We start from the raw sequence: 144,179 nt of genomic DNA, 5'->3' as shown, positions 1-144,179 counted from the left end.
ATCTCGCTATAAAAAAGATATTGCTGCTCTAGAAAGAGTGCAAAGAAGAGCAACCAGAATTATTCCGGGCTTAAAAGGCATGTCATATGCAGACAGGCTAAAAGAATTGAATCTGTTCAGTCTTGAACAAAGAAGACTACGTGGCAACCTAATTCAAGCATTCAAAATTCTAACAGGTATTGACAGTATCGACCCAAGGGACTTTTTCAGCCTGAAAAAAGAAACAAGGACCAGGGGTCACAAATGGAGATTAGACAAAGGGGCATTCAGAACAGAAAATAGGAGGCACTTTTTTACACAGAGAATTGTGAGGGTCTGGAATCAACTCCCCAGTAATTTTGTTGAAGCTGACACCCTGGGATCCTTCAAGAAGCTGCTTGATGAGATTCTGGGATCAATAAGCTACTAACAACCAAACGAGCAAGATGGGCTGAATGGCCTCCTCTTGTTTGTAAACTTTCTTATGTTCTTATGTTCTAGATCTACCCGTACACTAATGAAACAAATAAAAATGTTTTATTGTGATAACAATAAAGCACATATTCATCCATTTTCAGTTTTAAAATACAGCCCTATAATACAGTTCAAAATAAACATGTTTTAGTAATACATCACCATTGTATTAAACTGCAAAAAAAAAATCTAATAAAGAAAATGCAACTCAGACTTTCTTTATCATTCTTTCTGCATAAAAGTAAAACAAAATGTTTCACCTTCCCTTTCTCAGAATATACATTTACTGAAGTGTTCACAGTATTATTCATTTCAGTTTCACCCAACAGTTTTATAGAAAATAGTCATTAATGCTTTTCAGCTGACAAAATAAGTATGTTGAATAACCTGCAATGCACTACAGTGGAACTTTTTGTAAACACCACATTTTAACTATATATTTTAAACCATTGTTTCAATCTAAAAACAATATAATACCTGTAGCACATTATCACACAACAATCTTCTGTAATATTCTATTTTAGTAATTACATTTTTTTTGTTTTGTTTAAGGGAGACATTATTTACATTGTGCAGACAGAACAGGTTTAGTCAAAAAGTTCCCCATAAGGGAGCAGGCCGTCTCAATTTGCCTTGAAATAATTTACCTCCAAAACACTTTACATTCACCTCTGACATCATAAAATAACTGAAGCATCAAAATGCAGTTTAAATAAAAAAATAAAAATAAAGGGGTCATACTACTTGATAATGTTATTTAGAATAGAAGGTTTGGGGGCTTGCTTTCAAAAATCCTGAGTTGTGAATTTGTAACTAGAGTTTCTGGGTTCGGTTTTATCCTATGGACATATAAATAAACACCACTAAGCAAAACAATGAAACTGGTATTTATCCTATAAACACTAAAAGCATGTGTTCACTTAACCCATGGTTCATGGTGCAGTTTACCAACAGTGTACATGCAAAAAGCTTTACATAGGCAATCTATCACCACAGGAGACATACATTCAGCATCACTCATTTTTACAGTGGATCTCAAAAGTATTCACCGCCCCCAACCCCCCTTGGACTTTTCCACATTTTATTGTTTTACAACATGGAATCTAAATTTATTTAATTAGGAGTTTTTGCCACTGATCAACACAAAAAAAGCCCATAATGGCAAAGTGAAAAATCTAATCTACAAATTGTTCTAAATTAATTACAAATATAAAACAGAAAATAATTGATTGCATAAGTATTCACCTCCTTTGCTATGACACACCTAAATAAGCTCTGGTGCAACCAATTGTCTTTAGAAGTCACATAATTAGTTGAATGGAGTCCACCTGTGTGCAATTAAGGTGTTTCACATGATTTCAGGTTAAATACACCTGTCTCTGGGAGGTCCCACAGTTGGTTAGTACATTTCCTAACAAAAACTACATCACGAAGATGAAGGAACATTCAAAGCAAATCCGGAATAAGGTTCTTCAAAAGCACCAATCAGGGGTAGGATATAAGAACATTTACAAGGCACTGAATATCCCCCAGAGCACAGTAAAGTCCATTGTTAAGAAATGGAGAGAATATGGCACAACTGTGAATCTGTCTAGAACAAACCATCCTCAAAAACTGAGTATCCGGGCGAGAAGGGTACTAGTCAGAGAGGCCACCAAGAGGCCTATGGCAACTCTGAAGGAGTTACAGTCTTCCACGGCTGAGCTGGGAAACACTGTGCATACAGCAACAATAGCCAGGGTGCTTCACAAAGCTGGCCTTTATGGGAGAGTGTTTAAGAATACTTATGCAATCAATTATCTTCTGTTTTGTATTTGTAATTAATTTAGAACAATTTGTAGATTTTATTTTTCACTTTGACATTATGGACATTTTTTGTGATGATCAGTGGCAAAAACTCCTAATTAAATCCATTTTGATTCCATGTTGTAACACAATAAAATGTGGAAAAGTCCAAGGGGGGTGAATACTTTTAAGAGCCACTGTATAGCACACTATGCTCATCATGTGTGGGGTAAATGAAACAACATAACTGGTATTGAGGATATGCACAGTAATCACAGGAATATTAAGAATATGCATGACAATTCCACTATACCTTATTCTAGTTAGATATATATGGTATTTCTGGACTGTTTATTCGCCAAGGGTAGCTAAATGTGAATTGTATTTTGACCAAGTGCTTTGAATTGATGCTATTTATCAAATAAGTCCTTAGTGGCCAGTGGCTGAAAATAAAATCTGACAGCCCACCTTCCTCCTTTTCTGACCTTTAATCTACACATCCCAGTACTAAATAATACTCCAAATAAATAGACCATTCTTTATGGTAGAGCAGCGAGAGTCATGCAAAGCTTTTGGAATCTTCCTTTAACAGCTGCCCCGTAAGTTTGTCAAGTTGACAAACATCTTCAGCCAGTGTCTTCATCAGTTTAATTATATATTAATAATATATCACTTGAAATACACTACACAGTCGACCCTATCTCTCCTCTATAAGACTGTCTGTGTGGGAGAAAGAGGGCGGCAAATTGTCATATGAGCTATCACCCAAGACGCTAGCGAAAAAGAGGATATTATACCACAAGAGATTGGGGACAGCAAGTATACATATATAAATCATCTTTAATTAAGAAAAAGAGAACAGAGACCATCTCACCATTCAGACCACTTTCTGTCATACTTTGAATTTGCAGACAATATACCTCTGTAAAACCATTAAATAGACTTATAGAGGTTTATTAACTGCATTTAGTTGCACTGTAGTTACCATTTTCTGATGTTTACTGCATGCACCTACATTGCAAATATAGTGATTATGAAATAATATATTTTAAAAAATGCAACAGAAGTACAGTATAGCTACAGTGTAATTAATGTACCTGTATTTAAAGTGTATATAGGTCATTGTACATATTCCTTATTTCGATTAAATGAAAATTAAACAAAACCAATTAAATTAAGCAAATGAACATTTGCACATGTTTTTTTCTCAGCAGCGAGGAATTAACCATCTCCCTGCTCACAAATCCTCCTCCATGTCTTTTTAAGACACAGGCCATTTAATGGCCATCTCCCTCCACCCTTAAAATACCACCCACCCTCACATCTTTTTGATTTTCACCCTCTTCCACGGGCGGGCTTGAGGGTGGATCGTCCCTTGGCGCTTCCAAGGAGGGACCTCGATCCGGCGAGGAGGGACCCAGATGGCTTTTCCAGGGCGACCGCAATGCAGGCCAGTGACCGGGAGCAAGGAGCGACAAGCACCAATGGGCATCTCAGGACTGGCGTAGCAACATCTGGGACCTCAAGGGGAACACAGTGAAAAGAAGAGAAAGCAAACGCGATGTCTGAAGCCCATGACATGAGGTCTCAGGTTCCAGGTTCCAGGTTCCACAATTGTGCCTGGCGGTGCTGCGACCTGGGAACAAGAACAAGTGAAGGGAGGTCTGGGCATGCTGACAATGTGTCCATGATGCCGGGACTAGGGGCCACACTCGGCAGTGCCAGACTAGCTTGTAGGGGTGGTGGTCAGGGCTGGTCAGGGCTGTGGTGGTGGTTGCCTCACCAACTCTTCAGTCTCTTCCGATGGCTCTCCCTGCTTCCCCTCAGGCAACAGCTCCTTCCCCAGTGACAGCTCCTGTTCTGTCACTGGCCGCAGCCCATCCTGCTCCTCTGCAGGCAATGGCTCCACCTGCTCTAGTACTTTAGACAGCGGGACCTTTATGGTCTTCCAGCAGGTCTAATTCAGTGGGCAGAATTCTTCTTCAATCTTTTTATTAGTTTCTGTACACTTTACATTTTATTTATTTATTTATTTTAAATCTGCGCTGGGTCCGTAGGGCTCGGTACTGCTGCCACCATATGTAAACGAGCCTTGCGGGTCGGGTTCCTTTCACCCTTTTAAAGTACTGACCCAGGCACAGAGATGGAGGTTTTTGAAAGCGCTTGCATGCTAAGATTTTTAATAAAGCAAAATAAACAAAACAGAAAACAAAAACCTAGCTCTAGACGAGCACTGCGTACCACAGACAGGAACCTAAAAGTAAAAACAGGACAGCTAAGCTGTTTACCTGTTGAACACAAATCAAACAAAATACAGTTAAGTATCTTTATCTTTATCTTTATCTTTATCTTTATCTTTATCTTTTAACGCTTGAGCACACTATCATGCGGGCTCTCCACAGAACAGACTGGCCGCTTGCCTTAAATACCCTGCACCTGGCTCTAATTTACAATGATAGCCAGGTGCAGGGGGTGATTAACAATTAAACAAAACCAATTAAATTAAGCAAATGTACATTTGCACATGTTTTTTCTCAACATGTAGGAATTAACCATCTCCCTGCTCACTATATATATATATATATATATATATATATATATATATATATATATATATATATATATATATATATATATATACACACACACACACACACACACACACAGTGGCTTGCAAAAGTATTCAGACCCCTGACCAATTCTTTCATGTTACTGAATTACAAATGGTACATTGAAATTTCGTTCTCTTCGATATTTTTTTTAAAACACTTAAACTCAAAATCAATTATTGTAAGGTAACATTGGTGTTATGTTGGGAAATATGTTTAAGAAAAATAAAAAACTGAAATATCTTGCTTGCACAAGTATTCAACCCCCACACATTAATATTTGGTAGAGCCACCTTTCGCTGCAATAACAGCTTTAAGTCTTTTTGGGTAAGTATGTACCAGCTTTGCACACAGTGTTCTGCTGAAAGGTGAATTTCCTCCCAAGCTTCAGTTTTTTAGCAGACTGAAGCAGATTCTCTTGCAGTATGTTCCTGTATTTTGCTCCATCCATTATTCTTTCAACTGTAACAAGATGCCCAGTCCCTGCTGATGAGAAGCATCCCCACAGTATGATGCTGCCACCACCATACTTCACTGTAGGGATGGTGTGTCTTGAGGCATGGGCAGTGTTAGGTTTGCGCCATACATAGCGCTTTGAGTTATGGCCAAAAAGCTCTATGTTGGTCTCATCTGACCACAAAACCTTTTCCCACATCGCAGCTGGTTCACTCTTATGCTTTCTGGCAAACTCCAGACGTGCTTTCAGATGGTACTTTTTTAGTAACGGCTTCTTTCTTGCCACCCTCCCATACAGGCCAGTGTTATGCAGAGCTATTGATATGGTTGACTGGTGCACCATTACTCCACTCCCAGCCATTAACCTCTGTAGCTCCTTCAAATTGTTTGGATTTTTTGTTTGGCAGTTTTAGAGTACAAGCCCAGTATAGTGCTTTTTTCCAGTTTTGTGAAAAAAAATATGAATCTGTTCCTAAGTTATAAGGGTTTTAAATGTTGGTTCTGAGCATGCTCAGTACAGCTCTTGCAGTTAGATGTTTGATCTTGAAAAAGTGATTGGCCACACAACAAAGTATTCTCATTCACAAGGGTCTAATCTTCTTTTGTCAGAAAAAAATTCTTTGTTCGGGAGGCGAACATCCTTTGCAGTTTCACAATTTTGAACGCTCATTCCAGACACTCTAGACATGTGGGTAATCATTAGCATAATCATGAAATACTGCACAGTACTACTACGACTAATAATAATCTTTCATTTATATAGCACCTTAATGCAGAGCATCTCAAAGCGCTGTACATTACATAGCACAGCAGCAACAACAACAAACAACACAGCAAAGCTCAATATAAAAACACACAGCAGGTACACAGAAAAGGAGGAAAAATAGTAGACTGGTGCTGCACACACATAATTCCCAAAGTCTGTTTAGCTCTCTGAACATGTGACTGTTTTAAATAGAACATGAAGCAGTGCAGAGTTTAAAATAAATTATTATGTGCTGGCTGGACCGTTAGTGTGTCTCAAGGACTGGATTGTGAAACACTGGGAGCTGTTTTTAGAGAACTATTTCTCTGACTGTGATGAAACGTGGTTACAATATTCCTTATTAAGAGTATCATAATATGGAGGTATATGGATTCTGTCTGTCCGTCTTTACATACTCTTATAAATAACGCAAATATTCGGTGTTTAAACTGTATCTGGAGAACCTATTTTCTATTTATGATGAAACGTGGTTGCAATATTCTTTATAAAGAGTATCAGAATATGGGGGCGTATGGAGTGTCCGTCTTTACCTACTCTTATGAATAGCACTAACACACATGTTTAAACTGTATCTAGAGAACTACTTACTGTAGAAAATAAATAATTGAAATGCCTTCAGACAACAGATAATAAACACATCTTGATGTTTATTTTCTAAACACAAATTAATCTATATAGTGATTATAATTTAAACATGCTGAAGTATTGAAAAGCTAAACACTTTGTATGAATAGGTGAAGAAAAGTGAATTGTGTATTATATGTAAACCTGTGACGTGCTTAATCATGTTTACAAATATAGTCACTTTTATTTCTAGTGTTTTATAATAAAATATACAGGCTTTCTAGCTATAAATATATTCTCAAAAATGATGGAAATTCTTTGCAAAAGACTTTGTTAGTGCATTAGTTAGGGTTGATGTTTAAAACGACAAAAGTAGGGAAATGTGAATTTAGGGTTTTTAACATTAGCGCTGCATTCCCTCCCAACCTCTTACAATTATACCCTTGTGAATAAAAATGCTTTACAATCAGTGGAAGGGGCAAGGCAACACAAGCAACCATAGACAGCCATCCTCAGATAAGACAAACAACATGCAAATTATTTATTTCAGCAAGTTTTTTTTTGCAAAACTCCAAAAATTCTAATTCAAAAGTATTCATACCCTGACCAGGAAAATTAAATTAATAGCTAGTTGAGGCACATTTGTCTATGAGCTTTTAACATGATTCTTTAGTGATTTTTTAACTTTTTCAACACAAAATTGTTCCAGTTCATTCAAATTCCGAGGACTTCCCTGGTGCACAGCATTTTTCAACACATACCAAAGATTCTCAATCAGATTTAGATCGGGACTTTGACTAAGCCGTTTCAGAACCTTGATTTTATTCTTCTTTAATCATTCTGAAGTAGATTTTGATGTGTGCTTTGGATCGTTGTCATGTTGGAACATCCAGTTGCGCTTTAAACCAGGTTTTGTAGCGAAGGGTTTCAGATGATTGGGCAATATTTTTTGGTATGCTATGGAATCCATTTGACCATGTATTGAAGGATATTACCACCTCCATGCTTGACAGTAGGTATGTACTTGTACTTCTTGATAATAGAAACAATAGTTGAAAGTGTGATACTCAAATGCTTGGAAATCTTATCCACTGATATGTGTTTACAAGCTGTATTGCAAAGTATGGTGGTCCAATAAGCCAAAGAAATGAAGTGCATTTTTTTTATTGTGTTTACCTGATCACGGTCCCATAATGACACTTCAGTATGTGTTTACACTATCACGGTCCTTAAAAGGTTAAAGTCTGTTATTTAAATGAAAATAAGATAAGTGTCATAGTAACGGTCAGAGTTGCTCTATAACCACACCTGCAGACAGTCTGGCTCTTTTACATAGTGGTTAAGCTTGCTTGCGATGTGAGTGGTTGTTGGTTTACTTCCAGCCTTTTCCCGGTTAGCAAGCATATTTCGTAGGATTTTTTTTAGATTTCATGCTAAATACAGACCACTGTCCCATCAGTCAAAAGGTTAACTGAATTTAGTGGAGAAAATGTTGCTCTAATGCTTTCAAACAGAAAGTATCATGCTTGATGTACTGGAAAGCACATCACAGACCTGAAATCCAGACGGTAGCTATCATTTCAACACACTTTGCTGTTACCCTGCTGTAATCTTTATAAACTAGAATGTCCTGCTTTGAATATCAGTCTCGGCATCATGGTTTTCAGTTTCCAGCAGTTACAAGCTGTGCATCTTGATTGACAAAGAAATGGCTGAATAGGTAGCACTAAATCTGTTGGCAAATTGATACATGCTGTCAGATCAAGTCAGATAATTACTGTACATGCTGTTTTATTATCTCTTAGTTTAGAATATGCACAGATAGCTATCTAATGATCGGTTGTATGTTAGTGATCAAGATGGTGGCTGATCTTAGTTGTCACCCTATAACTTGTTTACTTGTTCTTTTGTGATCTTTCCATTAAAGTTTTAATGTATTTAGTGATAGTCAGTAGGAATACATTTTTGTTAGAAAACTTTACTCAACAAAGTATGAATGTAAGTTTGAATTTTTTTTTTTTTTTTGCCAAAGACATGACTTTGAATTTTAACCATGTATTGATTTCTTTGTTTGTTTACTGGTAGTGTAATGCATTGGCCTCTAAACCTATTTCATATCAATGAAAAGGCAAGGACTGGAAACAAACCACAAACCTTGCGGTTCCAAAATAAACATCTTGCCCTTCAACTAAAGAGCAAGCTCTGTAGTCGAGAAGTCTTATGCTGATATCAGTATTATTAAGTCATCAATCGCATGGAGGAGAATGTGCATTTCAGCCCATTGAATCGGATAGACCAAGGTTGAACCACAGACCTCAGAAGCTTTGTCTTCTCCTAATGTCATCAGAGATTCATTACAATAAGCTGATTGGAGTGTTAATAGGTACACTATGCTTTATTTTAGTTCAAAATAATTTTCTTTAAGGTTCTGCACATTTACTCTCATACTACTACTGATAAAGGTATTTTAATGTAAATATCTGCTTTGCTGTTGTAATAATACAAGTCTTGTAACATAACTTTTTTCCATGTATGGAAGTCATACAGTATATAAGTGCTGTTCAGTGATAAATTATCAAGCAATGCTATTAAGCTATTGACGTTGAATATTGTGCTGCGTGGTCTGGGCCCGACATGTGCAGCAGTTGTAAATGACTGATGTGAACTCTAATAGGCCATCCGGTTATCTGAACACATTCCACCCATGGGGAAAGGCCATTTCCAGTCCCCACGGCTCTCTGCATTAATTTTCCAACACACTGATTTTTCCATAGCAGAGACTAATTTATTATTGTCTCCACAGCCTTAACACTGCCGTTCCTGTCATCAGATCAGGTATCGCTGTAGTAATTTCTTTTACCCTGCTTGTGCTTAGTTATTTGTATCATTCAACATAAGGGGGGAAAACAATGGCATCTCCAGAATATGATAAAGAAAATAAACAGTTATCTAAATACCAGGTGCTGAATCCTTGCATAAATAATCTTTAAGTTACTACATTCATATAGCTGCATGTAATACTGTAATATAACCACAGTTGTAAATAATAACGGCTCAGAGCTTTCTATAGTGCAAAAAGTATTGTTTCAGAATATAATCTGTTCCACGATTAAAAGTAATGTAAAATAAAAACAGCTAGGTCTCTGCTCTGGAAAGAATCTTTGTTTTCATTGCCTAATGAAATTCTGCATCATTCATAAATTCTTCTTCACCACCCATTCATTTCACACATCTACTGTAGCAACCATTATAGCAGTGTGGAACAAACTGACAGATCAATTTACCTATGAAGCATAAATATTCCTTCAATTATTATGCTTTTCTTCTACTTCAAGAAGAATATGATTTAGCATATAATAACATTGGCCAGGTTTCCAGGGAAAAAGCAAAATAAGTCTCACCTTTTTGTCACGCTATTTTGGCATTACCCTTCGGGTTATGATGGGTTTCCATGCAGTTTTCTTTTAACCAGAGAAATTCTCCTTCCAAATGCAAATAACCTAATTAATTAAATATATATATATATATATATATATATATATATATATATATATATATATATATATATATATGTATGTGTGTGTGTGTGTGTGTGTGTGTGTGTGTGTATGTATGTGTATGTGTATATATATATATATATATATATATATATATATATAATTATACATGTACATGTACACAAAAAAAATTACAAAAATTCCATAAGAATTGTTGTGTACTATCTTTGTATTATAAGATGCAATAACAACAAGAAAATCCATAATACTTTAAATACAGAGGAATGCATAATACAGGATAGTAGCATAGTACATGAAAGAGTATATTTAATACAATGGAAAGCGCATAATATGTGATAGTAACATAATATGTGAAATAATAGCAGCTACACAACAGCTAATAGCAGATATCAGGCTTAAAGAGCATGGATAGCAAAAGAGAACAGGTGGGTCTTGAGAGTTGATTTAAAGCGACCGATGGTAGGAGCATCACACCCAAGCTGAGAGAGAGTTCCAAAAAGTCTGAGCTATGAAGCTAAACGAGCGTTCTCTAAGTGTAGTGCACTTTTGCTTGGGGATGACAAGTAGGCCAGAGTTGAGCAGGAGAGTTTTGAAAATGAAAACTTTACAGGTAGCCAGTGCAGCTGGGCAAGACGGGAGTGATGTGATCACATTTTTTTTACATCTGGTAAGGATCCTGGCAGTGGCATTCTGGACTAGCTGCAGTTGGTTTATGGTGCGTGCCGGGAGACCACCATAGAGAGAGTTGCAGTAGTCGAGTAGAGAGGAGACAAAGTATCTCCGCATCTGGGCGGGAAAGGTAGGTCTGGACTTTGGAAATGTTTCCAAAATGGTAGAAGAAATATTTGACCACGGAGGAGATGTGGGCATCAAAGGAGAGGTTCCTGTCAAGAAGTACACCAAGGCTTACTTACTGGGGAAAGGTAGCAGCAGAGTTTTCAAGGTTCACAGATATTTACAAACGAAAAGCAATAACTTACTTTAACGTAGTGGTGCTTTGCTTCACACTATCAATGGAGAAAAACAAGATCTTGTTATATTGTTTTACTATTCTTTCCATGCCATCATCAGCCAACTCAAACCCGAAATATTTATACACTTCACTGCGCCTAGACTAGGTAATTTGGAAGTAATTTAATCTTCTCTGCATATATGCTGACATGACACCTCTAAAAGCATTAAGTACTGTGTCATGCTGAATGTTGCATTATTTTGAGATGTGTAATGAGAGATGTTTTAAAAGTACATCTCATTTATACGTCTGAAAGTTCACATTTTAAAAATAAATTAATAATAGTGTAAGTAATCACATGGACAAAATGCAATGAATGACTGAGGCATGCGCATCTCAAAATAATCCCAAGAGTGCTTAAAGCAGCAAGCTTGTTCTGAATGGAATTGTGTGTGTGTGTGTATATATATACACACACACACACACACACAGTACTGTGCAAAAGTTTTAGGCAGGTGTGAAAAAATGTTGTAAAGTAAGAATGCTTTCAAAAATAGACATGTTAATAGATTATATTTATCAATGAACTAAATGCAAAGTGAGTGAACAGAAGAAAAATCTAAATCAAATCCATATTTTGTGTCACCACCCTTTGCCTTCAAAACAGCATCAATTCTTCTACGTACACTTGCATAAAGTCAAGGATTTTGTAGGCATATAGTCAGGTGTATGATTAAACAATTATACCAAACAGGTGCTAATGATCAGTTCAATATGTAGGTTGAAACACAATCATTAACTGAAACAGAAACAGCTGTGTAGGAGGAATAAACCTGGGTGAGGAACAATCAAACTCCGCTAACAAGGTGAGGTTGCTGAAGACAGTTTACTGTCAAAAGTCATACACCATGGCAAGACTGAGCACAGCAACAATGCACAAGGTAGTTATACTGCATCAGCAAGGTCTCTCCCAGGCAGAAATTTTAAGGCAGTCAGGGGTTTCCAGATGTGCTGTCCAAGCTCTTTTGAAGAAGCACAAGCAAACGGGCAACGTTGAGGTCCGTAGACGTAGTCGTTCGCCAAGGAAGCTTACTGCAGCAGATGAAAGACACATCATGCTTACTTCCCTTCACAATCAGAAGATGTCCAGCAATGCCATCAGCTCAGAATTGGCAGAAAACAGTGACACCCTGGTACACCCATCTACTGTCCAGAGAAGTCTGGTCAGAAGTGGCCTTCATGGAAGACTTGCGGCCAAAAAGCCATACCTCCGATGTGAAAACAAGGCCAAGCGACTCAACTATGCATGAAAACACAGGAACTGGGGTGCAGAAAAATGGCAGCAGGCGCTCTGGACTGATGAGTCAAAATTTGAAATATTTGGCTGTAGCAGAAGGCAGTTTGTTCACCGAATGGCTGGAGAATGGTACAAGAATGAGTGTCTGCAGGCAAAATGGAGTTGGGGATTTGGTCAGAATTAATGGTCTCCTCAATGCTGAGAAGTACAGGCAGATACTTATCCATCATGCAATACCATCAGGGAGGCATCTGATTGGCCCCAGATTTATTCTGCAGCATGACAACGACCCCAAACATACAGTGAATGTCATTAAGAACTATCTTCAGAAGAACAAGGAGTCCTGGAAGTGATGGTATGGCCCCCACAGAGCCCTAATCTCAACATCATCGAGTCTGTCTGGGATTACATGAAGAGAGAGAAGCAACTGAGGCTGCCTAAATCCACAGAAGAACTGTGGTTAGTTCTCCAAGATGTTTGGGCCAACCTACCTGCCGAGTTCCTTCAAAAACTGTGTGCAAGTGTACCTAGAAGAATTGATGCTGTTTTGAAGGCAAAGGGTGGTCACACCAAATATTGATTTGATGTAGATTTTTCTTCTGTTCACTCACTTTGCATTTTATTAATATATATAATATAATATAATATAATATAAAATTCACCTTTCAGCAGGACAATGATCCCAAGCACAAGGCCAAAGCAACATTGGTGTAGCTCAAGAACAAAAAGGTGAATGTCCTACAGTGGCCCAGTGTGGCACCCAGGGCCCTGTCTGTAAATATTGTGCTGTGGTGATTTGGTGGTGGTTGGAAGGGATGTGGTTAATTTCCTATCCCTGCCAAAATACATGTGAGAATGTGGCTGGAGCTAATTGAATAATTGATAATTAGGCTCCAGCTACATGCTATAAAAAGGGTGAAATTACTTTGTTTGGTGCAGGTGTTTTGGGGTGAATGTTTCTGTGTTGTGTGGTACGGAGTTCAGTGAAGGCTCTGCCCAGCCTGAACAGTTTTTTGTTTAATCCTTTTATTTTGGCTCTGTGAGCAGTGTTTGTTTGATTTTTTTTATTTACTTTTTGTTGATTAAAACAGTGCAGCAGCGCTTTTCACTGCAGTTTACTGTCTCCGAGTCTCTGTCCTCCCGGCTATCCTGTCACATCCAGTCAAAGACCTGATCTCAATCCCATTGAGAGTCTGTGGCACTATTTGAAAATTGCGGTCCACAAGCATTGTCCAACCAATCTGAACAACCTGGAGCAAATCTTCCAAGAAGAATGGGCCAAAATCACTCTGACACTGTGTGCAAAGCTGGTACATACTTACCCCAAAAGACTTAAAGCTGTTATTGCAGCGAAAGGTGGCTCTACCAAATATTAATGTGTGGGGGTTGAATACTTCTGCAAGCAAGATATTTCAGTTTTTTTTATTTTTCTTAAAAATATTTCCCAACCTAAAACCAATGTACCATTTGTAATTTGGTAATGAGAAAATTGGTCAGGGGTCTGAATACTTTTGCAAGGCACTGTAAATATATATAACCATAATAAATGCATTATGGCATTTATTTTATTTAAATAACTTTTTGCCTTTTTGTTTCTACTAGAAGTTTGTGGATGATAATATTGGCTATACTCGGAGACAGTGTGGGTGGTTGCTAAGCAACAGTTCCCACAAAGCTCCACCAGTGCACAAGTGTATTCACCTTGGGCCACAGCCAAGCAGAAACGAACAGTTCTGCCCAAGTCTGCCAAATTGTGTGTGGGTATATAGTAGATATATTTTATATTACTTACAAGATTTATAAGTAAGCACAATTATATTTCAATGCTCATTTATATACAAGTCATATCATCCCTTACTATACTGCTGATTTGGTGGTTTTTATTTTAGCTAACAAGGTTTTCATGTGTGGCAGCAATACACTAGCAATAGTCACAAGGCAGTGACATCAGCTCCCTAGCAGCAAGCCTCCTATGTTGGGAATGGATTCTTTCAATGCAGCGGGTTTGTGCATTTCAGAAAGGAGATGAAGACTCATGAAATTAATTGGAGACTTAAGTTGATGAGAAGCAATTATCCTCCACAGTACAAATTAAAATGGTGTGCTGCCCTTTTTATATGAAAAATGAAAAAAAGCAGGCGGCGTACAGGATTTATACAGGACCCTGACACCTCTGATAAAACGAGAGAGTGGTTGTACAATATTTGTTAGCCTATTTGTTTTTCTATGGGTCTCTCACTTAGATTTATATTGGACCCCAACACCCGCGATATATCGAGTGGTTGGTGTGTATATATATAAAATTATTGAAGACGACTTTCCTGTTTATTGTGGTTTTTTGTGTTAAATTTGTTTTAGGTGTGTATCTCTTTAAAAAAGATTATCCTGTTTATTAATTAGTTGATTCGTGTGCTTTTTGAAAACCGTATTTGGTTTCCGGAAGGGGATTGGATTGTTACTCAGGTTCTTAGAAAAAGAAAAATGGCAATCAATGTAAAAAATGGTTTAATAATGTGTGGTGTTTGCCTTCGAGACGAACAATGATTGATATGTATAGGGTTTGTTGTATCATATAAAATAAACGTGATTATACTGTATTTGTATTTTTTTGTATTTTTAGCAGTATTAGCAAGTATGTCTCTGTGAGTGCACGTGATTTTTTTTTTGAAAATCCCACTATATCGCGGTACGGAAATTATTATCAATATCAACCAATATTGATATCATATCAAAATATCGATATTGGTGCCACCCCTAAAAGTTAACCAGTCAAAATGTTTAGAATGCTACATTTTTTATAAACTGGTAGTGAAATCTATAATAAGCTACCCTACTTGCCTACATTTCCCACTACATCATCATCACACCGTGTAACAATTATTTTTTTTTTTTTTGGTTCCTGGGTAGTAAGTGTTATTTCCTAATTGCTTATGCCTCAAAAGTATAGAAAATGGCTATTATTCCCCACAAACTTTGCTTTTGTGACCAGGACAGTGATATTTTGAAATTTACCTATTTTCCAGAACATTCCAGATAGATTCAGTGCTGAGTAAACTTGAAGTAACTTCTAGAACCTTCTAGAACTTTCCAGTAATAGAAATATAAATAGAAATACAGAGGCCTTAAGCCCACCAGTTCAGTTTAGTTCCAGCTGCCTAAGTGGATACATATCTGCATTTTTCTGAGATGGCATCAAGAGGCTGCAAGCATCCAGCAGACACATTTTGTCTGTGGCCAATTTATCAAGACAAGAGCGAAAAAGTACTCCGTGGAAGCATCTGCTAAGATGTGTGAGGCCTACAAGACATATTTCGGCATTCCTGTCGGGGATCAAGACAAACCCCGGGCACCTCATTTCACCTGCGAGCACTGCAAAAAAATCTCTGGAAGGTAAGATGGACAATTGTTGCTCTGAATTTTATGTTATAAAATGTGTTAATTTTTAAAATTGTAAAAGTTTTTAATTTTAAAATGTTTTACAATTTTCAATGTTATTGAAAAAATATATCATATATGAAAAATGTTGCGAGAATCTCTTACACATTAGTCATGGGTGAAATAAATGTATTTTTGTAGGATGGTACAGAGGGGAAAAGAGAGCCATGAAGTTCGCTATCCCAAGAATTTGGCGGGAACCCACTGACCACTCAAGCAACGGGTACTTCTGCATGGTGGACCCTTCCAAACGTCGGACTGGCAAGAATGCACCTGCTATCACGTATCCGGACCTTCCTTCATCCATCGCCCCAGTGCCACACTGCCATGAGCTCCCCATACCCACTCCTCCGGAGAGAGAGAGCAGCCATCTTTAGAAGAGAGCAGCAAGTCAGAGAGAGCGAGGAAGACGTTGTAGATCCAGATGACAATTTCAGAGGTGGAGCTGAGGAGAGAAACCCATACTACCCCAACCAAAAAGACCTCAACGACTTGATTAGAGATCTTGGTCTCACCAAGTCCAATACCGAGCTTTTGACGTCTAGGCTCAAGCAGTGGAACTTGTTGGATGAAAGTGTGCAAGTTGCAGATCAGAGGAAGCGTCACCAACCTTTTTCCAGCTTCTTCACCCGTCAAGATGGGCTCTGCTTCTGCAACAATGTGACCAGTCTGTTCGAGGCAATCGGAATCGCCTGTAACCAGAATGGGTGGCGCCTCTTCATTGACAGCTCATCCAGGAGCCTCAAAGCTGTGCTGCTCCATAATGGTAACAAGTACCCGTCTCTTCCCCTGGCTCACTCGATGCACCTCAAAGAGGATTACAACAGCATCAAGACCTTGCTGGACGCCTTGAAGTATGATGAGTACGGCTGGGAGGTCATAGAAGACTTCAAAATGGTGGCATTCCTGATGGGTCTCCAAGGCGGTTTTACCAAGTTTCCCTGCTATCTTTGCCTTTGGGACAGCAGGGACACCAAGGCGCACTACCACAGGCGGGACTCTACACAGCGGACCGAGTTCTCTGTAGGGAGGAACAACGTCAAGTGGGAGCCACTGGTGGACCCCGGGAAGGTGCTGATGCCACCACTGCACATCGAATTAGGCCTTATGAAACAATTTGTCAGAGCTCTAGATAAGGAGTCGGCAGCCTTCAAGTACCTTCAAGACTTCTTCCCTAAACTGTCTGAGGCAAAGGACAGATAAAGAAGATCCTGGAGTGCAATGAATTCCCAAAGAAGCTCACTAGTAAAAAGAAAGTGGCTTGGAACAGCTTTGTCACAGTGGTTCAGGGCTTCCTGGGCAATCACAAGGCCGAAAACTATGTGGAGCTGGTTGAGACTCTGGTGAAGAACTACGGCACAATGGGCTGTAGGATGTCTCTCAAAGTCCATATCCTTGATGCTCATCTTGATAAATTCAAGGAGAACATGGGAGCATACTCGGAGGAGCAAGGCGAGTGCTTCCACCAGGATATACTGGACTTTGAACACCGCTACCAAGGACAGTATAATGAGAACATGATAGGAGATTACATTTGGGGGCTGATTCGTGAAAGTGATTTACAGTATAATCGTAAATCCCGAAAACTACTCACTTCTAAATCTTTTGTAGTCATTTTTGTATTACTTTAGTATAAATACATGTTAATTTGGATTCCTATGTTGTTTTTTTCTGACTTTATGTGAACGAAAAGACCGTTTTCTCATTGGAAATAGATACATTTCAAAATATCACTGTCCTGGTCACAAAAGAAAAGTTTGTGGGGAATAATAGCCATTTTCTATACTTTTGAGGCATAAGCAATTAGGAAATAACACTTACTACTCAGGAACAAAAATTGTGTTACATAGTGTTATTAGAGGAGTGATTACATCCAGCACAACATCATGTACGTGCTTTAATTGCAATTTAAATCCAATAAATTATATTTTAATATGATTTAATGAGCTTTTCTTCAACATGGATTTCAAAAACTAACTTAAAAATGTGACCAAAAGAAAATACATCATTCTCAAGCAATGCCATAACCTCATATGAAAAATGTATTTGAAATTAATTTAAACATGTTCCCCCCCTCTGTTCCCCACCCCGCTCTGCCCAATGTTAAGTACTGTGACCAGGGTCAGGCCAATGCCAGTAGCACGAATAGGCTAACCCCAGTACTGAGACCAACTTTACATACTTGACCTGGGATAGAGTGGGGTGGATAAAGTTTATCCATAACTTTAAATAGTAAAGCAGAAGTAAAAGTACAAGAAAAAAGTCCAACAGAAAAATATTTCCTATATAGTAGCCCTTATCAATCTCTTTATTGCCTGTAACAATAAAAACATTGATAAAGACTTCTACCAAAATATTTGTCTACTATATCTAGTTTTCCAGAGGTTTACCACAGTAAAGTAAAACCTTTATAGAAAAACATTTGATTTTATTTAATTAAATTGTTCTGTTTTGTTTGTTCTTCCTATGTTTTCTGGAACCATGGATACAGATGTTACCAGAACAAGTGGGCATTTCACCAGTTTGCTCATAGCAGCTACATCCATATTTACCATTCAACTGAATAGCATTCTGCAAGACAGGCCGTGCAACAGAGTCACATGTACAGATCACATAAGCCCTTCACTGTCTAATTTGATTGTTTCATCAACAAATGGTCTTAGGAATGTATCTATGGGTGGCTTAGAAATGGCAAACCGCAAAGATTCTAAAAAGGTGTGTTTCCTATGCAAATCTGTGGAGATTTCTTTTATATGCAATTGAATTGGCCTAACAGAATAAAGCAAGATTAAAAAGTTGGTAGTTGTTGCCCAGGAAGCCCCGAACCACTGCAATCACAAGGCCGAAAACTATGTGGAGCTGGTTGAGACTCTGGTGAAGCACTACGGCATAATGGGCTGTAAGATGTCCCTCAAAGTCCATATCCTTGATGCTCATCTTGATAAATTCAAGGAGAACATGGGAGCATACTCAGAGGAGCAAGGCGAGCGCTTCCACCAGGATATACTGGACTTTGAACGCCGCTACCAAGGACAGTATAACGAGAACATGATGGGAGACTACAGTTGGTGGTTGATTTATGAAAGTGATTTACAGTATAATCATAAATCTTGAAAAACTACTCACTTCTAAATCTTTTGTAGTCATTTTTGTATTACTTTAGTATAAATACATGTAAATTTGGATTCATATGGTTTTTTTCTGACTTTATGTGAACGAAAAGACTCAAATTCACCCGTTTTCTCATTGGAAATAGGTAGATTTCAAAATATCACTGTCCTGGTCACAAAAGCAAAGTTTGTGGGGAGTAATTTTCCATACTTTTGAGGCATAAGCAATTAGGAAATAACACTTACTACCCAGGAACAAAAATTGTGTTACATAGTGTCCTCATCATCATCATCATAAGGGGTGGGCCCCAATATCAATATTTTGATATGATATCGATATCGTTTGACATTGATAATAATTTCAATATCGCGATATCGTGGGATTTAAAAAAAAAAAATCACGTAGGCTCCCAGAGACATACTTTGTGTTGCTAATACTGATAAAAAATACAAATGCAGTATAATCAAGTTTATGTATGATGTAGCGTTTAAAGACATGCAGTTGGTAACATATAAAATGTGTAGAGAGGGGGGCTGCATCTCTTTAAGGCCTATAGAAGGGGGGGGGGGGGGGGGGGGGGGGGGGGGGTCCATCACTGAGGGTAACCGGACATATTAAGAGGGGTCATCGCCTCTGAGATGACCCAATATACAAAGAGGCTCGCGAACCGAAAAGAAAAACATGGATTAGTATGTATTAAAACACATGAGAGAAGTTCCGCCTCTTCAAAGGCTCAACATGTAATAAAAGGGTGAGTTCCATCGCTGAAGAGACCCAATAAACAGGAGGGGGGGTCACCGTCTTTGAGATTACCTGGAATAGGGGCTCGCGAACCAGAAAGAAAACATGGAGTTAGTAGTTATTAGAACATTTAGAGCGGGGTGTTCAAAAGCCCAACATAAAGAAGGAGGGGTCACCATCTCTGAGGAGACCCGACAAATGAAGTGGGATCCCACCGCTTGGGGGCCCTCACATAAATAGAGGCTTCAGAACCTGAAAGAGAAGAATTCAAGAGATTATGCAAGATAAAAGTGGGGTTTATCATACCGTAGCTTTCCATCCACCTGCACTTGGTGCTTATGTAATATGCTTTTATTGTATATAATGTATTCAATTTTAAGGAATTATATACGCCACTTTTGACACAAGCTTCATCATCTACCCATTGTAAAAAGAGTCCATAGACCTGCCTGAATTCAAATACCTGCTGTCAGCTCCCTGCTTGGGCAACATTGTTTCGGAAACCACTTTAGAATGCTCTGGGCTACAGGAGGGAAGGACAAACTTGCTTCATTTCAGGGCACTAATTATATGCTGCAGGTGTTCAAATTTGCCATTGTGTCTTGGCACTCAATGAACAATAGGAAGTCTAATTGACATGAGGTCACATGATACATTCTCACACCTGTTGGTGATGACATTTAAATTTTCATCTATAAAGCATTATTGCTGGAACTGCAGGTTGTGTGTTTAAGGTTTACTGGTATAAATTAGAACAGCTTGTGCTTCTGCCTAAGAAGCCAGGATTAGGATTTTGGAACAGTGTGTACTGATAAATGACACATAAAGAGCAAGATATCTGTTTTTGATAATAATAGTGCATCTATGCTAGTTCTTATGCTTTCAAGATGAGGCTACAGTATATTGTGTTAGATCTTTGATACGTTCTCTAACTTCAAAGTAGAGCTGCCACATGACACCAGATATATATTTTAAAATGAGTATATGCTGTTTGCTGTCCGATGTTACATATTCTAAATGTTGTGTTCGCTGTCATCCAAAAGTACTGTGTACATCTATTTTTTAGTCTAATTCTAACCAATTAAAGCCTTGTTGTTAATCATGCTTTATCTTTCCTCCTTTTCCAGGAGAGGAGTACTGACAAGTATAACTATCTTCATTTCTAGGAAGACAGCTTGTCAAAGACCTGTTTGAGAAATGTCATGGGCAGGAGGGTATTAAACCTGGCTAGAATGTTGTTGACCTGTACTGGAATTTGGCAGGACACCGGGAGTTAACTGTAACACAACTACTCTTAAAGGAAAAAGAGAGCTGTGTGCTTTAGCAGACAGGGTTTTAGGGATATTGAGGAGAGAGTGACCCCTACTGATAGACCACCTGCAGCTCTCCATAAGTTCTATCCAGATACAGAGTAGATCAGAATTCCAAACTGTGGACTGTAAATTGTAGGCTATAGGCCAATTCTCAATTCTAACCACCACGCCACATGACTTCCACAGATACAGTAATCTCTCTTCATGAAGTGACTGCAGAGGAGGAATTGTATGCAATTCTCATGTGCCTACAGAACTGGCCTCTAACAGTCTTGGCTTATTGAGAGATGATAATGAGTATCCATTAAAATATCCCTGCTCTCTGAGTGTCTCTGGTTAATTAAGCAAGCACTTCTTTAGGGGAAAGTTGGTGTTGTTACATTTGCATTCGGTCTATCTGTGCTGTTTTTTTGTAGTTCTTTCTTTCTTTCTTTCTTTCTTTCTTTCTTTCTTTCTTTCTTTCTTTTTCTTTCTTCCTTAAATCATCCTGATTTTTAAAATGGTTTTTCTATTTCTGTGTGAAGAATAGTGGGTACACGTTTGAATGTCTGCAAGAACTGAATAGTCACATTAAATGGACAAACAATGTTCTTTAAGGGTCTACTTAAACATTTTAAAATTACATTTCAATGTAGTATGCATCGCTGCTTTTGTCTTTATATACAAAATAATCTTTAGAGTACAGTTCTTGTCGTGGGCAAAACTTCTTTTGAGTATGCTGATTTAATATTAATCCAAACTGTTTTAGTCTAAAGACCTTCAGGTCAATGTGATTAGAAAACAATGAGGAGACAAGGAGAGATTTTTATAGCATGAAACTCAAAGGTGCTAACAGAGAGAGAGGAGAGAGCAGAGGGGGCAGAAAAGGGTAGAGAGCAGAAGTCCTGTTCCCCCACCCCATCCAGAGGGGCGAGGAGAGTGGGAGAGAACATAGATAGAGGAAAGGGTGGCCGGTGGTAGAGTTATTAGGGGTCAAGAAAGAAGTGAGAGGCAATTATCCACTTACTTATCCACTAAAAGATTGATGAACTGTCTTGTTTGCTGCTTTGTTGATGGTCAATGGAGAGATATGGGTTTAATTAATGAAGGTAAAAACCCTGGAAAAAAATATTGACTTATATGGACATTGTTTATTTTCGGTAGAACTGCCTTGTTACATAATGGCATATAACAGCCTGTGACAGGGACCCTTTCTGAGTTATACTGCAAAATCAATTACTTTATTGGTCAGTCACAATCAGATTTTTAGTTTTTGAAGAGGAGAGGGGAAAAGGAGAACTGCCACTTTGGTTGGTAGTTTGGTGCTCTAAGATGCATTAACACCTATCTGCACAAGATAAAATGTAGCTCTTAGTGTTACAACAGTTCACTCACATCAAGTACAGACAAACTGCTGATCTGGGTAGAGCAAATAAGCCTTGTATGCCTTTATTATGCCAATAGGAGCAATGCCGTTTCAGGTTTAAGAGTTAATTGGCAGGAATTGAGAATTCGATTCTGCCCAAAAGAGTTAAGAAAATAGACAAATTGTTTCTTTCTCTATTTCCATAGGTTCATTAAAGAAATGGCACCAAACAATGTGATTCGTAAGCTTTCCCCAAGAGTCAAGATTACAGCATGGTGTAATTGAAGCAAATGCAAATCACATTAAACATCATATTGATTGAAACCTTTGAAAGATGTAAAACACATTTCAGAGCAGAGTGAGTAATGCCTTTCTCTCCCACTGCGTGTAATCCTCACATATTTTTATAACCTGTCTGTATTTGTTACGTTGGAATGGCTTAGTATCCACTGATCCACGTGAAATGCTCTGGAACACTATACAATGATGGCACTTGAAATTGGTATACTATCATCATTTTATGATTAATTTTGGAACTAGCTCCATCACAAACAAATGGCCTCTTTGGAATGAATCCTGGAATTCATGCTGGCTTGTATTTCACCTTCTAGAAGCATGTCTAAAACATGCCAAGTTTAAATAATTAACAAATACACATGTTGTTCTTAACTTTATCAAATGTATGTAAATGCTGTCTGCGCTGTTTATGGGTGACCATAATGTTTGCCAGAATATTTAAACTAAAGAGAGGATACTTAGGCTCCTTCTTTTGTTTGGTTAATTAATTAGCCTACGCAAGGAATCTTTGTTCTGCTGAACTCTTTGTAGTGATTTGCAAAGAGTATAGCCAAGTATAACGTTGTTCAAGGAGGGAGGGCTGGGCTGGATCTATTCATATCATGACTCTTAATTTTGTAAGTCCTTGTACTGCAGCATCATTTCTTTTTATCTAGAATCTCATTGACAAAAGGGTCTTCGATTTACCATTTTGATTGAAAAGAAAAACATCTACTGTAAGGTGACTAACATGAACCACAATATCTACCTTTAGTTAAATTTAAAACCTCCCATGATGGGAAAGTACAGTATATAGTTTCGCTTGTGTATATGTGTCAGTGGAAAGGGAGATTTTACAAAAAATACATGAAGCACATTTTCAAAGATGTATTCCCATTTGGTAGTGATAATGCAGAAAGGAGGAACGTCTAGCTTGGCTGGGAGTCATAACTGTATCTTTTTTTTTTTTAAATATTCTATAAAATGCTGTGTTCAATCAGGAACTTCATGTATATTTTGATATCTACTGCAGATCATCCTTTTTAACGACTCAGTGTCAGACTGCTTCATTTCATAAAGTCTCAGTGTCAAGCAAACAATGTTTTAATACAATAGCAATCAATATATATATATATATATATATATATATATATATATATATATATATATATATATATACATGCTATATATATATATGGGATAAGTATACCGGTTGTATGTTAAGTATACCGGACATACAATACAATATAGTGCTGTTTCCCTTCTTGTTTAATACGTTTTCATTGTGCACTGCATTTCTCAAACAAAAACTGAACTATATACATAATTAAACAATATGTGTAAGAAGACAGATCCAACAATTCAATAAACATTTTTAGTGGGCAAAATCTGATAAAATCGTAAATACTTCATCAATTTGAAATGCCTCATCCATGAATAAAAAGCAAATAAAATGTTTTTTGTTTTAAATTTTAACCCCATCTCTCCCCTTTTATGCAAACTGGTTCCAAATTATTATTATTATTATTATTATTATTATTATTATTATTATTATTATTAAAAAAGCTTAGACAGTTTCCAAATAAATTGTTAAGTTTCATGTTATTTTTTTAAAAGAGCTAGCTAACTTGAGCCATTGCAAAGTGCTATAAGTCATGAATTGCTTTTTAATCAGTTTTTCTTTTCAAAGCTCTTTTTATATGGGCTCATTTGTAATTATTATTATTTTGTTTTTACCATTTTGCCGTAGAAGGTTTGTGAATGGATAGCTAGAACTCACCCTCCCAGTCATTTTAGAAACATTCTGGTATTTAAATGTTGCCCCAGCCAATGGGCTCCAGATAACTTGCTCCAATGCTGTCGTGTCATCATGACCACAAGCATTCTGGCAGCAAGAGGCAGGGTAGCACCTACTCCTCTCTCTCTCCTTCTCTCTGTCGCTGGGCTAAGCAGATCTGTGTGTGTGTGCGTGTGTGTCTCTGTGTGTGTGCGTGTGGTGTGTGTGCGTGGGGGGGAGTGAGCTTGCACTGTTCGATGACAGCAGTAGGGGAGAGAAGGGAGAAATCATGTTGTTCAACAAGACAGGCACATAGCAGAACCTCTCAGCTGTGACTCCGGGCCAACGATCTTGGACAAGGCTACTCTTCATCAAGGTAAAGAACCCGAGTTGGTATCACTGAGTACTATTTTATTGTATAGTAAGGTACAGAATATTATTGTTTTTAGTTTTCACTCTACTGTATCTACACTATTTATTTTTTATCCACATGAGCAGCTGAGCCAATTGAAAGAAATTAACTTGTTAAGTCATATTCTTCAGGGTAAATGTAAATGATGGATGCCTTTTTTAGTTATATTTTTAGTTCAGTTCAGGGCACTTTACAGTATATTTTTCAAATAACAGACTGAATCTACCTGTATGTCTTTTGATAGTGCAAGGAAGCATATACGGTAAGTGTCATGGTGATACTACTCACACAACAGTTACAAAAACTGTCCTAGAACAAGAACTAGGCTATGAATTTTAAATGGGCTTTTGCAGTATTTCTTGTTTTTAAAGGGCTATGCTTTAAAAAGCATCAGTCGTGCCATGCAGTAGCCTAAATAAATGCATATTGATTTGATCAAGATATCTACGCAGAAAGAGAGATTTTTGGACGATGTGAGTCAAACTATTGTCCTAAGTAGTCTGCCTGCAGTTTTTTTTACTAGAAAACTAGAATAACTGTTTGAATTTCCTAGTTACTGCTAAACAAATGCATGCAGTTCTGTATTCATGGGGTTAAATATATTTTACTTAGGTTCAGTTTGCTTGTGCAGGGAATTAAATTATTGATAAGCATTATATTTTTGTTAAAAATGTCATGCCAGCTTCCTAAGATTTAAATTTGGCCATTTTCCCAGAATGGGAAATCAAATTAATTTAGCTGGGATACTGAGCTTTTAAAACCAAGTGTTATAAAAAAGAATAAAAGAGGTGGGTGGGTTTGGAATTGAAACCTTTGTTAACAAATTCAGTGGCACAAATTGTAAGAAATAGAAACATCAATGTGTGTACATTATAGTATACAAAGTTGGTTTTGTATGACTTTTAATGTTTTTATATTTGTTTGTTTTGTGTGGCACAGTTCTCTGGGATTTACAAGCTTATTACTCAATTGTTTATAAAAACAGATTTTCATTTTTATTATCATATTACATATCTATCTTTACATACATGAGTCATGGTTTCATCCAGTTTACTGGACATCAGAAAGAGATTAATAAACCTTCATTTTTTGTGATATAGATTAGCTTTGAAACATTGTCAACCATCTGTTTCTGTTTTGGTTTCCGACCGTACATCATATAGGGTGAAAAAAATAGAGCTAAAATGTGGCTTCCCTTTTAGAAACAACAGCTGCAGCCAGAAAAACGTCTTTGCAGTCTGCTTTGTATGCTTGTCAACATTCTGAAACCCAAATGCAGGAGGTTCCAAAATGGTTCCAAATATGGAACATGCACTGCACTGTTTCAAATTCCAGGGGGAAATGTGGATTGCAAGACAAATGGCAGTGAGGTAGGAGTGGTGGGGGAGAAGAATATGTTGGAAGAAATGCACCACCACTCAGTAAGCTATGGCTATAGTACAGACTGTAAGGCTGGCACAGACAGCAGTTGGTTTGAAATTAGTAATACAATGTTAAAAAGGACATTTCCAATATAAAAATGTAGGCAAAAAAATGGTAAGTTATTGGCAAAAGCATCAGGCTTTTAGATGTATAGCTTTGTTAAAGGGTTTTAGAAAACTACAATTGCTACCTGCAAGAACTAAAGTTGAGAGGAGGGAATAGTTTATTTAGTCGTAGGACTATGATGTGGTACACAGATATTTCACTGCCAGACAAAACTTTCTGACATATGTGATTTACTGTACGTGGTGCATGTACAGTAAATCTGTAATGGTCTTCATAGAGGAAAGTTTGGCTGCACAGCAGAGTACAGGACAGATTGTTACTGTCAATTTAGAATCAGAATTAGATCATTAAAACTCAATTTAGTCCCTTGGCGTCCTACAGGAAAGTGTCGTGTGCAGCAGCATTTCACTGCCACCACTCTTTATATCTTTGTTTTAAAAAAAGGTTATTTGCATAAACTTGTCAAATAGTGAGCGAATAAGACAGCATTTTAAAATGCATGAACATTTTTTTTAATACTAAGTATGGCTGACGACATTTGACAGTCTGTTGACATGAATACAACTGATTTTGCACATTTCTGCTAAAAGAAGGCAACCATATGCTGCTTGAATTACTAATGCTACTTTTTCTCCCCCCTCTGCTCTAAATGTGCTGCATCAATAAGACAGGTAGGGCACAACAGAGTCCAGAACAGATGCTGCTTTAAATTAGCTCAGTATTTGTCAATCACAAAAATGAACTGATCACTGGGGTTTTTTTTTTTTTTTTTTTTTTGTTTGTTTGTTTTATTTCCCGTTAGTTTTTTTGAGTAATCTACTGCTGTGGTTGTGGAAAAAATACAGTTGTACTGGAACTATTAGATTCCTTTCAGCTCTGAAATATCAACTGTGTTTTATTACCCTGACAACTGTTCCATTTGCATTGTTAGGGTGTGCCTCACTGCAGTAGCCTGGTGACTTTTTTTTTTTTTTTTTTTAACATAATGGAGTTAGCGTGTGAAGCAAACAACAATAAGTAATGGACAAGGAGAATAATGATGAATATATATCCATTTATAAATATGTATATATTCTATGCAACAAACTTTGGGCTGAAACTGCTGAGGCATGTGATAATTGCCCTCCAAAGAGCAGAGCTGACATGTTTACTTGATCAGTGCTCCAGGATTGCTAGCAATCCAATTCTATCAAACGTAAGTCTTTTATGTTGTACAGTGGTGCATATCACTTAGTGTACAACCCACTGTTCTGTGTTTGATAATTTGTTAGATATAATAGATTCTGTAAATTCAATACATTCAATACACAGCTGTAATTTGCTTTAACTTTATTGTCTCACCTTTATTTATAGTTGACTTACAAAATGTTCTATCATTTTTTTGTTACAAAATTTGTGTTCGTTTTTTACTTGCAAATGAAATTGCCTTTTCTGACATAAATAAATGTGTGCGACATTGCAGTGCACATAGGTCTTGATCCTCAAAGCTGTTTACTTAAAATTATCATTACAGTCAGCGCTCACAGATCTTACCCAATAAAACTTTGACTTCAGTGACGGTTAAACGCATATGACGCATATCTGATTATTTCTGTGTATGTAGGTGAACACGTTGTAACCTGCCCCCTACCACCCCAACACCTTGCCGCGCGCACACACACTTCGTACCTAAAGGTAAAAAATATGACTTGCGTTTGATGAACTCTACAGGGAGATGTTGATTCTTTCATTGAAATTTGTTAGCGCACGAGTTTCCAGAATTAAAACGGTATCCAAAGTCAGTCATCAAAGTTGTAGAATACACTGCTCGATAAGGCCCTGATGTCACAGTTTACTGGCAAATGAAATTGCACAAAAGCAACTAAAGATCACAGATTTAAAAGAAAAAATCCATCACAGCATCTAAAACTGTTTAATGATTAACTTCCACATTACCGTGCCATGTCTCGTTCGCTTTGTTTTTAGAGGAAGCGCTGTGTAACACCAGTGCACAATAAAGACAGACTGATTAGCCATGACAGAAAGAAAAAGAAAATGCGGGCTGTGACGCTTAAACAAGTTAATTGTAACACTGAAGAGATAGGCCTTGCATCAGAAAAACGGTGACAGCGTCGGAAATCGCGTGTGACGGGTAAGTGCATTGATTTGTTACAAATAAATAATGGGGATTGTTTTTTTTTTTTTTCTTAAGGACGGTAAAACGCGACTGACGTGTATCCAAGTGCTGACTATATCAAGGGAAAGAAAAAAAAAAAAAAAAAAAACACCAGTTACAATTCTTAAAGAAATAAAAACACAGCTTAGGACTGCTATCAGAGTAATTTCAGTTACTTTGCATATGGTTTACTTTGTAGTTTTGAAAATATAACAGTTATGCTACAGTATATACCATTTTAATTGAGTTCATGCTGTAAGCTTTATTGAGTTTCTGACTAATTTGTAACTTGTTTATTACTGTGAATTTCCCGATGCAAATCCATGTATCTGTGGACCAAAGACATGGATATTAAAGCATCTAATACAGTGAGCACTCGTTTTGTTTTCACATATTGATTTCATTTAGAGGAAAAAAAAAAACAGTCTGCATGACATATTTGAATTTATACGATCAACGCATTCTATATTGTTAAAATGAGCCTTGTAAAGAGGCTGTCTGTCCTCAGAGGCAGATGTGTAACCACATCCCAACAGTACAGTGTTTGTAATATAGGTGCAATTCATTTTCAAGTTATTTCTTGTTGGAAGCAATGTAGGGAATACTTAAAGAAGCACAAATTAAATGATAAACGTTATGTATGTATTGTATTAGATAGCTTTTTCGTCTCACCTCATTGGACAGCAGTAGTAATACAATTAATTGGCTGGGCACAAAGCCCATTAACACAAGTAATTATTGTAACTGGTAAACTAAATAGATATCCTAGTACCCCAAGCTGTTGTACAGAAATTGGGAAGAATTCTCCCTAATGCACTAATCCCAATTTTAACAGGTGGAGCTAATATGACCAATGACAGTTACTTTCTCAAAGTCTGTAAAACTGTGAACATTTGTAGCTAAACTAAAGAAGCAGCCTTTAGGTTTGAAATAATGATTTTGCTGGGTAATTGAACCTCACTTCCTCACTTTCTGTAGTCTGTGCACAGTAGACTACCAACCGACATGGATAATGCCATTAACTCTGTATTTTGTTCATTTCCTTTAATTCAAAATTATTTATAATAAGTTGATATGGACAGCTGGCTGTCTTTTATACCATAAGTTTCGCAGGTTGGGTGACAGAACTGCTCAGTTTTCATTCACTGCCCTCTTGCCTACAAAGAGTACTCACAGAAAACATTCTTATAATATAAGGTCATTTGGACTTAGAACAAGGGTATTCGGGTAATGGGATATAATAAACCAGCTTTGGTTAGGCTACTGGTGCCAGCACCTACTGCAGCATATTGATGATCGTTAATACTGCCAGTAAGTATATTAAAATCTATAGCAGTTGGTTTTGGACTGGTAGGTTGGCAGCTCACTGTTCGAGGTACAGTTTATAACTGTATAAATGTGCATTGCCAGTTGCATTGCAATGCATACTCTAAGCATTGAAAGGACCCTTTTCTTAAACTGGATGTTTCCGAAAACCTGTATTTGTCATTCCTTACTGAATACAGCAACATAAGCTGCCCCCAGAGGAAGTGCCATATCCGTAATTTAATTGATAATGCATCTGCAACAGCTCTCTTTTCAAGGGATGATTCAGAGCTCCCATGACGTTCTAAACATTTTTACAGGCAGAAATGCACTACAGAGACACACATGTTATAGGTTTAATTTTCATAAGCTTCATTCTTTTTTTTTTTTATCTATATAGATCCGGCTGTTAGACCAGATCAATCAAAAAGACATAGACGAGAGCAAATAAGCTTTGTTATCATAAAAAGTTACATAAAAATACAGATTATTTCTGTCTTTACAACCAGGGGTTAAGTAAAATGCACCTGCAGTATTTCTAACAGTGGTATAAGATGGAGATAACGTTTTGGTCACAGCTAATGTTTCTACTTAAAGCCGCTTGTAGGAAACCACAGTAAGACACAGGGGTCGGACACTGTATTGTGCTGTATTAAAGTGGTAGCCTTTAACTGATCACTTCAAAGGAGACTTTGGCAGCATAGGCAGATTTGGAGAGTAGCTTTACCCTTTGCTTTTCTATTGTTGTATGCCTCACTAGCCATACAGTTCCATGGCAGTTTAATGAGCTACACCCTAGCAGAAGGGAGCATACAGTAATTAAGGTATTTTGTATAACAAAAAAGACGAGAAAACAGCAGCCTTGGTGTGATGTTTGATGTAGTCTGGTAGCTAGACCTAACGAACCTGCAAATTAATTAATTAATGTAAATTTATTTAAAAACGGAAAAGCAAAGCATACAAGCAGTTTAAAAAAAAAAAAAAAAAAACACAATTTTATCAATTCCAGATGACAGCTAAAAAACAAACATACAACGTGATTTAGAAAGAATAAATGAGATGTGAGAAATCTATCTTTACGTTCACTACATACTACTGCCAGTAGCAGCCTATCTAGTATTTCTTTTAAATGCGAATGCAGAACACATACATAACCCCTTACACTACTTAAGAAAGACAGTTGTGTTCCTTATTGGAGAGCTGTCAGCATGCCAGTATAAATGATGGCAATGCCATAAATATTAACACAGAGCAGATAATGTTATGAGAGTGTTCAAAATTAACATTTTACTAATGAACACCATCTGCAGGATGGGTTAAGGAAGAAGAATGTGAAACACGTTTCAGTCATTGCTTTTCATCACCTTTCCAATGCCATTAACGTTTTATATATTATCTAATAATAAAATATTAGTAATATATAATAATTATTATATATATATATATATATGATAACTATAGATATATATTCGGCTATATATATATATATATATATATATATATATATATATATATATATATATATATATATATACATATAGAATATAAGTGTTATGATCATATATATATGTAAAGAGGATAATGAAATTATTGTTTCAATGTATACTAGCTTCTTCACTTTAATATTCAGGTTTGTTAACAAAGCACGCACCGCCTCATGCCTGGCTGTATCCAGTGCTGCCATTCAACTCACAAATCACAAAATTTTTTTAAACAAGAAAAAAGGAGCTAACAAGCCTCTCACGGTGCTTCTCAAATTGAACTTGTCAAGATTAATAAACACCATATGGGGTATGATACCAGTGGTTTTGCAGACAACATTTTTAAAATGACCTCCTCTGATTAGCATTACCATATACCTTCTTATTTTTATTTGTACAAGCAGCTTCTATTTCAAATAGCAGCTATAAAAATGGTGTTTCTCTCAAAGTGCTTAACCTCACACACCCTCCTCACACATATCCAGTTAAAAATTTACAGTAAATGAAAGGATGTACCCCAAAGAATTTACTTTCAAACTGTCTGGTTACCAGAATATTAGAATAGACAAAGTAGCATCACTGCAAAACCATCAAGTTGATATTACTTCGAATTCTTCATAATTAGGCATTTTATGCATTGATTTCCTCCCTTACATTTTTCTTAATCAGCATTAATGACACCAATTTGATTTATTAATCATTTTGCTTTTAAAGATTGGTATATTTAAGTGGCCATGTTCCCAGTCATTAAAAGTGTCTCCATTTCACTGGAACTGTACTCAAACATTTTAATGTCAGAATGAATTTACCAGCACAAAGAACATGATCATTTTTGACTAACTGATTAACATTTGTTGTAAGTGAATGACACAATGTTAATATTTCCAGTTGTTAAATTGTAATTGCTTTTGTTTACAGTAAATGTGGTGCTCCTGTTTAGTGTTTTCAAACTAATATAAGATATTTTATTTTCTAATCTGGATACTTATTACCCAGTTTGTATATGTACATTTTTCTCCATTATTGACACAGGTCAACTTTACAACCATTACTTTCTGTTGTATAATATTGAGCTAGGAATTTCTCAAAAAAAAAGAACTATATACTATAACACACTCAATAGCAGAATATGTAGTAATACTTAAGGAAACATAAAACGATGTAATAAACAGTTTCACTAGAAATCATTCTTCAGCATTTCGTTTTATAGGTTGCTTAGCACAAGTGCTATCCTCCCCAAGTAGAGCATTAACGCCTTGCAAAGGTTCTAAACTATATTTTACCCTGCCATTTTTTCTTCCCATTGACACTTTTTGAAATACAGCACACTACAGTAAAATTGCTTTTTACAGTCCCCTTATCTTACCGGCCAGTAATTGAATATAAACGAGGCACCTTGAGTCAGGTGTCACAGTAATGTACTTGCATTCAGTGCTCTGTCCAAAGATGCCAAGTAGCTAATTGGACACATTACAAGTCTATCGCTAAAAACCAGCAGTGACAAGTCATTCAGTTTATCATGAAGTGTACAGTGTGGCATCATTGATTTGTGCAATGTTGCAAAATTTAATAGGATATTTTACACTTGCACCATTTTAATTCTTTAGGGTTTATATGGCTGAATACTAAAAACAGCTGGAATGAGCAAATGGCTAATTCTCTGTGCAGTTATTGCGGTGAAAATAAAAAGGAAACCTGTGCTGCTTGGTATTCTAAAACTATCCCAAGGGTAACCTTACAGTTTAGTGCAGGTTTGGATTTTGTGTTTGAGTTTACATTTGAGCCTCAAAGTGGCCACACCCTGTAATACCCCAAGTGCTCCAGATAAGGTTTTGGGTCACTGAGTAATTTACTCTCCAATTTAGACACTATGGGGCTGGTGCAAGGATAGTTGCAGTGCAAACAACTGTTCCTGCAAAATTGAAATTGCCTAGCGGCCAGGCAATTATTTTCCCCTGTCCTATGATGCTTAAGAGCAATGCAAATTACTTAACATGCACAAATAAGGAGCCGCAATCATGATCATGGGGGTAGCCATAGTGCGGCCGCACTTACAGCCCAGAGGTGAGGTGAGGTGAGTTAGGAGTATACAGAGCAGAAGGCTCTGTATGAGCTATTACAGACCTTTTTGGGTGCATACATGAAGGCACCCCCACTATGGTCCAGGCAGCGAAACCGACACGTCATGTTGCCAAAATTTCTCTCTAACATGTTGTGTTGCTACGTGGGCATGGTTGTAGCAAACTTGAGCTTCGGTTTATGCATTGCTCAATAGTGTCATCACCCAGGGTCGCAGGCCATAGCCACTATCCCCTATCATAGACAATTGTGTCCTATTATGTTAAAATTAGGGACAGTGTGAACATTACATTTTTTGGAAGTTCATCGCTAAAAACTTTTATCAAATAATGCATTAATATTTTGGCTTGTAAATGATGTAGTTTTAAGTATTTGTCTTTCTGGGCTGAAATCTATCTGGCATTGTGGAGGCATTGCATTCAAGTTTTTATATAGATCAGTGAAAATGGCTTGTAAATAACAGGTTATATTAAGTGTGAATAAACGTGAATGAATGTTATAATTTTTTTACGTTTGATTTTATAGTTCATTACATTGGTACAAATAATAGGGTTGTTAAATATAACACTGGACCAAACAAGGTATTATAATTTAAAATATCCTCTTCAACTAGAATTTCTAACTCCTCTGCATGTAGTTTTAGTTTGCGTTACCTCTGCCTGTCTGCAGTGGAGGATTGCGTCTGTGGATCGCTCATTTTCGGTCAATGTAAGCCACTGACCAAAAGGTACGCCTGGACTGCTGGGGCTTTCTATATTGCGGAGGTCACAGTCTTGGACATTATCTTGCACATTAATTTATCGCTCACAATATATGTAGTTTGCACGCTATGGTATGTAAATTAGCCAAATAGTGTGCATGTAAATTAATGCCTTTTTTGTTAGTAAATGGGACAGTGAATTTGGATTTATGGTGCACGTTAGGCTCACTACTTAATGTGCATGTTACAGCTACATTTAGTGCCCTTTCGTAAATATAAATATCAAGCATAGTTCACATTTTTTCAGTGCGTAAAACACCCAGTACGCAGCTCATCTGGAGCACCACATACTCCCATTGCCAGCATAATGCCATTTCACTTGCACCTTGAACACAAATAGACCACAGTCTGTAGCCCATGGTTAATTAATCAATTGGAAGCAGGTGTGTATTGTCCAGTGTTGAAGGTTTCAATGTTTTAGATTGGATCTGCCATGACCTGGTTGTTGTACTATTCATTGATTGTTTTTGTTAACGTGTTGACCAATGCAATCACTGCACTGATGAGCACCCACTGTAATGCCCCTTGTGAAGTAAAGGAGATCCTTCTGCGTCCCCCTGATTATGACTGAATAGTTGCACACAACTCAGGTAGCTTATTTAGTTTAGTGCATGACATGACATGTGATGTGACCACATACATTTGGATACATTGCACTAATACATTTTCTAATTGTACTTAGTGTATTTACTACTCAAAATGTGCTCAGATTTTACAGTAAAAATAGTGTTTGTATGAAGAAAATAATCCCAGACCCATCGAACCATTGCTCTTTATTTAAGAATGAAGAAAAATTGCAGTACATGTTGGACTGCCATAATTCCCTGGAAGTGAACAAACTCTAAATATAATGTTTTCTTGTCCAACATGCTTCACAATACCAAGTCCAGCTGCCACACGAAAATCAGCCTGACATCTCCTTCTCATGATCCGTGCCTCAGACTTGAGGCAGTCAGTGCTACTCCTTCCCAGGGCATCTGTTAGCGTATGTAGGCTCTGTATCTACACTGTGAAACTGAACACTGAAATTGCACTATGCAGCATGTTCCACACACGATCAATCGAGAAAATAATTCCAAATTAATGTCAGTGATGATTTTAGTTTGGTTTAACATGTCCCCCAGCAACACTGTACCACCAGTAGATATAATAAACAATTCAGTAAGAAATACCACTTTCTTATATCCACTGAAGGATATTTTAACCCATACCAGATGCCTCCTTAAGTTTGAACTGCTTTTATTGGGATGTTTAAGCAGCTATTGTACTTTGTTACTAAATATTGTGTTTGCTGTATTATTATTTTATTAAAGATAATGTCATCATTCCTCTTAAAATGAAACTTGCCCCGAGATTGTATTTGATGCAAAAGACTGTTCTGGGTGAGGATAAGGAAAAGGAAAATGCTTCCTGCTTCAAAAGTAGGGTTTTGCTACTTGGTTTCTGTTCAAGGGAATAAGATAGCTAGGTATCTATTAGACTGTTGTTTGCTACACTGCCGGTCATCCGCAATGCTTGATAGACACAAGGTGCCAATTATCTTCCACTTTGGGTTCTTGCATTTTTTAACAGAAAAGACAAATTGAACAGGGCCACTGTGCAATGAAAAAAAAATCTGTGCTGATTCTAATCTAGTCTTGGGCGACTGCTTGTGGGTTACAGAGAATTTTTCAGTACAGAGAGCATTGCTACTTCATGCAGAAAAGGCAGCATATTATAAGGCAGCATATTATTGTGTTAATATTTTTGTAAAGAGGATGTTGAACTGATGTCAATGTTTTTTTATTTGCCTATTAGTAGAACTGTGGTTCTTAAGTCAACCAGAAAATCAACAGAAAATCTCATTAAGGATATCATGAGCTGTGCCTTCTATCCTCGACACAGAACATTAGTCAGTTAAAGTTATTGGAAATGATCTGGGATTTTTTGGTGCACAGCTTCCAATCATTCACTGGTGTTGTTTAGTGGTTTTTGCTTTAGAGAAGATCTTAGCTACATTTACATCTGCCCCATAAAACCTATGAAATATCAATTGTTCCAATATTGCACAGAGGCTGCTGCCAGTTTCACCTGCAGTCTATAATCAAGTGTGAAGTCAGAGGTTTCACAAGATTTCACATTTTTGTCACCAACCTCCGATATTTCCGACAGTACATTATATTCACAGCCCTGAAGTTCTGCCTACATGTATATTTTTTTCTTTAATCTGCAAAGATTTAAAACTTTCTAAAACCTTCACATTCTATGCTTATTTATTACCTTCCACCATCAGTGTGAGTTGAATAGCTCGAGTTCTGCCAGCCTGCAATACAAACTGGGGCTGACAGTCCCAACTGAAATTGATCTCAATATGCTGCTGATGGAGCCTGATTTCAAGCGACATTCAAGTCAGTCCCAATGGCAGATAGAAACATAGCAATAGCTTCAGGGAAGTTCACTTGTCAGCCATAAAGTTAGCGATTCAGGCCCAGCCTCTGCGTGTTGCATTTGCAGATACAGCAGAACACATTACTTTACACATTACATCTTTATCCCTTGTGGATAGATATTGTCATTGCAGCTATGTTTGCTTTAGTCAGGTATAATTTTGTTTCTCAGGAATATCAATACACATAGCATTAATGGACATCATAGCATTAATGGATGCACCAAGTTACATGTCGTGAAGGTGGGTTTTGGTCTTAAAAATAGAAGACTACAGCAACAGTTCCTATGGAGAGCGGGTGAAGTAATATATACGTGTTTTATGCTCTCATACTGTAGTTATTAAGGGAATTAATCACCAGCAGGACTGCTTTCTGAAAAAGGTGTTTTAAAAATAAATAAATAAATAAATTACAAGGTGGAAATGTCAGCCCTGATGTGCACTTCTGATATTATATCAACCAGTACATTCCCTCCTGCCACCCTAATTAGTTAACTGAGGTAAAATTTACATTTAATACTAGAGAACGCCATTTGAAAAGCAGGTTAGGGGCCTTTTTAATTTTTTAAATTAATGCTGAAGTAGTGTTTTCAGCTAATTTAGGAAATGCAATCATGCTTATTCTTCATATTTTAATTGTTTCATGTTCAAATGTTTGGCAACGGCTATAACTACAGTATGTGCTTAATAAATAATTTAATGACCTGCAAAGAAAAATGTTCTGCAGCTTTTAGGACGATAAACCACACTTCAGTAGTTTAATTGCGCATTGTGCAGTGTGCTTAAGTCCAGGTGGTATTTAGAATATGTTGATATTTTATTAATGTACATTGCTTTTTAAGAAGCAGATTCTATAGAGTATAGGATCTTTAAAATAGTGTACTAAATAAAAATGCGTGGAAATTGACATTTTAAAATAAACACGCATTTTGACATATCTGTCCCTTGATGGTCATATGCTATTACGCCTTTCCTTTTAGTTGTTTTCAAATTCCATAAAAAATGGCAAAGAGGTTTTGTGATTGGTGTGAAATGGACCAGGCGATAAAGTTAGATCGATGCATGGTTGAACAGGTCAAGAATGCAGATTTTTGTGATGCATTGCCTCATATACCGCCAAAGAAACTTTGAGTGGTTGAAAACATTGCCAGCTATATAACAGGTTTGAATTACAATAGTAACTTGTCTTGTTATTGCTAACTTATTTAAAGTATAACTGACAACCAAATGTAAGTTTGTTTGGTAGCTTTCCAAATTTCAAAAGATAGGCTACCCTATAAAAAAGAAAACAGTAAATTTTGATTAAAAATATCAGCTGTTTTTTATTTTTTTTTTAAATAAAAATGTCAATACGTTATAAATATTTTGTATACATTTTGTTTTCAGTGGTATTATCTTTGCCCCACTAGTCTATCAGTCTTTCTTGACCGTACTTCGCAGTTGAAATCTGTTAGTGCCTTGTGTGACGCACAGACAGCAATGACCCTGTAATTATTAAACTAATAGTTTGATCACTATGTGATGCTAAGTCTATCGCTCAGTTGTGATCTTCTTACAGGTCTTGCTAATTAATTTTTTCAACCTAAAAAGTATCATTGCAAACTTTATAAAATAATGATTAATTACACTTTACTACGAGTGACTACGTGTAAGAATGATAAATGCAACTTTTTTTTTTTTTTGTCCAAAGCAAAACACAGCTCAACAAAATTCTTCAGACTGGGTTACAATATCTTTCTGAAACCCGTTTCTACTGTGACCTTTCAACTCTGTTTTTTTTTTTTTTTTTTTTAAGGGGCAGTCCTGTAGCCTACTCGGAAATAACTACATGTATTCACAATCTGAAAATCTCATTATTATTATTATTGAGTGCCTAATCTATTGATGCATTTTGTGATAGGTTATAATAATATATATTCAGGATATTACAGAGAGATAGCATGTACAGTTGGTTATTTATTTTATTGACGTGAGTAAAATAGTTGACAGACCGCCAATGTTTTCCAGGGGATGAAGGTCATAGTTGGCGCAATGCCTGGCTGTGTCTAGGAAAGCACTGCGTGAAAGCGCGTCACGAATACATGGGTTTGCAAAATGTAAAGCAGTGGAGGGGAGGGAAGGAGGGAGGGGGGTTAGGTGCGCAGTGTAAACTGAATAATAGAATAAAGGGTTATTATTAAAAAAAAAAAAAAAAAAAAAAGATATTTAAAAGGTTCAAATTTAAGTGAGTAATCTTCGGTGGATAATGCATCTATTAATTTTAGAGCGTTGCGTAGGAGCTGTTGTAACTGGAACAGACGGCTCCAACCTTCATTGTCGAGAAGCAGCAGCCAGTTTGAGACAGGTGGTGCTGAATCAAGATGTGGAAAATCAGGACCAAACTTCTTCAGTCCTTTGTTCCTGTGTGCCATTGTTTATTCTTATTGATCCTTTATAGTTGTTGTTTTTTTTGTTTTTCAATGCAGAATGAGGGTTGTCTGTCAAACTAGCTATAGGACTACCACAGAGGTTGGTATTCTGGACTGCTAATAGGGACATGGGACTCACCTACTCACTGACCACCTGTGAGGATTTTACCCATCTGCAACAGAAGCATCTAGAAAAGCATCAAGAACCAAAACTGAAAATTCACACAGAAGGTACTGTTTTAATATTTGTTCTACTTTGAAACTGTTACTGGATAATAAGAAGTTTGATCTATATTGTGGATAACCAAGGCAAGCATACTTTAAGCATGAACCCAACTGAATAAAGCAGAACATGTCTAATTGAATAATGCACGTAATTTTTTTTTTTTAAATTAGTAATAAATATTTAGTGGATACCATGGAATTACAAATGGATTCGGTCAGTGTCTTGTCACTGGTATGATATCATTAAACTCAGAATGATCATTTATATTAAGTTCAAAACTAAGGGGTGTGTGTGTGTGTGTGTGTGTGTGTGTGATTAAAAAATACATCACACATGAACATATTTATATATATATATATATATATATATATATATATATATATATATATATATATATATATAGCTAGCATGTAATCAAAGAAACTACAAAATGATTCACAAATGTCTAACAGAAGCCATATTATTGGTACAGTATTTCAAAAATGTCTCATTTTTTCAATTTCTGTCAGTTTTTCTTTAAGTGTATGGAAAACTACAAAGCGGTATGTAATTCAATATGTTAACGCAACATTATTCAATATGTTTCATTCGACTTAGTTAATTTTTTTTTTAAGTTTTGGACATAGAGACAACATTGACAGTGTCGAAAATAATGCTTGCCATGCGATTTGTACTTGTTTATCAACAAGATAAATAAAGCAGTTCTTCTTCTTCTTATGTTTTAACTTGTTTTCTGTCAACTGTTAGTTATTTACAGAATGTCTTAAGTTGGACATGTAGCTATAATAATAATAATAATAATAATAATAATAATAATAATAATAAACAGATGTGTTTGTGAGTTTATGCCATTGTAATCCTTCTGGAGCACAGAGCCATGGTTGCTGTGCCGTCTTTAAGAGTTACCAAAAGTTTGTCCTAGTTCATTTATGAAATATGCGGCATAGCGACATAACAAGGGACCCAGAGCTGTCAGTTTGATGCCTAGAATATTTTTGACCTCCCACGGCTTTATTACCAGTTTTTTTTTTTTTTAATTTATTTTTATTTATTTATTTATGTTGTTTGTGGGAATGATTACTTTTTCAATTGAATTAGTCAACTGTGGAATTCACATTGGGACACTGCTGTACACAAGGTCGTCATAACATGATAATACGGCAGAGCAATGTTCTCTTTTTCTCCATCTGTTGCTGCGCTCTCTCCCTCTGTGCCTGCTGAACGTAATTTGCTCGCAGGATTTATTTAGTTAGTTATTCTTAATGTTATTTATTGCATTTAAAAAAAAAAGAAAAATGTGTACCTACTCTTCAGGTCAGCGTGTCGTGTTGGCGTTTGATTTATTTCTGTGAGGATGTCTGAGCAAGACAAATTGAACCAAGAAGAGGCAGTGGAAGAATCTGTCAGTTGTGAGCAGGAGAATGAAGGCTGCCCGACCTCCCCGGACCGCTATGTCAGAACCGGGAGCCTGGAAGTGGAGGAGAAGGAGAGCAAGAGGGAGAAGGAGGAGACTGTGCAGAGCGACAAGGCAGAACTGCAGCAGGTGGGAGAGGGACCAGGGGAATCTTTTTAGACTCTGCTAGTGGTGACACGTTACAATGTCTTTGTCTATATACAAATATTTGTTTATTTTTGGTTTTATAACATGTTAAAAAAAAAAAACAGATGCAGTTAAAATAACTAAATATAACACAGTCATTATTAAGGAGTTAAATATTGGGTGTATTTATTGCAGATCATAACAAATCATTATTTTATTTCTATTGCTATCTGACTAAAACACATACAAAACAAAGACTTTTATCATTTAAAGAGGAACTGTAATGCAAATGATTATATAACCAAAATGCAAAGTGAGTGAACAGAAGAACAATCTAAATCAAATCCATATTTGGTGTGACCACCCTTTGCCTTCAAAACAGCATCAGTTCTTCTATGATTAAACACTGATACCAAACATGTGCTAATGATCATCAATTCAGTATGTAGGTTGAAGCACAATCATTAACTGAAACAGAAAAGCTGTGTAGAAGGAATAAAACTGGGTGAGGAACAGCCAAACTCAGCTAACAAGGTGAGGTTGCTGAAGACAGTTTACTGTCAAAAGACATACACCATGGCAAGACTGAGGACAGCAACAAGACACAAGGTAGTTATACTGCGTCAGCAAGGTCTCTCCCAGGCAGAAATTTCAAGGCAGACAGGGATTTCCAGATGTGCTGTCCAAGCTCTTTTGAAGAAGCACAAAGAAACGGGCAACGTTGAGGACCATAGACGCAGTGGTCGGCCAAGGAAACTTACTGCAGCAGATGAAAGACACATCATGCTTACTTCCCTTCGCAATCGGAAGATGTCCAGCAATGCCATCAGCTCAGAATTGGCAGAAAACAGTGGGACCCTGGTACATCCATCTACCGTCCAGAGAAGTCTGGTCAGAAGTGGCCTTCATGGAAGACTTGCAGCCACAAAGCCATACCTCCAATGTGGAAACAAGGCCAAGCAACACAACTATGCACGAAAACACAGGAACTGGGATGCAGAAAAATGGCAGCAGGTGCTCTGGACTGATAAGTCCAAATTTGAAATATTTGGCTGTAGCAGATGGCAGTTTGTTCGCCGAAGGGCTGGAGAGCGGTACACGAATGAGTGTCTGCAGGCAACAGTGAAGCATGGTGGAGGTTCCTTGCACGTTTGGGGCTGCATTTCTGCAAATGGAGTTGGGGATTTGGTCAGAATTAATGGTCTCCTCAATGCTGAGAAGTACAGGCAGATACTTATCCATCATGCAATACCATCAGGGAGGCACTAGATTGGCCCCAAATTTATTCTGCAGCATGACAGCAACCCCAAACATACAGCGAAAGTAATTAAGAACTATCTTCAGAAGAACAAGGAGTCCTGGAAGTGATGGTATGGCCCCCACGGAGCCCTAATCTCAACACCATCGAGTCTGTCTGGGATTACATGAAGAGAGAGAAGCAACTGAGGCTGCCTAAAGCCACAGAAGAACTGTGGTTAGTTCTCCAAGATGTTTGGGCCAACCTACCAGCCGAGTTCCTTCAAACACTGTGCAAGTGTACCTAGAAGATTTGATGCTGTTTTGATGGCAAAGGCTGGTCACACCAAATACTGGTTTGATGTAGATTTTTCTTCTGTTCACTCACTTTGCATTTTGTTAATTGATAAATATAAACTATTAACATGTCTATTTTTGAAAGCATTCTTACTTTACAGCATTTTTTCACACCTGCCTAAAACTTTTGCACAGTACTATATATATATATATATATATATATATATATATATATATATATATATATATATATATATATATATATATATATATATATATGTATATATTCTATATAATAAGATCGTCATCGACTTATCTCCTCAACAATATATTTTAATCGGTGTACGAAGAATATCTTGAAAGTAGCCGTATTATCGACTACATTTAAACCAGAACCAGGTATAATGTGTTGACGGCGGATCTTGTGAAATTTGTCTCATCATGGGCATCAACAGTAAAAGTAAGGTGACGTAACTGTTACACGTGTTGTCATTTTCATCCACTGATTGATGTCTTTGTGTTGTTTGCTGTCACAGAAACGAGGGGTAAACCAGGGGCAACAGAAAAAAAGACCCAAGGTAGGGTTACACTAAAGTGTGGTTGGTGGGGGAAAGGTATGTGAATGTGCATGTTTGTTTGACTGTTGCACATATCTACAGTATACAGCAGTGCTTGTATGTATGTGGCTTCTTGATAAGGTGAATTATGTACAGTCTTGCTTTAGACTGTCTTGCAGTATAAATGCATTTTTGTGCACCTCTGAACTGCAACTCCACCCAGCCCCCATGCGTCAGATACAGCAGGGAGTTTTTAACAATTCCTATCAGCATTTTTCTTTTTATGAGCTGTTTCATAAATTCACAATGAAGGTAATGTCCCTGCATTAGATTAGTTGAAGCTGTGCATTTTATTACAGCAGGACAGGGAGGGGATTAAAAAAAGATACTAAAATAGACTGAAATACTGTAATTTAATAGCATTTGTTGATTATTACATGTTCAAAGTAAACTTAAACCTTAACACCATTGATATGTGTTCTATATATTATCCTGGATTTGAAGTATGCAGTTAAGAGCACTTTAAATCCAGATTGCTCCATGCAGTAGACAGTACTAAAATAAGGCTGTACGGTTCTACCGTTATGTGAATTTGGCAAGTTACTTTTGATTATTTAGAATGCCATACTGCATTGTTTACCTTTTATTTTATGTAACATTTAGAAATAAAACGTAACTATTACGAGGACAACTGGAGCAGTTTCAGTCATGTTACTGTGCTTTCAGCCAATGAATATGTAATGTGTATAAATGTCGAACAAAATTTTTTAAAAATAAATAGCAGGATGCAAGTGCCATAAATGGCAGTACACCTGCATGTAGTCCTTCCTTGCAGTCACAGTCATCATGACCTCCCTATACATGTAAAGAACACGTCCTGTGCTGCTTCTAGTTGTTACGTCGGTTGCTTACTTTTTTGTTTTTTCCACTTGTTGTTATTCATTATCTTTAGCTGAGAGGTCTACGCCAGATTCTCCAATGAGAATTAAATTACATCTGCAAATATTTAGCTATACTTAAGTTCCTTGCACAGCAGAATTTGGATTTCTTTGTTCAGGTTTGTGACTGCTCCATGGCTGTTTTTCTTCCTAAATTCCCAATGCAACTGCAGTCTGAATTTAGTGAGAGTGCTTTCTTTTATTGAGGCCATGCATCTTGCTTTCCCTGTGGTTGGCATTGCAGTAGCAGTAGTATAGTCTCCTGACGAGGATGTTTTTGAGTGGGTTATAAGACCTTTTTTCATCCTCAGAATCTGACAGCTGCTGTTTAAGACGGTCGCAGCAAATTATATAGTTGCTTTTTGTTTGTTGCAGTTGGGAGCAAAAGGTAAACTGGTACGGAGTCTTGCTGTGTGTGAAGAGTCTTCCCTGCCTCCAACCACAGATGGTGCTGAGGATAATCAGGTAAGGCTCCCTTTCCCTATCCAGCAACAAAAGCTGGTGCCAAGATGATTCAAGGGCACACAAGGTCTTAAAACCTTTCTGGGCAACTCCTCAGTGCAATTGTAGGTGTTTTTGTGACGCTATTTATACAGGACACTTCTGTCCTATCTGCGAGTGTCTGTCTGTCTGTCTGTCTGTCTATCTGTCTGTCCATTTAGCCGTCAACCTGTTTAGCAAGAAGTGCAATCATCAGCCAGTTTCCTGATCAGTTTCCTAATTACTATTCAAAAGGATGATGCAATAAAATGTAGACTTCATGAAAGCCTTCAAATACAACTGAAATTGTGTATGTGCATATTATTATACACATATATGCATTGAAAAAATGTTATCATTAAAAAGCAAGAACCTTTGCAAAAACCTTGAACTACAACAGAGAACATGTGTAGGTAATATAATTCTTACTTAAGGTGTGAGGCTTCAAGGACGGCACCAGGACAATTAATTGATCATTTAATGTTTGATGAAAGCTCACAAGATAAAAGTCATGCTGTTCAATAATCAATACATTGTTCCATCTCTACATTTAGCTCTGTAAAAAGCAAGCCCAGTGGGAAGTTATATTTTGGTATCTCTAGGCTTCTACTGGCTTGTTATAAAAACGGTTAGTTGTTGAGTTGAGAGGGTTAAAAAATAAAATGTCGTGACAGACAAAACCATAATGACAAAGAAAGCCTGGTTCTTCAACAAATAAAGATCAAAGGCACAGTAGCAGCTTATTTTTGTGTTTGTTTTTGTTTTGTGCAGACGGTGAAAGAAATTAAATTGGTTTCAGTGGTGATGTGCTTACACCATCAAGTGAGTCAGAAGCTTAGTTTAAAATAACTTTACACCTGCACTTGGTACCCCTCGCTCTACAGGTTAAACCACATTGCCCCCCCAACCCTATATCCACTCAGAATTCAACCATGTGCTGCAGCCAGAAAGAGGTTGCTTTGTAGACCTCTGTGAAAGCCAGTAGTCTCTGTATGTTTGCCAAGGAGTCATAATTGCAGATTGAATGCATTGTGGTGGGTTGTCATCTGGGCAAAATAGCTTATTCAAACAGTTCAAACTGTAGTTCTACCCAAAAACTACCTCTGTCTCACTCTGTGGATCCATGGTCATTACATGGTCTGACAGCCTGAAATGCCTATTAATTTAAGAAAGGCGAGAAACACTCTTCTGTACAGGAGCACGTGTGTTGGTTATCATTTTGCATTATTTTACTTTACATTATGTATTTTTTTTTTTAAAAACACTCCTTCATAAATTATGCAGTTCTCCCCAGGCCTTTTCAGCCTCCCAGCTGCCCACCACATGACAGCTGTGTTGCTGTGTTACGTCTTGATGCTGAATTTAACCAGATAGAAAGCTGAAGGGCTGGGTTTTCCGTTTTAAGCACTTTGAGAGGCTGAAACGTTAAAATGACTGTTAAAATAAATGACTAATTACTTTCTAAGAAAAAATAGTGCTGACAATAAATGTCGACATTACCAAACTGAAATGAATATGGTCAACGAAGAACAACTTGTAGGGTGGGCAAACATTTTTTTTATTTTTTTTAGATTTCAACAAACAAAACCCCAAATAGGTTATTATCAATAGTTTTTACTTAATTTACACATATGTGAAATTAAAATATTAAAAAAAAAAAAAAAAAAAAAAAAAAAAAAAAATGTTTAAAAATGATTTTTTGTGCACCAAATTCGACTGTAGTTTCTACCTGGTAGCCATCTTGGATTTAAGTTTTACACACTACTGACTTTAGCTTTTAGAATAAAACATAAATAAAAGATGTGTCACTAAAATATGACAACTTTTCATTGGAAAAATTCATTCATAGCTAGATTGTGATAAATTGAAAGATGTTTTTTTTTTTTTACGCTAGAGTCTACCTCTAAAAACACATCTGTCACTCTGCCAACACTGTCGGAAGGGCGTGGCACCGAGACTGCACTGTACTACAAAAAAGGCATAGGCGGCATTTTTAAATGCATGGGTTTTGTTTATAATACACAGAAATGTAACATATTATAGCACGCTTTAAAGGGCATTTATTTGTCTGTTAAAAAATTATAATTATACCCATTGTGCAATATTTTTTGTAGTATTTATTAAGGGTCAAAAAGTCATAATAACAACATTTTACATATTAATAATTTGTAAAGAATATTATACAACATTGGATTAGTGCATAATGTATTCCCTGCCCTGTGATGCTTGACCAGTCATACCACCTGTGTCACTGCTGTCAATCACGCATCTGCTTGCAAGTAAAAACATGCTTTTTAAATGTACCCCATGTATTCTTATTGGAGTTTCTACACACACTAATCATGTTATGTTAAACACTGAAGTTACAATTTAAGGTGTATAAACTGCAAGAGTTAAATATCGTTCTGTCTCGTTACTACTACTGTCAATTGTATAGATCTTACGCATCACTCCATTTGTTAATAGTGACGTCAAATTTTGCACAAAGGAATGCTGCTTCCCCTTATCACTGATTAGCTCCTTCTAGCACTCACAGCAGCAGAACTTGTTGTTGTCATTGTCTGTGAGGGAGGGAACTTCGACTGGATGCCTGTAAAAAGGCGCGTCACTTAATCCAACCCAAATATCTTTTAACCCCACACCTAATATGGTCATAATTCAAAGAGACACAGACACTTCCAGACACATCGCACTAACCAATTATATAATTTTGGAGAATTTGGTTTCGTTTTTTGAAATACTGGCCCAAAATATTTAAACTATTTGTTTTTTTTTATGTTTGTCAGAATAATGTGAAAACGGAGATTCAGAAAGATTAAAATCTATTAAATTTATTTTAATGCAGTTTGTATGTGTAGTATGATGTGTAGTTTTTCGAAAATAAGTAACCTGCAAACGAAACTAAATACACCACAGACATGGCGCCACGGCTAAGTCTGGAAATGCCATTGCTGCTTGTCTTAAAAACAAACTGTTATACAATAAAATCCACTTAGAAAAGTATGCTTTTTTGTTCCGAGTGTAATCCAAAGAATGATTAGCACAGGGTTCGTTGTCTTTTGCGATATGTAGTGAGTTTAGAGCTCTGTAAACGTAAAACTACTCAAACATACTTAAATATTTTAAGACAGGCGTGTAGTGGACAAAAAGTTGTATTCAAAAATGTGTTTGTTTTGCAATTGATGATTACTGGGTTAATCTTATATCGATTTCAAAACTGCTGCATTCACAATTCGCACACACTGTCCTCGGAGCAGAACCCGATTACGCTCTGTTTGCCCAGCCTACCTGTAGAAAACGAATTGGAAGAACCGCAAGAGGGGCTAAGTGCTTTAAAAAAAATAACAAAATTAATTAAAAAAAAAAACACTGTGATAGTGGTTATGATGCTATGTGGGAGAAAACTGGAAATGACTTTTTTACAGCAAACAATTGGGTGGTATGATATGCAAGCTGTGCCAGAAACGCAAAAAGGATCTCAGAGGATCAGTAAATGAAGCAGTACAGCCTGTGTATGAGTTAAGGTGGATTATTATTTATTATTTAGTTTTATATTATTATTATTATTATTATTCAAATTATTTGTCTTCTTGTGTATTTAAGGTAAGACAATTTTATTTTTCTGTTAAAATGCTCTGCCAACCAGCTATACAAAATTTCTGGGGATAACCCTGTTATGTTATATGAACAGTTATGGACATTTTTTTTTTTAAATACATTTCAAGCTATGTTTTTTCAGATATTCAAATATGTGTTCCTGCACTATGGCAGTGAGCATTGGAAATCCCAGGGTCACACAGCAAGTCAGCTATAACCCAGAAACTCATATCTCTTTGGGAATTGCAGGATTCATTTCAACTGCAAATTACCAGCTCAGCTGACAAACCCAGTAAAGATGAAGGGGACAGAGAGCAAGAAAAGGACAAAAACAAAGAGAAAGGCAAATCCAACGAAAAACCAAAAATCAAAATGTTATCAAAAGGTGAGCTTTGAACTCTTTTCATTTCCTTAAAAGAAAAAAAAATGTCACGTGTGTTAACAGTCAATAGCCTCTGTATTGGTTTTCAATACAATAATATAGTTAATTGTATGAGGCATTTTAGTTAATAAACACTACACACTTTGGGGGTCCTACTGTTCATATGTTTATATCAGTATAATTATTTATCTGGAGGTTTTGGACCAGGTAAGGATGGCAAAATTAAAACATAAATAATCCCTATAATCAGAATATTCTGCTTTAATAAATCCATAACCATTACGCTAATTTGCTTGCACATAAAGAGCTCCATTTAAAAGCCTAATTCAATTAACTTCATAGCTGGAGGAATGCATTTTCTTTAATATAATAAACCTATGCAAGGTAGAATCAATTGTGTGGTAGCTCAGTCCAAATAGATGTTGTTCTACATAGTTCTACTTCATTATGTTTTAGAAATAGAACTTTCTTTTTGTTTTAAAGCAAATGGTCAGTGCTTTAGTCAATCAACTACTCTTTAGTTTCTCAATAATTGTAGTTCGTCCTCTGAATACCTTTATGTATACTATATATTCATGCAAATGTATGCACATGTATGATTGCTAGCTTTATAATGAATATGGAAATAGTACAGCACTTTGAAACAGAGCTTTAGGGGGAATATATGTGTAGGCTTCTAGTTTGAGTGTCAGTGTATATGGGGGGTGTAATAGCACTTGTGAAACTTTGTGATGAAGACTGACCGCTTAAATGAAGCTGTGTTTTACTATTCAACTTCAATTCAGTTTGAGGGGCAAAAAAACACAGTATGTGTTGGAGCAGTTTTGACAGTTTTATTTGTATTATGTTTGCATGAGACATGATGTTTCCTTGTAGTTCTTTTGTTGAATTCAGATATGCAATACATATTCGATACAAAAAACCTGTCCATTTGAAGACTGAGATGATAGTAGTGGCTACCATGGTTAATTGAAAGAGGACACTTGGTCAATATATGTTTACAGTAGTACCCACTGCCAGCTGTTTACCTGGCACGAGTCTGGCGCAGTGCGGTATTGCAAAAATGTCACAGCTTTGCAGTCATATTATTCAGACCAGCTTTGAATCAGTTGCACTTCATTAGTCCTGCCACCAGGTGACAAACGAAAGAAAATGCATTAAACAAAAAAACAGGGAGTGCTGTGGACTTTATGAGGTACCGTTGAGGAAAACATTAACTCGTTATATCCACAGCTACCTTGGAATGCTGGCATGTGTATGGGAATTTTATTGCAAACCTATTGGTCCGAAGTTTGCACAGTACCATGTGAAACACACTTATCTAACTCTAGAAATAATCACACATTTCTTCAGATGTCATCTAACTCTTTCAATTTTGAAAGTGTAGCATCCTTTAAAAATGAGCTAATAATTGCCTCCCACGTAATAAGTAAAAATGTTATCAACATAGATGTATACAGCGTGATGATGCTCCTCTTGTCAGGATGGCCCAGCGCTTTATCACTGCTTTTGTGTGGGTGTGCCAAGAAACTCTGCAGTATTTATATTTTAGTGTGATTTGTACACTTTTATTTACAAACAATATTTACACTGGAACAAAACAAACAAACAAAAAAAAAAATCGCAAAACTTCTTTTAAATAAAACCTAAGCCTAAAGCAGGAAATGCTTATATATGCCGTATATGTTTTTCAGTACTGCCTTTCTTTTGTTTTAAGTTTGTTTTTCTCAACTTTACACGTTACGTCCCGTCCCGTCCTTTTCCTGGTAGTCGCTACCCCCCCACTCCTCTCTCTCTTCCTTCCCATACACCCTCAGTTTGTATACAGCCCTGATTGCAGCTTAACCAGCTGCACCTGTCCAATTGTTTGGAAACTGGCATCCATTTTGATTCCAGACCTCCCATGTTGGTCCTAAAATGGCTGCCAGCAACCACTCACCGTGGTCCTACAACCCCTAAGCTGTGGTAGCGCAGGCACACTTCATTACAACAGTATATAGAAAAAATAGGTAATTGATTTTAATTTTACTTCTAAAAATTAAATGCTGATTCTGTTTTATGCACTCTATTTTGGGTGGTCATTTTTATGCCTTAGAAGTAAAGATCATTAATACAGTTTTTTTTTTTTTTTTTTAATTTTTAAATGAATATTTGGTTTATCTACATCCTGCTTGCTTTGAATTTCTTTCCAATACATTTTCACTCAATCCAAACTGGTGCATGCACAATTAAATCAATACAGTTGCACTTGATACCAATACATATGCAAGCTTACCAATAGAGTTGTGCATAAATCAATACACATGCCAGCTAACCAGTAGTATTGTAAATAAACTGATGCATACACCAGCTGTCAAGAAAATGATACATATGCCCACAAACCAATAGAGTTATAATACCATTCCAATACATTTGCCAGCAAACCAATGGTTTCCAATTAAATTCCAATACACATGCCAGCTCTCTAATGTAGTTGTGGATATAACAAGTTATTTTTTTTCATGAACGGCCCATAGGACTTAAAGACTAAGCTTTAAAGACAATTATGTGTTTTGTGAGAGCGCTAAACTGCACATGGTTTAAATTGTTCATGCTCCTTCATACACAAGGGCTTATAGTTATTGAACTAAAATCAATAAGTAGGCTGTATAAAAAGTGCTTTCAATGATTATTACCCCACAAAAGAATACATGAGATGATTAATCCAGCAAGAATCTGAAATGATATGCAGCATCTTTATTGATATTTCTTTGTATTTATACTACCGCTATAGTACTTAATTTGTACACTGCCAGCTATGGGTCCCTACTCTGAACCAAAGTATTATACAGTTTTTTCATACTTTTGTTTTTAATCGCATGGAAAAGTTTGTAAGATGTTTCTCATTGATTTAGTGCCCCGTCCGGGCAGGTTCTCTTGGCCAATGAACATTTTGAGTGATTAAAAATATGAAAAGGCACAAATAAATGCTCTGTCAGACCAACAAAAAAGTTAAATAGGTTACTGTTAAAGGTTTTGGGGAAGAAAAAACTAAATTGTAGCATTATTACTATTAGTATTAGTATTTTAGTAACTGGTATGGTCTAAAAGCAGCAGGTTTGACTGTCTTGATAATAATAATAATAATAATAATAATAATAATAATGTTTTTTTCTTTAAAATAAATACCTAAAAATACAGCTTTAGTTGTTACCATACCCCCTGTGATTCAAATACAATAGAAGTACATTAATTAATTAATTAATTAATTAATTAATTGATGTATTTATTTACCAATCTGAAAAATACAGTAATTGACCATATGTATTTAAAATGTGTATGTGAGTAATAAAACCTTTTTGTTTCAGATCACAGCCAGGAGTACACAGACTCCACAGGCATCGACTTGCATGAATTCCTTGTAAGCACTTTAAATAATAACCCCAGGTATGATCCATTAAGCTTTTTTTCTGTATCTTAGAAGAGTAAGACAAAGCCTGAATGTACTGGAAACTAGAGGCGGTCATTAAAACCTCATACTGAAAAATGAACATTTATCTCCCAAGATGCACACTTCCTGAAGAAATAATGTATTATATTAATGGAAACACTCGGGGGGGGGGGGGGGGGGGGGGATATTAATGTCGCTGTCTTCTGTCATGAAAAGCATACTGCATTTTTTTTACAGCCCGCTGCAGAAACCAGCTTTAATAAATAAGATTGTTAAATTTTTGCAGATTCAGAATATAATTATACTTGCTCCTTATAAGCATTCAGTTATGCATGTCTGTCAATAAACACCGAGGCCAACACTGAATGCTGCACTGGGATTTGCCTTAATTCTTTTTATAAATTCTTTAGTAGCAAGGTTTTAATGATTCTTGCAAATGGTGTTGGATTTAACAAGTCCCCACAACCCTTCTCCCTCCTGTCAGTTGCCCAGATGCCCCATATACCATGCAGAAATACAAAATTAAAGGGGCAGTATCTACTTCTAATCCCTTATCCACTTATTGACTGTTTGCAATCACTGATGTCTACTTTTATTACTATATAGGCATTATACAGAATAAATGATATCTCAATCGGCTAAATACTACTTGCAATCTATGGAACAGGTTATATCCTGAAAATATATTATCTTTCTATAATATAATCCTTCTGTAATATAATCCTTCTATTATTCTGCTGTATGCAGTTCCATCACATTCCTCTTAATTATTGTTCGCAGGGACAGAATGATGCTGTTGAAAATGGAGCAAGAGATCATTGATTTTATTGCAGACAATAAGTAAGTAGATTATTATTTCTCATTTTTATTTTATGACAAATTGTTTATGTAGCATCCCAAAAGTTAAAAGACTTCCCACTTATGGAGCTGTTTTAAGTGATACAGCAATTTATGCTAATTCATTTAAATACATTTTACAATTTCCTGACTCAATCAGAAGCATTTGTTCCTTCTTCTTAGTTTTATTTTTAATTTGGGTGCCTTCTTTTGTGCTAATTTTTATATGGCACAGACAGGCTGGTGTTTATTATGCAATGTCATCATTTACTGACCTTTTATAAATTTCAGTCATGCCCTGAAGTTAATGCACAGTGCATCAAATTATAACCTCAGCTGCATTGGCAGCCTGCTAATTAGTTGGTTCATAAACAACCAATATGTTTCTCAGTCAAGAACAGCAAAATCTTATAAAAATTTACAAGGCAATGTCCACATGTTACCCATAGCATAGAAGACATTAGTTCAGATATTGTAGATCTCACCAGAGTTTTCATACACTGTGTTGTGTGTACTCTATGCTCTACCATTGCTGGTAGTGTCACATGAGCTGTTCAGTGTGTTGATATGTAAATAAATCCTGTTCTTCTGCCTGTCACTCAGCAGTGAATGCACGTACCCATGTGGCAGACGACTCCTGTCACAAGCATGAATACCCAGTATCTTTCTAAACAAGGAATTTAGGGAAGCTCACTAATAAAACCTGAATCTCAAAACCATAATTGTGTCAAAATAGTAATTGTTACAACTGTGTATAATTGATATTTAAAACAAGATTCTTGTACTTCGTTGGTTCCCGGTGTCAGTTGTTAATTACTGCATGCGGTAGGTAGTGAATGCGGGGACAGCTAATTATAGCCTGCCTGTGAATTGCCAGAAACATGTGACCAGTAAGTCCAGGCTTTCAATTAAAAAATAAATACATAATTAAATTTTATTTACTTTTTTTTTTTAAACATAAGGTTGAATCCTATCACTTGCAATGTGTATTTGTGACTGGTGAATAACCAACCAACTGGATTCTTGATTTTGGATTCTGGATTCTTGATTTTGGATTCTGGATTTCACTTTGCGGTCTTAGTCCCCCTCAACCTATTCTATCATTTTACTTAGCAGTCAACCAGATTTTTGGAAGATAAATCTGTACAACAAATACAATATTCAGCGTTTGGCATCGGGATGCTTTATATTGCTATATCAAGATGATCAATAAGGAATACCATATTAATGTTTCTTTACAAATATATAGTATATTTGTAATACTAAGTATATTCCATCAGCAGTTTTTCTGTGTTTATTTGCTTCACAGCTATATTGTTTGTGGTCATAAAGCAAAAAAGAGTAATTATTTTTGTTTTTATTGTAAGACCAAGTTTTTGTACATAGTTCAAAGTAAAATTACAGTTAAAATGTATAGTTGTAGTTAGTGTATACCCCATATATTAGCATTAAAGTATATACAGTATTTATTGAAATGTTCTCATGACTTCAAGGTAATGTGGCGTTTTACTCAACCAAAATACATTTTACTCACCTGGTGCCTAAATTGGAGAGTAAATTACTCAATGACCAAAACCTGATCTGGAGCGCTGATTGCACCAGTGAGTATCAATTTAACGAGTATTTAATAGCGCACGAAAAATAAGCATCCTAAGTAGTTTCTCAAACGATGACCAATCCATTGCACATCTAATGTAATGTAAAAGCACTTAAGAGGGGAAGAAGTGTCTCTTAGGATTATGGAAATTATTAAGGCACATCATCTATGCCCTAAGTAGCAGCTTTTATTTATCAGCAGCCTAAAGAATGTTAAGAGATGCTCCACAAGTAGTGGTTTAATAGTGTATTTAATTTCAGTGCATCAGTTTGATTGTCTTTTACCAAGGTGCGTTGTCTTTTCTGTTCCAGCAATCACTACAGGAAGTTTCCGCAAATGTCTTCATACCACAGGATGTTAGTACACAGGGTAGCAGCTTATTTTGGAATGGATCATAACGTCGATCAAACAGGAAAGTCTGTTATTATCAACAAAACAAGCAATACCAGAATGTAAGTAATGCTGTTTGGTGAATTTTTTTTTTTTAAAACTTTGAACATTTTTACTCAAATTTTTTATTAGTGATGTTGTGTCTACTTTGTGAATAAGACACCCATGGATTCCACAAAAGAAATACTGCACATTATTTCCCTGTTCTGTGGCACTATTCAATAAAAGATCCAGACATACTGTTAGAGGGCGCATGGCACTATGTGTGTGTACTTTTTTTAATCAATCTTTAGGCAGTGACTGCCTCATTTTAAAATGTATCAAACCATCAATCTACTGTTCAAACAAGCAGGTTGAGTGCCTACATACTTTCAAATAACAGAACTGCAATGTTGAGCATGACTTTGATCAACCAGTTTGCTATTTTGGTGGCTTTGTCATAGCCCCTCATAAATCAGACACTTAAAGCCGGTGTGCAAAATGTGTACCATTCTTTCCAGATGCCTCGATAAAGAGTTGACTCATTTGAAGATTCAGGGAGACATTCTTGAATTTTTTTATTGCACTGCTGCACACTTCATTGACTGGATATGCGAAGTGCCAAAAACACACCGTACCTGCGAAATTGCTTGTTCTGTGCTTAGAGAAAAACATTTTGGCATCTGCAAGACTTTTTACAGTCTAACTGTGCATGCCTTAGCTGCAATATACACAGGCAAATTCACTTAGAATTACTGTTTGTTTTATTTCGTCGTGCACATCACAAACAAAAATCTACAAAATAATTAAAAACAAAGCATTAATATTGTATTGTTATCATATACACATGCATTGCACAATAACACAAAGCAAGTTAAATATCTACTTGCTGAAGCGTTTTTTAAGCAATGCACAAGCATAAGTCACGGGGCAGTGACATCGGCGACCTAGCAACAAGCGGTTTGGGCATTGAGAAATGAGAGGAAGATTCATGAAATTAATTGGAGACTTAAGTTGATGAGAAGCAATTCCCCTCTGCAGTATGAATTAAAACGATGTGCTGCTTTTTATACGAAAAATGAGAAAAAGTGTGTTGCATAGAGGATTTATATTAGACCCTGACGCCCACGATAACGAGGGAGTGGTTGTACAGTATTTGTTAGCCTGTTTGTTTTTCTATGGGTCTGTCACTATAACACGGCCCTCGATATATAGCGGCTTTGTATTGGACCCCGACACCGTGATATATCAAATGGAAGGTGTATAAGCAGATGTAATAAGATTTACATGTTACAGTGTAATTATAAATTGACATTCAAATGTTACATCATCAAATTTTGGCTAATTTGAACAAGCCCCCTCCCCCCCACTCCCAAGCCGCTGTCATTTACCCTCTATTACATCACCAGTCCAATCCCCCCAATATTTGCTATTTTTGGTCACATAATCAGCCTTGACCCCTCCCTCCATCATTATATTTAGTGTGTTTTATACAAAGTACTGTATGACAGGAAAGACTGGCTACAGTTATCGGAACCTTTTATTGGAAGTGGAATGCCGCTAATCTGCAGTGGCTGCCTTTCAACACCTGAGACAATTCAAATGGCAAACAAGACAGGGTTTTCAATTTCCTGTTCGGTCTCAAAATCACACCTTTTGGAAACCCTATCCATGTTTCACTTCTATAAGCTATATGGCTTGAGGTTTGTAATTGACTTGATGTGCAGTCTCTGTAAGCTTGATTGGAGACAGTGACACATGTTGGTACTTCCAGAGTTCTTTGCATCTTGTAATTAGGTGCAATTGGATGTGTGAACTGCATCTATTAATTTCAGTAGCCCACAGCAAGTTGCTTTTCTGAGCATCTCTCACATAGTTATTATTAGAGCAGATGTGATTATGGAGAGGAGGTTGTTTAAGGAAGGATGCATCCCCTTATCAAAATAGTCTCCTGTGATATGTGTGTCAGCGCACCTTTTCTAAAAGGCAAGCGATTGAGTTTCAAGTCACCATGTCCTTCAGAGAATAAAAATAACGTTTCTCCAAATGTAGGTCACTGATTTAAAAAAAAAAAAAATGTTTTATTGTACTAATTAAACTGTTTCTTGCTGATCTGATATCTACTTTTTATCAGTGTACAAAAAAAATACAATGGCAATCCCTTTTATAATGAATTCTCTGGAGCAGAGTAGCAAGGGTGTATCTGTTTGGTGTACTGACTGACAAGCAGGCTTAAAATGGGTGGGAGAATGGGTCTTTTTAGTGGAAACCTTTTGGGAACGTACATATTCAACATGGACAGTCAACGTCAACAATGGAAGACGGAATTGCTATATTTTAATTAAACCATTAAGTAGCATATGTCTAGCATTAGATATCCATATACACAAAATATTAACTTGTTACATAAACTTTTTTGAATAGCAAATATTTAAAATATTCTTAATGTTTGACAGCAGGGCTTTTGTAACAGTCTCCTTCTGTGCCAACAGACCTGAGGAAAGATTTTGCGAGCACATAAAGGATGATAAGTGTGAAGAATCTCAGAAAAGGTTTATCTTGAAACGAGACAACTCCAGTATTGATAAAGAAGACAATCAGGTATTCCTTTTCACAGAGCATGTAGCCATTAGTAAGCATTATCTAGTGTCCAGTACTAATCTGTTTGTTACTGATAAGTTATATATATATATATATGTGGTTAAAGAATCTGTAGACATGGGTGACTTGATTTCTGTTCTGACACTTTGTGCCAAGATTTTCAGTTTGATTTGCAGTCAACAGTTACTGGCTGCATTGCACCAAACTACTGGTGTATGATTTTTATTGAAACCTGTAGGTATAAAAGTAAAAACTGGTTTACATTAATTTTAAACAAAAACAGCTCCAAGCACATTTTCATGCTGCAAGGCATCAAATACTTTCTGTTATCAAGTTGAATGCAGCTCAGTGTTTTATTGAAGTCAACACTTCACACTGTTTTAGCTAGCTTGTGTGGCAATCTGTGGCTTGTCCACCTGTTTATTGGCATTAATCTAAGATGCATGGTATGTAAATCAATTTCTAAAACAGAAGGGAAATCGTTTCTAAAAAATAAACCAGTCACTCTTTCTTCCATTTTCTATAAAAATGTCTTTGACTGCATAAATCCCAATGTTTATTAGGGTTGCTTTTATTTAGATTGCTAAATATTACATAAAAAAAATAAGTGAACATAATTTAGACCAGGCTAAGTCTTGTGGTAGACTTATAGTAGTTCTCTAAATTAATTTTATGTGAAAGCAGTTTGAAGTGCACATGTTTTTAACTTGTAAACTATGTAAATGACCTTACCTGTATTCATGTTAGTTAGATGGGTTAATGCCAGTTTACCTAGCCCAATATTGGTTAATGCCAGAATAACTCAGTAAATTCTACTTCATAGTACTTGAATTAAGTGGATACTTCTTCAACAGTAATATATATTTTGTAAAGCTTTACACTTACAAGAGGTAAGTGTATTTTGGGAGTGATTTACTTTACATTAAAATAGCCATGTGAGTTTAGTGTGATGCTTTTAAGCTTGGTTAATAGGTCATTCAGGTCAGTCTGTCTGTGTGAGTCTCTGATATTCACCTATGATCTTCCTGCTTGCAAACACGGGAGATTACAAACATTGAGTAGTTGATAGTTCCCAAATAGTGGATCTTTAACAGAGGCATCCAATAGAGAAGACCACTGAAGTTGATACTACTGTTCATTGGTCACAGGGATTGGAGACAGTGAAACAAATCAGTGTCCTGTCTGAATACGTTCATTTGCTGCTGCTGCCCCCGCTGCTTCTGCTGCACACTTTTCTTTTGTGAGGTTCATTCAGGCTTTATCTTAAGTAGGGGTGGATCCAATCCTAAAATACATCACTTGTTATTTCCCTGTTCTGTGGTGACACTGAGTCAGACTTTCAAGCAGCGCAGTAAATGTGTGTTTTATAAACAGTCATTTAAGGAACGATAACTTTCTGCTTGTCCTCCTGCGTCTGGAAGTTTGATTGAATAACGTCACACAACTCGTAAATTAGCGACGTGTGTTTTGATTGAATCCACCGCCTTTAGTTGTGTTTTTGCTTTCTTTTTTTTGTCTTTTGTTGAGTCTTGTATTGCTTAAATCAACTGTTACATAACCAGTGTGCATTTTTGATCATGCAGCTAAATAGGATTCATCCATTTAGAGATGACAGAAGGAGTAAATCTATAGAAGAGAGGGAAGAGGAGTATCAGAGAGTGAGGGAGAGAATTTTTGCACAAGATGTAAGTGGATAAATACATTATTTGTGCTAATAATGGGTTTAAAAAAAAAAAAAAAAGCAGATAATTAACCAGATTTGTAAAAATAAATAAATACATACATGAATACAAGGCTAATATTGTAAGGGTCGTCTTACCCTTTCTACCTTTAGAAAAAGATGCAATCGAAAGATTTTTACATTGGCTTATGTTTTAAAAACAATTATGAAAGTCTCTGCATTCTGATTGTCTACATTAACACTGAGACCATCGCGGTTATGCATACCTAAAACTGATATGCTTGAATAAGTTTTATTCAAGCATATCAAACATCTGCTTAGCAGAAACACCATATTCAAATGAACAATTAAACATAAAGGAGTTTATTTTCTAACTTGCCGCATATAAAGCACAACTTCAAAAAACTATAATAACATTTCTAAAGAAATTAGTGTTTAAACAAGTGTAAACAGTTATCTGTACATACAAAACAGTTTCTGATCAAAATGTTTCTGCCGATGTGCTGTGGCTAGCAGCATTATTTGTGCTAATAATGGGTTTAAAAAAAAAAAAAAAAGCAGATAATTAACCAGATTTGTAAAAATAAATAAATACATACATGAATACAAGGCTAATATTGTAAGGGTCGTCTTACCCTTTCTACCTTTAGAAAAAGATGCAATCGAAAGATTTTTACATTGGCTTATGTTTTAAAAACAATTATGAAAGTCTCTGCATTCTGATTGTCTACATTAACACTGAGACCATCGCGGTTATGCATACCTAAAACTGATATGCTTGAATAAGTTTTATTCAAGCATATCAAACATCTGCTTAGCAGAAACACCATATTCAAATGAACAATTAAACATAAAGGAGTTTATTTTCTAACTTGCCGCATATAAAGCACAACTTCAAAAAACTATAATAACATTTCTAAAGAAATTAGTGTTTAAACAAGTGTAAACAGTTATCTGTACATACAAAACAGTTTCTGATCAAAATGTTTCTGCCGATGTGCTGTGGCTAGCTTCAAGATGAAATCTCCCCTACTGATATTTTCCCTGGTGCATTCCTTGTACAAAATGAAGGAATTGATGGCTGCCAGGTCCAGTAGAGATAACAACAGACTTGTATATTAAAACAATAAAAAATATATAGAATATTGTAGGTTATATTCAAAATAAAAACGTGTATTGTAAAAGGCAGTCAAAATGACTGCTTTGGTGGATCTAGGTGGGCAGGATTATAACTTCCTTATTTTCGCGATCCTGCCTTCCAAAGGGCGTCGGGGTATTTAATATATGTATTTAGGAAAAGTCATGAACGGACAATCGTATAACTTTCAGACATACAGATTAATTTCAATTTGAAAACCTTAAAATGGCAAAATGACGCCTGTGCCGGTTCTAGTGTTAAAAACACATAAGTATGAAGTATCTGGCTGTCTAAACAACAACAAATCGCCTGACATTAATCTGGATCAGACACACTTCATTTCAGTGAGCTTCACTGTATTGAGCGGACAGCAGGTGGTGCTAATGTATATACTTTTAGGGCTACCAAATTGTTATACATAGCAACTCTATATGGCACCGTTGCCATGTATGGAGCAGGGTATATTATGCCAAAGTACTGTGGTGGGGGTACCTATAGCGGTTGTAGTGTTTCAGTAAAATATGTACTGAATACCTAGTGTACAAGACAGTGTAAGAGCAGTGCTATGGTAAAATAATATGTTTGAAACATACAAAACATATACGCTAACTCTAATAATTAAAATTTTGAAAACTGGACACAGTCCGCTCCTCCCGCCTCCAGCTCGTATTATCCAGAGACAAACCTTTAATTTCTTCATTCACCATCTCGACAGCAAAGCGTTGTATGGTGTAATCTGTATTGAAAGAAATGTCCTGAAAACCCATCAGCTGTTTGGGATTTTTTTATATAAATGCCCAGACGACCAAAAAAAAAGTTGAATGCAAACTGTGCAAGCGACTGTTGATGTATCATGGAGGCACAATCAATCTCCGGGGTCACTTGACAAGAATCAGTTCATATTATTATTATTATTATTATTATTATTATTATTATTATTATTATTGGTAGTAGTCGTAGTGCTGCTGCAATGCAAGCTTACTGTATATTGCAAGCTGCATCAATTACGTGTAAATAAACAAAGTGTATTTTTATTAATTATAAAAACGTGATCACTGTTCTATATAATGTATTGATAAACTACATGTGAATGTTTTAGTCCATTTATATGGATTACCAGTAAAATAGGATTTTCAATAAAAAAAGAAACAAGTAGCTATGGTTAAGTCACCAGTAAATTATGCGAATTAGCACCATTGAAGGTTTGAACCATTAAAGGTCAAAATGTACCTTTCGTTGCAGCTTTAATATACTTATAGTTAGTTCTGAATATAACCACCACCTTCATACCACCATCTAGTGACTAATTAGTACAGGAGATGCTCCTCCTGTTGGACACAAGACAGCGAATTGCTATTCCCAGTTCAGCGTATAATAAGCAAATGGTACCAGCGGCAGGTAGCAAAATTACCTCAAACTGACAAGTTCCAACTAAAATACACTGCTCCCAAACCAATACTGTTTTCACAGGCTTAAAAAAGGCATTCTGGGCACTATTTTGAAGCAAGGGCTGAGGCAAATGTTCAGAAATAAAATGGTATCAAATTAGCAAGAAATATCAGTAATCACAATAATTTCTTGACAGTTTTAAACCATTACCCTCGATTCATTCCTCTCAGAAAATGTACTTTTGCACTTGCTTCGAAACAACGCCCTCTATTTTTATAATGTAGGTTTACAAAAGCAATACGAAACTCCAAGGAATTCATTGTTTTGACCAGGGTGACTAGGAAGAAGATCCAAAGCCATAGCATATTTCACATCACCCCAGAGGTGCGGCTGTTATTAAAAGTACCTGATGCTGTTATGGGGCAGCTTTGCAGGCATCAAAAGCAACAAATACAAGTTGATTTAAACAGTAAAAAGATACACAATGGCCTTCTGCAGCCTGTAACTGTTAAGTACTTTAGATGTGTTTCTCTAATGTTGCTTAATGCTAGAAATAACTACTTAATAACTTCTAGTTTTAGATTTTGTATTAAAAGTATTTATACCCAAGGCACAAAGTGTGACATACCATGATGAGAAAGAAACCTGATGTTTCAAATGGAGTAGCGTGGAATACAGGAGCACGTGAGACAGCATTGCACTGTGAATCCGCAGTCAGGCTACGTAATACATATTTTAGCGCAGTTTTGAAGAATAAAGACAACCTAAATCAGCAATGAAATGAGTATGTTTTAAGCACCTGACATTGTGAAACTAATTCATTACCAGGGAAGTGAAGAGGAGCACTTTATATTATACCTCTGAGTTGTGGTGAATGCGTGCATACAGCAGTACCACTTAATTGCAGATTTTTTCATCAATTCCACTGTGGGAATCAGCTTCAGGCATCACAAAATAATTGAAAAGATTGTGTCAGAGGGACATTTAAAAAATCAATTACAATCCGTGGTTGCAACTGTCATTGTATGCATTTATAGGATAGAGGATGGGAGGGGGGCAGGGCTAGGGTTAGCGTGGGGGCTTTGTGAGAGTCGTGGGTGTTTGTTGTATTATGCATGTATTTTTTAACCCAGTGAGAAAGTGTAGCAGTATTTTATTTCTTGTTGATGCTGATTTTAGGTTTTATTTACAGCTGTTGATTTCGTGTGAGAAATTCAGCTTTCATTTCACACAAATTATGTTTTTTTATTCATTTTAATCTTATTACATCTCATGTAATGTAATATACACATATGAATAAATTCAGCAAATACAGGGACATTTATTATTATGTTTTTTTTTTTTTTTTTTTTTTTTTTATTGGTTTCCTTAATGATTTTATTCATAGTTAAACATAACATACAATGATTATGCTTTTACATTGCACTACACTATACTGAATGGCACACGCTGAATATATTTTCGTGCACCTCAGGGCATTTAACACTGATTAAACATTAATGAAGCACTGACCTGGTTTGAGAAACCGAGCTCTGCATTTATTAAAAGTAATTTTAAGGAAAGAACCCATGCGTCCCACATTGGAATCATGAGCAGTAAGGAAAACAAAAATGCATTCAAGAGCAAGGAGCATGAATGTTGCATTGCTTCTACCATTTTTACTGGCTTTTCATCATGTTTACAATTACAAGTTTGTTTTATGTTTTGTTTTTCCCTGTATTTTTAAACTTGCATTCCTTTACAGATATTCTTGTTCTTCCCCAGATTGAAACCCTGCCACATGATTTCCTACGCTTAACCCAGGGTGTCGCCCACAGCATGTTCTTATGGTTCCAATAGAGCAATTCAATATTAAAATCATATTACAGTACCTTACAATACATTAAATTACCAGTAATTGTATGTTCGCTTTGTCATTTTCATGCTCATTGCTCTGTGACCTTATTGTAATAAAAAAATAAACTGAAGCAAAAATAATAAAAAATAAATTTACAAACATATTGGGCCTCATTTTAAAAGGAGTTTAAAGTTTGCCCCCACTTTTTTTACTGAAATGAATAAAAACATTTTAATGTTTAGCTTTAAAATCTGTCTCAGTAGTTTTTTTTTTTTTTTTTTTTTTTTTTTTTTTGTTTTAAGTACTACAAATTAAATTTAAACAATAAAGTGATGTTCCATTTCCACAAACTTGTTCTGATGGAGCTTCATACTGAGTCTTGCTCTCAGGTAACGCAACGCTTTGTTAAAATGTTTTATTTTATTTTTCAGTCAGTTTGTTCCCAGGAAAACCTTTATGTGGAAACCAGGTAAAGTTGACATTTTACATATAAACCATTCCGTCCCCAAAACTTTGTTTTGTGTGGTGTTTGTGGATTGCTCTTCATTCATATTTAGTGGCGCCCACTTACGACTTCTGAGTCAGCTAGACGCAAACAGATTTGTCTTGTCTTGTAGTACAGGACCGTCTGTACATGCACTCTGCAAGTGAGCATCTTAAACGCTGAACAAAAGAACCTGTTATAGCAGTGAATCACACAGTGTGGCCAGCGGGTAAAGCCTGAGATAGTGTGGAGGGTGGTTGTCTCCAAGTACACAAGATGCATCTTCTAGTCATTGCTATTATACAACAAATACTTTAGACTTGTCTTTTTTTATGGTCTTTTATTTTAATAAAAAAAAAGGGCATGACATAGATATTCCTCTTTTTGTATAGTGCCAGCTAATTCTATTTGGGCTATTACTGGTAAATACATCAAGACAGGTTAAAAGCAGCTGACACAGTCACATGGTAAGTATAATAGGTGGGTTGGAGATTTCTGTCTACCTATGAGGGTACAAATATGCTAAAACCTTTTGCGTTCTTACTGATGTATAAAAGTGAAGAAGGCATGAGAGAAAACAGTTTTGTACGGGACTTACAGTTTTATGTTAACTATAAATGTAAACACAAAGGTTTATACTGTGTTAACTGTTGCCTTATAATGTTCGTGTTTTCACAGGATCTTGGAAGACTGTATATTTAATGATACTCAGAAGAAAAGGCAGCTATTCAAGTAGGTATTTCCTTTCTGGTAGGTTGTATTTGAAACTCCATAGATCAGCATATAGATAGTATAAACCACAACACAGATTTTGGAAGCTGCCTTCTAGGCCTTGAAAACCCTAACTGGTTGTTCATAATCATTTTTACATTCAGAATTCTGCAGCGTAAATGTTTTATCAGATAAAAAAAGGTTAGCATGATAACTGTAAAATACGATGTGCAGCTATGGCCAAAGGTTTTGCATCACCCTATAGAATTTACTCATTTGACTTCATAAAGTTGAGTGAAACCTGCTGTCTAATGTTACGTTAACATATTGAATTACATACCGCTTTGTAGTTTTCCACGTACTGGTACTTAACGAAAAACTGTCAAATTGAAAAATGTGACATTTTCAAATCTGTCATGAAATAGTTATTATGGCTTCCGGTAGACTTTTAGAATATAATTGTGTATTTTTTTTTTATCTTTTTTTTTTTTTTTTATATGATGTTAAATAAATTATCTAAATTATATTTGTATAGATTTTTTAAATATTTAGGCTGTCTAGAATGAATGGGCCACCAAGTTAAATTTTTTAATTAAATACAGGTACTTTAATAGAAAATACCCAGAGAACCTGATGAAGGTCAGATGTTTTAGTGATTGTAGAAATACTTATAAAACACTGGTTAGACTTCAACTAGTGCATTGTGTCCAGTGATAGTCTTCATTACGTAAGAAGATTTTGAGAAGCTGCTGAGTAGGAAAACCAAGTTGCATTTGGCTCAAGGAGCTATATTATGAGGAAATAAAATATCCCGTTTTCTACTGGAAAAGAGCAGACTTCAAAGACACCAAGTGGAAATATGGGTAACATTAGTAGATTCACACAGCAAGGAGTTCAAAAGCAGATGAACACATAAAACGAAATTTAGAGAGAACTACAAAGAGTGTAATAAAATGGTATACATTTCCATTAAAACAATGAGTATATAAAGATTTAAAAGAGAGATACAGAATAGCGGTTATGAGGATAAAGCAAGATAGTGGCAGATTTATTTGTTCTAATAGCCAACATATCTTGTTCTTTTTTTTGTTGTTGATGCCCCCTTTCATGATGTGGGGTGTTTTTGAAAGTTACGTGTACAGAAATAACTAACGGCTAACGTGGGAATTGTGTCTTAATGCTTCAGGGGCAATTGGGATGGCACAGGAAAGTCTGGCAGTCGTCACAGCAGCACAGACACAGACGTCAAGTGGAATGGCCAGCGCCCCTGGAGCAGTACAGACTCGGACAGCTCCAACCGGAACTTGAAGCCCGCCGTGACGAAGACCGCCAGCATAGGGGGGATAACAGTCCTAACGAGAGGGGACAGTTCGGCCAGTAGCCGGAGTACTGGCAAACTCTCGAAAACAGGTAGCTAGTAAGGCATTACTTCTCAAGCTCATCTGGGTTCTTTTGATAATGAGATTGTTGAAACTTAAATCCCACCAAAATAATGTATGTCAAAGGCCTAAAACGTAGGGAGTGGTCATGAAAATGCTCCTTCATCCATGGTAATTTGGAGATGATCTCAACTTAGGCTGGAAGTAATATATTTCAATACACTTATATTTCAAAACCTTTGGCAACAGATATTGTTGATTTAGTAATATACCACTGTTAGACCAACTTGATAAATTGTATTGCACCTCATCTGTTGGTCTAATACAGGATATCTTGCTGCTCGCTGATTTCTTCATATAGCTTTTAATGTAGTGTGTGTTGGAAAAATTAATTAATTAAAAAGCTATTTTATTAATTATGTGCCTTATTGGTACTGCTTTGCAGGGTCTTGCCCTGTTGAGTAGTATGCATTTCTGAAAAAAGGACACAAATAAATGAAACCCATGTGGTCAACTCTTATATCTTCCTGTTTTAACAGTCACTAGTGGGAATCTGTAAAATGGCTTCTGCCAATTACTCTTAAGATTAGGGATGTTAGATTCTGTTCTAACATTTAAATTTAAACAAAGTTGGCATGTTGGTAACTACTTATATAGTGCATAACAATAACTAAGAGCTTAAAATAAATCATTGCAATACCAATATGAATGGAATAGACTATGAATTAATACTGATTATTAATTATCACTATACAGTTACTACTGTATAAACACTAAGGTTAAAATCTGTATTTCATATGTGTATTTCTGACATTTTGCCTTTAATCATTTAAGGTATAAACTATTTACACGCCCCTATTTGGGTGAACGTTTTTTTACGATGCTCATACTGTGCTGAGTGAGCTGGTGAGAATAACTTGAGTGATGTGATACGGATATGCTTTGTTCTCTGTTTGAACCTTTATAGACGGAACAGTTTTCATTGAAACCCTCTTGTTCCCCAGGCTCAGAGTCTTCCAGCAGTGGTGGATCCTCAGGCTCACTGTCCAGAGTTCACCAGTCACTCCTCATGTCAGCTCCGGTCAGTTCCACGGGCAGTGTGTCCTACCCTGACGGGTCTGGGCTCAGTGGGCAGGCACCTCCCAACAGCCCCAGCTACATACTGGTCCCCTTGGAGGCTACAGGCATCCCACCAGGCAGCATCCTCCTCAATCCTCACACAGGTAAGTATCTGGATTGATCTCCACTGACTGTGGTCAAATCGACTGTATGTATTAGTTACTGTGTGGGATTAAAAATCTTTCCACATACAGGAGCTAAGTCTACTTGTAAAGGTGTAGGTGCGTAAGTAGAAGGGATTTTAGAGACGTGTGTGTGTGGCCCAATGCCCATTTAGTCCTGCTGATCCATCTATGGGTGAAAACATAACTATGTTCAGGTTGTTTTGACAATTGCGAGTATAGGGGCTTAGACGGTCTTGAGTAAATCAAAGGTCTTGTGGTACCCAAGGAGCCCTTGTTAATTTCTCAGTAATTTACCATGTTTTCCCCATGTTTATGCCATGCATTTACCATTGTTTACCGTACAGTTTCTATCTATGTTTAGTGCTTTACCATTTTTCTAGGTTCTCTACCAAACTTGCTTAAACGTTCTCAGGCTTTTACATTTTGTTATGCTTTTTCCATGGTATGCAACACTAAATGTTTGGACGGGTTTGTCATTTTACCTCTATCACTTTATAATAAGATAGAGTTTTGGGACTCGGTGGATCCTGGCAATATGCAACATGTTTCTAGGTAACACGTTAGCTAAAAGATATTTTATAATTGGTTATATGTATAGGTATGGTGTAATCATATATATATATATATATATATTATATATATATATATATATATATATATATATTATAACATTATCATAACGTGCTATAACAAACCACTATTTCAAGTGTGCATTTCCATTCACATTAATTTTTTTCAATCAAAGCTTCATGTCGTAATGAATAATTAATTTATAAATGAAAAAAAGAACGGGCAACATTTATTAATTTCACTGCACTCTGGCCTTAAACATTAAACCAAAATTACATCAGTCATTTATTCCACTCACCCTAGCATATACTATTTACAACATGCTTATAGTATTTTTATTCAGTTGATCGCCTTAAAGTATTTTCAATTACAGCTACTGGGTCCAACTTTCTCTTAGATAGCATTGCTGCAGTGATGCACCTAATAATATTTGAGCAGTGAGAACATCCAGTTTTACATTGGCTTCAGGTGATACTGTAGGTATATTAAATAAAATAGTAAACAATTGATCTCATTAGCCCTACACCTAGTCCTGAGCTTCACATCTTCCCTTGTTTAGGTATACTGTTAAATAAAAGTTACACTTGAGTAAGATAACTAATAAGAGTTACTTTTGCAGCTACAAGGGAGGAACAGTTTATTTAACCATCAGACTTCTGGCACCTGATCGTTTAAATAATATACTTGACTGAAGGTAGTTCTGAAACCCAGGACTGGGTGTAGGGCTAGTGTGTGTTTCAAGCTCTGCACAAGAAGATTTTTTTATTTTATTTTGTTTTAATAAGATAGGAATGTGTGGATTTTTTCAGGTCAACCATTTGTTAACCCTGATGGGACACCTGCTATCTACAACCCTCCCAGTGGCCATCAGCCAATGAGAAGCCAGATTGTAGGGCAGTCTCAACAGCAAAATGCACCTGCAACGCAGCAACAGCAGCAACCACAGCAACCACAGCAGCAAATTGGAAGTCACATGGTACCACAAGTAAGCACGCACATTTATCTGATGTTCAAGGGGATGGACAGAAAACACCTGCGATATATATTGATACAATCAGAGACAGATCGAAATACAGTTATGTAAGTCATTAAAAGAAGGGCTTTAAGAAAAAGCAACAATATTGTGTGTGAGTGATTCTTGTATTTAAAAGTAAGTAAAATGCCAAGTTTGGTTCTCTCAATTTAATATTTAAATGGTGGCTGTGTTTAGATCTGACACCACTTAGATCTGTTTTATAGCCCTCACATGGCCGTTCTTGTCTGTTCCTGGAGTCATCCTCATTATATCGGAATATATCAAAGTATCCCAGAAGAAAGAATACTATAGTACACTATAAAGTATGCCAAAACAAGCCCCCAGTGCACCATGTGTATTTAACTAAGGATGATGCAGGGTTTTCGGTAGAACTATGATGTTTTTTCTGATATGGGACGTTCATAAATGCCTAGTTGGAGGTGCTGTCTAGAGTAGTCAGATATTTGGTTGAAAAAGCTCGATAATTCTTATGTTCCATATTGTCCTAAATTAGTATGATTCTTGCCAATGACATGTAATACATCTTTTAGGTTTTGTATTCTGATAACAAACTAATGTTTATATTTGTAATTTCACGGTTTATATATTAAAACCAAATGCAATAGATCTTGATTAAGCACAAGGCTTTAAATATTCACTAGTTGGTGTCTTTATTCAAACTTGTGCATGTGAATTTTGTCAGTAATTTTCTTTTCAAAGTTTACTTTAGGGCTGGTGCATTATTAAAGTATATTTTTGTTAAATGACATGCATGAACATCCCCACCTTAAACCCTTAATAATCTAGGTCAGTTTATGTACTGGTGATGTTAAATATTTGAGTAGAAACCAAGCAACTGAAAATGTATAACTCACATATATCTTTCATTACAACAGAAGGAAATATTGTGAACGAGAAGAGGCCGTTCTTTAGCACATTAAAATAGACTTTCTTATTTGCTTTAGTCTGTTGTTTGTTTCGTGTATTCTTATGTACACCCTCTACAAGCAAACAAACAAAACAAAACTGATTTAACCTTTGCTTAAGCCACTGTAGCTACAGTTGTATGTTAAAAATTCCTGGTCACAATATCTGGACAGTGAAGTGGATAATGGTGGGCCTGTTTTATACGCTTAATTTGCAAAGCGACTCCACCATCCATCCTTGAAATCAGAACTGGTGTGTTAGCAGTGTGTATAGAGCCTCATTAGAAACAGCACGCTATTCTGTGTCCACTGACCTGTTGAAGCCTGCTCTTGTCTAGACCCATTGTTATGCAGAAGAGAGTGTTATGAATTATAAATGCTACGCTGTGAAGAATATCTGAATTGCTTGAATGTATCAACTTTGTGTTCCAAACGAACAGATGATCGGAGCCCTGATCAGTACGGTCATGCGCACATAACACAAAGAAAGAGACTAGACAAGCCTCAGGTTAAAATAGAATTTTGTTCTTTCAAAACTGCAGATACAAATAATAACTCCAAGCTTTGCCTCTTGCAACTTGCTAGGTACCCACACAAACATGTCTTAAATACACCCACCCAAACAATTAGGTGATATTCAGCTATGTGCACATTAAATAACATATGCATTAGCTAACAAAATAACTCCAGTCAATCAGAACTAATTTAAATTACTGTTATTTTCCAGGTCTTTTCCTTGTATAAACAACACCCACATTTACTAACATGGGCATGCATGTCTTTTTCTTCCTGTGACTGACCATTCCAAATGACTTCTCTTCTCAGTCTGTGCAGGCAGTGCAGCCTTCTTCTCAGTCTGTCCAGTATCCACCCGTCTCTTACCCACCTCAGCACCTCTTGCCAGTCTCACCAACACAGCAGTTCCCTGTGGTACATCTGTTTTAATTCTTTTAAACTTCAGCCTTTGTCCCAGCACTGCTTGCCTGAGTGATTTACATGTATACATGTAACAGTATTCTTTGACCACTGTTTAAAATGTGGTATAAAGTAGTACATACAGCAGAAGTCCAAAGACAGTTATGTTTACTTCATTGTAGTTTTCAGTTGCACAGTGTATATTTTCAACCTCTGCTCTGCATGTATACTATATGTATATGTATATGCAGTACTCGTGTTTTATTTTGCTGTCTGACTCACACATAAAAAAGGGAAATATTGAAAAAAGTGAATTAGTGAAGGGCTCTTATTATACAGGAAAATAGGACAATTTACTGCCAATTTGATCTAACAGTAAATTAACCAGATTACTGAATTATCAAATGGTGAAACATTGAAGGATATATACATAAAATATGTTGAAAAAAGTTTTTCTGTATTCATGTTATTCAGAGGTGTAACATAAAAACCATAATGATTAAATGATCTCTTTGCTGTGTTTGCGTTATTTGATTATGCTGGATGTACTAAAAAAAAAAAAAAAAAAAAAAAAAAAACAGCGGGTGATTGTGGAAGATGCTGAATTACTGTAGTGTATTTTAGTGTGTTGTTGATTTTGTTTCTCAGTCTATCTACCTCTCCAGCTTTCTCCTCCAATACTAATTGTCTCTGTTTATTTTGCAGCGAGATGACATGGCCTCTCAGTTTGGCCAGATGAGTCTGAGCCGGCAGTCATCCGGAGAAGCTCCTGAGCCTCCTCCGTCTGGTTCTGTCTACCCCCCTCCCCTCCTGCCCCAGGCCCCTCAGCAGCCAGGCTACGTCATGGCCTCCCCCAATCAGCAGATCCCGCCTGGGGGCTTCACTGGCTCCGGTCCCCTTATGTCTCAGCAAGTGCTGCAGCCACCACAGGGATATGTACAGCAGACACCAGCCCAGGTACGGACAGGAGGCTCATGAATCTCATTTCACAAAACATGAAAACCAAGAGCTAAAGTTATTGTATATTGTTCTGTAGCACAGGTAAATAGATGATATGTTGTTGTTATTTCTTTTTTCTTTTTATTGATTTTCATTTAAATGAAAAACTTTAATCCAAAATAGAACTGAAATAGCAGAAAAGGTAACATTACATAAGTGTGAATGAACCCGAAAAAAAAAAAAAAAAACTAGGTAAATATAGGACTACAGCAGTAACATTGTTTAAAAGAGGCATCTTAATGTAAATTGCACTGACTGGGATTCCCTTTGCCTATATATATTTCTGTCTGTCTATCACTCAGTCGATAGATAGATTTATATTAAGATTGCATCAGGAATGCTGAGAAATTGGCTCTTTTAAACAAAAATATATCAATAGATAGATACATAGATAGATACATATTACACACACAAATACAAAACAAGTGATTTTCAGAGTGTAATAAACCTAAAGTCCTTTATGAATACGGTAGGTGGGGCTTGCATGTTTTTGGTATCTGCCTTTAAATGAGGGCATCACAGAATTCCCCTACGGCATTTTTATTTTAATGTTATTATAATTATTTTGTTATCATTGCGTGGCTGCATCATTTTTTGGTTTTGTTTATGCTTTGCTTTACATGAGTTGCTAATCATCCAAGCTCTCCGGGGCATCGAAGTAAAGTCACTGTAGTCTCTGCACAGGTAACTATTAATCATGTTTAATTGACTTGAACATGTAGGACATGGTGGATCAGTGATTCATTGTCTTCCTGAACACAGTCTGCGTCTTCCAGTTCCTCACTAACTCCCTTTCTAGTCTCAGGGGGGCGTATAAGCAGAATATTTAATGTGTTTGCTGTCACCATATAGGAAGCACAGCTCATTTGGACATTACTTTTCGTTATCTTTGCTTTCACAACAAAAATAAGGTATTTTTTATTTGCCGGTAACAGCCAATTATAAAAGTTTATTCTGTATTTGAAACAATATGCAGTGCTGCTCAAAAGCTTTTTTAAATGAGTTTAAATGTATCACTATTTGCTGCAGAACTATGGTGTGGAAGGAAAGTCTATTATAGTTGTACCAGTTTTATTTTCTTAATGTATTTCTGATAGATTGCACTAATGGTGCTTTGGAATCTGCCACAAACCATTAAAAGGGTTCATTTTCGAGGTGTCTTGCATAAAATGGAGGCAGCTGTTATAATTGCTCCACAGCATTTTTTTTATAATTGAACTAGATGCAATTTAAAACAACTGAAAAGCACCCTCATGTCCCAGTTGTAAAAATGTACTTCAGATTATTATATTAATGACTACTGCTTGTGCAGTATGGTTTTGTTGATGGATTTTGGTAACGATGTGCAAAAAGAAATTTGGAGGCGTTTTTATATAGTGGCAAAGACAATGGTTTTTCACAGCAGTGGCAGCTACTTGCTTGCCTGTAAATTCTTAATTGTTCTCCATTGTCGGCCTGTGTGGTTCCGTTCTGCATTTAAATTAATGTGAAACACAAGTTACACTTGCAATCCCATTTTACCATCCACAGATGCCAGTGTATTACTATTCATCTGGTCAGTACCCTACCTCAGCAAGTCAGCAGTACAGACCTGTCGCCCCTGTTCAGTACAATGCACAGAGAAATCAGCAAATACCACAGGCTTCTCAACAAACAGGTATGGCTAATTTTCCTTACAATTGCACCCAAACCCCCTTTTTTTAACAAATGGAGCAAAAGCAGGGTTAATAAATCATAGAATATGCTTATTTGTATTTATTTTTTATGTACAGTAACACTTTCACATTGTTTGAAATGTGTATTATTTTTAAAATATAACACGTAAGGTGTGAGCTGGCTAAAATGAATACCTGACAGTTTACAGAAGATAAAGTAAATGCCAGTGTCTAATTGCAGTGTCAGAATCCAGCTTTACTAGCGGTGCCAAACTGCAGTCCAGTAATTAATTGTACCAACATGTGAATGTAATGTATGATGGTTTGGTACAGTATAGTGTGCGTACAGAGCTCTCCTATTCCAGTCGCTGGCTTTAGCGGCATGAAAGGGGGCCGTTGCACTGTAAGAGATAGATTAGCAGGTCTCACAGTGAACCGGTCTCTTTCCCTGCTGTTTTCTGCTCTTCAGGAGGATCAAAGAAGCTCAACAGCAGCATGAAATGGTATTTGTCGTAAACATGTTTCCTTTTAAATTGGTTTATGTTCTTAATGGTTGTTGTTGATAAAAAAAACAAAAAAAACATGCTTTTGAGTATTGTAAGTTTGTATTTTTATTAGTTTGCTTTGCACTGTGTCAGTAATTGCTGTTTGTGGTAATTTCCATTAATCAAAGGGTTAACCAATTTTTCATGTGTTGGTGCTGCTAGGCTTTGTTTATTGAATCCTAGTAAGGATTTGAGTGTTTGAATGTGGCAATGAATGCCTGTGTCTTTACCCCCTCCCTTCTCATGTAATCTTCGAAAGTTTGTCGTTTGAAAGTTAGTGAAAAACAATCCAAGTTCCTCGGCCAAGCTTGTTCTTGATTTTTGTTTTTAAGGATTGTGCTGTTATTATTTCTAGAACGGATGACTGACACTGATGGACAACATAATGATTTCACCTGCATGTTGTCCATTTGTAGGGCTGTAGGAGCAGCAGGCCAGCACATTAGTGACATCAGTGATTTCTCTGATGAACACAATGACAGCATCCTGTACTGCTGTGTGCTTTCTTGGCAAAAAAAGAAAGAAGAAAAGCACAGTGTAAAGGATTATGGGGACAATGACAATCTGTTATTTATTTTTTACCTTATGTGACTGTAAGTTTCAAAGTCAACCGAAATTATTATATTTGAAATAGCAGTCAATGGAGGAGTTTCCATGTGTGTTCTAATTTTTCTCAAGACATTGTGCTCAAGCCAAATGAAAAATGACCTTATACATTTTGGGTTTCCATTGGCTCCTTTTATTTTAATCGAAGACCCCTTTTAACCTGACATCATGCAAAAGAAGGGGAAAGGAGGAGGTTGATATGCAAATTAGCCATGCGTAGCGTTCTCCTGCAGTTTTCGCAGACAGCTTGGGAAAATGTGGTTTCCATGCACAGAGAACAGGCACACGAGAGAATCTCACCTGGAAGTCCATGGTTGTCAGGAGACATCTTGTGTGAGTGAAACCCTAAAGTAAAGTGTTAAGCCGATGTAATAAAGCTGTGATTTGTAAATGCCTCGTACCTGGTTGTTTAATAATATGTTTTACTGCTCTTACCCAAATTGTTTTTCAATTGTCCATTGGGGTGTCATATCGTTAGTAGTGAATAATATTTCAACTAATTTATCACACGACTTATTAAATAAAAAAGAAATAATTAACCCGGAGGTATATAATGAAACTGTCCAACCGAGCTATTGCAGATCACCATGGCTGAAAACTGGCGGAGACATACGATTATAGAGATCTGTGCCTGACACCTTCAATGTATACTCCCAAGGCTGTCTGTATGGGGAGCAGTGGACATTTTCATGCAGGTTTTACATCATAGTCACGTTATTTTTTCGTACACAAACCTGGTCCTGTCTAGCTGTTGTGCCAAACGTGCATGCTAGTACGGTTAATTTCACATCTTTATGGTCTCTCGTCATAAAAGTTGCTTCCGCATCCCAGCCACTTTGGATTCCAGCGGTTTGCATCAGGCAACCACTGAAGCGGCTCTCACTCTGGGATCTGTAGTCCAAGGGAACCTCGAGACCCGCACTCCTGTTAAAGCTCCCATAATGCATTCTGAACGGCATCAAAAACAAAAACACACAGGGAGCATAGTGTAGTGTCTGAACTGTTCGTTATAAATGCTTGTCAGAGAAAGAAAGTGAGCGATTGTTTAAATACTGTTCATAAATACAAACATTTCTTTACACATTTATCATTCACCTTATAAATGGCATTTCGTTCCACAAGGGAAAAGCAGCAGATATTAAATTATATAAATATAGTGTCAGCCCTTCTCATGCCATGTAAATATGTCTTATGTGAGCTACCCAAAGTTATCTGTTATTGTTGACTTGGTTTCTCATTTTACTTTAGTCAGCGAGGCAGATTGATAAATTACATTTATTTATTTATTTTTTTAATAATAAACTAATATTTCTGGTTTCATTTAATAATTCTAGAGAGTTAGGGATTAAACCCCAGGGAATTACGTATAAAATGTATCACCACGCATAGGCGTGTAATATTAAATAATATCATCATTAAGAGAGAAGGACAGGGAAAAATGTTGGATCACACTGAGGGTCAAGAGAACATTGGTCGATTTTTGCCAGAAAATGCCACGACAAAGGTCCCACGTTGCAAATATATCAGCAAAAGAGAAAGAAACATTATCATTGCTGTGCCTTGTACAAGGTGGCAGCAGATTGACATCGATTTATTTTGGTCGTCGACTGCTGACTGTTCTTAATCTGAAAACATTAGCTTTCAGATACAAAAATGCAGTAAATACAGCTGATGCTAAGCGCAGCAACTCGCTGTGTAATCTCGTCCTGTCCGATCGAATGCGTTCTATATTTTTAAAGCATTCTTACTTTACAGCATTTTTTCACGCCTGCCTAAAACTTTTGCACAGTACTGTATATATAAACCTGCACATCCTCCTGTTTGATTTATGACTCTGTTTGCATCAGAATAAGTTATCCTAGCCTTTTTTCATGTTACAGACACTGGTGTACAGATAGATTCTATTGTCACTCTAACAAAATTTATAATCTAAAATAGAACTCTTTAGTTAGCAAAGAGCCTTCGTAATCCGCACCCGCGCACTACAATCCATCACACCGCTGCAGGGGAATATATCAACACATTCAGTGGTGTCTGCAAATTTTCTCCTACAGATTTGGGAGAGTGCAAGTAAAATCACCTGACAGTTCTAACATGCAGGCTATTATGATTGATTAGGTCCTTTGTGGTTCTAAACAGTTGTGAGAAAAGTCTTTGTTTCTCTTTGGCCTGCACTGAATGGTTATCAATTGACCAGCTACTGAAGAAAAATCACAATAATATTATAGAGGACTATAGGATTTATGTGATATTTACTAAGGCATTGTTGATTTTGTAAATTATTCTTTTGTTTGCATATAAAAGAAAGTAGTGTCCTCTGCCACCTACATTATTTTTGATTGTGATATGGCTGCATTACTGTGATTTTGTTACTTCTGTCTTTGATTTATTATCCTGTCCCAGTGACTAGAATGCGCTGATGTCACAGCTTTGCTAAATACAGTTTCGTGTTGAGAGGAGGGCGACAGTGACAGATGAGAGAAAACTTACCACATGTTATTATTAGATAAAGACTTGCTGATATTCTGAGGTACGGTATCAACTGGGAGAATAAAATAAGCACAGATAGTTTTATATTGATCTGTTTTTTGCCCAATTTATATTGCTGTTGTCTTACATTCATCATAAAAAAAAAAAAAAACTAAAAAAAACATATGATTGCTTGCAACTAAAATGAAAATTCTCTGTTTTTTGTTATTAGTTTGGAGTAATTTAAAGTAGGCATAGTGTTTAAAACCTATGTCCTGGAAACACCATCTATAAGGATAAATCAAGGTCTTTATTCTGAGATGATCACCTTTCTTTGACTCAAGTCTTCTATCCAATGCCTTGCACGGATTTGCCTCTTGGCTGTATAGGCAAACCTAATACTGTGTGTGCCTTTGAACTGCAACAATAAATCACAGCTGTCACTTAAAGCAATTGTATCATTTTCCTCTACAATGCAGTATCTTTATGTTTGTATAGATTTGACAGCCCTAGGCGATATACATTCTGAGGCATCTGGTCAGTATAGTGTATCATGATCTAGCGATGAAAACATGTATTGTTAACATTCGTTTTAAGCAAAGATATTGGTTGTATGCTGGGTTTATTCCTAAATGAGTTTCTGGTTATATTTTTGGGGATGTGGCAGACCTATACCTATAAAAAGAAAAAAAAGTACATTTGATGAAATAACCTATTTGTCAAAGTAGATGTTGAACAAATTTAATATAATGTGCGTCAAGTTTAACCTGATTAAACTCAAGTTAATTCAGACTAATTAGCACATCTTTATATAGAAATAATACCCAATAGACATACACTGAATTTGTACATGTTGTGCTAAATGAAAAAATGTAATTAATAAATAAATAGTGTGTTTAGTTTATTTAATTTTAAGAACCCAAGAGAAAATAATTGAATAAACTCAATATCTATCCCAATAAGTTTTTTTTGTTTGTATTGTTTAGTTTTAACACCTGTCATACATGAATTCTTAGCCAATAGAAAGTTGTGCTGATTATTTTTCATGCAATTGGATGTAAAGTGAGATAATCATAGCTTATCTTGCACCCAGCTGCACACAATACGGCTATAATTTCATCAAGGGATTGTAGTTATGGCCAGAAACAAAGGAATCATAATTCCCTCTGTGTTGGGTAATGTTGCTTAATTATGTCCAATTAATTCCCGCGGAAGTAATCATAATTTCATGATGAATTATTTTACAGTTACTCATATAAAAAGACACATTTCAACCCTTATTCATAAGGGTTTATAATGAAATAATAATAATAATAATAATAATAATAATAATAATAATAATAATAATTACATAGACAGTAATTGTTTCTTCTATATTATTTTTAGAAATGATTACTGGTATTTCAAGCAATACAGTTGATGGGATGTGGGAGTGTACTCTTTCTCAAAAAGTTAGCTCTTAACTTTAATGACTGACAGCCCTGCTCTTGTGGGGTCAGAGGTTTGGCCCCAGCAGCTTATTTAGAACTGTTAAGTCACACGGCAGATGGAGGTAGTGCGTAATCAATCTATCACGGGTGAGGAGGGTGCACCAGTGCTGTCATTACTACTATACAGGGCAGTAAATAAGTCTGATCTCACAACAGAGGATGCTATTTTTAGTTTATTGCAGCCTTCTGCCTTTGGAGCTTGTTAACTCTTGATGAACGATGTGACCACAGTAGTGCTATGAGATATAGTATTGAAAGGTGCAATATCTTCCTTTAATTGATCATTACTGCATTTTAAACTTATGCATGTTACAGTAAAAACATACAGTTGTTTACAAAAATAAAGTTTATTATTATTATTATTATTATTATTATTATTATTAGTAGTAGTAGTAGTAGTAGTAGTAGTCGTAGAAGTCATAGTAGTCGTATTAGTATTATTATGTATTTATTTATTTGGCAAACGCCTTTAGCCTAGGCAACTTGCAGGTGTTACAGGGTTACAATGCAAGATTCATATTTAAATACAGTATAGTTTTTTATCTTATATACTACTGATTTTATAGAGCTTTAGAATTAGAATGTTGGAGATAGTCAGTTACAGAGACGAGGGCATTAAATTACATTACTAGGTGTATAGCTCTGAAATAGGAGAGAGTGCCTCCCACAGCATGGTTTAAAATGTATTCTTATATTTACTCCCACATTTATCTGGAATCACAGCACATACAGACTCTTATTTCTTCCTGATTGTTACTGTTTTACTGTATAAAAGTTAAGCCATTGAGCGTTGTTTATTAATATTACACAAACTGCATTAAAAGTATAGGACTCCCACTAATTGAAATCCGTGTAATCTGAATTGATTTATAATCTGAAAGATACAATTATAATATAAATCATGCTGCTAGCAGCTGTATAAAGAAACCACAATTCAAAATCATAGTTCTTTGACATGTGACTTAAACATTTACAGTCTCTGTGTTTTATTCAAAGAGTTTTACTTTTCCCTTTCAAGTACGTAATGGGATATAATCTCTTATAGCCTGAATTACCTGAGTGCTTCTATCGAAACTACTCCTTTAAGAGCCCCATATGCACCAAACGTCACCTCTCCCCTTCCCCAGGAAGTAAATACGAGTGACGTATAAGGCTTAGAACAATTTTCTCTTTCAGCTTTTGCCTGAGGAAGGACTGAGCGCTGTCTAAGTCGTAACTACGGAGAAAAGTTGAATTAATTCACTTTTGTTCTGTCTTATTTCATATTTTGAAGTAATATTGCTTTTTAAGCAATAATTCTTCTTAGCTTTAGTTTCTGATTAAGTCCCCACGGCCATGTGCCGTTTTTCGATATGAAAGTTTTTGCTAGCGCCTTTTCATACATTAGAGGTCGGTACAGGTAGAAAATCTGGAACCGGGTACCCCCTGTGAAAAATGCCTGGGTACCCGGGTCTTTTTCGAGTAGTGATTAAAAAAAAAAAAAAAGAAAATCACATGTAAATGTTTTAAGTGCATGATACATATTTAAATACTATATACACATACATTTAGTCTCTTCAGATCTGTAGACTTGTTTAACCATTTTCAGTACTGGAAATATCAAAATAATAATAATAAGAAGAAGAAAAACACATCTTCGTTTAAATACAGTTATTAATGTTAAATGTGCATCATGCTGTGGGATTATTTGTGACAAATATTGGCATATTTTACTGTTGTTGTTGTTAATATGGCTGTTATGTTCAGTTTTAAAACTATTGCAGTCGTACAGCACAGCTGCTGCGTTATGGACTGTCGCAATAGCTACTGTAAATTGAGCCAGCAGTCGCATAACAGACATGTTAACCTTTTCACACGTTTGGTCACCATCCTAACTTGCGTGAAACCGGAGTGTAATAATCCAGCACCTCTGCACATTTGTATATCAGCTGACAAGTGTTCAGCTGATATCCCATCATACCTTTCTTCTTAAAGGTGTACAGCCTCTATACATGAACTCCCAATATCTCTCACAAGCACCTGGGTACGTATTTTTACGATATCACAACAAAAGGAATATGTTTTTTATGGGTGTTTTTTTTTTTTTTTTTTGGTGCATATGTATAGCTATTGTGTACTATATATTCATTGTAACTATTTTTGCTTTGAAAATAATTGTTTATTTTTTTAGCTGTCATTTTAACATTTTAGCCTCTCAAAGTGCTTAACACTGAAAACCCGCCCCTTCAACTCTCTGATTGATTAAATTAACTGTCTGCTTTGAGCTTTTTCAGCCCAATGCAGCGGTGAGGGTACTAACCTGCCAGACTTCTGGGCCTGATGGCAGCTGCATCCCAGATTCTCCCCTTAGAGCTCTTACACATGCGCCCTCTCCAAGCCTGGTTCAACCACAGGGTCTGTATGGAGGCTGTCTTATGGTGGAAACAACCAGCTCATCTGTGCATGGGCCCAGCTACGAGGAGATGGCTCAGGACTATGCTTTCCCACCATTGCCACTGCTTCCACTGTGCATGGAGAATATCAGGCAAGATTGGGACCGGGTGCTCTTAGTAGCCCCAAAGTGGCCCATGAGAACACGGTTTTTGGTAGTGGCACAGCTCCTGTACGGTCAACCGTGGGAGCTGCCGGCTCGTCAGAACTTGCTGATCGGCGTGAGGGTCTCTGTGGCATCCAACAGCTCTGCAGCTTTGAGTCTGGCCCCTGAGCAGAGACATTTGAGCCGTCGCGGGTTATCTGACAAACTCATTAAGACACTTCAGAATGCCAGAGCAGCGTCTATACAATCCCAGGGGTATATTCCTGACGTGGTGTCAGTCGCGTGAACTAGAATCCACGACTTGCCCCATAGCAGGCTGTCACAAAGACGGCTGTAGTGGGTGACGTCAGACCAGAAACAGGAACCCGGAAATAAACAGAGAGAGAGAGAGGTGGAGTTTGGTGGAGCTGAGTGAATGGTTTCGCTCAGCATTTATTGAGTGAACAGACAGTAAATAAAAGGTTTGTAATAAAACAAAAACACAGGACATGTCACATTCGCCAAAACAAAAGAGACAAACAAAACAGACTATACAGACAAAACACGGTGAGCTTCTATTTTTCTTAATACGATTATAATTACCTCCGTCTCCAATCCCGTTCGCCACTCACCAAACATACAACCCCGAGTGGTGAAAACACGCATCTTTTATGCAGCTGTACCAAGACTCAATTGATAATCAATCATTCAATTGGAGTCGCGGTACAACTGCACATGAATTAATAAAGTGCAATTCCCTGTGCTCACATATTATTACATTTTACTTGCACGTGAAGTGCTGTGCAATCCTCATGCCTAAATACAAATATACATTTTAAACACTCGTGTTACACAGACCCGTTTATATCCCGTGTACCAATGACTATACACCAACATTACACACAACACAAAATACACACAGGGGTGGGCACTTTGCCACACAGACATACTGCAGTGTTTGCAGGATCTTTTTGATGAAGGGAAATCTCCCTCCATGCTTTAGGTCTACCTGGCAGCTGTCTCAGCTTGCCATATTAAAATTGAGCACACTTCCTGGCAGGACAGGTTTTGAAGGGTGCTTGGAAGTTAAGAACCCCTGGAAAGGACTCTGCCCCTCGCTGACGACTTAATGTTGTGCTAGTTGCACTTACAAAACCATCATCTGAGTCCCTAAATTCAGCAGAGCTAAAATTTAGGTCACTAAAGACAGCTTTCCTGCTTCCTTTTACCTCTGCTAAACCAGTAGGTGAAATGCAATCATTCTCAACACCATAAACTTGTTTGTTTTTTGCGAAGGCTAGATCTCAGTTTATTCTCTGCACTAATCCTGTTTTTCCCCCCTAAAAGCATTTCTGCTTTCCACATCAACCAGTCAGTCAGTATCCTTTCCTGTCTGCCGGGGAGAGAACTGGCGTATTATGTTGACTGCACCCAGAGTTGTCAATTGTTTATTTGCTTCGGGTCTAAGTTCCACGGACAAGCCATGTCTGAACAGCGGCTGTCCACATGGATTGCAGACATGGTCAGGATTGCATACAATGTGGCCAACCTGCTCCCATCAGAAAAGGATACTGGGCACATAGCAACCTCTTGGGAACATTTTTTGTTATTGTTCCACTTTAAGTCTTGGGTTAGTTAGCCACACACCTCTTGGACACTGTTAAATGCTGAGGTTACTCAGTGTAACCTTGCAGCATATACACTGCATGTGGCTCCTCCATCAACTACTGTGGACTATATGCCATGGACCCTCTTTGGTCCTCAGCCTGAATGCCAAAGACAGTTATCTTGCTTTTTAGCACATTGAAATCCATGGTTGCAATAATGTTTGTAGACCACAGCAAACGCAAAGTCTGTCACTCATGTATGGCAGTGAGCAGTCTGTGGACTTTTAACTGTATATCTCCAGTAACTGATGGCATTGACTGCTTAACTGTGTTTCTGAATTATAATTTGGATGCAATCCTAAGATGTCAAGCAGGGGAGAGGCATAGTAGATTTATGGGCATGTGAGTTAAGGCTTTGCAAGGAACTTTAATGAAACACCACACATGGTCCAGAATAGCATTAAGAGTGACTTGATTCATTTCTATTGATTTCTGTCCCATACATTTACTAACAAATCCAATGAAATACGGTATATATTCCAGTTTGAAAACTTCATGTGGGTTCTGTAGGTAATCACTTTGCTGTTCATATGTGATGTTACCACTGGTAATAAAGTGCTACATATTTGTCATGTTTAAATGGAATTCCAGTGCATCTATTAAGTGGTTTTGTCTTGATGACATGAATAATGCAATTATTATCCAAAAACTGAGTAGAAAAAAGAAATGATACTGTTAAACACTAATTTGTAATCATTCAAAAGGACTTCAAATAACAAGGCAAACAAGAAGTAGAGATGATTGTAACTGTTTAATCTGTACAGTGTTATGCATCTAAGCCATGGAAAATGTGGAAGTAAAGCCATACCACGGTGACTTTACTTCTAAGGGCCTATGTACTAAGGACTGGTAAGCGCAGGTAGATGTTGGTGCACATTTAATTTGAGCTGTGCAGGCTATGTATTAACTGTGGAGTGTTGAAAACTGCATTGTGCTTCATATATGTGGGCCGGAGTATTTAAATGAAATGAATGCACCACACATCAGAATAGAGTAGGGTTTGGATTTGGCTGAAGGGGAAATTGTGTGGCTGTTGCTTGAAATCCTGGCACAGTGTCCATTACCCCTTTCACACACAGATGCCATTACTGTGCCATCTCAGACGTAAAAAAAAAAGAAAAATACTGTAAAGCCATAAATATTTGCAAACCTTTCATTATGCCTTTTTTTGTGTATGAACAAAAAAAAAAAAAAAAAAAAACATTTTTGGCACAAAATCAATTTCCAAATATTTGGGTCGCAGATATTTATGGCTTTACAGTACTTATTCAGACAGCACGAAATTGCTCGATCTATACCTGTATAATGCCGTTGTAACCCTTTCACACAGGCAAAAGGATGACAGTCAACAGATCGTTCTCATGGTTACAGAAACTTCACTTCAACAAAATCTTGTCAACGCCCTGCAACACAAAAGCATTATATTGCATACTGCGTATAATTTAAAACAGCTATGAAGGATTTGATAGGGGCACCTTTAATATTTTCACGACCTTATTTAATTTACAACTATGAATTTATTTTTATTACCAATGTTAAACCATCTCAATTACTGTACATCATGAATATCAGACGATGGTAAAGCATGGACAGAATTGTAGCTATACATTCCTTGAACAAAACTGTTTGCGTTCCTCTCCATGTTAAAAAGATTACTTTGACTAGGCCATTCTAAAATGCAGACTTTCTTCTTCTGTAGCCATTCTTTTGTAGATGTGCTTGTATGTTTAGCATCATTGTCTGCTGCATGACCTACTTTCGGTTCAGCTTCAGCTCACGGAATGATGGCCTGACATTCTCCTCTAGAATCTTCTGATACAATGCAGAATTCATGGTTGTGTCAATGATGGCAAGCCGTCCAGGTCCTGAGGCAAAGCAGCCACAAACCATCACACTCCCACCACCATGCCTGACGGTTGGGATGACGTTCTTCTGTTTGAACATTGTTTGGTTTTCGCCAAACATAGCGTTTCTCATTGAGGCAAGACAGTTCTACCTTTGACTCGTCTGTCCAGAGAATATTGTTCCAGAAGTCTTGTGGATCATCTGTGTGCTCTTTGGCGAACTTCAGATGGGCAGCAATGTTCTTTTTAGAGAGTAGTGGTTTCCTCCTCCTGGCTATCCTTCCATGAACACCATTCTTGTCTTTTTCTGATAGTTGAGTCATGAACACTCACATTAGCCAAGGCGAGAGTGGCCTGCAGATCCTTGAATGTTACTCTGGCGTTCTTTGTGACTTGCTTGATGATTTTCCGGATTGTTCTTGGGATAGATTTTGGTAGGACGACCGCTCCTGGGTAGAGTGACTGTGGTCTTGAACTTTCTTAATTTTATCTGTCTTACAGTGAATTGGTGGAGCCCCAAATCCTTAGAAATGGTTTTGTAACCCTTTCTAGACTGATGAGCATCAATAATTGTTTTTCTGAGGTCCTCAGAGATTTCTTTTGATCGTGGCATGACGTGTTTCCACACATCTATATGATGAAGACCAAACTCACAAAGTTTCTGATCTTTATATAGGGTGAGGCCTCCCAAACTCACCCCTGAAGAGCTACTTAATTATATAAAAAAAAACACCCAATTCTAATTATCCCCTTAATTAAGCTGATACAACCAGGGGTTCACTTACTTTTTCACATACCCTGAATCTTAATTACTCATTATTTATCTAATTCATACATCATTTTGTTTCAAAAGACATGGAATTGTTTAATATAAACCCTATTGGATATTTAAGATTTTGATTCAAGAAGGCTGTCATAGTAAAACTATGGAACTTCCACTGTTATCATAGGCGTTCACAAACTTTCTCGGCACTGTCTTGGTCCTGGTATCGGCTGCGCACGGTAGCAACACACAGCAACACTTATTTATTTCAACTTTTAGTTTTAATGATTATCCGTGGCAAATAATTTGGTGAGTTACTATATAATACTATATTACAATATATTTTATTGCCTGCTATTTTATCTGATCGTGTTGTGATTGCATGCTTGAAAGTGGGTAGTCTCGTTTTGTTACTTGTTAAGTTTAGTTAAAAATGACAATTGGGAGTTTATACTGTAGGCCGGTGGTACTAGTTAGGGTATATGTAGTAATTAAAAGGTTGTATTGGGTTGCGCCTTTACATACGCATCTTACCTGACATAATTAGTCTGAATTTGGTCTTTTCTTTGGAAGATATAGGCAGCAGCATTGCTAAAACACAGCATCCTTTTTCTTTGCCGAGACGTGTAGTTTGGCTGTATGGGTAAGGCTTAAAAGCAACGTGATCCTTTGTACGGCTGTGTTTTGTCAAGTTATCATTCAGGAAATATCAGCCTTTTGTAAAGCCTGGCAATGCCTTTGTTTGCTGCAGTACTGGTATAACTCTTTTCAGCGCGAGATAGAAATAGAAAAGTTTGTAACCATTGAGCTCTGTGGAAACAGGGGTAGTACTAGTAACATTTTTTATAGTTCCATGAGGTTATACTAGTATGATCTTCTGTTTTATCTATCTCTCTGTCATATTGTGCTGTTGTGTTTTAACTACAAACATCCTATTAAACAATTATTGAAAAATGAAACAAATTATACAAAACAGAAGCCATCGTCACTAGTGACTACTGTGCTGATTTTTTCTTTGTCACTGTCAAAAAACTGTAAAATGTACAATTTTTTAATATAGCCCATAAACTAATTAAGCCACACAAATGTAGGCACTGTCAGAGACATCACTTTTTTCCCCCAAAGGCATGTGTTTAAAACAGAATTTAAATATGCTCATAAAACGGCTTGGAGAAATAACCATATCTGACTGGTTAAACAGCATCACATGACCGTGTGTATATATAGCGTATACCATGGCTTGTGTACTAATGAGCCACTTCACACTGAATAAATCAGTATGCACCACTACATTCTAAATTCTGTGACAAACTGACATGGTATTTGTTGTTTGTTACAAAAACAAAGTCAAAAATGATGCATTTGACCTAGTTTCTTTAATATATTTCGGAATGAAATACTGAGGTACTGCCCCCTGACACCGCGGTCTGATTGGTGAGTAAAGTCTGGTTCGATCGTCAACTTAATCTGGCACGACTTGGATGCAAGGGTGTCCGACAACTAACAAAAACATATTTTGAGATCCAAAAGGAAGAAAACATACTAGAATATGTGTGCCTTGCATATAACAAGTTAACAAACTCACTTCAAGATCCGGCTTCAGTCTCCATCGCAGCTGCTCTCCTTACTTCCTTAGGGTCATTTGAAACTCCGCCCATCATCACAGCTTTTACCCAGTCCTCTAATTTCTAGTGATATAGTACTTTCAATGCAGAAATTCACAATAAACGAACTTGTGCAGTTTTTAATAAGCGAACAATGAATTCAATTCAATTCAATTTGGGACTATAGATGTATACACACTAAAAGTTTCTGGTTTTGTCTTTTTTAATTTAATTGTGTTTTAATTATTTGTATTGTTTTTCTTCCCACAAATGACAGACAGCCATGTTATAAGCAGTATAAACCATTTCGGGCCGTGTGGTTCTGATGATATATACCACTTCTGGCGTGGTGTATATCATGGGAACCGTATGGCCTTTCGTGGTTGATACCTTACATATACAGTATATTATTGATGTATGCATTCTTTGTATAAACAAGATATCTCATTAACGGTCATGACATACAGCATTTTTGTTATCGCCACATCTTCCCATGATATCAACACCGTATGTCATGGCTTTTCATCTCTGTCTGAAGAACACAGTTACACAAGCACACCTTTTTATAGCCCTGTCACATCATTTATGCCAAGTCCTAAGTGGAGTAAAGTTAAGCATGTGCAAGTAATGGAGTGATTAGAGGCTCACTTTAGCACATATCATTATGCATAGGCGCTTCCTTTCTGCATATGTAATCAGGAGCATAGAAGTCAATGAAATGCTAAGGAGCTACCTGCATATTCCCTGGAGCATCTTGCTGTGGAGGGTTAAAGTTGCCCTTATGAATTTGCTCATGCACATTTTTCAAGATGCACTGGGCATTTCCCTTTCTTACATATGTCACAATTCTACAGATGCGTTAAACAACGCTTCGTTCATAGGCCCCCTAGTCCTCTATTTTCTCAACCAGTTATATTCTGCTTACACTTTTATTCCTTCAGGTATATATATACACACACGCACACTATAATTTTTTTTCATGTTTGCCCTGTTTTTTTTTTTTTTTTTTTTTAAATAAAACTCCTCTTTCACGGGAATTGAGTGGAGCATAAATTACACAATTTGAGATAGTGGTCCTTGAGCATGCAGTAATATTTCAAGTGATCTGATGGGAACTGCCACTAAAACTAGCCTATATACTGTATATGCGTACTCTATGGACCGTGGAAAAGCTGTTGTAGATTGTCAAGTAGGTTTAGTGGTGTAAAGGCTCATACAGTATGTGCACCCTTATATATATATATATATATATATATATATATATATATATATATATATATATATATATATATATATATGAAAAAAAAGAATAATCATATAAGTTATAATCATGCTTCTTAATTCATATCAGAATATCGCTGCATGATTAAATATTCTGTGCTTTGCTTCTAATCTCCACTCTACCAGCACATGTCATCACTGTTTGCAAGCAACGTCAATGAATTCACCTGGCAAATTTAGTGTAAAACTAGGCACTCAAATCAAAAATTGCTTACCAAACAGGCAGATAGACTGATTGATAGCCAAAAAAAAAAAACAGAATAACTTAATTCACCAAAATGAAAAGAATTTATTATGGATAAAAAACACACTGTGCAGCTTCAACCTACAAATCTGTCTGTGAACTTCATTTTTTTATTCCATTATGATCCTACACAAAAGGGAAATGCATAAATATGTATAAAAGAAAAGATAAACAAAACATCTGAAATCAAATGAACTGAAGCATAATCTCGTAAATGCATCATTGTATTACAAACTTAATAAGTGCAAATGCAATAAAAGTAAAACATTGTTTTTATTTTGCAAAACAAATAAAAAGACTAAATTTATTATTTAAGAACACAGTACAGTTCCAGAAATATCTAAATCAGAATTGAAATCAAAGTAGATGCTATAGTCAGAGGTGAAAGTAACTAAATTCTTACTGGTGTAATGTGATTTGAATGGGAAGTGACCCTGTCAAATGCTTTTTCTTGGACCAAGGATACCAGTCCTACATTAGAATCAAATATTTGTAACAGATAAAAAAAATGGAACATCCAGGTATGCACTTGTTTTAAGTCTGTTTGCTAAATTCTTTGTAATTATTTTAAAATCAGAACATAAAAGCGATACAGGTCGCCAGTTCTTAAGCAGGCACAAATCTTTCTTGGGCAGCAATGGGATTACTACCCTGCGGCAGTTCTTTGTGTTTGGCTCTCTCAGCACCTGGAACACATCCTCTCCCATTATTTTCTAAATGTTTTATAAAATTCAGCGGGTAGTCAGTCTATTCCAGGAACTTTGCCATTAGAGAGCAGTGTGTCCAGGTCGTGCCGTTCCTCCTCGCTGAGGCTGGGTAGATCCTGGAGCATTTGGTCAATGTCTTGTTCATAGGGCTCATTCTTTTACAGCTGACTGCAGAACTGCACCGCCTCCCTTTTGATCTCCCGGCTGTACATCTCTCTGCTGCAGGATGTCCGGACACAGGTTCCGGCTGTCTGCTCTCTTCCAGGCCGAAAAAGAAACTGGTGGGAGCGTCCCTTAGCTCTGTGAAACTAGAGCACATAAGCTCCCCCCCTTCACCATCTCCTTCAGCAGACATCCAATCACGTTCTTGTGTTCTGTTAGCATCTGTAGGTTCTGCTTTGTGTTATTAGTGTGCGTTTGCTTTCAAGTTGGGGGATTTTGGTCTCCAACTCTCACAGCTGCGTTAAGTGACCCAGTTGCATCAAGAGTGTACTCCTGGCAAAATCATTTTGCGTTTTACCAATATCCCACCACTGCCTCAGATTCTTAATGTTTTTTCTCCTTTTTCCAAATATTCCAAAGCTGTTTAAACGCTGTGTTAAATTATGCGTCTTGTTGTAATTTTCTATTAACACTAGGACCGCCGGGTTTATGCTACCACCTAGAACCGTTGGCAGCAGTAATTTTGACGGATACATTTTAAACAGCTTTGATTTGAATATGAAAGACAAACTTTCAGATACAACTCAAAAGATGATGTTTATTAATACATATATGACATTTGTATTTAACATAAACAGCTTTGTTTTCAGAATTGGGACATATAACGCATTACTTCAAAAAATGAAAAACTAATAAAATAAACAAAAAGAAAATATCTAATTTCCCATTGTGTAACGTGACTGTGCAATCAGGGAAACATACTTTAACGTAGCCCCCATATTAGCACAATCAACACAGATGTAACACTTATCAACTTGTCATGTGCATTTACTACATACTGTGCTTTCACACTGGGAACAGATATCAGAAGTTTTCTTTTGATTGCATTTAGTTACCTACCATTGTTTTCTGTTGCATGTGTCACTTATCACTGCCGAATGGTTGACTGTCAGGGATGTCAGAGATTAACGAGAAGTCAGAGAACTCCCCTTCCATCTCTTCCATGCCTGCCTTTCTCCAAAAGACGAGACGTGTTTAATGGTATCATTTTTACAACCCAGGGAAACTCTTCTAATGGAAGACACAAGCTTTCTGTATCGGCCCAATTCCCTCTCCAATATTTAGATTTAATAGACATCACCTGGAACAACATTTCATTTAGGAAAATTGGTTTACCTTGCAGCCTAACTTGTGCGTGGATGTCAAGTCTCAGAGTTTATCTGTGAAACTCACGGTTTTTCACAATTGAGAGACAGCCATGTAATGGATTCTCACGTTTGTGCGTAAGTTTGTTATTGTTTGTGATGCTGCAAAAACCCTTTATACATGATACAGCGATAAATCCAATACAGCTGTCCAAACATATTATTATTTTACATTTTTTGAAGTGGGGAGGGGGGGGGTCACCATGAAGAGGTGTACATTACCATTCTATATTCCTGTAGCTGCTACGCAAACTCCCCCTTACACCAAAAGTAGAATTGCCATGTCTCAAACTGACGGTTTGCCTGCGCAAGCCTTCTATGTTTCTGTACACAACATGCCATTACTCGGAGTCGAAAGAGAGGCTGTCAGACTGTCACTGTCTAATTCACGCAGAAATTACCACAGAAATAAAAGAAATGGACAACAATGGGAATGTAATTATTGAAGTAAAAAAATATAATGTTCTTTATGATGCCAGTGGTTATAAAGACAATACAAAGAAAGACGCCATATGATAAGAAATAACAGAACAAATGTAAATTGATGGTGTGTATCTTTTTCACCGTAATTTTGGTCAAAGTGACAGGGAATGCCACACTCTGGTTTCGTATTTCTGTAAAATGATGCTTCTTCTTTTAAATAGTGTTGACAATTAAAAAAAACAAAAGTATATTAAACTAATCATCTCAATATTTATAAAGAAATATGCATAGATGTATTTTTTGAATGATTTACATGTTAAACCAGATCACACATAAACATTCAGTATTAAATACTTCGCTTCCGGTGTGCATAGCCCTTAAGTCTATGTCAGTGGCGTAACTATCAGCCATGTACAAAAATCTTCATCCTTCTTCAGCTCCTTCCCCTCCAAAACAAAATCTAGTGGCCTAAGATTAGGTTTGGACACTTATGGGTTGACATATATGCTGTTATACAATACACGATTGCCTGTGCGTAATGAATGGTAATCTCTTAGGGCTCTTTCAGTTCATTCCATTCTCTAAGTGCCAACCGTGTACTTAGCTAATGGGACATTATAACCAGACTACAACATAAGGCTGTGTGTTGTTGTAGGGTATCGCCACGCCTCCGGTGCATTGTGAGACACGAGGCAGCGCCAAGAATTGGTGATATCACACAATGACACACACGTTGGAGTGCCATATTGCCACTATACAATAGCTATGAGGTCATTTTAAATTAAAAACAACTGACATAAAAAGATGTAATGAGAACCGTGGCAATGTCCTGAGATATGGCCATGGCTGTGACGTCACATTGCCCATTACAGTGAATAGTAAGAATGTGACATGATCCCTGACCAAATCAGCAGCTGATCTAATACTACCTTCATTATTCTGATGCATATTATTGTTTTTAGTGAGGTCATTAACGTCAATGAATTTGCGTATGAAAGAAAACTCTAACATAGTAGTATTACAGGCCATAATATACAATTCTCATTTTCTGTATCTAGCATTTAGAGGGTTTTCTCATTAAGATGAATTTAACAGTGCTTATTTTTATGATGTACTCATCCAGTAATGAAAGATCTTAATAAATCACATCTACAACAGTGAGGAATGAGGATTAAGTTCACTCAGTATAGTTAACATTTATCTTTCTTTTTTTTTTATTTGCACAATTCACTGGCAATACCTTATGTTGACCCTTTTAATAAAATTGCTTCACTTTATAATGGAAACATTAAGGCAGGGAATCATAACTTATTCTCTTAATTGTTATTGGTGTCATTTTAAAAGGGATAAATGAACTGATAAGCTTTTGTTTGCTTTACACTTCAAAAACTTCTACGACATATCCATATCTCACAATTACATGACTGACTGAACCAAATAATGGGAACAGATTCTTAACAATATGTAAATTATTAACTATTCCGTTCTTGTACATGTTCCAAACTGTTTTTTCTGTTTAAACTTGTTTTATGTTCTCCATTTATGGTTTTGTAAATAACTTACTGATATCTACACAGTAGACCAGCTCTAGGCCATTCAGGTCAGGTTTAAACTATTAATGCAGATTACGTTATGAGGAAGGTCAATTCTTATTCATTAAATGTCATATATGTTAGCAGAAAATGTAACAAAATGTCACAATGTTGAAGAGCAAATCCAGACCACAATGTTCCTGCTTACCTGCCCAGTTCTTGCAGCATCTGCACCATATAGACACACTACAGTGGCTGCTTGTAAACTCTAACTCCAAGTAGTTAGTGCAAGGGTTTTCCATTGGTTCACTTCCTCTTCATCTCTGGATGACTCAAAACATATTCAGTCTTTTATTTGTTTTGTTTTTTGACGTTTCACAATTGTTGTTTAAAGTGCTATGGAAGTACAGTATTTTATTGTATTGCAAACCAATATTTAATATGATCCTTGCATAGGTTACCAGACTGTTCTACCCAATCAGCAAGGATTCCAGGGCCTTATGGGAATGCAGCAACCTCCACAGAATCAGAGCTTGATGTCCAGTCAACAGGGGAATCAGGTGCAAGGCATGCTCGTCCAATACCCAGCAATGTCACCTTATCAGGTGGGTTCTCTGAACCTAATACTCTGCAGTCAATTCAATCTAAACAGATCCCGACTGACCTTAGAAGCTAAGCAGGGGGCAGTACAAGCCAATACAGCTTAACACATTTGCATGGGCTATGCAGTTTTGTTAAAAGTTAGTATATGTGTAAGTTTTGTTAAAAGTTAGTATATGTTTGCTATCATTCTGAGTGTTTAAATACTGTTATATATATAATGACAGACTGGCTGCTTTCTTTAAATACCCTGCGCCTGTCTCTAATTTACAGTGATAGCCAGGTGCAGGGGATAATTACTAATAAAAAAATCAAACAAAACAATTAAACAATTAACAAATGTGCATGAAACAGTATTTTAGTAGGAGAATAGCAATGTGAACCACCTACACTGTTTTAAAATTATAAAAAGGCAATGAAATAGCAAAAAATAATACAATTATGAAAATGTAATCTGATTCTACTAAGATGAATTTGTAATTACGGAATGTGCTTTACAGTATATTTGTTTTCCTAAAGGTGCCAATGACCCAGAGTTCTCAAGGATTGCCACAACAACCATACCAACAAACAATCATGTTGCCCAGTCAGTCAGGTCAAGGGACACATCCAGCCAGTGGGATTCCTGTCTATTGCAATGTTGTGCCTCCATCCCCACCTAGCAATCTAAGGCTGGTCGCCCCTCACTGTCCCTCCAACAACGTGCCCATGGTCCCTGCTAACTGCAGGACAAACTGTATGAGTATTAACAACACAGGCTGGCAAGTAAAATACTGACACTGGCAGAATAGAACTGAAAGAAAATATATTTTCAATTCATTGTTGGAAATATAAATCATGGCCTTTTAAAACAACTGAATAGAAAAATATATAGTGAGTTGAAAAACTAAGGTTTTATACTTCTCAGTCATAAGTGCTGGTATTCTGTATAAATAAATAAATTAATAAATAAAGTAATGTCTGGTAAACGGTGCATATTTTAGTCATGTCTGCTAATTATGCCTTTGTAGTTTAGCTAGGTGACATGCATTCACTGAGTTAAGACTTCTTCCTTATCACTGATCACCACTGTGTAGATTGTAATAAATCAGAATCTGATTCATTTTGTACTTTGTGTTGAGCGAAAAGTATTTAAAAAAAAAAATCTAATAAAAAATATCACATTGTACCAAAGCTGTAATGGATTTAAAAATTGATGTATGGAAGGAATAATTTCTATACACTATAGAGGTTGTTTTTTTTTTTGTTTTTGTTTTTGTTTTTTTTATTGATATATGATGTATTGTAGTGTTCGACGACAATAAACCACTTGACCTCATGGAGAAAGGTCACATTTCTAATCCCTTGTGTCTTCTCTCACATTATTCATGTATATGTTTTAAAATCACATCAGGGGCAAAGTTGGTAAGGGGGGTAAAGTGGACATGTCCTGAAAAATATGTGAAAAGAAATACAGGAATTCAAACTGACATATCATCCAAACCGTGTTAGTCTAATGCAATGCATACTGTCAGCAACTGTAGAAAACAACATATAATATCATAATATTGTGAGGATGGATTTGAACATGTATTGTATCATAAGTGTGCAAAACATTTACCTCTGTATTTTTTATTCAAAGGTTATTTCTGTAAGTATTGACTTGGCAAGATTTCCTAGTTTAAGTGTGTGAGTTTGGGTGGGGTGGGGTGGGGTGAAAGTGAATAATGTCAAAATGAACTATGTGACAAAAAAAAAAGACCAAGTGATAGGAAAAACCCAATTCCACAAATCCACACTCCTTTACAGGCAGATGTCTGACATATGTTGTGGAACCCTAAGAGTTTACTGTAGAGAGTTCTTTATGATGAATTGATATTATGAAAACATTTTGCATGAACAATAAAATACATTCTCAAAAGTTAAATTCAGAAAAAAGTAACATTTTAACAAAATAACATATATAATTTGTCACTTCTTGGCACAACATGATTTTTTCAGAATCCAGAGGTTAAATGAAGATGAATGCTGAATGCCTGTATTGTTTTTTTTTTTTTAATTTATCAATATCCAGTACATGATTAACTGCATTTTCACTGGCATTCAATATACATTGTTATGGCTGAAACCTGGCTTGATCACAATGTACCTGATGTTCATGCCCACCGTTTGCAGGACCCTCCTACTGATCAGAATTTTACAACTGTTGTAATTGCCTATACTTACCTTGCTGAATTATAACATTGGTCTGATTTTTAAACTTACTTATGAGAACTTTGCATTTGTCCTATTTGTTCCATGTGAAATAACGAAGTGCTATAACTCATTGATTTCTTTTTTTTATAAACATGTTTCTATACTTTTTGTCTGGTCTCCCTTATTGTGCAAGCGTTCCAGTGGTGTAGGTCTCGACTGCAGCTGAATATTGGGAATGGGGTTCGGAAGCATTTCTGCATCATGAATTTTGGTGCCTTTGCTAGTTATTAATAATCCTTTTAAAATGGTGCAGTGGTGTTTTGATCCCCAACTTGACTTTACAGTCATTCACTGAATGGAATGCAAATAAATCTGTTATGTTGATTGTATTGTGGAGGTCACACATTGATCTGTCATTAGAACACTGGGGTTAAAGAAATCTTGCACGACCATACAGAATGCAAAACCAGCTTCAGGGAGGTGGTTTCAAAGCAGCCAGCTGTCTCGAGAGGTTACCATCAAAGCAGACGAGGATTCAGGATAAAAGCAGCTGCAAATACGTGGCTAGAATGATGATCAGACACCTTTTGGAGAGGATTTTGACAGGAAAGCGAAACGATAATATAACTAAGAGGCATTGCATTGAAAAAAAAAGGCATCTGTGTGATTGGAATGCAGAGGATGAAGGCAACCTGCAGTAGCAATCAGCATTTCAGATCTAAATCTCATGGTGGTAATGGAAAACACTGGAAGATTATTATTATTATTATTATTATATTATTATTATTATTATTATTATTATTTTTATTATTATTATGGAGTTAGAGTATAGTGTCCAGGGCTTTCGGAAGACATTTAGACCAGTCGAAAAATATTCCCAAAACAAACACCCCCATGTATAACATATATTGTATGTTGTATGTCCATTTAAAAAATTTCCGGATACCTATTAGTCTCAGTATGTAGGATACTCTCCTCTAGGCCAGCTCACAGGTAAAAAAAAAAAAAAAAAAAAAATGTTTTGGCAACTGTCAGGGTTGAACTGCGTTAATGTGTAACTGCTATTTTTAAAATGTGCAGGCAGGTTTACCACAGACTTAATAGATTTGCTCAGTGATACAGGACATTAATGATGGAGCTTATATTCTATTAGCAGCTGATCCATTCATACCTTTTAATTTATTTGTATTGATCATATTATATATCCGGGGGGGGGGGGGGGGGGGGATTGGGGGGTGTTAGTCAATTAATTTGGTGTGCGTTCTAACTTGTGTTCTGTGCTGGAGTAGTAGCGTGGTACAACAGAAGACACACACCTAAAACCATCAAGATTATAACTGGATAAACTTCATGTAATTTTACTATATTTTCTGTGTGTAGCATAAAAGTTACTCTAACTGCATACTAGTGAGTGCTCTGTGATTGGTAGTTTTTACTTTCTATCAGAAGACCAGGAACTGAATCCTACTTTCAATCTGAAGACCAGGAGCGGAATCCTGAGAGGTGGAACATCGTTCCAGGCCGTTATGCCCCATTTTAACCCCTGGGTCTATTCTATTTCATCTGTGGTGGATCTAATTAAATTTGGACTCTGCCTGTCATGTTACATTTTTACTGTAATACACTAGAGAGACTCACATGTACTGTTACATGTTTGATTTTCATAACCTCGTTACACAAATAGACCAATTTTTATTATTTAAGTAGTGGCAGAATTTAGAGCATTCACTTTTAAGATCAATGGAATAAGGGCTTGTGTGATTGTCTGTAAGTGTTAAAATTACTGCTGTTCACCTTTCATCAACTGCAATTCCCCAATGTCCACAACTACTCCATAGCAGCTGCTGATACTTGTTTTAAGCAGTTATTGAACTACCACACAAACACATATCACTTGACTACACTTGGTATGCATTAATACATTGTGTGTCTCTTGATATATGATACAGCATGTCGTGTAGTTTGGGCAAGAGGACCATAAAGCTGGTCGCTTTAAATCAGATTTCCTTTGATTTATTACACAAAAATCCTAATTTTCCTTTTTCAGTCACAAATGTGTTGGTCCCATATTTGCTTCACAATCCAAGTTCACATTTGGTTAAGAGAGAAGGGGGGGGGGGGGGGGGGGGGGGGGGGGTATTGGGCTGAAAGTTCAAGCTCTGTATATAATGGACATAGCTGCTGGCCATCTGGGTTCATTAAAATACAGTTGAGTTTATTTAACCAATAAAATAGATTTGCATCTCACCAGCATTACAATGAAATGGCAGAAAATGTGCACTACAGGCAATGTAATACATACAGAGATAAAAAAAAAAAAATTTAATTTGATTAGCAGTGTTCATAGACAGGTAAATTGATTAGAGGAAAAACCTCAGAATGGAGTGTGGTAACCAGCGGTGTACCACAGGGATCAGTATTAGGTCCTCTGCTATTCCTAATCTACATTAATGATTTAGATTCTGGTATAGTAAGCAAACTTGTTAAATTTGCAGACGACACAAAAGTAGGAGGAGTGGCAAACACTGTTGCAGCAGCAAAGGTCATTCAAAATGATCTAGACAAGATTCAGAACTGGGCAGACACATGGCAAATGACATTTAATAGAGAAAAGTGTAAGGTACTGCACGCAGGAAATAAAAATGTACATTATAAATATCATATGGGAGATATTGAAATTGGAGAAGGAATCTATGAAAAAGACCTAGGAGTTTTTGTTGACTCAGAAATGTCTTCATCTAGACAATGTGGGGAAGCTATAAAAAAGGCTAACAAGATGCTCGGATACATTGTGAAAAGTGTTGAATTTAAATCAAGGGAAGTAATGTTAAAACTGTACAATGCACTAGTAAGACCTCATCTTGAATATTGTGTGCAGTTCTGGTCACCTCGCTATAAAAAAGATATTGCTGCTCTAGAAAGAGTGCAAAGAAGAGCGACCAGAATTATTCCGGGCTTAAAAGGCATGTCATATGCAGACAGGCTAAAAGAATTGAATCTGTTCAGTCTTGAACAAAGAAGACTACGTGGCGACCTAATTCAAGCATTCAAAATTCTAAAAGGTATTGACAGTGTCGACCCAAGGGACTTTTTCAGCCTGAAAAAAGAAACAAGGACCAGGGGTCACAAATGGAGTTTAGAAAAAGGGGCATTCAGAACAGAAAATAGGAGACACTTTTTTACACAGAGAATTGTGAGGGTCTGGAATCAACTCCCCAGTAATGTTGTTGAAGCTGACACCCTGGGATCCTTCAAGAAGCTGCTTGATGAGATTTTGGGATCAATAAGCTACTAACAACCAAACGAGCAAGATGGGCCGAATGGCCTCCTCTCGTTTGTAAACTTTCTTATGTTCTTATGTTCTAAACATCAGGACTAATCCCTTGTGAAAGTAAAGTCCAAACTGTATTCAGAAAAATATGCCCATATGTTGTGCTGCAAGGCATGGCATGATAATTATTGGGATTCGGTTGCAGGGTACTGGAAAGAATTCTAATTATTATTTTTCAACAGTTTAATAAATAACCTTTCAGCAATGATGCACGTAAGTGGCAAATGAATTGATGTTGGCTTTTAATATAGCTATTAACTTTTTTAAACACATTAATTGTTAAAAATATCATTAAGTATAATCAGGGATAAAATGCCTTGTTCATGGCAAACAACCACTTGCAAGAAACAGCATAGCTTTTTTTTTTTTAAATAGTTTTGCCTTTTAATAGCTTCAGGGCCCAATTCAATTACCCTTTAGCAAAGACAAAGCATGCTAGGAAAATACCAATACATGTAAAAAAATAAATTGAGCAAATGTTGAGCAATTTGTTTTATTGAGAGAAATGGTAGTTCCTCGCGCCAAGTTATCAGCGAGAACTGCCAGAGACTCTCTATACAGCAAGGATAGTTTGCATGTTTTCAGGGTATTGGGACAGCAAAAGTAAATCAGCCAAAAGCACCATTTCACTCTTAATTTGTAGTTCCCAACACTCTTAGGTGAAATGTAGAAAAAAAAGTCAATACCTGTCATACAGTAAGAGAATTAAGTCACCAAATTAAGGTAAAAATAGCCTTCTCCTTTTTATTGCATATTTTTGCAGACCCGAGGCACTTTTACCCATGCATATGTATATTACAGGAAATCTGAGTTTAATGACAATTAACTTGTTTTGTCAACATGGAAATATACTAGTGAACGCACTTATTGTGAAGTATATATCATCTATATTAAATGATTTATTTCTGTTTTAAAATGTAACAGTTTCATGCAAAAATACATATTTTTTATATATAATATAAATATAAAAATAAAAAAAAGTCTAGCATATGTGGGATTTGGAACTATAACCTTCAGTTTGCAAGTGCGTGATGTTATAGATACTGTTCTCAGTGCTACACAATTAGTTGAGAAAACAAGTAGTATTTTGAAAGATGAAGTCAGCCAGCTGAGAATTCTCAGGACATTGCCAAGATTGCCCCAATTGTTTATTTTCAATGTGTTTTTGTTTCAGATATCGCTTCTTTTTTCACTTAAAGGATAATAACACACACATATTAGGAAAATAGCAAAATTGTTCAACCTGTATTGAGGCAATGCATTGCTGTTCGGTTAGGATATATGTATATAGTAGCCTAGTCTGTTGAAAGGGTTAAGATGTGAATCGGCACAATAAAAGCAGATCAGACTTGCATCAAAAACAAAAGCCAAGTTAGTAGAAACAATTGCAGAAACCTTGGCCCTCATTGGTTTTACAGCTGTGCCAATTTGCTTTGTGCTGGGCAAGGTTGCCCCAATGGTAATCAACTTTTGATAACATTTTTTCACATTTCCAATTTGTTTCTGTTTCAGATGACTAACACATCATAGAGACTGAATCAACTGATCCAAATAAACAAGAATTAATCCAAATAAACAAGCTCCACATGTTTATTGCATGCATTTGTATTTTCTTCAAAATATTTTCCCCGTGCAAAAGTTAATTGAATTTGTTGTTTTTCAATCATATCCAGCACACAACAGAGAAGGCTGTTGGAGGTGTATTAACAAACACTTTTTTTTTTTTTGCTGTACATTTGATGGTTGCAAGCAGTGTCCTTGCCCAATTCCTTTTCTGTTTTATATACAACACATAGCTTCTAACATACCAGTAGGGCACATTACTGTTTCCGTGTACGGTACATATATAACACTAACTTGTGTGATGGTCTTTTCTCAGAAATAGTAAATTTGTTATTTTGTTTGCTGCTTGGGAGATTTCAAATTTCAAATTAGAATGATGGCGTCCTTATGGCATATTTTAAAAAGTACCAAGTAACAAATTGTTTCTTATGGTTTATTATTGTGGAAAACATACATGTGTTGTTGTTTATTATTGATTTTAATTCTGGAAACTAAAACAAAGAGAATTGGGAGAAAGAAGTACGGGCATGGCATGTGACAAGGTATATAATAAGGTATTCTCATCCCAAGCTCCAATCCTGGTATAGCAAGGTCAATTAAAGTAAATGCATGGATATAAGCAAAAGAAACGACCAGTCCCTTTCATGCCTCTGATCTTCACAGATTTACTCCGGCTCCTTTTAAATCATTCAAAAACTCCAGTGACAGCTTGCGTTGACGACTCCTGCTTTTGCGCCATCTGGGACCATCTGTCTGTTCGTGATCCTGCTACCCTGGCAGGGGGATTGAGATGATACTACAGCCAGGCAAATGCTGTGAGCGACCTTTCATTGCACCCAGAAGAGCTGATGCTTTTTTCAACTTTTAACAGTTCTGATAACCGGGGGAACTGGAAAAGCTCACAAATTGGAGGAACTGTGTTGAATCATTTTCATTGTTGTCCCTTTTCAAGTCCTGGCTACTGTATACCTTTTTTTCCTTTAACAGAAACTTGTTTCATTCTGAACACAATTAAAATGTGTGGAGAAAAAAAAAATGTCATTCACTGTAAGATTTCAAACCTCATCAAAGTGTATTTAAAAAAATGCTTGGAAGGTATTAGGAATAATCAGACACCAACACAATCATAGTCAATAACAAAAGTTGTATTACTTAACTTCTAATACAGTAGCAACATTATATTAAGCCATAAGAGAATATATATTAGACTACCCATTCTCCTTGGGAAGTCGGGCAGCTGGAGCCTCTGTCTTTTTTGATGTTTCTCGTGGGTACCCGATCTTCACTGCTTTGACAGCCACTTCACCTTTTTATTTCCTTATCTCGTTCCATTACTTGCGTCATCCTCAGGCACTATATTGGCTGAGAAGAAACAACATGCTCCAGCGGGTTGTACTGACCTTTCAATTATCTCTCCTGATTCACATTTCCATAACATTCAATGTGCCACAGCATTACCTCAAGTAAGTGCCAGCCTGTCTTGAGTACAGAGTCAGTCATAGAAAGTTCTCAGCACAATACATGCATAAAAAGTTCAGTTCTTAGCAAGAAAGTGTTTTACTATTAAAATACTAAAATTATTATTAAAAGTGCTAGATCTTACAACCACCAACTTGCAAAATCCAATAAAAGATCAATTGATACCAGACATATATTTCCATATATTTCAAAGCATACATTATGCCTACATTATAAATATATGGCGCATATACATTTATAACTATTTCAAATTGTCTGTAACTTTTTGGTATATGAAACATATTTATATGTAAAATTAAATAGATATGTCTATATATATATATATATATATATATATATATATACCCGATGCACTGGCTAAGCCTATGTTTTATCTCTCCCAAGTAGCGGTGGGAAATGAGAAGAGGGTATATAAGCAGGTGCATGAGCCTGTGAGAGGAGAGACCGTGGAGAGTCTGCAGCAAAGCAAAAGGGTACAGCAGTTAAAAAGGGTTTATTATTGTTTTATTCCCCGAACAAGAATTCTCTACTTAATACCTCAATAAACCGTGAATTCGGTAATTCCACACCATCTCCCTGAGTCCTTGTGGCATTCTTAGGTGTTGTTCCCGCACTGAAGCAGACAGACAAGCAGGTGAGAGCCATAATGGAGGAGTGGAGACTTAGAAGTGCAGTGAAATATGTCACCACGGCGCTCAGTATTTATTAACACATAAATAACAAAAATAAAAAAAAAATAATGTCATGTGACTCTACCAGCAAGACTGTAGAAACACCAAAAATAAAACAATACAACAAACTATAAACCAAAGGTGCCATGAAAACGGCAGGCCTTGCAGCAGCCCCGATCATAGTGATCACTATGGTTTTATACTGATGCTCCGCTGAGACACACCCACCCGCCTGCTGGAACAGTGAATTGCTTTCAGCTGGTGCTCCATGCAAAAAGGTAGTCGTCCCTGGTGGAGCGCCACAGCAGTTACAATTAATTAAATCAATCTATTTACAACAATTAACCCCAAAATATGCAATAAACTACATATTTCCAATGTGCATACTTAGTCTGGACTTTCTGCGGTACATGGACAGCAAACTGGACCTCTGAACTGGGACATTGCAATTACAAGGGGGCCCGGCCCTGGCCTTAGCCTACTTGTTGTTCCAGCCTTCCCGCCAGAGCTGCTGGGCCTCGACCAGGACCCCTTTGCTCGTCAGGATCAGACCGCTAGGAGAGGGGACCCATTAAGCCACCAATGCCCACTGTTACATCGCCATAGCCCAGGGGGGGAGGGGAGGACGAGCATGCCACTCCACGCAGTCCCAGGAGACCTCAGGCCCCACCCCAACGTACCAGTTGAGCACCACCAACCATCAGGCCGGTTAGGGGGAAAATCATGGCCTATTCCTAAATATAAGAAGCAGGTTAGAGCTTTTCTTGGCTTAACTACTGCCAATCTGTGCCAGAATTCTCGTTGATAGCAGCGCCATTAACAGACCTAGCTCGTAAGAATGAGCCTAGTAGAGTTAGGTGGTTAGAGCAAGATAACACAGCTTAGATTATGTAGTGGTCCTCTATTAAAAGTATCAAACTTTGAAACATGTTTTATTGTGCAAATGGACACTTCAGAAGTGGGGGTTGGAGCAGTACTGTCTCAGATATTTAATGGTGAGGAACATCTCGTGATGTATATGAGCAGAAAACTGTTAATGAGAGAAACTAAATATGCCATCATAGAAAAAGAGTGCTTAGCTGTTAAATGGGCAGTGGAGTCCTTAAAATATTACCTGTTAGGTAGAGCAGATAATTCTCCTCTGAAGTGGATGAAGGAGAATACGTAAACCAAGGGTAACCAGGTGGTTTCTAGCATTGCAGCAGTATTAAGTCACAATTGAGCATAGAAGTGGGTCAAAGAATGCAAATGTGGATGGCTTAACGAGAGTGCATTATTGGGGTAGGAAGGCCGCTCGACCTGACAGGTTTGAGTTGGAGAGGAGGATGTGTGAGGGATGGAAATCATGGGGAGTGAAGAAAGGATATCAGGAGTGTGGGGATCCTAATAAAATGTCCTCAGATAATTAATCCCTTACACAGAAAAAAAGAGTAAGAAAGAGAAAAAACTACATCTCCCATCAGCCACTCAGAACCAGGAAGGAAGAGGATCCAATTAACCTGCAGGCAGGTATAAAAAGGGAGCAGTATAGAAAGACAAGTTGGGTGTAGAGGCTTGGAGGAAGTTTTTGCTGACCTAAATGATACTTGCCAAAGGGACTTGTTTCATCTTCAACCATCAAGTGAAGGGACAGAGAAGATTGTGGTTGAAAGTAAATTTTTCTTAAGTCTGCTTGGTATTCCTAGTGTGTGGAGTCAAATGCTCAGAGAAAGAAGAAACATTGGTGGATCCAACTGAAACAGAGTGAAGCATTTCCTATGTTTGGATCACTAAACAACTGGAATTAAAACAGTGTCAATTTCAAATACATTGTGTTGAAATGATTCTCGAATGCAGAGAACACAGAGCTAGTGTGAGTACAATGATCTTTTATCATTTGAGTTATTTAAAAATATACTGTGTGTAAACAAAAGGTGCAGGTGTACTTTCTGTGTCTTTTCTTTTGTGGAACAAAAACTGTTTAATTTTATGCACTGTGATACTCAGGATCAGCAGCATTGGACTTCCAGCTGCATATGTAAACAATCGGGCCCAGTGTTTATTTTAAGCTTCATGGAGCCACCCATTGCCTGTGTTCAGTTTGTTTGCAAAAGGCCTCGCTAGTTGTATTTAATTTAAAATACATTGTACTCTGCTTACATTCAGAGAAGTATTATACTTTTTATATAGTATTGAAAGGCTGACTAAGAGCCTGCATAACTTTCTGCAAAGATTGATATTTTACCTGCAATGAAAGGGACGCTGCAGACAAAAATAACTGCACCAACCCCACCGTTTAAGCAGAAATGTGTTCTACCAACAATTGCATTTGTAGCAGGCTCAGTGTGGTCATGACTGTACAAGCGATGTCAATGAGAGGGCGTCTATGTGGGGACAAATAAACAGACAGTTAATTGAACTGAGAATTTGCTTAGTTGGAGCTTTTTAATTGTTTTCAGCTGTTAAACAGTTGCAGAGTTAAAGATACTTTTAGAATGTTATAGCTAACTTGAAATCGGCAACTGTTTAAGAGAAAACAATTCAAATGGTCTGATTAAACAAATTATCTGTTCAATTAAGGTTCTAGTTAAGTAATTGAGAACTCAGTTGAAACAGTGGGTCTCCAGGACCAGGGTTGAAACACTGCATCTAGTGGATATTTTATAGGACAACATGAACAAATAATTTTTTTTTTCTTAGTGGCAGGGGAAACCAACTTAACTGAACCGTCACACCAGCAATGCGGAGATGGCAGATGGACGAACCTCAAGTGCTGCGGCTGGAGGTGCTCAAGGCTCACGGTGGGACCCCAGGCACCAGCCACTTTAGGATCACGAAGACACTCCAATGGCTCCGACAGTCCTTTTTACTGGGGTGGTGCAGATGGAATGTCAAGGACCACTGCCGGTTCTGCGACACCTGAACTGCTCAAAGTTCCCCTCCAGCATTACCAGGTTGACAGACCCATGGAGACGGTCGCTGTGGATGTCTTAGGCCCCTTTCACCGTTCAGAGAAGTGGAACCGGTCCTGGTGGCACTCGACTACTCTACAAAGTGGCCGGAGGTGTACTCTCTGCCAGACCAGGAGGCAGAGATGGTCAGTTAAGCACTGCTGGAGGGGTTCTGCTTAGTAACACAAACCATGAATTGGAAAATTCCACACCGTGTCTCTGGGCCCTGCTTCTTAAAAACCTAACAATGTTACAATATATTTAAAAAATACAAAAAACATTTCAATTTAATTATTGCTGATGTGACCAAATAAATTTTGTATATGATATTAATATTCGTTGTGTCAAAAGGCAGTAGAAGAAATTAGTCCTGTTTGGGGTTAGTAAATTTTGCTCATAAAGAGCAGCAATTTCCCACAACAGCTCAGGAGATAGGTTAGTGGGCGTCCTCCGATCCCAAGACACACAAGTGAACTTTTCTGCAGTCTTTGCAGAAGGATCACAATAACTGTGTCAAATTGGTTAGAAAAGCAGCAATAATACTACTAATAATAATAAATATTATCATTATAAAGCACACTAACTGTCAATCAAACAGTCAATCAAATGACAAAATAAGATGGTGTCCTGAGGCTGCAGCTGATAATAGGTGCCTGCAGCAAATCCACAGTGTCAACATACTGTGGGTTTGGGGAAAAATAGACACTGACTGCTGTAATGCCTAATCGGAGAAACTCCACAGGGTAATGCTGGACAAGAAGTTTAGTATTAGAGATGATTGGGGTATGCAGCCTCAGGTTAGTATGTATCTCAACTTAGTTCTGTACATCAGCCCATAATGAGATTCTCATGGAGGGGTAAATAAAAGTTGCTTTTCTTTATAATAGCTGTCTGCTATTTTGGCTTAAGATTCGATCCTGGAAATATTTCTGTACCTGCTATTGTAATGAACATCTGACTAATGCAGAGCCTACCTGTTTTAATTAGCATATGCTAAGTTAATTAGGCTATCTACACCCAAGTAGTGGATATAGTTGTCACAAAGTCATGAAACTGTCAATCGGTTTCATGGGAGTAGATGTCAGTACTGGGGTCTGTCCATTTTCTTTTACTGTTTGTAATAATATTGCTTTTCTAAAAAAGTTTGTTTGATACTGGAGTGTTCCCTGTCGGTGAACCACCCCCCCCAAAAAAAAAAAAACCTTCCACACCGCATTATTTCTTGCCCTTGACTTTCTACAGAATGCCGGCTCGCTCAAGCAACATATCAGATAGCTTCCTCCCTAGCTAAACTGTGCTCTGGCTAATCTCTCGCATGCCTAAGCAGTCCTTCTCTTAACCCACTGTGATGGAAGTATGAGTTCTGGTTGGAAATCTCCCTCCCGACCTGTGAGGGTATCGAAAGGGAAAGTCTTTGGACGAGCTGGCCTGACTGTTCATTTCCAGGGTTGGGAAGCCGGTCAGCCTGGAAGAAGGCGAGACTCTGTTGTAGGAACGTATTGACCTGGTCGATAAATGAGGTAGCAGCTACAATTGTTTACCAAGGGGTCATGCGTGATAGCATAAGGGGGCTGGAGGATCGTTAATCTTTTCCTTCACTTGGATTTGTTCATTAACCTGGAAGGACTGTGAGAGCCACAGTAGTTACTGCCCATGGACTGTTTTATGTGAAAAGAATATTCCTGAGTGTTTGTTTTTCCTTGTTGTTAGTAATTGTCTTGTTTGTTAAATCACCAGACAGCTAAACGTGATTCCAGAGCTGTTGCTTTTGGGTTAGCACAAGCCGGAACAGCACCTCACAACAGTCACTAAAATTACGTGTTATCGCCCACCATGAGCACTAATACACACATCCCGGACTGGTGACTGTGTTTTAGTATTGCGGGGTGGATAAAGATTATTGTTTGGCACTGTAAACCTGTTGCTTTTTTGGGTCCGCGCAGTACACATTATTGTGTGTTGCCGGGGCATTTTCTTTTGGTCACCAGACCCGGATTATAATAAACCTTTCCAAACTGGATTACAATTGTCTGTGATTACTCCTACACTGCATCACCTCTACACCGTTCACAATCACCAGCCACTTTGCCACACCCACCCATTTGGGAGCCAAATCAAACTTGTGCAAAACACCAGTGGGTTGCTCACTTTTCAATCGCAACCCTTGTTATGTGTTATTGGCATTCCCCAACCCAGTCACTCCAACAAACACACATGTGTGTTAATGTGGAACCACCCATGGGGTAGGGTTAGCAAGAGAGAGAGAATAAATATATTTATGATTTTGTGTACTTTGAATTAGACTAGTAGTTAAATCACAAGTGTCTAATTAAATAATTCTTTAACTGTCTTACTTTCAGTTACTCTTTTATACCTGCACTTAGATATCCTCTCAATATTAAGAAAAATTGAACTAGGAACAAAAGCAGCAATAACAACATACAGTACTAACATGAGAAATGTTACCAACAAAAGGAGGTCATTCCTGACAGCTCTTGAAAGATCCCAGTAAATAATCTTCAGCAACACGGCATGGCATAAACTTCCATACATCCACCACTCAATGTGGACAAAGTACCTCCTAACCTTTCTTATATTTCTCCACTCCACTCCCAAATGTGTCCTCTTGTCCTGGTCTCTGTGCTAAATTACTTTAAGTTGCCTGGTGTATATACTTTCAAGAGACTCTCTGTATGCATAAAAGCAGTTTTAAAGAATTATATGTCATAGTTACTGACAGAAACACATATATATATAGTCTTATAACAGATTTCACCATGTCTTGCCTTAAGAACTAATGTGTTGCAAGCTGTCCTTTATTGAGTTAGACTTGCAGTTGTCAGCTATAACCTTTGTCAATAGAAACTTCAAAACTTAATGTTATTAGAGGAAGAAACATTTGTAGATGTCTTTATTAGTCTCAAGCCCGTTTGAATAATACATGAATGTGTCATTTCTGCTAATTTGCACACACAGAGCACTGCTTTTAATATCTGACCTGGTTTCCTTCAGAAGATTAGTACATTATTCATGCAAAAATAGCTGGATTTTACAGGTGTGAAGTTTTGAATAAATGTGACAAGTTATTAGTGGAGTAATTTCACCTGAAACTATCTGAAATTTTTTTTTAAAAGTGAGCCATTTTCTGCCTCAGATGAAAAAAATTATATTAGTTGCTGATTTGAAACCCTTTCAGCCTAAAATGTTCCTTTCACCTTTAACAATATTGTTATTTTAAAATCAATAGCAAGGAAATTGTGTGTAAACAGTAATCCAAAAACCTTATCCTCTCCCCTAATGCAACTTCAAATGTTTTAATTATTCATAGTGGGCTTTCTTGCTCAAAGTCCTGGTGATATGATAAGATAGGATTTACAGTAGCTTAAGTAAATATATTATTTGTTCCTATGCAAATATCATGGACAGATAAAAAGTAACACTTAATTACATCATGCCTGTGTAATAAAAAAACAAGTGATGCAGAAAAAATGCAACTTCCTCTGTGCATAATCCTGATCACAGTATTTTTAGAAAATAATGAACATGATCATACACACCCTGCTGTGCATACTTTTAATTTTTATTTGCACCTAACCTAACTTGGTTCATAGTCAATAAATAGATTCTAATAGCCTCACTGTAGCAAAGTAGCTGACTGGAAACAGGTGCAGGAGTGATGCAGTGTGATAATGAAACAGACAGAGCCTTGTAATCTAGTTAGGAAAGTGATTTATTTTAGATTGCGATTCTCCATCCCCTTTTATGCTGCCACACATGACCCCTTGGTGAATGAGTGCAACCACCTCTCCACGTCTGCCATGCCATTTCCCTTCCAGGTCAATGCATTATTGCAATGGAGTCCCACCCCCTTTCTAGCTGGCTGACTTCCCTTGAACCCTGGGAAAGAACTGTCAGGCCAGCCTGTGCAAGGAACTCTGTTCTCGCTGCTTAGCGCCCTCACAGGTCGGGAGGGAGACTTAGACCCAAGAATCATTGTATTTTTGTACATTGTATTTTTTTTTAGTGAATCTGTTACTGTTAACTGTTGCTAATAAACTAATAATAATTAAGTAATAATTAAAACTTTCATGTGTGGACAGTGGTCAGAATGTGGGGACCAACTGTCAGAGCTGATACCTTTTTAGTGAGAAACAATTTGATTTAAACATAGCGAGCATCATGTGAGTTGTTGGACTTGCATTATCCCTAGTGTGATATTGCCCCAGCATCTATATCAGCCTTGTGTTGATGTAATGGTCAGGTATATATATATATATATATATATATATATATATATATATATATATATATATATAGATAGATGGAAGGAGGGCTATAGTGGAAAATTATTGACCCGAGGGAAGACTGTTGTTACCGACGGGGCTATAATGACGGAAGCCGCAGTCTGTGGGCATTGCATCGTGGACGTAACAATAGTCTTCCCGAGTAGCATTTAATTTCCCCACTATGGCTGCAGTCTGCAGTATATATTTAACATATGACTCAGTCAAGAAATATATGACTTAATATATTTTGCTTAAATATAGCCGATACAGCAAATATTGACTTGTATAATTTGCTTAAATATAGCTGGTACAGCGTAAGTAAATAACTAAATAACATAAATAATAACAGAAAATGTTTTTGAAGTTCATACGCATACTGTAGTTATAAAAGTTTTTTTGGTGTCCAGCTGTCCATGCAGGTTACTGACTGTTGCGTAATCCAGTTGTGGCCGTCAAATTTGTTTACATCGTCGAGTCAGAAAACAGTTACAGTGACATTTGAATCACCATTTTAGTGTTTGAAGCATCTTTCCTTTTATATATTAAAAGATAGAATTTTCTGCTTTGAATTGACCTTCTTGCTCTGAGTCTGAGTAACAGGTTTAAAGTAATATAAAGCTTTACTCCCTGTATCCAGGGCCTCTAACATGTTGCCTGAATAAGAGATCAGGAGTCTTTGCCAGTCTGTGGCTGAGGGGAAAGACTCTCTTACAATGAGATCCTGTATTAATTGAAAATCGGGGTCTTCTCAGAAAAAAAAAAAAAAAAAATCATCTCAAGTTTATTAGCATAGAATTAATCAGATGCCCACATTTCCCAAGCATTCTTCTTTCCAGCTTGTTCAATTGGTAATTCAGCAGCTAACTACCACTCCCAAGCGGAATAATGGCCGCTCAGTCACTTTGATGACGACACTGCCTGGGGATGCAGAGACTTATATTAGAAGTTTGGTCTAATGAACACCTTATTGAACGGAAATATTTTATAAGCCCCTAACTGACAAGAGCACCTTCTTTGCAATATTCAGTATATCATCTTGGGCAAGACTATTTCTAACTAACTGTCAAAATAATTAAGTCTAACCAATTTTACTTTCACTTTATACTCATTAACTGGTAAAATCTGTCACACTGACCTGACCTCTTCATTGTAAATTGATAAAACGACAACTTCTAAAGAAACAGATCCTCTAAGCCAGCTGCAATTTGCAGTGGTTTCTTGCACTTGTGTTTGTCTCCTGTTAATACCCATAACCCCTCTTGCTGTCAAACACATTTCAACATAAAGCAAATTGCAGTCTCTAATGAAGATGGGCTATTCTTTCACTGCAGAGTAGTCATCGAACTGAGAAATCTATTACACTTACATGGCAGAGTAATCAAATCCCTGGGCCCAGTACCGATAATTATTTTATTTGCATTCCTGATCCATACACCTCTCAGTCACCCACATACATGATGTCTTATTGCTGTGCACACTACTTCCATACCAAGTATTTGCAGGAGTGCTAACCAGAGTTTTAAAATCCATTTTATTGTTCGCTTTAGAAGCATTATTACTGGTCCCCTATTACTTGTGTTGAATATCTTTTGGTTCTTTGCAGGCTGTGTATTGTTATTTTGTTTTATACACATTTTTCAACACTGCAGCTCTTATTACATCCTGTATGGTAGGTCTGATTGCAGCCAGGCCATTGTGTGACTCTGAGCTACAGCAATTGAAGTGATTTCTTACCAAGGAGCAGCAGGAACCTTCATCTTGGTAGAGGTATCTTTTAAACATCTGCATATTTAAAGATAAAGTATAAAATACAAGAAGTAAAATATTTCTAATAGAAGAGAACAGTAATCATTTAGCGAGAGCTTATAATGGAAAGAAAATCTGTTTGTTCAGTACTCCATTTATATAGTTGTTGTTCATAATTAAAGCTATAACAGTACACCGAAGGGATTGGATGGTCTCATTACTGTCTGCAATGGTTAACTGAGTCAAAGTGCAGGTAGTGGTAGGCAGACTGCCAGCAAGGTTTATTCAATACCAGATAAGTTCATGATCTCTCGCTTTAACAATAGGGTAATACTGTACTAATGTAATACAATAAACATGTGTTCATTCAATATACTACAGATTGGTGTTTTTTTCATGCATTTGTATACATGGTTTCACCTGTTTCTTCAGTAGATGTGAAGCAGTTTATTATTTAAACTATTTCTTAATATTAAATAAGAAATAAATAAGCATGATGCCTTGTTATTAATTAGAATACTTTGTTATTTTTCTACTTTGAACTTTAACAACTGTCATTGTGTTGCCTGACTTTCTCATTGATTATTAGTAGTAGTAGTTTTAGTAGACGTAGCTGTTCTGGTAATCATAGTCGTTTTTGTACTCTTTTTCTTAATTTGAATGATGAAAATTACTAGTCATTTCTAGTTGTGGAGGTTTACTTATGATGTAAGAGTTTTGAACCTCAAACTTTATCAAAGTTGTTTATTGGTCTGTTCAATACTTGTACATTTAAATTCATATTTTCTATCCGTGCCAGTCAATAAATAACATTAAGGTTAAGTGACCTCCAAATGAACCACTGATTTCTAACAATGGGACATCCGGTCACCAACAGAGATTCCAGAACACCTATTGCTTCCACACATGCTGTCACCTTTATAGAAGCTTCTGCTTCATCCCAATGACTTATGGCAGCAGGTACTGAAGCAAGACAGGTTTATATATCACACGTAAGCTGCATATGAGAAAAGAAGGTTACGATTTTAATCATATAAAGACTGTGCAACAAATAAACGTTATACAGTCCACTATTCTCTGCTTTGCTGTTAATAGTTCTGCAATTTTGGATTCTGAAACTGCAGGTAAGACCTGGTTCTTTTGTGCAATATTAAAGACACTCACTTCCTGAATGTGTGGTCATGTTCTCGAAAGCCATTTGAGTCTACACCCTGAGGATGTGTTGGATGACACAAGCCACACATTGTAGGATATAACAATAGCTCTAGTTTATCATGCAGAAGTTCAAATTCAAAAGAATTGTTCATTGCTCAGGCAAAAGATGTAGCAGCATAATCTCTGACAATTTTAGTCAGTTTGTTTAGTATTTACTTTTAAATACCAGGTTAGTTCTTTTAAAAAAAAAAGTATTTAAACAGTGTCTGTATGAGATCTTCCACTATTTATATCAATTGATTAGACCCCAGGAAATGATTACAAAGTTGTTGTAAAAGTGTTGTTATTCTGTACAGTATATCCTGAATTATAGTATGCCTTAAGTGTATATAAAAGTTAAAACGTGTTAAACAAAAGAAAAAGGGAACAAGTGGCAGTTGTGAAAATTCCAATAAAAGATTTTATATGATATCATACATCAATGCGTGAACAATTCATACTACTTAGCTGTGCAATTATTTACCATAATATTGCAATAGTACCTTAAGTCATCTGTCTGTTGTCCTCCATGTATCTATGGTAAAAGAGAACACAAATTGCAGATCGAGCAAGGGGGCAGAGGTCAGCGTTACACTGTCAGGCTTCATCAGGGCAGGCTACCAAAGCTGCGCAGTAAAGTGTTGAAGTCATTTTGGTATAGTGACATGTTGATGTGTGGCAGCCATGCCTTGTAATCGTCCTGCTGTTTGATCAACAGCAAAAAGAGCTGTATGGCTTGACTTTGATATTTAAAAGCAATAAAAGCAGCGACAAACTAAGCCAGTAAGATTTCACTGATTTTCCACCACGCTGTTTGCTTTGACAGGCTGCCAAATGTAGATAAAAAAAACACTACAGATTAGCTTCAGTGAAAGTACATGTATCTACACATATGGAAGCGAGAGGTTTGGAGTTGAAAAAAGAAAGGAGAAGGTATAAACTATCCCTGTAAAGTCTAGACAGCAGCAAGATATTGAGTGCTTAGTTAGAGAAAGGAGACAGCTGAGGAACAAAGTCAGAAGGAGGCACTCAATCTATTACAAACGGTCATAAAAGATAAGCTTGCAACACTGTGCAGCGCTGAGCGCCTACGGAAACGCTGCAAAAAGAAGAAATGTGTGAGAATTAACTTTTATAAAAGACCCATTCAAATTTACAAAGAAGTTATTCTCCAGGGAGAAAAATGGCACCCTAAAAGCATCTAAGTCTGAGCTGGAGAGATACCTTGAGGAAACTCACACAGATTCAAAAAGACAGGCGCCTATGTCGATCCCTTCACACATCCCACCATCAATCAAATGGAGGACTGCACACCTAAGTGGAAAGAATAGATCAAGCTATGAAAAGGGCAAGGGTGTCATCATCTCCTGAGCCTAATGGAGTGCCATACAGTGTGTACAAGAGTGTCCCTGGTGTTGTATGAATCATGTGAAAATTGATGAAAGTAGCATGGGAAAAACAGATTGTACCAAGATCATGGGGCAGAGCAGGTGGGGTCTTTATACACAAAGAGAATGAGTCTACAAGTATCTGTAAGTTTCACCCTTTTTCCCTGTTAAAGTGGAAGGCAAGATTTTCTTCAGCATTATTGCTCAGAGATTGTCAACTTACTTATTGAAGAAATGCTTCATTGACACTTCAGTACAGAAAGCTGATGTTCCAGGTTTCCCAGGATGCTTAGAGCACATCAGTATGATCTGGCAGCAAATTCAAACAGCTAAAAAGTAGAGGAAGGTTCTCCATGTGACATTCCTGGATTTAGCTCATGCATATGGTTCAGTACCACAGGAGCTTCTTTGGACAGCATGTGATTTTTTTCAGTGTACCGAGGACAATAACAAACTTAGTGAAAACCTACTTTGGAGATTTGCAATTTAGTTTTTCAATTTCAGAATTCACCTCTACATGGCAATGTCTAGAAATTGGAATATATGCAAGATGCACCATTTCTCCACTGGCTTTTATCATGGCAAAAGTAGTAATTGTTAAGACATCAAAATGGGTAGTGGGAGGAGAATGCTTGGCTTCTGGAATGCGACTGCCACCAATTAGAGCATGCATAGGTGACTACAACAGTAGCTTGCACTAATCGATTATAGGGCAAACTAACCATAACATATGAGACAGTCAAATCAGGATATTTGCTGGTTAGTAATATGCACAGTTTAAACTTGTTTTTGAAAGTTGCAAGTTAATGTTTTTTTTTTTTTCTCTTCCCCTTTCTCTTTGTCAAAGGGAGATTAGATGCAGCTTTGAAGCCGAGTGGTAAAATATTCCTTTGCATTTTCACAAACTGAAATCTCTGCACAGGCCATTCTGGCAGAACTTTGACGAAACACAGACACAAGGGTGAGTTTCTTCCCCCACCAAGAAAGCAGAAGGTGGTGGGAGAGCCGTCAATCACCTTTGATGAGACAAAGGAAATTTGGTTGAAAAGTCAATCATGAGCTGTGGGCAAGGCCAAGGAGTGGCTCCTAGACAAGCTAACCAGTGTTTAGGCACGTTGCCTAAACACCACCCATGAATTCAACGATACAATCAAGATGGGTCAGCGCTTAATTAAAAAAAGACTGGCACAGGAAAAGAATGTAGAAAGTGGTTCTGAGGTCTGAAATGAAATGGAAGCTGAACTGCTCTGAAGAAAGTTTCTGAAGCTTGAAGAAAGCAATGGGAAAGTGTGCTGGAGTCATGGGAGAATTAATGATCTGAAGTCTGGCTAAAGTCATGTTCTGAGAAGGTTGAAATCAGCTTTGCAGAGAGGTCTTTGTTTCCATGTTGCTGCATGAAATGAACTGAAGCATAACCAGCAGCTGGGCCTAAGCTCATGTACTAGCCATACAGAAGAAATGCAACGAGAACACTTTTACAAACTACTTAACTTTTCAATTGCAACACATTCTTTGGACTGTGAGTTTACGTCTGAAACCTTCCAACAAGTCAAAGATAGTGTTGCAAGACTATTGGAAATCAACAAGCTACTTCCTTTGAAAATAACTATTGTTTGCTGAGAGCCGACGCAAAACAGTGCCTATGACAAGAATGACAGTATCCGTTACTTTTGGTGAAGTTCAAATCCAGAGGAAGAAGAAGCTGCAGTGTCCATCATCAAATAAGACTGACTTCTTTGTTATATTCAGCATTATCAAATATTAAACATTTTATGACTCGAGAAATTAAACGTAGCTAAATGTGGATAAATTGTTCTAGGAATTGTTGAAATGTGTAACTCAAAGGAGTTACCTAAAAAATGCGGAGAATTTGATCATTGCCCCATTTCTGAAATAATTTGAATATAATATTGTCAGTTTGGTAGATCACAGATAAACTAAATTAACATGGTAAAACTAATTTGATAAATGATATATTGGAATATTAATGTTGGATTTCTTTCTGAATGGGAAGTTAAATTAATTCTCATGCATTTGATATGAAACATGATCAATTACAAAGAAAAAGAGTATTGAAAATACTAATGCAAAGTAGACACTTTGTATGATCAGCTATAATTAATATTAGTATATCAACCACCTATGCTAATAACGTTGCAGTCGTTGTAAACATTTGACTAAGAAATCATTGAACTGTATACGATTCATGCATATCTATAACCAAGCACCTTTCCTTTCTGTAATATTAGATTAGTTGTGCACCCTTTCTATTCTTAAATAAGATATTGTTTTATATTTTTGACATGTTGTGTGAATGTCGATTATTGTCAATTATTGTCGATTATTGTCATTTGAGTTCTACATGATCCTGAACTTAAATAAGGTATATATCATTTCTCACATTTTTAGTCTCCCCTGAGTGGGTGACTATTGACTAATTTATATTTAAATAAATTGTATACCTAATTCACTACATAATAAATAAAACTGAATGGGCATGAATGCAATTCAAGCCCACCAAGTCAAGGAACATCTCTATAATTAATGTTAAAATAGTGAATAAGAGGTTCTACATTAACAGTGAGGCAATACCTGCAGTGTCTAAGAAGCCTGTGAAAAGTCTTGGGAAATGGTATGCTGGGGACCTAAAGGACACAGTATGTGTGAGAGAAGTGAGACATCAAGCAGTGCAAGGGTTAAGGAGCATAGAGCAGTGCTTTACCAGGCAAACTCTGGTATTTTCAGTTTGGTCTACTGCCAAGATTTCTGTGGCCACTCATTGTGTATGAGGTTTCCTTGACATCAGTAGAGAAGCTGTTAATCAGTTCATAGGTCAGGAAATGGTTAGGAGTTCCACACTGCCTCAGCAGAGTGGGACTATATGGTAAGGGGATAGTAGAGCTGCCAGCCTCAGCTCTAACCAAGAAGTTTAAGTGTGCCAAGGTTCGATTGGAATTGACATTGGTAGAGTCACACAATGAATGTGTGAGGGAGGCAACACCTGTGTTGAAAACTGGAAGAAAGTGGGTGACAAAGGAAGCTGTGGAAGATGCAACTGCTGCTCTTCATATCAGTCATATCATGGGGCAAGTACAGCATGGAAGAGGAAGCCTTGGTCTCAGATCAGCTCCTCTTACTAAAAGAGGAAAAGAATGCCAGTGTCAGGAGCAAGCAAAAGAGGCAGGCAAGCTTGGCTAAGTAAGATAGCTCAATAAAATAATTTAAATTTCACTTCCCCATACTGGGGCATTGTTGTAGTACAGCTGGGAAATCCTGGGCAACCCTGTGAGTGTGAGTGAGGGACCAGCAAAATATTTCTGAAGGCCGCGCCTTACGGGAGAGTGGAGACTGCGGGAAGCTGCGAGAAGCAGCACCTTTTGTGTGTAGTTTTATTACTGTGTTTTATTTTCCTTTCTTCATTTGACTTCTGGTTTTGAATATTATTTCGTCACCTGTGTGTGCACCATAACGGGACTGAACAGTGAACCTTACCATGGTTGGTATTTCCTCTCATCTGCCGTGGAGACAAACTTTACCATTGCGGGTATTGTTCCGTCATGGTGCAACAGTGCCCTCTTGTGCCATCTAATAAAAATTGCTCTCCGGTGAGGTGGTCTCAAATAAACTTTCTGTCTTGCGTGTATTCAGTGAACCCAATACTCTCTACAAGGCATATGAAAGAAAGAAAGTTTGGTACGCTCAACTAGCTGCTGAAGTGGAACAGTGAGGATGGAGAGTCCAGGTTTACCCAATGGAGGTGGGTTGCCGAGGATTTGTGACACATTCCACAACCAGTTTTCTCAGAGACATCAGATTCAGTGGTCAAGAGTTGCGATGCACAGTGAAGAACTTATCTGAAGCAGCAGAGAGGAGCAGCTACTGGCTCTGGTTGAGACGAAACGATTCTGCTTAGGGATCTCAAGCGCAGTAGAAAGCAACTTCGAAAAGAAAGGAAGGTAAGTAAGCTGGGCTTAGCTGAGTGGGGGACGGAGGGGGGTGATGCTGGGATGCCATAATCACTGTCCATCCCTCTTAAGGTGTTGTGGGCTAGTTGACGAATCACCAAGGTGCCCACTTGAAGACTCCAGAGAAGTACCCTACTTAGTTCAGTTCTGTCCAGACGGTTCTCATGATGATGCACTAGGGAGGCAGCACTGTAGTAGATCCCTGGAGCCAGCATTGCAGCAGTTGTGTGTGCTGATGCGCCAGGGAAGCAAAATAGGCTGATCCCTGGAGCCAGTATTACACTTCAGCCATCAACACCAGGCAGAAGGTTATTTACCATCAGACGGAAGGAAACACAGATGGAAGCTGTGTCCAATATCAGCATGACATTTTAACACCTATTCTCATGTAATGGAAATCAGGTGAAAAAAATGGTAAAAAAGGGAGATCATGTCTAACTAACCTGCTTGATTTTTTTGAGGATGTAACATCGACAATGAGTAATTGCAAAGCTTATGCCATTGTTTATTTAGATTTCCAGAAAGCTTTCGACAAAGTCCCGCATAAAAGATTAATTCTCAAACTGAATGCAGTAGGGATTCAAGAAAATGCATGTGCATGGATTAGGGAGTGGTTAACATGTAGAAAACAGAAAATAATGCTCAGAGGACAAACTTCAAGATGGAGCAAGGTAACCAGTGGAGTACCACATGGATCAGTATTAGGCCCTCTGTTCTTCCTAATCTATATTAATGACTTAGATTCTGGTATAGTAAACAAACGTGTTAAATTTGCAGATGACACAAAAATAGGAGGAGTGGCAAACACTGATGCAGCAGCAAAGGTCATTCAAAATTATCTAGACAGCATTCAGAACTGGGCAGACACATGGCAAATTATATTTAATATAAAAAAGTGTAAGGTACTGCACGCAGGCAATAAAAATGTCCATTATAAATACCATATGGGAGATACTGAAATTGAAGAAGGGATCTATGAAAAAGATCCAGGAGTTTATGTTGACTCAGAAATGTCTTCTTCTAGAAGCTATAAAAAAGGCCAATAAAATGCTCGGCTATATAGTGAAAAGTGGTAAATTGAAATAAAGGGAAGTAATGTTAAAATTTTACAATGCATTGGTAAGACCTCATCTAAAATATTGTGTTCAGTACTGGTCACCTTGCTACAAAAAGGATATTGCTGCTCTAGAAAGAAGGCAAAAAAGAGCGACTAGAATTATTCCTGGTTTAAAAGGCATGTATGGCAGGGCAGGGCCCTGCCTGTAAATATTGTTTTGTGGTGTTTTGGTGGTGGTTGGCAGGGATGGGGTTAATTTCCTATCCCTGCCAAAATACATGTGAGAATGTGACTGGAGCTGATTGAATAATTGATAATTAGGCTCCAGCCACATGGTGTAAAAAAGGGAGAAAAGCCTTGGTTTGGTTTGAAGTTTGGTGTGGTGTGGTTCGGATAAGGTTCAGTGAAGGCTCTGCCCAGCCTGAACAGTTCTGTTTAAAATGTTTGTTTTGGCCCTTGAGCTGGTTATTCTTGTTTCCGTTATTGTGTTTGTGACTTGTTTTTGTTAAACGTTTTATTTTGCTCTGTGAGCAGTGTTTTGTTCAACGTTTTGATTTATTTTTGTTGATTAAACTGTGCAGCCGTGCTTACACTGCAGCTTCCTTGTCTCTGAGTCTCCTTGCCTGCCGATACCACCTGGGCCTGCAATGCTATCCTGTCACAGCATGTCATATGCAGACAGGCTAAATTAATTGAATCTATTCAGTCTTGAATAAAGAAGATTATGTGGCGATCTGATTCAAGCATTCAAAATTCTGAAAGGCTTTGACAATGTCGACCCAGGGGACTTTTTCGACCTGAACAAAGAAACAAGGACCAAGGGTCACAAATGGAGAATATATAAAGGGGCATTCATAACAGAAAATAGGAGGCACTTTTTACACAGAGAATTGTGGCAGTCTGGAACCAACTCCCCAGTAATGTTGTTGAAGCTGACATCCTTCAAGAAGCTGCTCGATGAGATTCTGGGATCAAAGAGCTACTAACAACCAAACGAGCAACCGAATGGCCTCCTCTCATTTGTAAGCTTTCTTATGTTCTTACGATCAAAATGTGTACAAATTTGAATCCTTATTATCCATCAGAACCTCACAAACAACTCGATATCATATTTCAGGGGTACACACATTCAGTCTGTTGTCCTCCAGATTTTATAGGTCATTAAATAAGTAAATGATTATTTTATAACTAAGTTTCTTAATAGCACTACCAAATATCTTAATATTGAGTGAATGGGGATAAAGATTATTGATGACATTCCATCCTTTCTCTTGCTAAAAAGAATAAAAAAGACATCCATTGCTGAGAAAAGAATACTGTAGCTTCTTTGAATGATTGATTGACACGTGATTCTAGAGTGATTAAGCTTTATTTGCACCTTGTGGCTAAATGTAGACACCTACATTTGAATGCTATTTTTAGTCAGATCTCAACGCTAACCACCCCTCCCCCCTCCCCCCACAATCCCCTCGCTACCTATTAGATGTGCTCTGAGCCAATGAATAATTCATAATGGGCTCCTCTGACATTTGAAACAACAATGACTGTTTCTGGCATTTTTAAAAGCCTGATTGCAAATCTCAGAAGCTATAGGTGGGAGGATGTTAAGACCATTATTGGATATTGTTCAGTTAATAAATATATACATCTTGTGTAAAAGAGCATGTCACTGACTGATTGGCATCTTGTTTAGTTGTGCTGAAAATTATCATTCTAGTTTAAGAAGGTCATTAAAAATGTATAACTGTCCTTCAGTATATTTTAATAGTAACATAACAAATATTGGAAATGAGATGACTCTCACTAGCATGCTTTTTTTCCCCATCTAATAACTTACCTTCTCTTGTGACAGGCCAGTAAGAACACCCTATTTTTCTTTCTCAGCTATAAGAATATATGGACTCACTGCCTCTTAATATTTTCCACTGTAGAAGTATTGTGGAGTTCCTGTATATCTGACACTTCATTAATCTTGTCTGAGGTTAGACATGTTGCCAACTGTTCAACTAAAATTCAACCGACATAAATGCAAATTAGGAGGAAAAGGTGCTTCAGAAGGGAATGTGAATCACAAGTTCATTAAAGAGCTGCTGTCACTAAGAGTATGTGTAAATTCTATTTTAACCCCACATCCCTCAAGATGTGATTTGCACCTCGGTGATACTGATATGCTTCCCTTCCAACCTTCTAAACTACAGATGGGACTAGCTGTTCTGTCTTTCAAGGTACAGCTGTGCCGGCATGCAAGCTGAAAAGAAAAATGGATTGGTCGTTTTGGCTGTATGCCATCTTCACAAATATAGAAAGAAAGAAAAACTTAATACGTTTCAGTGTTTTGACAAGAAGCCTTTTTCAATGACTTCAAATATTGGAATGGTCTTTGAGTCACATATTTACTGGGTATATCGTTTTCGGGTTTGGACTCCACCCCTGATTGATTACAAGGTAATCGTCTCTTAATGGTTACATTATAAAGTTTGTGTATGGGACATTAAACTTATAGAAGTGTGTGTGGCTAGTTTGTCATGTAGACAAGGAAGGAAAAGAGAAAAAAAAGAAACTAGCAAATAATAAGAAATAACTTAAAATAACATCACAGACATTGTGAGGTCTTAAGTGGAAAATATTTTCCAGTAGAGTGGTGTTATTTTATTAATTCTGAATGGGCTATGTGTTATTGTGCTATTGGTTGTTGCTCTCTTGTCTTCTTTTCTTGGAGTGTTTTGGTAGCATATAAGACTGATATGCATGATTACAGTTTGAATTCATGGTCGTTTTGATTCAAGTGCAATTAAACTGGAGTGGATCTGGACTCTAAGTGTTTATTTGTGAAAATCTGATGACTACGGATTTACTTGTTTCACCAATATATTGAGCTGCACATTTTATTTATTTTTTACGATAAATAATGTTAATACAGTGCATCAGAAAAGCAGTGGAGGGACGGCGAGACCTGCTGCTCTTGCAGCTGTGGGAAGACCACCTCAGGGGAGGAGGCAAAAATGTCAGTCAGGCAGGCCACCTCAGGAGATTCTGCCAGCAGCGATTGTGGCAAGATCGATGAGGCCGTCCAGCAGGAACACCATCAAGATAGGCTGCTACAACAGGGTTTGCCTTGGGAAACCTACCAGGTGAAGGTTTGCCTAGTGGCCTTGTTGAATGGCTGGGGCCCGGAGGAGAAGGTGGGACAGGTCTCAAGGGTCTCAGAGCCAGCAGGACCAGCTATGGGAGTTATTGAGGGGGGTACTTGGATATTTTTGCTGTGTGATGGAGAATATTCCTGTACTCCATCACTAATGCCTAAAGTATAACAAAACATGTATTTAACACAGCTTACAGGAATATAACATATATATTGTTTATTTACTCTGACTAGCAATGTAAACAAAATGTAAATTAAACTTACCTGAGTTAACGGGGTCCTGGTGTTACAGGAATAAGTAATGAAAATTTTATGGGAAAGGTGCACATTTTCTATAAAATGTCATGATGTTTTAGTCATCTATTTTATTTAGTTTGTGTTTTGCTTGTAGTTACCTGCGATTTGAGTACTGGGGCACCATGTTCAGGAAGCGTGTGCAAGTGAGAAATCGTTTGTTATAGCATGGGAACGCTCTTCAAGGGGGAAGTAAAAAACATAGCCATTAGATAATGATGAAAGGTAGGGTTTAAATGTAGGTGCTATGGCCCTATATAAGCTGACTAAACAATCTAAGGATTCATTGAAATACAGTTACATGTATGAAAATAAATGTTATTCTCCCCCCACCCCCACCCCCCAAGTAGTTTAGTCCAAAGGTGGAGCTAACTAGAAGACTAGGGTGTATATAGGATTTGTATTCTGAGAGTTTAGGGGAAGGTTGGCTTGAAACTGAATGTCCTGGATAACATACTGGGATAGCAGAGTATCCTGAGTGATAGCAATTTATTTGTATGGCTTGGTTTATTTATTTATTTTTTCCTTGTTCTGTGTTTTGCACCTGTCGACAGACAAAATAAAGCTGCACTGCTCGACTGCATTTTGGACTGAATTCTTCCTGTAGTTTCACCAGCCACTGGGCCTCTCTACTTTACATGCTGTGAAGGTGGAGGACTGTGGACATTACGGATTAGTCCAGCACAGCATCAGCACAATGGATGTGACTCTGATCCGAGAGCGGCCGTGGTGATTACACTTGGCAAAGCAGGAAACGGCTGAGAGCATGATTCGTGAGATGGCTGCTGTCGACCAGCCCCTGGGCCGCACTGGCTATGCTGGTGAAGAAGAAAGATGGGTCACTGCGGTTGTGCACGGATTATCACAAGCTGAACGCAGTGACTCATAAAAACTCTCCCTCCCCATAATCGACGAGGCCCTGGACTAGATCATGGGCTCTCATTGGTTCAGATCCCTTGACCTTTACAGGCGGAAGTTCCATCTGCATATGGACCATGCATCCCTGCGGTGGCTGCTTAACTTCCACGAGCCCGAAGGACAGGTGGCTCGCTGGATTGAGGAACTGTAGGAGTACGACTATTCCATACAACACCGAGCCGGCTGCCTGCACAACGCAGATGCCCTCTCTTGTTGCCCCTGCTCCTTTGAGGACTGTAAGCACGCCATTGATTGGAGGAGAACCACTCCCATGCTCTGCTCCAACACTACCAGGTGGAGCCACCACTAGAGCGTGTCGCCCTTGACATCTTGGGAGCCTTTCCATGGGCGGAGGCACTGCTGGACGGTATGTTCAGCTGGTTTGGGATTCCAAAGGAGTTGCACAGTGACCAAGGGTGTAACTTTGAAGCGTAAGTGTTATGGGAGGTTGGGCATAAAGAAAACCCAGGTAACAGACCCGTAGAGTGACGGATTGGTGGAGCGGTTTAACTGGATGCTTGCCACCCAGCTCGTTATGTAGACCTCCCAGCATGAACGCGAATGGGATCAGTACTTGCCCCTGGTCCTAATGGCCTACCAGACTGCAGTCCAAGAGTCCACGGGGTGCATGCCATTGGCTCTTATGTTTGGGAGAGAGCTCCACATCCCAATGGATCTTGTGTACAGCAGGCCACCTCGGCTCCATACCTGGAACCAGCTGGCCCTGAATACCTCCAGCAGCTGCAGGACCGGCTGGACTGCCCATGCTTTCGCTCGAGAGAATCTTGAATTGGCTGGCCAGCACCAGAAGCGGTTGTGCTCCATCAAAACTACTTGACCCCACACTTCTCTGAAACAAACTCGGTTGCCCCATGGCCGGCCCAGAGGCTGGTCCAGGTAGCAGGGGAAGTGCCCCTCCCTCACCACAATCACCAGGGTCACCAGCTGGGGGTCCAGGCCAGGGCACACCGGTCACTGCTGACCCGGACAGCATTTCTGACGGCCGCCTCCGGGACTCTCTGATTTTATTGTGGGCACTGGGCATTACACCGACGGGACATTCAGCCCTGAAGTAGCGGCTATGTAGCAGACACGGCTGGAACTATTTTGGGGAAAATGTTAATTGTTGTTGTAATTTCACTATTTTGGTTATTGTTTGTAATTGCATTTATTGTTGTGTCCAATCCATTCTGTGTTTCCGCTTGTATGAGTGTGTGTCACGATGGGAGTCGGTGTAGCGCTCCAGGGTGGGAAGGGGCAGTCTATGCCTTTGTGAGTGAGAGTGCATGGATGCTGCTAGATGCTGTTAGCTGCCAATAAAAAACGCATTGTACCTGAAAGAGCTTTGGTGTGTGAGTCAATTACGCTCATGCTCACTACAATATTGAGTTACCACAGCTAATATTAGATTCTATGTCAGATCTTTCAACACTTGTTTAAAATTACTTCTTAGTTACAGTGGGGTTACCACTGAATTAAAGCGATTTCTTTGAAACTGATGGTTGTTGCTCGTCTAAGAGGCTCCGGGTCTAGTCGTCGTTCACTAGACTTTACCCAATGCATTGTACTACTGTGTAAATGACCCTGTGCATTACGAGGTTTTTTTTTTTTGTGTAAATGTAAATAGTGTGTATTTATTGTAATCAATTCATGAAGCACCTGACGCTCCTGGGAGAGCCTGCCTGCTGTGTGTGATCAGGAGTGTCAGGTATAAAAAGGTTCACCTCAGAGCTGCTGCAAAGCCAACTGGGCTAAAGAAGCTGAAATTCTGAGAAGTGAGTGAGTGAGTGAGTGAGTGAGTGAGTGAGTGAGTGAGTGAGTGAGTGAGTGAGTGAGTGAGTGAGTGTGCGAGTGAGAACCACAACCACGCATGCATTAATATCCTGTATCTTTCTAAACAAGGGATACAGAGGAGCTCCCTAATAAAAGCTGAGTTTCAAAACAATAATGGTGTGAATATAGTAATTCTTACAGCTGTGTGTACTGGTATTCAAAACAGGTTTCATTTATACGACTTTTTACATATCCACCGTTAATCTGGTCCCACCGCAGTCGGATACATGACGGACTACTGTACTACCAACTCATCTGCCTCTATTTGCATTCAAAGCAAATCAAAGATAGTGAGCTACGTTTGTGCCCATAGCCCAATAATACACCTGATACTTACCCAGAAAACTGGGAAAATTCATATTTGCACCACTTTTTACCCAGTTTATTATTTATTAATAAAATTATACAGTTTTAATATGTCAATATTTGGCATATAATCTATATATTATATATTATATATTATATATTATATAAATATATCTATATATATATATATAATATAATATAAAAATGTTTTTTTTTTAAATAAATAAACGAAACTAATTTTTGTCTTGACATTTTTTCGAATCTTAGCAATGTTTTTTTTTTTTTTTTTTTAAGTGTATATTTATAGCTATTTCCATTGGAAAGAGCTGTCACTACAGAAAAGGCTTCAGTTGCTTAGGAACATCTAGTACTAAAACTTTTTTTTTTAAACAGTTCTGGGATTTGCTGGCAAAGCAGAGATATGTCATTAAGTTCCAGTCTCTATTACCTTTCCTGCTAATTAAACTTGACATTTGTTCTCTGGAAATTGCATTACTTTCTCAGCATACTCATATGCTGCTTGTCCTAATTTGGGACTACACTATTATCCTCCCATTTTGTACTGCGTGGACTACATTTTCTCAGCAAGACATTAAAACACAATAATAATAATATAATAAATAAAATCAAAATAGCAGTCTGAGACTGATATGGTAACCCCCATTGTCAGGCAAATGCCTCTAAAAGATTAATCAGTAAACCTCTAATTAAGTCTTATCCTTCCTATTTTTATTTTACTTATCGATAAAAGTTTCACACTTTCAGCTACTGTAACAACAGTATTTGTCAGGTGACACGCAAACTCTGACCTACTCTCATGGGTGCCCCTTGGTAGCTTTAATGTCTATCATTATCTCTAAAGTCCTCTTGCCTTGTCAGTTGAGTGTTTTTTTTTTTTTTTCAAGCTACTTGAGTTATAATTGGAGTTATTATCTAACCAAACTGACAGGTGTGAGAACAATAGGAGTGTTCAGTTCAGTTTACAACTACGGTAAAAACCTATAAACTAAACTAAGTCAAGTAAACAAACTTTCCGGCTAGTGCTATCTTCATTGTAATGATTAATAATAAGTATTTAGTGGTATTTTTATAGTTATCCATTTTTTCAGTTAGGAAGGGGTAGCCCCTCCACGTCAGAGCTATTTGTAAACAGCACCCATCATTGTGATAAGTTTGTTAATGGAAGCTGGTCAGTAGTGGGGTAGAGGTATGAAAATGTGTCTCTACAAAAGGACGAAACAATCTGAAATTTAAGAGAAAAATGGAACCGTGAGAAATTGAACCATCCAACAAAAGAGCAACGCTACACAGAGATAACATTCACAAGATGCCTGAAATATCCCAAAAAGCATGCACCTACCACCATCTCTATAGCATGGCATATCGACAAACAATATCTGTGGTTCTAATACCCTATACCATAACTGCTATCTGTCAGTTCGCTCTCAATTCGAAGACGACCCCCAACCAGTACTTTTGTGATATGTCTGCCTTGGGTATGTATTCACTGAACATTTTATGTCAGAGCTGCTGATAGGCCCCTCCGTGGAGTGACAACCGTGGTGTCTTTCAACCTACACCTTCAAGGTGAACACCATTCTTCAACCCACTGTTGAGTGACTCTGCTGGCTGTCGTTTGTGCAGCTTTCGCAAAATAAACAACAGCTTGGTGCACTCGATGCATTCGGTGATCTCTGCACTCTGTGTATTCGGTGCTCTGTGCATCTGGTGCACACAGTACTTGGTGCACATGGTGCTTGGTGCGCATAGCAACAAAGTTACTGCTGTTACGCTCTAGACTAGTGGTCCTCAAAGAGATACAGCGGGCACGATGGTCTGGCTTTGCGGGCACAAATTTGCCCGCGGCAGAAGTTCTTAAATTATGGGTCGTGAACACATTTCTGGCGGGTAGTAGCATGGGACAATAAATAATTCTTTAAACACATTTTCCAAAAAAAAAGGTCACAACAGTCTTTTGACAGTGGCTTCTGCGATACAATCAACCAGCTGAATATCCGCATTTTCTCTGCGGCAGCCCAATCATAAGTTAGCTAGGTGGGCCATAAACTATGTCTGTTTCAATTGCAGGTACTGATAGTAAGTTTAACCAATAGGAGAGTCAAAGTTTTACACAGCTGTCCAATCATAAGAAAGCAGAGGTCGTTCACGGTATTCTGCAAGAAAATTGAAGGCGAGTGAGTAGCCAATGGGAAAGTGAAAGATCTGACAGCTGTCCAATCACTTCTGAGCAGGGGCAGTGTTAATATGCCGGTTACACAGGAGACAAGGTTCGTGTCGTGTGAGAAGTTGTAAGGAGGACTTGATTAGGTATTTAAAACCAGTTGGCTTTCTGGTGCTAAACTTTCAAAACAGTCTAGAACCAATTTTCAAAATAATTTGCACCCCTGTCAAGGATGGTGGGTTCAGGTTTCAGTGGTCATCTTACACATATGAATAGTATTTCAACAATATGTCTTTATCAGAGCAGTACATGAAATGTGCATCTCAAACCTTAAATACATACACCACCCACTATCATAACTATGACAACTGGTTACACATGATAATCTCCAGAAAAAGCTGAGAAAAACTTTCAATTGCAGAGTGAAACTGATAGTAGCCGAATGGAGCCGAAAAAAGGGAGTATCTGATAGCCCCATGCACCACAGACATAACAGATCATATTTAAACATTGGCATATATTAAGGATAGACCACACACTTAAGGAAATAATATGGGACAAACCACCCTTGATAACATTTAAATGTGCAAGAAATTTAAAGGACACACTTGTTCATTCATTCAGTCCTAAATTGGATCCTCCACAAACTTGGTTATCAAAAAATCCACCCAATGGTAATTATAAATGTGGCCATTGTATTCATTGCTCAAACACCGCAAACACAAAATATATATCACATCCAAGATCAGGCAAAAAATCAAGATACATAGTTTTATTAATTGCAATTCAACTGGGTGTTGTATATGCTCACGTGTCCTTTTGGTTCTGCATACTCTGGACAAACGAAAAGACCACTAAAAATACAAATTTCAGAACTAAAGCAGCTATAAGAACCTCCAATCAGGAGTATGCCATGGCTAAACATTACCCCAAAGCCGGACATGGATCTTCCCCACACTCACTTAGATTTGTGGGTTTGGAGAGGGTCCAGGTCTCAACATGTGGGGGTATTTTGGTAAACCAGTTATTGAGAAGAGAAGCACATTGGATATTCACCCTACAAACACTAGAAACCAATTGGACTGAATGAAGAGGTTAATCTATGTCCCCTAATTTAAGATGTAGACCCGATTTCTATATTAATTATAAGGGGCTGTGGCAAAGTGCCCCGCCCCTGTGTGTATTTTGTGTTGTGTGTTAATGTTGGTGTATAGTCATTGGTACACGGAATATAAACAGGTCTGTGTAACACAGGTGTTTAAAATGTATATTTGTATTTGGGCACGAGGATTGCACAGCACTTCACATGCAAGTAAAATGTAATAATATGCGAACACAGGGAATTGCACTTTATTAATTCATGTGCAGTTGTACCGCGACTCCAATTGAATGACTGATTAGCAATCGAGCCTCGGTACAGCAGCATAAAAGCAGCATGTTTTCACTCACTCTGGGTTGTGTGTTCGGGAATGGAGAACGGGAGAGAGAGAGAGAGAGAGGAGAAGCATAATTATAAATATCAATTGCTACGAGTGCTGGAAGCACCAGCACCGTACTTGTTTTGTGTAGCGTTCATCCACCCTGTTTTGTTAGTGTCTACTCGTTTTATTTGTCTATTCATTTTTGCCTCATGTGTCGTGTGCTGTTTTTGTTATAAACCTTTTATTTTCTGTCTGTTTAATTATTAAACTGCGCATTAGTGCCTTCACCATTCCAAAACCTGTGTTCTGAGTCGGTTCCTGTTTCTGGTCTGACGTCACCCACTGCAGCCGTCTTTGTGACAGGGCACATGAATTACTGTAAAATAGGGCCATCTATATATTTGTATGAATGCAGTTGCAACTGTTGTAAATTCCGATCCTGTTTTTTTATCCTTGTTTTTTTTATTTTTTTTTATTATGCTGATTAAGGTCATTCATGTTTTCCAATTGATCAGTGAAATTGGACCTCATTAATGTGGAATAAGTAATATAATCTTAGCTTCTTCTGCACACCAATCTGATCGTAAATAATTCTAATAATTGATGGTGCTAATTGTACATGCTCTTGACCATGGCTTTATTAATTGACTGTATATATAAAAGGTTGTTAATATTTAAGTCAATCAACTATTTAACCTAAACATTTAATGAGTATTGATTTTATAATAGATTATCACATGCAACCAAATGTCATAGTTATGATAGTGGGTGCTGTATGCATTTAAGATCTGAGATGCACATTTCATGTACTGCTCTGATGAAGACATATTGTTGAAACACATATTCATATGTGTAAGATGACCACTGAAACCTTTGATCCTGATCCCAGCATTCTGGACAGGGGTGCAAATTGTTTACTAGACTGTTTTGAAAGTTTAGCACCAGAAAGCCAACTGGTTTTAAATACCTAATCAAGCCCTCCTTACAACTTCTCACACAACACGAACCTTCTCTCCTGTGTATGTGGATGAGTGTGGGCGGGTCATTTGAATATTCCTGATCCAATGAGAAACTATCATCATCTATGGTTGCTAACAAATAAAATAAATAAATAAGAAGAAGGATAAATTAAACATGAGGTACCCTGGCACTAGTATCTAGCTCCAAATGTGCACCCCTGATCCTTGACAACCCAATTGTTTGAACTGTTGGGGGAGGAGGTGGAGCTAGACAGCGGCTTGGATGATGCCCCCTAATTTTAGTGAGAATCAGACAATTTCTGCTGGTACTCATGTGAGAACCTAATGATAAAAGTTATGTGAATCTCTGATGATAGCATTGCAATTATATGTAAATACACATGTATTTACTATGTAACTATTTTGTAAATACACAGTAATTATAGACACAATGTAAAGTGTTACTGTGTGCTTCTTCTACTGAATATTGTTTGAGTAGCTCAACAAGTGTAAACGCACTTTCTTCAAACATGTTTCCCACTGAACAGACACACACCCACCCCACCCACACACACGTACACACACACATGCCAACAAACCCCTCCCACACGCACATACATTCCAACACACACCTACACCCACGCCCCCCCCCACACACACGCACACACACAGACACACACACACACACACACACACACGCCAACAAACCCCTCCCACACACACATACATGCCACACACACACCTACATCCCCCCCCCCCCCCCCCACACACACACACACACACACACACACACGCACACACCACACACAATAATGTATTACAAAAATAAATAATGCAATTTAAAATATACTGGGGTCAAAACCCCTATATTTCTACTTTATTGATGCTGAGACCGATACTTAAATGAATTGCAGTCCTCTCTCAGATAATGTATGTTTTTTTATTTGTTATTTTCTTGTTTTAATCAGAAAGCAATATTCTGAGGCTGTGCTGGTGTAATAATTTGTATCATTAGGTTTTGTTCCCTCAAGATTTTTGCAGCTAAACATCAGATATTACATATTGAAGATAATAAAAGAGTGACATATTTCCATGACTTCTTCATGCAGGTGTTGTGGGTTATGAATGATGAATTATGGCATATATCCTATGTGCCAATTGGGGTATTAAACACAGTATTTGAAGATTGTATAAATTGTACAATCAAATTGAATGTGTTTTTTGATTGATATGATCACAAATATAATTTTTGAATGCATTAATGAAAACCCTGTTTTTCATATTTAAAAAAAAAAAAAAAAAAAGTTTAGTTACTGTGCCTTAAAATAAAACAATGTCCCTCTCATTAATTCCTTTACTACAATGTGTGTATTTTTTTTATTATTATTGCAATGAAAAGCAATTTGGTATCTACTGGGACTACATCATTCTTATTTGGTGTAGTTTTCACTAGTGTTATAATTGCAGTTAAAAAAAGGTTTTCAGCTCTTGAAATGCCAAGGGTTTAATATTATCTGGATTTATAACCCTCTTTCTTAGCTAGTGCTGCCATCTGCTGTCTTTATCAAGGTATAGCACCATTCATCCTGCAAGCCTTTTTAGGGGGAATTCACATTTACTCTGCTGTGTCATAAACACCGCTTGTTTTCAATGGAGAAAAACACCTGTTAAAGATGCAAAGTTTCAAGTTGTGTAACTTTAACGGTAAGTGTCTCTGTGCTTTGTGAATTTCCCCTTTTTTGTCTTCAGGAAGAGTACTAACTTGTTAAAAAAAAAATCTAGCCCCAAGGATAATGAGCTTCAGTGGGAGACCTCCGATCTCAGGACCAAGCTACAGTTTTACTGTACATTGAGAGCGGATGCCAGTGAGCTAATGACCTGTGGGGGTCAAAGGCCACTCCTACTGGTGTCTGCTTTAGCTCACCAGATTCCTGGCTAGTAAAGGAGAAGTTATTGTTGGTTTTACCTCCCTAAAATGTAAAATCCAGTAGTAAAAGTATACAAATAAACAATGAATCTTCAGATCCCTGATGATAATTTTGGTAAAGGAGGACAGAAAACACTCATATAATTATATAATAGACATACCCACCCACCCCCAACTCAACACGACTATCATGACAGTAAAAATGGACATAATGAAGTGTTCTTCCTTTAGTGATCAGCAGATGTGTCAGCCTCAGGAAGAGCACAGGACGCAGGACATTTGATAGAAAATCGGGACTGTCCCGACCATACAGGGTTTGTTGGCATGTATGTAAAAGTTCAGAAGCTGCTCTTCAGTTATTGGGAGGGACAAAGTCATGAACCAAAACACAGCTTTGATGATGTAGTCATTAAACTATGTAAGGCTGGCGAACAAAATGTTATCAGAACATGCATTATTACTCATATAAGTCCAAGAAGCTTATTAACTTAAATTAGACTTGACAGGCAGAGCATTGCATGTAATTGTGTGCTGTCAAAAGAAGCTAAAAGTGCAGGTACTGGAGAGATTTGATGTGGATTGTTTTGAACATTAGCTGCTTCTTTTGCCTGTTTATTTTTCTCTTTTTAGTATTTGCAGAACAATTAGCCCTTGAACAATTTATTTTTAGATTCTGAACTGAACAACAGCAATTCAAAACTTAATTTGGAAATGAAAGGTATATACACCATACAGACCCTAATCCCCAGGACAGTCACTTGTGTTATTTGATTTATTTCCCTTTTCTTTGTATGATGTTTGCAATCATTGAGAGTGGTTTTGGGTTCTGCTGCTCCAACATTTAAGGTTTTTTTTTTTTTTTTAATCATTTCTCTCTCTCTGTCTTTATCTATCTTTGAAGTTGCATTGACCTCTTCTGGAGAAACTCTTCTGGAGAAAAGCTAATGTAGAAAGACTGGATGAGGTATTTGTTTAGAATGTTACCCCTCAAAATGTGCTTGAGTATGTAGATTACTTAGACTAGTTCTACATTCAGGGGTGGTGTATATCTGTTGTTGATAGCCATGTAAAATGTCATATTTCTGAAAGGCCAGCAGGTAGAGCTGTTTACCTTCTTACATATTTCTACTTAAAGGTTCAGCTTTCTTCATTCCTGCTCAAAATAAGTCTAGCCTAAATGGTGGTATAAACACACACACATATATGTACACTATCAGACATATATAATTCTGAATAAAGAAATATGTTATCACATTTCTAATGGCATTACCTTTCTTTACCTTCATCACATTGTGAGAGTCGCACAGGCTGATTTGCTGAGCATTTAATAACCCACCTGGGGAGGTTAGTGACCATTTACATTGTCAGGAGTGACAGCCATATCAAAGGTAGGTGCCCACACTGCAAAACTCTCACTCTTGCATTCAAAACAACAAGGAGTCCAAGACACATAACCCTTTCAGCCAATTACCTCCAAAATCAGACACATCGTTAGAAGGTCTCACCCAAGGATTGCTACAGTATATATGAAGTCAGTGCATTATATTTGTAAACAAATATTAAGTAATACATTCAGATAAAGCTTTATACAACAGAAGATTGATAACATGTTTTAGGTTTTGGAGAACACTGCATCAGTTCCCCATACCCTGCTAATGTAATACTATTGCAACAACCTTAAGGAAATCGCTACACAAGGCCTGATTTACACTATTAAACCACAAGGTTATTCAGGCAAGCTGAATCAGTTTCTCAATCACATATCCTATTTTTGTAAATGTTAAGTCAGGGAGGTGTTTTGTGATTAGGGCTCTTCATTTCGAGTAGGGATTTTATTTATTTTTTTGGTCACATGATGTCCCTTAAAAGTTATTGAGCTGATTCCATTTCTTAATTAAACTCTTGGAAAAGCGTTGATTGTGAAGCAAGATCACTTCTGTTTTTTTAACAAACACAAAAAACCCCACAAAAAGCAAGTTCAGTTAAATTGCCTTTCCCAGATTTAAAATCTTAATGACTCATTACAAAATGTTATAACCTGATTCGCAAATAATACTTTCCTCTTAATTACAATGTAATGATATCAATTTAACTTAATTCACTGTTTGTGGTCGATTTGAATTAAAAATAGCTTAATTTTCCAGCTTACATTCACCTTATAAAACTACATAAACTAATTATATAAACTTCATCAATGAATTACTAAGCATGTCACTCTTTCTTTCTTTTATTCTAGAGAACTGAAGTTTGCTTTCAGTGGTTCATGTGATTTATTATTTGATTGATATTGAAATGCAATAAACCAAGTTATATATATATATATATATATATATATATATATATATATATATATATATATATATATATATATATATATATATACATTAGGTAGGTAGTATGATCACATAATGTGATGCATTAAGAGTGATGTGGCTGAAACATGTAGGTTTAAACAGGATATGACTTCTTTGTGGAGGCAGATACATAATAATAGAGATATAATGACATCAATTTAAACTGGTGTATTCCTGTGGGTGGACAGGTGCAAGGGTAGGCTTTATATTACACATACTACTGCTTATTTTCCCTTTTTTATTTGGCTGTTGTCAACAATTGCAGGTTTGGTTATCTTAGATTTTGTAGTGATTTATAAACACATATGTTGCAGATAAATCTAAACCCAACAATCCTTGGTGCCAGCAGAAGCTACTTAGAGGAGGCAAAGGAGGCACAGCCTCCTCAAAATTTCAAAGGGAAGAAAAAGTATATATATATAATAACAGGATGTAGCAGGACAGGGGACCTGCAAACCAAAAATACCGAACATACGTTTGGTTTTATAAAAATCTGTGTCAGTGTTTTGTTTTGGTGTTATGTCAGGTAAACAGCTTAGCTGTCCTGCGCATTAGTCAGGGACCTGCATATGTTCAGTTAGTGCTCCAAATAGGAGCTAGGTGTTTGTTTTGTGTTTATTTCGTTTTGTTTATTAAAAGTCCGTGTGAGCGCTGTTCCTTTCAATCCTGTGTGATGGGTTGTTATTTTGAAGGAAAAGAACCCGTGCGAGCCTGTATGACGAGCCACAAGATCACATCACTATATATATATATATATATATATATATATATATATATATATATATATATATATATATATATATATATTATTATTACAATAATGTTTACTAAAACAAAAACATAAATATTGTCTAAAATGCAAGATAAAATGGCATTTTAACCAAAACCCTAGATTCAACATTCCTATATTAACAGCAGTACTGGCTCCTCAGTACTATCAACCACTGTACAGTAGTCTCTGGCTAAGAGAACACCCCTCGTGAAGCAAGCAAAGTGTTCTCTTAGCCCAAGTGTCCTCTAAGACGGAGCTGAACACCAGACAATATGAATCGATCAATAAATCAATATTTATTACATACGAAATGAACAGAATAAGTAAGAGAAAAGCAACAGACAAGTGTAATTTAACAAACTATAATAATAAAGTAACAGACAAACTAATGTTAATAAACTAACTGTCAAACTAAATTAACACAGCACAAAATGTACACAAACATCATTACCAGAGTTTGTTATAAAGAGAATGAAGTACTAAGGGAGCTAGCAGCACTTAAAATAAAAACATTCCCAAGGCCTGATGGAACATGTCCAGGAGTCCTCAGGGAAACTAGAGAACAGACTTTTAAACCAATATGTTATATATTCAGCAAATCTATAAATAAAGGAGCCATCCCACTGGACTGGAAAATTGCCAATGTTATTCCTATATTTAAAAAGGGAGATAAATTTTACCCTGGGAAATACAAAAGTATAAGTTTAATATCAATCACATGGAAACTTATGGAAACTACAATAAGTAGGAATATTTATATAGTAACAACATTATAGGAGACAGACAGCATGGCTTTAGGAAGGGTAGATCTTGTTTAGGGGTATTTCAAATTGTCAAGGGGTTTAACAAAGTAACTGCTGAGAATTATTTTTCGCAGGTCACAGAGAACAAAAACAGTGGCCACGGGTGGAAGCTGAAGAAGGCCATATCAAAAAGGAGACATCAACTTAATTGTGAGAAAATTACAATTTATTGATTTGGCAAGAGATATGTCTGGTGGTACATGAACAATTTGCAAACAGTTATGCCCGTCAGTTGACGAGGGGGAAATAAGTTATGCTCGATATAAACAACCATATAGCAAACACTTACATAATACATTCACATTTATAATTTGGCCCATGGCCTTTTCCATTGGAGCTCGATAACCACCCTTATGCTGGCTGAACTATGATGAATGCAATACACAATATGCAATGACTCGGCTAGTGGGCAGGACAAGTGGCACCTGGGTCACCTTCCCCCAAAGATAGGCTGCCACAATTTGATTGCATAGTTAACCACCCAGTCCTCGAATATGGATGACGTGGTGGGGAAAGTCACTCGAAAGTACGTTGTAAATTAACTGTGCACTTGACCAATAGCCCAGCACAACAGCAATGCAAGATGAGATAGAGCGCTTGCTTGTAATAGTGCATGATGGTTACTTTTTGGCCCTAGCCTGGTTCAAGGAACTTTGATGCCCTATACTGACGGCAAGACATGTATTTTATGATTAATGCAGATGCCAGCAGCGGGACAAGTGACATTCTGGCCACCTTCCTCCAAAAGAATGTAGCCACCTAAACCTCCCACCTTGCAGATCTAAACCACACAGCGCTCAGGTAAGGAAAAACCTGAGGGAATCCATGGCTGAGGGTAACCCTTCCTTCGGGTTCTAAAATGGCACTTAAATAATTCACAATTAGTCACATAGAGTTTTTTGCACTGATAATAAGTCAGAGACACTTTCAAATGTAGAGTTCGTATGCACCTGAAGTCCATCTCCCAATAGCCTTGATTAGATGTGGAGCAATGTTCCTGGAAGCAGCAGAAGTTGAAGCGCCAATCCTGAACGAATGTCCAGAATAGTTGTCAGGAGGAAGCCCGGCGCAAAGGAGACACAAATGAAGGTGGTCACAGAACCAGTTCCTGGACATGACTATCCCTTCAGGGGTGAGAAACAGGGGATCCTGATTGCTGGTCGTCAGACGCAGTGACAGATAGCTGAAAAAAGTAGAGCCAGGACAAATAATATGATGAGTTTTTGATGAATGAACATACACACCTTTCTTTTCGTGGTCTGATTTTCAATTTTTTAAATGTAAAGAGTATATGACCTGAGGTTGATGATGGAGATCTCCTATGCAGAGGTCCGTAAATGGATTGAATGACTGGTTTTGGCAGGTAATTTTGCCACATCGTAGAAACCCGCAGAAGGGCGAAACAAACCTTTATTATGGATTCCACGACTTCCTTTGTAATAGGCAACTTGGACGATGAAGATTTGGAAGCAGAACATTGAATCCCACAGAGCAGCATTTGTATTCGAGGAAGAGATGATGGGGGAGGGAAATTGATTCTGTGCAAACGAGTGTGGAACTGTATACCTGACAAGTATCAACGTATGGTGAAGAGAGAGGAAGTGTGTTTTGTGAAGCAATATGTAATGAATTCTATGATGGAAGATTCAGAAGTGTGAATGTGATATGGAGCAAAATTTGATTTAAGAATGCCACCATGTATTAGAAGCGGCTCTTATGCTTTGTGAGATTGATTTTTCCATGAGAGTCAGCAATTATGTTTTTTAAACCCGGGACATGGTTTGTTTTAATTCTAAAGTTCCCCAGCACTGAAACCCAGGTGAACTAATGCATGAGCTTCATAATGATGGGGGAAGAAGATCTGCCTTTATTGATAATAGCTACCTTGGAGAGGTTGTTACAATTAAAGGTTATTATCTTTTTGACCATTGATGCCCCCAGATTACAGTCGCAACGATAATAGGATACAATTCAAATAAAGCTGAGGACTGCTCTGCAGAGGGAAGGGATGAAATTTCAAGAGGCCAATTCTGGTAGAACCACTTGGAACCTGAGATACCACCGAAGCCCTGAGGGGGCAGCATCGGTATAGAGACCGAGAGAATCCACAGAGGTAATTGAGTCATTGTATAATAAGGAAATGCCATTCCAGTTGGAGAGTAGGAGGGACCATAGGTTGATATCAGCCCGGCCCAGGTAATAGACCGATCATGAAACCTTTGGAAGTCTCTTTCTTGAGCAAAAGATCAACTACACCGGGATCATTTAGAGCAGATATAAGATTATGTGGGGAATAGAGAGAGGGAAAAATGTGGGGAACAGAGGGAGGAGTTAAAATATCAGTGGGGAAGCCATCAAGTCCTGAAATAATATAGCTTACAAAAACTCTATCTGGGTGGTCAATAAGAGCAACAGCCAGAACTACTGGATTAATCGGGGTAGACGGGAGACCTAGTCATTTCTGCACAGACGCAGAAACTACAGGTGTGGAGAAAAGTACAGACATTCTCATTAAAGTTACTGCAGATTTGTTGCCGGCAGAAAAGAGTTGTTAGATTGGGCTGGGTAAATGAGCAGTGAAGGATTATGTGGTATCTGGGACTGACAAGGTAAATTAACTGAAAACTGTGGTTGGACAGGATTACAGGTTGGAACTGCAGGTGAATCGTGGGAATGCATTTGTGAATTAAAGCAGACAGGGCTGGAAGGGGACAGAGGTTAGTTTTGTTGAAGCCGGAGCTACAAACCAGACAGATATAAGCTTTTAGGCAGGCAAAGTGGCGACAAAATAGTTCATTGTCTAGGATACCCCAGTTAACTCTGATATTGAATTGCTCCAAAATTGCGGTGGCTTTAGCCGAAAATGAGGTGTATCTCCGTATCTCATGGAAAAATCGGTCACGAGGCTAAGGTAAACATCCAGTTCCTGATGGTGCACAGGAAATGCGACACAGAATGTCTCTGTAGAGACTGAAGGCTGCCTTTGTAAAGTTATTTTGTGTACTATTATGGTTGATGCTTCTAAATCTTTCTTTAACTCTTTGGTGGCTCTTTTTTAGCTTGCTGGGCTGATTCTCCTATTTTCTGTACTAGTAATTTTCTTTGGATCTCCACTTCGTTCAAGCATTTTAGTAGATTTTTTTTTCTCTAGTACTTCTTGATTATTGCTCTGATTGTGGATTTTTGATTTTCCATATTTCTTTGATACTGTTCTGTAGCCATTTCCTTTGTTGTAGTTTTTATGTACTTGTGCATAGTCCTTAAGTCTAAGTCTGTGGCGTAGCTGTCAGCCATGTGCAAAAGTTTGATCTGTTCCGTCACCAGCATCCCCCCCAAAACAAAATCTAGTGATCTAGGTTAAGGTTTTTCATCAATCGCAAGTTTTTCAGCAGGGGTCTCACTGGTATGAACACTTAAGGTTTGACAAGTCTGAGCACGGGTCTTAATAAGCAGCATTCACGTTAGTAAATACCAACTTATTTATAGTTTTAAGACGCTTGTTAAGGGATTGTGTTGACAGGCTACTTTTAAGAACCTTTAGTAAATGAGGCCTAAAGAGTGCATTTTAATATGACAATTGGAAGGTCTCAGACCTCCGCTGGTAAAAGTAGAATTTGGGGTGAGATTGCTGTAACTCTTCTTCATATGCATGTTAACTGACAGATATACATTTAGAATGATTTTTAGATTTAAGTAAACAATTAACCATTCGTTAAAATCAGTAAAAGGATAACATGATTTGTCAACACATACTAGGTAGTGGTTAGTAATTGTTACCCACATGTCTGGGATTTATTTGTGTATTAGGGGTAACTGAATGAAATAATTATAGTATTGTGGCAGGGCAGGGCCCTGTTTGTAAATATTGTCGGGTGGTGATTTGGTGGTGGTTGGCAGGGATGGGGTTAATTTCCTATCCCTGCCAAAATACATGTGAGAATGTGGCTGGAGCTAATTGAATAATTGATAATTAGGCTCCAGCCACATGCTATAAAAAAGGGGGAAATTACTTTGTTTGGTGGAGGTGTTTTGGGGTGAATGTTTCTATGATTTGTGTTCTGTGTTGGCTCTGCCCAGCCTGAACAGTTTTTTTTTTTAATCCTTTTATTTTTGGCTCTGTGAGCCGTGTTTTGTTTGACTTTTTGATTTACTTTTTGTTGATTAAAACAGCGCAGCAGTGCTTTCACTGCAGTTTATTGTCTCTGAGTCTCTGTCCTCCCGGCTATCCTACCACAAGCATATAGTAAAAAAAAAATCAAACAAAGCTTTTGAAATTATGGACTCAGTTATTTATTTAGAATTGGTTATGTATTTTTACACGTAGATATTTGGCTCGTGTTTAGCAATGTGTGTTTAAATTGTACCAAACTGATGTTTTTTTTCTTCTAATGAAATTAAAATATAGAAAATAAATGATAATACCTCAATATTAGATCAACAAATCTCAGAATGACTCATAGCATAATTTTATGCAGTATGTAGTCTTATTTCCTACACAGTGATAAATAATGAATATAATAATTTGAAGGTGGGGAATTGAAGCTGTACTTGACCAAACATGATTCATTTAATCCTGTGCTGAAAGCAAGATTTGATTGGAACTGATTCAAGAAGATGTATTTAGACAAGTACCGTCCACGTGTGTAAGCCAGTAGGCTATTCTTCAACGATCCTTTTCACATTCCGGTTTAGAAGCGAAACCTTTGCAGCCTGTCTTCCGTATAAGAAAGCTGGAAAGAGGTAATTGCTTTTTTTCAAATGTTGTATAAATGTAGACATGAGGCAATTTATTTTTCGCACAGGAGTAGAAATAATGTGATGACACTATGATTTGCACAGAGTATATTGGTGTCACATAAAATCAGACTGTGCTATGGCAGCCCAAATTGACTCTGATCTCAGATGTCCTTTGGTGCAAGAGATTATGAATCACAAAATAGATGCTCCCCAAGGTAACTAAGAAGAAGTAAACTGGTCTGACTCCAGTTATTTCCTGGGAGAGTACAGTACATAGTACTTATTTTCTCCCAATAACACAAGTAGTGTATCACTGTAGTTTACTTATAACCTACCTACTCAAGAGGCTTTTTTTTCCCAAAGCTTAAGTATTCAATTTAGGCTTTTAGCAGGTTGGTAGTTTTTTTTTAGTTTTTTTTATTTTTTTTTTAGGTTTTTTTTTCTCTACATGCAAGTAAAATTCTCTTTTTATGTATTTTGGGTCTGGAAATAAGTGAGCTCAGTCAAGGGGAACTGTACAAAATCAAAACTTCTTTATTCAGGCAGTTACACACAGAACACACAACACAGAACCCCAAGAACCCTCTTTTATACCCGCCTAACACTCAGCCCTACAAGTGTTGAGATGCATTCAGTAAACACTCAGCCTTACATGTGCTGATATACATTGTAACAATTTCTCACATGCTCTGCACATGAACACTCTGCACCTGCAGAGTAATATATAACATCACCTCCCCCCTTACAGAAAACTCCCATTACATTATTTTTCTTTTTCTTTCAATTACAAATTCAATCTATTTGGAGGCTTACACATATCTTTGGGACGAGTTACAACAGAACTTGTTGTACATGACTTGATGTTTACATTTTCCCCATTTGAAATAGTTACAGGCATTTGCATTTCAGAGTTACCTACACTTTCAGCATTTCCAACATTTTCAGTGTTACATCCAATTGACTCAGTGGATACAGAAACATCATCATCATCATCATACCATGCAGTACTTCTTTCATTTGTTTCAATTTCGGATACATCATTCTCTTTCACAGCCCACATTTGAATAATGTGTCTCTTTACAAGTTTACCTACTACCAAAACCATGTACGTTACTGGACCTAGTACCTTCATTATCCCGTTTTACCATTTGTTTCCTCCTCCCCTGTTATCTTTTATCAGCACACATTGTTCAGGAAGTAGAGACCTGAGTGTAGATCTAGAATTTGCATTCCGCCACTGCATTCGTTTTTGTTGTTGAAGCTGCATGTGTTGTGATGTGTCCAGTCTCAGCAATGAGAAACGCGTTCTAAGATGTTGCTTTAAAAACAGCTCTGCTGGTTTTCATTATTGTCGACTGCGGAGTCGATCTGTAAGCTAACAGAAAATTTGGAACTTGATGCTGTACAGACAAGCCAGGTTTGTTACCTTTCTCAAAAGCTTGTTTAAATGTCTGCACCAATCGTTCCTCAGCACCGTTGGTAGGTGAATGGTACGGAGCCGATCGAGTATGTCTAATACCATGTAGCCTGAGGAATTTCTGAAACTCCTCGGAAGTAAACTGAGGCCTATTGTCAGAGACAATCTCCTCCGACAACCCATAGGCAGCACATATCTTCCTTAATACCTCAATTGTTTTTGCTGAAGTGGCATTTGATACAAGTACTACTTCAGGCCATCTAGAATACGCATCGATAACCACCAGAAAAGTAGGTTTGTCTTTCTCTGCGTAATCAATATGTATCCTTTGCCATGGTCTACTAGCCCACTTCCATGGGTGGCAAGGCGCTACAGCAGGTAAGTTCCTGCTACCCATGCACATTTCACATTGCTTACATTCGATTTCTATAGCAGCATCTAAGCTTGGCCACCAAAACAAACTGCGAGCTAACATTTTCATTTTTACCATGCCTTGGTGCTCTTTGTGTAATTCTATTAACATTCTTGATTGCAAGCTTTACGGAATTACCACTCGAAAAACTCCCACAAAACACAGCCACTCTCTACAGTTAGCTTTGTTTTCCCATAAGGTGTAAGACCATCCTCAGCTACAGTAATTGGCCAGCCTGTGAGTGTATAGTACCTCACTTTACCCAACATATGACCAATATTCGTCTCTCTTTAGCTGTAATTGGCAGCTCATCTGCGAACGAGACTCGATATATTGGATTTGGCTGTGGAGGGTTTTCTACATCTAACGGCAATCTGGATAATGCATTCGCATTGTCGCATTGTCTTGTACCTGATGTCATATTGATAAGCAGATAGCATCAATGCCCACCTTTGCATATGGGCAGCCGCCAATGACGATACTCCTGTTTTAGGACCCAGAATCGTAACTAAAGGCTTATGGTCCGTCACGAGAGAAAACTTTCTTCCCCACAAATATTCTTTGAATTTCATAATTCCAAAAATTATACCCTATGCTGCTTTCTCAATTTGTGAGTAGTTTCTCTCTGCTTTAGTCAGTGTACTTGAGGAAAAAGCTATGGGGAGCTCTGAGCCATCCCTACACGTGTGAAATAACTGCTCCAATTCCTACAGGAAATGCATCGCACGCCAGCACTACTGGCAGCGTCGGGTCATAATGCATTAACACTTTAGAAGAAGTTAGTTTGGTTTTAGCTTCACAGAATGCACAATCACAACCCTCAGACCATTTACATTTTACATTTTTCCGTCAGTAGCTCAGTCACGGGGCTAACCACTATGGACAAATTCGGAATAAACTTTCAGTAGTAATTTAGAAGGCCCAGGAACGATCTAAGTTCTGGCACATTCTTGGGAACAGGTGCTCCAACAATAGCTTGTGTTTTCTCAGTGATGGGATTAATTCCCTGTGCATTTATTTTGTGACCAAGATATTTTACTGAATCCTGGAAGAAACTACATTTAGCTTCTTTAAGCCTTATGACTTAACTTTCTAGGCTGGACAGCACCATTTCCAGGTTTACCAGGTGTTCTTTGGCATTTTTCCCTGTTATCAGTATGTCAAAAACATGAAATCGGTGGATAGCCAGTAAACACCGGAAAATACTGGAAAAACTGTGGAAATGGTTAATCAATTCATGTTGACTTTACCCTTTTCCCATTAAAAAATAAAACCTACTACAAAAAAATACACTTCCCAGTGCTGCTGGGCAATGTCCCGCCTTCCTGACTTGTATCTAATCATTGATTCGTTTTGAATAGTGTAAACCCGCCCCAACTACTGAGTGACAGCACAATCCTGCATTGCTATTGGAGATTTAAAATGAGATTACAATCAGGAATGGAGGCTTGTTAGTGGGATTTAAAGACCCACTAACACAGACCGAACTACTTTTAAAAAAAATGACTAACAAGTATTCCCAGACGAGATTTAAAATTGTTGGCAATGTTCTATTTTTTTTTTTTTTTTTTTTTTTAAAAGTGCAAATTTGAATGTGACTTACACAACTTCTCTTCTCGGTTTTGATGCGGCTGGAAGATACCGGAAGTGACGTAACACAGGGAGAACGTGTACGAACGAATACATGCATTTTGCTAGAGACAGGCCCCTTTTTAATTTTAAAATGCCTCATATTTGTGTTGTAGCTGGATGTTCCAATCAGGCAAACAAAAAGCTAAATATTAGTATACATAATTTCCCCCAAGACAAAAAGATGAAACGTATATGGGAGAAACACATAAAAAAAACGGTGTATGTCGATATGAATTGGCGTAGATGGGCATTGGTCTGAAAAGAATAAGGATTTTAAAATCTACCGCAGTTCCAACCATTTTTAATTTTAAAAAAGCTATAGTAGCTGCTATGGCCGTTGGCATCTATTATGATTAGGGGTAATAGTCATAAAAATTGAAAATGTGCACATCCTTAATATACTGTAAATATGTATGTAAAACATTGCAGGACAGAAGAGGGTGGCAGGAAACCATGTGAGCCTTACTTGCCACCTGGCAAGAAGAGGATGAATGAATGACTATATCTGGGTGTGCTATTTCTGCCGCTGAACAGCCATGACCACCCCCCACTATGTCACACATGGTTACTGCAGAACTGGTTAGAAGGAGCCACGGATTAAGGCATTTAGTTGATACTCTGGGAGACACAAAAGTCCACCCACCATGACCTGAGCGAATATTGCTAATGAATGCCACCTGGGTTAAG

General features: G+C 37.3%; 1 protein-coding gene across 4 annotated transcripts; it reads left to right on the top strand.

Annotated features, from left to right (window-relative positions):
- Positions 1-24,547: 24,547 nt before the first annotated feature.
- On the top strand, positions 24,548-93,938 carry LOC121314711 (cAMP-regulated phosphoprotein 21-like). Of its 4 annotated transcripts, XM_041248272.1 has the most exons (21): positions 24,550-24,774; positions 38,969-39,142; positions 40,452-40,680; positions 42,747-42,788; positions 44,081-44,170; positions 48,032-48,167; positions 51,512-51,590; positions 52,375-52,434; positions 54,340-54,480; positions 56,890-56,998; positions 58,582-58,683; positions 63,475-63,512; positions 64,206-64,259; positions 65,425-65,648; positions 66,622-66,840; positions 68,241-68,416; positions 70,198-70,302; positions 70,993-71,244; positions 72,817-72,943; positions 92,455-92,603; positions 93,118-93,938. In XM_041248272.1, the coding sequence occupies exons 3-21, from the start codon at positions 40,492-40,494 to the stop codon at positions 93,373-93,375; spliced, it is 2,550 nt and encodes an 849-aa protein (XP_041104206.1). In that variant the 5' UTR covers positions 24,550-24,774; positions 38,969-39,142; positions 40,452-40,491; the 3' UTR covers positions 93,376-93,938. The 4 variants fall into 4 exon arrangements, with proteins under 4 accessions (XP_041104208.1, XP_041104209.1, XP_041104206.1 ...); XM_041248274.1 differs by lacking the exon at positions 70,198-70,302 and having other exon boundaries at positions 24,548-24,774; XM_041248275.1 differs by lacking the exons at positions 92,455-92,603; positions 93,118-93,938 and adding an exon at positions 73,903-74,488 and having other exon boundaries at positions 24,549-24,774.
- The last annotated feature ends 50,241 nt before the right edge of the window (positions 93,939-144,179 follow it).

Source organism: Polyodon spathula, chromosome 4, assembly GCF_017654505.1.
Source record: "Polyodon spathula isolate WHYD16114869_AA chromosome 4, ASM1765450v1, whole genome shotgun sequence".
Taxonomy (NCBI): Eukaryota; Metazoa; Chordata; class Actinopteri; order Acipenseriformes; family Polyodontidae; genus Polyodon; species Polyodon spathula.
The sequence above is the reverse complement of the archived record's forward strand: the minus strand, read 5'-3'. Positions and strand labels throughout refer to the sequence as shown.

Bases quoted from the DNA above. Each gene is read 5' to 3' on its own strand.
- LOC121314711 (XM_041248272.1), top strand. From the start codon at position 40,492: ATGTCTGAGCAAGACAAATTGAACCAAGAAGAGGCAGTGGAAGAATCT. The intron at 58,684-63,474 runs GTAAGTGGATAA...TTTATTTTTCAG, and splicing joins AGAGAATTTTTGCACAAGAT to TCAGTTTGTTCCCAGGAAAA. The intron at 63,513-64,205 runs GTAAAGTTGACA...GTGTTTTCACAG, and splicing joins AACCTTTATGTGGAAACCAG to GATCTTGGAAGACTGTATAT.